Consider the following 114,197-nt stretch of genomic DNA (forward strand, 5'->3'; position numbering starts at 1 on the left):
TCTCTTTTTCCTTTATCGTCAGTTATTGCAATTAGGAACTCCGCGTTTAGGCTTGGCTAAATCTATATATTATAGCGACAAAGTGGTATTGAAATTCTACGATAAAAATGTACGACTTTGACCTTGGTTATCCCTGCGAGGTTCAAGAACTACAAATATGTCGAGACCTGACTTAGTTAGTTAGTACACCAGTTAACCTTGCCTCACTGGCTAAAGAGCGATGAATCTTCTTATAGTAGAGGTTTGTCGAAATCTTTGCCATTTTTCACGTTATCTCTTCTTTTAGGCATTCGGATTGGCTAATAATGACCCGAATGTTTTCTTTCATGTTTCAACTTTAGTAGACTATTTTACCGCATTTGTAGGCTTATAAAAAGGGAAAAACGAACGTTACGTGCCATATTAAACAGTAAATAATACACATGAAAAAATTACTCGATTCTGATTGGCTAAGAGCAGTGCAGTCCAAGTGTAACACCAGTGCAAAAAGTGTAATATCAGTGCAAAAAGTGTAACACCAGTGCAAATTACACATCGAAATTCTGGATTATGACTGACTGAAAGAAAATAGGAACTTTTCTAAGAAAATGATATCACGTAAAATGATGACGAAAATTTTGTGCTGAAACTTTGAAAAAAGTTTTCTCAATGAGAAAAAATGGCTTCAAGAAAGATCTTCCGGCACTTCCTCCGCGCGAATGTTTTCATGTTTGTATTATTAATAAGTAATCATACGGTTTTTCTCGTTCAATTTGGAGTTAATTTGCAATTGTGAGTATTTCAAAAAGCTGAAATTACACTCGCCGAAGCGGCTCGTGTAATTTCAGCTTTTTGAAAAGCTCACTCGTGCAAATTAATTCCAAATTGAACTCGAAACCGTATGATTACCTATACAAATCGTTTCACAAATTATTTATAATATGGGGGACCCCTCAGAGTCGAAACCAGTGAAAATTTAAACTCAAATCTTTGCTATAATACTGACCTGCTTTCATCTGGCGCGAATATCTCAGTTAAACATTTAATATTTGAATTGCAAATATGTTCCAAAACACGCGTGCACATGGTACTAATTATTCAGCAAAGTAAAGTTAAGTAAAGTAAAGTAAAATCCTTTATTTAAAACACGATTATCGTTTAAGCACTACATGCTTGAGGGGTCGTGTATCTAATAATTATAATTATCTAATTACCTACTAATAATTAGCTACTGATATCTAATTACCCAACCGCCGGCAGTGTGCAGAATGAGTTGTATGCAGTGGATGGCCTGCTCTTCCGAATGAATCAGATCATTATCCTCAGAAGCCTACAGCGACAAGTCATCAAGGCTGCACACAAAGCAACACAGGCAGGAACCCATTAAAGTCACAGACATACCCAAGAAACCGTGGGATGTCATAGCTGTAGACTTCAGTGGACCATACCCTGATGGCCATTATAATCTAGTAGCCATAGACAAGAGAACAAGATATCCTGACATTGGACTGTCTCTGGAAAAAGGGAGAAATGTAATATCCAGTCCACCATTCCGACAATTCCAGTATAGTTCAGTTTTGCACATGCGCATACATCGCTTTATAGTGCCACGTTGTCAGATGTAGTCGGCGAAGTGTTTTGTGTTAAACGGCATTTATCTGGAGAAAGACTCGCGGTTGTTGCACTTAATAATTAAGCTTAAACTTAACTCTATCTACATATAAATTGTTGTGCACAATGCCTCCGGTAATTTCTGAGCTTAAACAATTCCCTTAAAAGAAAGCTCAAGTAAATGTAAAGGAAATTTGCATTAAAGGAAAAACTCAGTCAGCCATGCATGACAATCCATCTCGACCTGACTTAATTATTATATTCATTATACCATTGAAAGAGTTGTTGACTCTGAAAATTTAATCTAGGGATAAGTTTCTGCTTTTGTCTCTCGTTACCATTCTATTGAAAGAAAAGCTCTGTTTGTTGCCACAGGTGAAATTATGATGATGTTTGTTCATTGATGTTGATAAATGACTTCACTGGTTTGAATTTAACAAATCGAATGTGGTTTACCGTGGTCTGTACTCTTATTGACAATGATACGCATCATCACAGTGGTCAAAATGGTGTGGACTCATGAAGCGCAGCCTAGTGAGTCCACAACAAATTTTGACCACTGTGATGACAAACAGATTGCGAGATTAGTAGCAATTGTAGTAAAAATATGTGTTGATATTTGTTGTATCAGGCTTATGGATCAGTCATTTGGAACTCCACTATCTCCTGCCCAACCCCCCCCCCCCCCGCAACCTGCCAGGCATTTGACATTTTGAATTGTCTCCTGGGCTAAGAATGGTGTCATACCCTGTGACATTTGCAAAACTGAGTAATAGAAATGTAGATTGAGTGTCAACCGAGGTGTCGATGGAGTGTCGATTGAGTATCGATCGGGTGTTGATCAAGGGTCAGTTGAGAGTATCGATCAAGGGTATCGATCGACACTCGACCACGGATGCCTTAAGTACACATAATCTAGCTTATCTTTAGTAGGTGAAATTGTTACAATGTTTGATAAAAATCAAACTTGCCATTAGTTGCAAATTAAAAAGCTGACCTCATGATAATATTATTATGTGACCTCTCTGGACAGCACCAATAATTTTAGAGTTTCATGTCCTGGTCTTTTGAACAGTAGACAATTAAATGCCAATTAAAATCTGACTAGTGGAAATTTGCTTATGAATGTTGTTTTTATCCTTCAGCTAGCCATTCTAGAAGAACTGAAGATATCAACAGAAGAAATTGGATACAATGTACAACTCTGTAGTTCATAGTCAATTCAGATGCAGTTTAATCATACAGTGCTCCAAAGTGTGCAAACATCACAACATTTTGGTAAGTAAAAGGCTGGAATATTCTTTTGTTATTTCTATATTTTGTAGCATGGACCATCTGATAATTTCTTCAGCCATAACTTTTTATATCTTTTTCCAGCAAAGAAAGTATATAAATAGATTTAAAAAACCTGGCTATAATTTATTAATATTATTTTAATTGATCATTTTTATTATAGTCTCTCTCTGAAAAAAAAGTTGTTTCGTTTTGGTTCAGTAAAGCACAAGTCAGGAAATGTTGTCTTTCTTATGGGATAAATACATCAACTGGCTCACCTGGACGAAAATTAAGAAATTAAAATGTTATTGAAAACATGCAAGCGATGGGAATCTTTTTGGTAAATGAATCAATTAAGTTGCAGAATGTTGCAAACCAGTCTCAGGAAATGCTGGTTTTTGATTGGCAAAAGCTGAGTTTTGAATCTAAATTTTGAGTGGTTGTCTGCAATATCAACTGTTTTGGTTTGGCCATCAGGTTTCCAAACGAAATTTTTTCAAGCAAAATTAATAAAATGATTAATTCGTAACTACTGATGGGATCAGTAGAGAATTTAAGGTGTAGAGGATTTGATAATAACTTAGTAACAGTAAATTGACAAAGACCTTTATTTACTTTTACTCAATTTAAATTTTGTTGGCAAATTTGTCTGGATAATGGCCATTTCCCTCTATGAGATGCGGCTGCTGGGAATCATAGTGGTTGTATTCATCATCTTGTACTGGATTTTTGTTTCAATGAATACAACAGCTATGCGATATTTCCATGCAGGCATGTCTCATGTTAAATTATTTAATTTCAGGAATTTTTTTCAGTGGAAAAAAGTGTACAAGTAGTCGCTAACTGTTTACTAATCAAATGTGCAATTATTTTGATATGTTTATATGCTCCTTTTCACATATGATCTACAAGGAAAATAAGGAAAAAGATAACACTACTGATCATGAAGAGATCTGGGGAAATTATACAGGAAAAGCAATATTCCCAAAGGTGTGTGTATTCCTCATTTCTTGTCACAGTTTATGTCAGATTTGTTGGTTTTTTAGAGTGCTGTTTAGCAACCATAAAAGATCTTTGTTGTGAGATGCCTGTAAGAGACAGGCAGACAGGTGGACTGGTAAACTGGCTTTAGGCTTTTTGTTTATTTGTGCCAAGCTGTGCACTTTTAAAATGATCCCAAGTCTTTGTTCTCTTATGAAATTCTAGCTGGGGATAAGCCCTTGTTCAGCCGGTAAAATTAGTTTGTTAAACTGGCTCTTAATGACATACCTGTGGGACCAAATCTCCGAGTAGAATGGAGAGAAATAGTAAAAAAAGGCTTCTAATTGAGTCCCCTCTTCTATCCTTGACTCATGCGTTTCTCTGAAAAGTGTTATGCACTCTGATGAAAATATTTGTCCACAGACAGTATCAGTTTCCAGAAGCAAACAGTTTTCTTAGAGCAAAGCTCAAGGAAAACCGTGAGCTTTAATTTGAGGAGCACATAATGCCAAAGACATATATCCTTACATATTTTTAAAGTCAAAATATCAAGCTATTGTGTTTATTATCCTCAGTCAAATATATTACGCAACACGCTGGATCTTTTGAAAATGAGGAATATTACTCATATTTTGCCCAGTTTTACCTGGGGCATAGTCAAGTGATGCGTTTAGACCAACCACGTGAGCGAAAATATTTTTATGGACTACAGACAAGACTATTTTCACCGTTCTTTTGTTAGTGGACTGAGTTTAAGATTAAAATTCCAAATCTGCGGTAAATTCAATACACATTTGCTATTGACAGAAGCACAAACTATTCGTAGGAGGAGTAATGATCTGATTGGCCACGTTTTATTAATGTGATATTAGCAAAAACTATAGGTTAACTTTAAGGAATAGAACGCCAAGATTCATCCTTAATATTCATTTCCAACGTTTTTGTCTGTTTGCTTCTGTTTAGACAAATGCGGACAAGCAATGGTTGACAGGATGGACTTATCAAGTGAAGATGCATTGATTAATTTCGTCAACGCCTTAGACTTTGTCAAAATGTGTCTTCCCTAGAAAGCATGGGGATTCAGTTGGCATTGACCCCCAACAAGGCAGTGTAACTACTTCGATGAGAAAGAAGTGGAAAACACTGTATACCATTCCACTTATAATGCAAGAATGAGCAAGTGCAATCAGCAGAAAAGGAGAACTGCCAAAACATTAGGAGTTCCATGCAACGGACTGTGCCATCTGGAAAGGACGCTTATACACTAGTTGACTTTTGTGCGAAGTTTGCCATATCTTTCCCGAAATTCTGCGGTTATCCTCCCTATTGTCTAGTCTGGTCTAGTAAAGTTAAGGAACTGAGAGTTTAGCCATAGTACTTCAATGTTAGATAAATGCGCTTTGTACCATGGAAGATTTGTTGACTGTTGTTGTCACGATAGACAGAACAATGTTTTCCTTATGATCAGTCGCATTACGTGTAGTTTGAAACCAAACCTGTAAAGTGGCTTTTTGAAACCTCAAGCCCAAAACATTTATGTAAGGTACTTGAAGGTATTTATTCTTGATAAAAACGGGAAAAAAAAAAAATTAAAACTGAGATGAAGTTGAGTATATTTGTTTTCCTAAAATCAGGTGCAATGATCTTTCCGGGCCGCTTTTCCGTTAACATTTGTCAAGAGTTTTGGTACAAAATAACCTAATTAAAGCTGATATATTCTTCAAAACTTGTCAGACATAAAACAAGAGTACGGATATGATTGCATCTTTCGTATGTGGAGCTACAAAGTTAGTGTAGCAAGCAGAAAAAAGCGTATAAGATGTGGATCGCGAAGCGCGAAAGAGGAGCGCAAGCGAGAAGTTCGGGCGAGACGCGAGCGCGGAACGCGCGAAGCACCTTTGACAAACCTTTGGCCTGCGTCACAGGCATCTTCGACCACGTCTTTAGCAAACCTTTGACTTGAATCGCAGACAAAATTGATTAGACTTTTGACCCACCTTTGACAGTGCGTAAAGGCGTATCAAAGGATCACCTTTAACCCTAAAAACAAAGGCGTTCACAGGTGAGTAAAAACGGCTTTTCACGCCTTTGATTTTGGTGGCAAAGATTTATTCAAAGATGATCTTTGATTCGCGTCAAAGATCGTCAAAAGCGTGCAAAGGTGGCCTTTACAAAACCTTTAACTACACATTAACCACACACGCGCAGTAAAGGCGATTTTTCGTGCCGTGGCGCCATCGAGAGTCAATAGCTCGCTTATTGACTCTCGATGGCGGCCTTCCGCTTACGTTTGAGCAAAGAAACAACGAGGGTCTGTTACACTGAAACAGGAGACCAGGAGAGTGTTGGAAAGGCTGGTGAAAAGATCCCGGGACAGTCACCGAATCATTGGACCGAAAGAAAGATAACTTCAACCAACACGAAGATGATTTGGACCAAGCACAAGGAACACATGTTTGACGCTCAGTAAAGTAGTTAAAGAGTTTACTCGCTCTCTCGTACCTTTAATATGTTCCATGGATTTATTTTAGATCTTTTTACTTGTGAATGTCATTTCATAATTCATAATTATTAGACTTATTAGATATTTGTCGTTTTATATATCTAACCGAATTCGCAAAAACATGTCCTAATTGACTCAAAGACAGTTCCAGCGGCCAGAGGTCGTCCACTGACCAACCCCTGGCTAGGAGATTGGCCCCTCACGCATGCACTTGGTATGGACCACTTCAGCAGGGTGCCATGTCAACACAGAAGTCTCCAACAAGGCCAAACAACTGAGTAAAATACCCAGAAACACAGTAAATATCAAGCTTATTTAACACTGAAAACTCAAGGTCTCGTTAGTTGGGGGTGTCGGTACAAGACACCCTCCCCTCCCCCCTGCTTTTGACAGCTAGCCGCCAGCAAGCCACCAGCAGATAGGCCAGTCATTTGGGCCATGTGCCCAGCCTGGCCTTGACGGAGCCCCCCCCCCCCCCGGGGTTTAAGGCGAAAACCTGGCGGACATGTTTTTGCGAATTCGCTGAGATATACGTTTTACATGATGTGTGTGTTTTAAAACTGTTGTGGAAGCGAGCCCTGTTGTACTTGTTAGCTACTTGTTTGAAGTTTTCTTGGCTGTGTTTCAGTTTGGCTGAGTTATGTTGCCGAGCACTACTGAATATGTTTTCATTCTTTAATTCGTTTAAATCTTATGTTGTTTTCCACTGCCTATAATCAGATTAACAGCTCGGTTAAAACTTCCGTGAAGACAAGAAGACTACTACAATGTCTCCCTTGCAGAACAGTGTAAAATACTCAAAACTATTTTCTGGCAGAAAAATATAAAATTGTCTTCATAAATAGTTTTAGGCCTTTAGGGTCACCAAGGTTAAGTGAAATAAGGGTGTTGCGACGAAGCACTTCAAACTTAAATTTGCAAATGTTCTTTAATTTAGACATTCTTCATTGGCAGATAGGGAACATTCAGTCTGCGTTGTAGACGAAAATAACACGCCGGTATTCAGCGTCGGTTACTTGCGGGGAATGAATTTGCGCCTACCGCCACACAGACTACTCATGTTATGTAACTTGTTTTGCATTTCAGGCTTGGGCCAAGAGAGGGGAAAGATGAGCCTTTTGCAGTGATTTGCTGTCAGGACCTTACAAGCTACGATAGGTGAGGCCACCGGACATAAACATAATTAAGGGGCTCAGCTTCAATACCTAGAGCCATGATTTTTCTGATAAACAAAGATGCTCTCAAATTTTAATGAATCGTTAAAAATGACTATTCATTAAGCTAGAACATAATCAAATAGGTTGTAGGTAATGAAACACGAACGAACAGGGCTAAGACCGGGATTTTCAAGATCACACTGAAAATCATGATCTTGTTCGTGATTTCAGGATTTAATCTTTTAAAAATGTTTTGTTCAAAATATTATGTTTTGTGTCTCCCTTCAAGAAAAAAAGTTTACTTTAAGTAAATTATAATTGTCCACAAAGATTTGAGATAAAAATAATCTACAGAACTCTTTTAATGCAGTACCAATCCGTCAGAAGGACGTTGAATCTTTGTAAAGGGCCGAAGATGTGTAGTTTTAGCGCGGCTTTCATCGAACCAGTGTTAGTATGATAATTTTTCTGACGGTTTTTGTTTTCATTGTTTAGCTTGAGGGCAGAAGATGATGTTCGATTCGCTTCTGTGTCGAAAAGAGCATCTATTAAGGTAAGCTAGGACTCTTATAATCAAAGCTCTTTTTTCTGTTACAATGTGCGTTCTACGTGCATTCTTGTCGATTAGAACCATCATCATTTATTGCTGCCATCATTCAGTGCTATCTAATGCTGATAATATACAGCTAGATGCGTGCAGATAGTTGTAAATGGGTGGGTTTTTTAAACTGCCTGGAGCTCTGACAGGGTCGACGTTTAGAAATAAAGAAACCTCTACTTGGCCGGTAAATCGTTCAACAAGTTTTCACAAGCTTTCGACTTGGTTACGTTATGTAGGTAGACTCTTCAGGATTTCACTTCCACCAAGAACTTCTAAATTCCAGAAGAAATTCTTGTGTAATATAGCTTTCGTGGAAAGTTCTTGTTCAAATAACAAATAAGTTACACAAGGATTGATTCAAATTTGTTCCCAACAGTAAACGAATTGGGCCACAGTGACGATCGAGTGATTCCGAATTCTTACAATAAAACACAAGAACGGATGAACGAAACCCACACTGGTCAAGGTATATATGACCATTACCTTCTTATTACAAACATAAAAAAAGATACTAAGCGGCTAAAGGTATCTTTAAATTATTAGTGAATCACAAAGCAGCAGGAGTATCCATAACAACGATAACAGTTGCCCCTTCATTTTGCGGAATGAATTTTTGTTTTGAGAGAATCTCTTTCGAGGTATAACAACAACAACAACAACAACAACAATAACCACAACATCTTTTGTTTAAGCACGGTGGGTTTTAAAGCTAATATAGCTTATGGGGCCGTGTAAAAAATGTTAATAGGATAGTAAAAAATTGAAAAAAATGCAATTTTTGAAACTAAACTGCAAGACAGTTTGAAACTAATCTGCAAGACAGTTTGCGAGAAAAACAAGTCCTGATATCTGCTTAGAACACGTTCTTGTCTAGTTTGGCTGTCACTGACCGGCTAACCGATAAAGCATTGAGCAATTGGTAGTCCGTTTCATAACTAGTTGCGGCCATCTTCAATTTAACTCGGCGATGTTAATATTTTAGAGCTCATGACTTATTTCGTCCATTTTGCCGAAAACAGCGTGTTCAACAAAATCTCTGATTGTACAGCTGATAAAACAGAAACACAAACTTACTCCGGGGCTAAATTTATGCATTGGCCAAGAAACGTAAAAGAGCAGTCTTTATGCGATGAAAATCGCGATTTCAGTCGATTCTCAACTGAAATTAATACATTTCCTTAGGCAAATTACTAAAAAGTGCCGAGGAAGCCTTGCTACTTGCTTATTTAGGCGTTGACTTCTTATTGGTGCAAATTTTACTGTAAGAGGATCGAATTGGCTCTTAGCTTCGTTGAGCTGCTTTTGAGAGTAAACCTTTCTTCACCGTATTGGTGATTTTTAATGTAGTTGTATTCGTTATTTCATGACTAGTAACCAAGGCAACGAAAGCAGTTTCCTACTGATCTGGAACAAAGATATAATTTTTTCGGGAAAAAACATTGATAACAATGGGTGACAGGCCTGCACAACTCCTATCCACGTGTAATAGCCGCTTTGAGAGTTTTGCTCGAACTAGTATGTCTTTGAGGATCTGCCCCTTTTGCATGGTACGATAAGGGGATCTTTGAATATTTCACTAAGCAATAATCTTGTTTTTAGGAGGACATTTCACCATTAGAGTATAGCCGTTAGAGGTCATAAGTCTGCGTGGTTTCCGCTGTTATATCCGCGTGTAATTTGTAGAGTTTGACATCTCTGTTTTTTGCCACGTGCTAGTTTTTTTGGCTCATTTGTGCTGCAAGATATGTTTTAAGCTCTCTAAATATTAGCTCTGGAGGGACAAAGTTTGAAATATTCCGTGAACATGTTGCTTACTTGCATTTTGTATCATTACGCCGGGCCCGGCTGTTTGATTAACTGTTGCAAGTTATGCTGCTTCTTATCACGGGTGCCACATTTATATCTTTGTCCGGCTTCACCAGAGAGAGCTGTAGCTTTCCTTGTGGAAAGCTATAGATGTGTCTTAGATAGACGTTCTTATGTTTCTTGCATCAATTTTATCGAGCTTTTTGTCCTTCCAGTTTGTACGTTCTGGAACTGCAAATGTAGATGTTCACGCGCAAGTCTGTGGACTGTTCTGCGTGTTGTTTATGATATTGTGTGGTTTTGTTCAGGCAAAAGGCTCTGAATTTAGGAGTTCTTCCTATAATTGTTCAACCAGCTCCATGTTGTGGTCGCCATTGCTTTTATTTGCGATGTTGGCAGGTTCATAGTCCCTGTTTTGTTAGGAGGCTCATAGCCTTGTCGATCAGGCGATGCCGCGGTTTCGATCCTTCTGGATCTCATCAGTTGCCGATAACAGGGAGTGGTAGAGACCAATGCTCAGTAACACTCCGCACCTGGCATATTTTTTTGGTATTATACACTCGTTCGGCGGATCGAGAATTCTTGATTGTGATTGGTAGTTTTGCCACCAGCGAATGGTGAGCATAAATTTTTCGATCCTATTGTACACAGCTTGACACTGTGTTTTCTATGATGGCTATAATGCTTATTTTCTCCAGCATGTGTGATTTGAATTTAAGGATAAAGCATAAGATAGTAATGCGTTGTAATTATACGGCATATCTCCAAGTTTTGGAGGGTTGTGTAGAGTATTTTGCACGCATTTCGTACTTTGTTTTTAGTGTAGCTAATGTACACCTTGGACTCACATGCTGTGATTGGATTAAGTTTTTACTCGCACGTGATAGGACGGGGCGTGCCTGGTAGAAATCAACAGTGATAACAATGGGGTGATAGGCCTACACAACTCCTATCCACGTGTAATGGCCGCTTTGAGAGTTTTGCTAGAGTTTGACAGGCCTACCCAACTTTGAGAGTTGTGTAGGCCTGTCACCCCATTCTTATCACTGAAACATAGTCGTTTGAATAGGGGTATGCAAAACTTTAAAAATAATCTGTAAAACAGTATTTGAGTAAAACAGCAGCAAATTTTCCCGGATTGCTTTTAGCCGTTTGCTCTATTGAAAGATCTTTGATAATAAATTCTGACCAGAAAAGGTTCGTGAAAGAACGAATTCAGTTACAATGTCACGATTCAGTTTTCACCACTGAGATGGAATCCCTTCTTGTAAACAATTTCTATTAAAAGCTGCTCTCGCCGAGGGCTCAACTCTGAAGAATTTATATCTCATTGGTAGGGGGGCTTATAGGTGGAAGAATTTTAGCGATTGACATTCGCGGAGTATATGAAAGAGGGAGCTTTTCAACCGAATTTTATTGCATGAAAATTTCATAGCACAGTCTCGAAAGGATTTGGGAAAATCAGCCTTGATCAAATGCGGTGCGATGATGTTCTCAGTGCTATGGTTACCTGTGTTGTTCAGTATGAATTTAGTAAAAAATGCAAATGTAATTTTGAAGGCTGAGTACGTTGTACATACCAAGAAGAAGTAAATTAAAGACCGAAAATGTCGAGCGAAGGGCATTTTATAAAGAATTAAATACGTGAATTTTGGATGTAGATTCCGTGAAATCTTTACAAAATATTCATAGAAAGTCTGAGGCAAATCTTGATTGTTTTTGTTTCAAGTGACGTGATTTGACTGTAATTTTCAAGCATTCTCAACTACCTAGATGGTATAACGATAAAGTTGCCATAGCACTTGATTTTTAAACGATACAACGTGTTGAGCTGTTTCAGGGGGTTCTAATGTTTGACTATGTGCAGTGATATAGACAACCAGTAACTTGCAAATCTTAGTGTGTCTACAGCGTGTAAATGGTAACTATTTCGCGAGGCCTTGGATTTCTTCCCCTTTCCTGGTCAATTCTCCTGGTTTTAGGCATGATATCTTCCTACATAATCGCGATTTGTCAACAAGATGTCGAGCCACTTCTCTCGAGTGTTAGCAAAACAGCCGCTTTTGAGCCACAAGGCTCCATCTTCAACCAGTTTCTTGATACAGTAACATTTGTTGGACTCATGACAGTGTTTGTGCGCTTTCTGCAAGTTGAAATGGCCTCCACAAGTGTCAAGGAAAGTAACACGGGATTAATCTATCGTTTAAGGGTGGCATCTCTAACTTTTGGAATCGGATCTATGATAGGCGTGTCTATCGCTGGGAATTTCCGCTTTCCAAGGGGAGAGGTAAGTTAAGAATGCCAAAGTCAAGTCAAAAGAAGTGGCTAGAGGATTGTGGCCTACCAATAAATGGCAACATAAATTGGACTGCTGTCTATCTTTTAGCTAAAAAATCACAAAGAGCACTAAGCTGATAGAGTTTCAGTTTAAATTCTTACATAGACGTGTACCAACCAATAACGTCTTATTTAGAATAGGTCTACAGGGCGATGGAAAGTGCAGTTTTTGTCACACCTCCTCTGAGCCAATAATTCATCGTTTTTGGTCATGCCGCCAAACATCTCACTTTTGGAATAAACTTACTGAATGGCTGAAAAACTTAAATCTACTTCCTAGAGATTATGCTTTGACAAATATTACTGCTTTGGGTCTGAGGCCAGATATCTCTCAATTTGCGCTTCTTATCAATTACTGCATTCTCTTAGCACGATATCACATATGGCTTGCTAAAACAAAAGATGATCATCCAAATCTTACGCATTTCATATGCACACTAAAATCACAATATGAAATAGAAACAAAACGTGGAGACATAAAGAAATGGAAATCTCTTACAGGATATATGAGGATTTAATCATTATTTTAGATTATATTTTCTATACCTATCGGTATCTATCTCCTACCCGTTAGTCTATTTCTAATCTCCTGTCAGATGGATAACTCATTTTAACTTTAATGTACCACATGCCTTTGGTCTGCTTTTTATGTTTCTATAGTACAAGGTCAAGCTGTGATGATAACTATCTATTTTTCTTTTTTTTTCTTTGCCCCTTGTCGTCACTCAGATTCCATTAGATATTGTGTGCCACACCATTTCTGAAAGCATTTAATAAGGCCGGTCTACATGAGAAAGAGGGTAGCTGAGAGTCGGAGCCGTCTTCTGCAAAGAAACAACACGAAATTCTCTATTTTCCAATTGCCCATAATTTACTCTGTTTGCCCACCCAATTTTGCATAAACTATTGCTGTGAAATGCTCTTGGGAATATGCAGACCTCCCAAGAGCATTTCACAACAATATAGTTTATGCAGAATTTGGGGGGCAAACAAAGTAAATTACGGGCAATTGGAAAATAGAGAATCACCAAGCTAGGCTCTGCGTATGTTGAAGAACGCAGGCAACGACGGCAGATTTTTCGTATTTCTTTTTTTCGACTGATCGCTGGAATTACATATTTAGTCTGAGCAGGATATTAGACCGAGTTGCGTATTGAACAGATTTAGGTATTTACGAAATTTGAAGGCAAAATACTGATCGATAAATATTTTTCTTATGCTAATTTCAAGCTCTCGATTTTTCGCGCCATTTTGATGTGGCGCTTTCCGTTATATTTACGAAGAGTTCCAGTGGAGAAAAAATAATGTCTGAGGTGTTATTAAGTGGTTACAAGATTTGGTAATGTGAAAACTACAGGGTAACGATGGTTTTAGAAAGGCGAAGCGATCAAAGGGTAGTTTCGTGACTGATCGAGTGAGACCGTTAATTTTGTCTGGTTTTTTTTTTTTTTTTTTGCGTTTTTACCTCACATCTGATTGGTGGCTACATATATCGACTAATCAACTTCCCTTTGTTTCCTGGAGTGTGAAGAAACAAAAAACCTACAGCCCAAGGGGATGCACACATTTTCTGCAGAGCTGCTTAGTTGCTTAGTATTGGTACAGCGAGCCCAGAATCCGCCCTCCTTTTGTACTGGACATGCTGCTTGGCCTTGATTTTAACAGGAAAATGCCCTAAATACTTAACGATTTTAAAGCACTCTTTGGAAGAAAAAAAATACCATGTCCGTCACCGGGACATGTAGCCCGTTTATTTCCATTTAAAGGCCAACTTTGGTTATCCGCTGTTAACTGGGGTTTGTGACTCAGCACGCCAGAAATACAATAACTCGTCGCAAAGTACATTCTAAGACGAAAGAGAGTGTCATTTTTGACGACAGAAAGCGCTGTATGAACATAAAGTGTATTTTTTTAATCCTTATCTCCTTTGCTATGTACTCTGTTAGGCCGAACATACCATCAAAAATTATCAAACAAACCGCTTTGATTTCATTTTCTCCCTCTGTTAGGAGTATGGGCAGCTGGGAATCGTTCATCTCACTGGAAGTTTGATAATTGGCCTTTGTGGAATCGCATACTGTTTTCTGGAATCCGCGGTCACATTTCAACTCGCCAAACTCTCAATGAACTCATGGGGAATGTTTGTCACTCGACTCCTGATAACTTGTGTCTTGACCGTCACCGGTATCATTCACGTGATCTTGAAAGTTTGGACAACCAATCACCTTTCACTACATGGAAACCCTCTTTACAAGGCTCCTTGGTTGCAGTTCAACGCTACAAATGAATTCTACCCAGAGCATGTCACCAGCAACTTAGGAGAGTGGCTAACATTTTTCCTGTTCGCTCTATTTTCGGTGACATTTTACAAGGAATTTCAGAAGATTTCAATCAATTTCAGTTGTTTTTCGAAGAACTCAGAACATTCTACAGACGGGAACTATTCAATTATTAACAACACAAACAATTAAGGGGCTCTCTTTTTCGGTGAATTAAAAGTTCTATTTTCATATTTAGCTCTTATTAACCGAGCAGGAGGTCTGTATGGGAGAATCTTGACCGTGGTCGTGAGTACAGACCGAACGCAGTGAGGTCTGTACTTACGACCGAGGTCAAGATTCTCCCATACAGACCGACTAAGCTCGGTTAATATTCAAATTTTAATTTGTGTATTTATTTTTTAATAATTTAATGTTATTTTGGATCGGGACCTTTCTGTAGATCACCTACGGGTGAGAAATCTTCCCGTTAAAATATCATTAAAATAAATAAGATGTTTATTATATGGCGCAAACAAGAGCAATTTAATTCGTTTAATGTAACTGCTTTATACTAGCTGACATTTTGCTTGCGAACGGCGATGAGCTGAATTTAATTCTGCCAAAGTTTGCTCGTCCTCTTTACTTTTTTTTCTCACCAGGCTTTTTGGCACTTCCATAAATAAATATTGTTAAATGAAAATAGTCAATGATTTTGCATTTTAGTTTGTAACTCTTTCACTGCAAAAAATTACCGGTCTAGATACCGGTCTAGATGAGAAAATCTAGACCGCTTTCAATATCGATTTCAGCCAATCAAATTCGTGAATTTGATAGTTCCCAGTCCTCATGGGACAGAGCCATATAATAATTAACAATTATTCCACGAGCGCGCGTTGGATATGAGTTGACTATAATTATCTCATACCCAACAAGCGCGAGTAGAATAATTGTTTTATTGAAAACGCCGCCAAAATGTAGAAAACTAAAATAAAATAAAAACTTAAAACACCCCAAAATATACGCTTACGCTTTCCATATTTGTATCATGACGGCTAAGCCAATGAAAACTCTTGAATTGCATGGTCCAATGACCCAGTTTTGAGTAATAATTAATATTATTGAAACTTAACATTAGATAAGAGTTCAGTTTAATTCGCCTGAAAACTCCAGAGGCTTAGGTAATTTGCAGTTAGTTTTGGTTTAAGGAGCTTTTCCCCAGTCAGTATAAGCAGCTTTTCCGGTTTTTCGCATCTTGCGATCACTATTATAATATTGTGTATTCCTACTTAATTTAACTGTGTGTCATTTTGGCTTGTAATGAATGCTTACAACAATTTGTATTTATAGGCTATAATGCTTACTTTGGCTTGCAAGTAGCTTACAACAACTATATTTATACATTTACATAATGGCTGTTATGGGAAATGAATTGAAGATGGCTCGAATCTCAGTGATCGGCTTTAATCCTTTTTAACGCTTTTCCACCCTTGTGGTGAAGGGTAATTGTGAGACTTTGCGAGAAAGCGAGACTAGAGCTTCTCTCTGCGAGCCCAAACATGTTACTTCTTCAATTGCAAGCCCGAGACTTCAAAGTGTTTTTAATGCCAGCTCGACACGTTCAGATTCTTAGACGTTCGGGCATAATTTATAAATCAAACAAACAAATCGGTACGCCGAGACTTTCTTAGCCTTGCAAAAAATTGAGACGGTGAGACGCACATCACCGCGTAAACAACGTGACTGCGAAACTCGAAAATTTTACGAGATCCGTGGTTTTCAGGGGCGTAGCTAGGGGAGTCCTGGGGTGTCTATGACCCTCCCCCTTTGTGAGCCATTTTTTAAGCAAACAAGCTACAACCGGTGGCGAAAACGACATGACAATCTGGTGAGTACTCTCATTTTGGCACAGTGTGACCCCCCTTTGAAAAATGCTGGCTACGCCCCTGGTTTTTGAAGGACCATTCGCCACCCCTTTAAGGACAACAAAATTGAAAAAAATTGACTAATAGTTTGTAAGATGGATCATCCCGCGGTGATATTGGTCTTTAAAACAATATGCAATTGCTTATAGCAGAGTTTCTAGGCCTACAAAAACATGTTAGGTAGCTGCCAAATTACAGATGGTATAATGCTGTTTGCATAACGACTACAAGGAGATGTTCCTTTTTGTTTTGCCTCGCGGAACCTGATGAACCACAGGTAGTCGTTACCAATATAGCGTCAAAAAATGTACGACTTTGACCTTGGTTATCCCTGCGAGGTTCAAGAACTACAAATATGTCGAGACCTGACTTAGTTGGTAAGTACACCAGTTAACCTTGCCTTACTAGCTAAAGAGCGATGAATCTTCTTATAGTAGAGGTTTGTCGCAATCTTTGCCATTTTTCACGTTATCTCTTCTTTTAGGCATTCGGATTGGCTAATAATGACTCGAATGTTTTCTTTTATGTTTCAAATTTAGTAGACTATTTTACAGCATTTGTACGCTTATAAAAAGGGAAGAACGAAATTTAAGTGCCATATTCAACAGTAAATCGTTTTACAAAGTATTTATAATATGGGGGACCCCTCAGAGTCGAAACCAGTGAAAATTTAAACTCAAATCTTTGCTATAATACTGACCTGCTTTAATCTGGCGCGAATATCTCAGTTATACATTTAATATTTGAATTACAAATATGTTCCAAACCACGCGTGCACATGCTACTAATTATTCAGCTCGCCTATTGACTCTCAATGGCGGCCTTCTGCCTATGTTTGAGCAAAGAAACAACGAAAGGTCTGTTACACTGAAACAGGACACCAGGAGAGTGTTGGAAAGGCTGGTGAAAAGATCCCTGGACAGTCACCGAATCACTGGACCGAAACAAAGATAACTTCAACCAACGCGAACATGATTTGGACCAAGCACAAGGAACACGTGTTTGATGCTAAAGTCAGTAAAAGAGTTTACTCGCTCCCTCGTACCTTTAATATGTTCCAAGGATTTATTTTAGTTCTTTTTAATTATGGATGTCATTTCATAATTCATAATTACTAGACTTGTTGATATTTGTCGTTTTATATATACGTTGTACTTGATGTGTGTGTTTTAAAACTGTTGTTGAAGCGGGCTAGACCGTTCTCGCTGAACTTGTTAGCCACTTGTTTGAAGTTTTCTTGGCTGTGTTTCAGTTTGGCTGAGTTATGTCGCCGAGTACTACTGTATATGATTATCTTCATAAATAGCTTTAGGCCTTTAGGGTCACCAAGGTTAAGTGAAATAAGGGTGTTGCGACGAAGCACTTTTGCAAATGTTCTTTAGACATTCTTCATCGGCAGATCCGGAACATTCAGTCTGCGTTGTAGACGAAAATAACACGCCGTTATTCAGCGTCGGTTGCTTGCGGGGAATAAATTTGCGTCTACCGCCACACAGACTACTTATGTTATGTAACTTGTTTTGTATTTCAGGTTTGGGCCAAGAGAAGGGAAAGATGAGCCTTTTGCAGTGATTTGCTGTCAGGACCTTATAAGCTAGGTGAGGCCACCGGACATAAACATAATTAAGGGGCTCAGCTTCAATACTTAGAGCCATGATTTTTCTGATAAACAAAGATGCTCTCAAATTTTAATGAATCGTTGAAAATGACTATTCATTAAGCTAGAACATAATCAAATAGGTTGTAGGTAATGAAATACGAACGAGCATGGCTAAGACCGGGATTTTCAAGATCACAATAATCATGATTTTGTTCGTGATTTCAAGATTTAATCTTTTAAAAATGTTTTGTTCAAAATATTATGTTTTGTGTCTCCCTGCAAGGAAAAAAGTTTTACTTTAAGTAAATAATAATCGTCCACAAAGATTTGAGATACAAATAAACTTCAGAACTCTTTAAATGTAGTACGATCCGTCAGAAGGACGTTGAATCTTTGTAAAGGGCCGAAGATGTGCATTTTTAGCGCGGCTTTCATCCAACCAGTGTTCGTATGATAATTTTTCTGACGGTTTTTGTTTTCATTGTTTAGCTTGAGGGCAGAAGATGATGTTCGATTCGCTTCTGTGTCGAAAAGAGCATCTATTATGGTAAGCTAGGACTCTTATAATTTTTACAATGTGCGTTCTACATGCATTCTTGTCAATAAGAACCATGATCATTTATTAATGCCTTCATTCAGTGCTATCGAATGCTGATAATATACAGCTAGATGCGTGCAGATAGTTGTAAATGGGTGGGTTTTTTAAACTGCCTGGAGCTCTGACAGGGTCGACGTTTAGAAATAAAGAAACCTCTATTTGGCCGGTAAATTGTTCAACAAGTTTTCAGAAGCTTTCGACTTGGTTACGTTATGTAGGTAGACTGTTCAGGATTTAGAAGCATATCTTTATTGTTTTTGTTTCAAGTGACGTTATTTGACTTTAACTTTCACACATTTTGAACTGCCCAGATGGTATAACGAGAAAGTTTCCATGGTACTTCATATGAGCCAAATCGAATGCAAATGAGAAAAATCCTTTGTTCTCCCTGCTTAGCATTCGACTCGGCTCATGTAAAGTACGGCGTCTGAACTTGGCCTTAATTAAATGATGCAACGTGTTGAGCTGTTTCAGGGGGTTCTAATGTTTGACTATGTGCAGTGATATAGACAACCAGTAACTTGCAAATCTTAGTGTGTCTACAGCGTGTAAATGGTAACTATTTCGCGTGGTCTTGGATTTCTTCCCCTTTCCTGGTCAATTCTCCTGGTTTTAGCAACGATATCTTCCTACATAATCGCGATATGTCAACAAGATGTCGAGCCAGTTCTCCCGAGTGTTAGCAAAACAGCCGCTTTTGAGCCACAAGGTTCCATCTTCAACCAGTTTCTTGATACAGTAGCATTTGTTGGACTCATGGCAGTGTTTGTGCGCTTTCTGCAAGTTGAAATGGCCTCCACAAGCGTCAAGGAAAGTAACACGGGATTAATCTATCGTTTAAGGGTGGCATCTCTAACTTTTGGAATCGGATCTATGATAGGCGTGTCTATCGCTGGGAATTTCCGCTTTCCAAGGGGAGAGGTAAGTTAAGAATGCAAGCAAAACTCAGATTCCTTTAGATTTTGTGTGCCACACCATTTCTGAGAGCATTTAATAAGGCCCGTCTACACGAGGAAGAGGGTAGCTGAGAGTCGGAGCTGTCCTCTACAAAGAAACAACATGAAATTCTCTATTTTCCAATTGCCCATAAGTCACTCTGTTTGCCCACCGAATTTTGCGTAAACTATTGTTGGGAAATGCTCTTGGGAATATGCAGACCTCCCAAGAGCATTTCGCAACAATAGTTTATGCAAAAGTTGGGGGACAAACAGAGTAAATTATGGGCAATTGGAAAATAGAGAATGACCAAGCTAAGCTCTGCATATTTTAAAGAACGCAGGCAACGACGGCAGATTTTTCGTATTTCTTTTTTTCGACTGATCGCTGGAATTACATATTCAGTCTGAGCAGGATATTAGACCGAGTTGCCTACTGAACAGATTTAGGTAGTTACGAAATTCGAAGGCAAAATACTGATCGATAAACATTTTTCTTATGCTAATTTCAGGCTCTCGATTTTTCGCGCCATTTTGATGTGGCGGTTTCCGTTATATTTACGAAGAGTTCCAGTGGAGAAAAAATAATGTCTGAGGTTTTATTAAGTGGTTACAAGATTTAGTAATGTGAAAACTACAGGGTAACGTTGGTTTTAGAAAGGCGAAGCGATCGTAGGGTAGTTTCGTGACTGATCGAGTGAGACCGTTAATTTTGTCTGTTTTTTTTTTTGCGTTTTTACTTCACATCTGATTGGTAGCTACGTATATCGATTAATCAACTTGCCCTTGTTTCCTGGAGTGTGAAGAAACACAAAACCTACAGCCCAAGGGGATGCACACAGTGGATAAAGAGGAGGGAGTGGGCGTTCTCTCAGTGCCACTGTGAGCATTCCTGGGTAGAGAGGAGGGAGTTAGCCTCCACTAACCTAGCTCCATGGGGTAGAGACGGAGAGAGTTGGGCCTCCGGAAATCGAGTCTATGGGGGCAAAAGTGTGACGAGAGGAGCACTTCGTCCCCACGGAATGCGAAGCATTCCCTCCATTGACGAGCCACAAGGAAAAAACAATGATACCAGAACAGCATGGAAGTATGAAAAGAAATAGAGTGATTGACGTTCTGCGTATTTAATGAGTAACAAGGAAAAGATACCCAGCAGAAGTTTTTTTTTAGCAAATGTGAAGAACAAAGATTTGCTGTCAGGCGAAAAATTGCACTTTTAATTTTTCATACAGATGTCTGTAAAATTTCCCGCCAATTTCGACTTGCTTTTCGACTTGCTTTTCTAGCGAGGCTGTTTCCCTCAAATGTAATCTGTTAATTCTTTTACCTAGTAATTTTAGTCTTCAATGCATTAATACTTCAAAACTGTAATTTTCCGTGATTTGTTAAACATTAGATTCTCCACTTTTTCCATACATTTACTGTAATTTTTGCCTTTCTCTCCCTTTCCCCCACCCCCCCTCCCTCCCAGGTAAGATGGCATCGGAAACCTTGGAAAAGTCGATTTCATTTTCTGCAAAGCTGCTTACTTGCTTAGTATTGGTACAGCGAGCCCAGAATCCGCCCTCATTTTGTACTGGAAATGCTGCTTGGCCTTGATTTTAACAAGAAAATGCCCTAAATACTTAACGATTTTAAAGCACTCTTTGGAAGAAAAAATACCATGTCTGTCGCAGGGACATGTAGCTCGTTTATTTTCATTTAAAGGCCAACTTTGGTTATCCGCTGTTAACTGGGGTTTGTGACTCAGCACGCCAGAAATACAATAACTCGTCGCAAAGTACATTCTTGGAATGGGAATAAACCACTGAATGATGACTGAGTGAAGTCCTGACACGTATAGACAAACTGAAGAGATCTACAGATTCCGTTATATTGTGGTCAATCATTCAACATGTTTTGCCTTTCTTCATGTAAAAGCATTAATAATTACGCTAAGACGAAAGAGAAGTGTCATTTTTGACGACACAAAACGCTGTATGAACATAAATTGTATTTTTTTAATCGTTATCTCCTTTAGGTTGTGCTTCGCGGTTAGGCCGAACATACAATCAAAAATCATCAAAAAACCGCTTTGATTTCATTTTCTCCCTCTGTTAGGAGTATGGGACACTGGGAATCGTTCATTTCACTGGAAGTTTGATAATTGGCCTTTGTGGAATTGCATACTGTTTTCTGGAATCCGCGGTCACATTTCAACTCGCCAAACTCTCAATGAACTCATGGGGAATGTTTGTCACTCGACTCCTGATAACTTGTGTCTTAACCGTCACCGGTATCATTCACGTGATCTTGAAAGTTTGGACAACCAATCACCTTTCACTACATGGAAACCCTCTTTACAAGGCTCCTTGGTTGCAGTTCAACGCTACAAATGAATTCTACCCACAACATGTCACCAGCAACTTAGGAGAGTGGCTAACATTTTTCCTGTTCGCTCTATTTTCGGTGACATTTTACAAGGAATTTCAGAAGATTTCAATCAATTTCAGTTGTTTTTCGAAGAACTCAGAACATTCTACAGACGGGAACTATTCAATTATTAACAACACAAACAATTAAGGGGTTCTCTTTTTCGGTGGATTAAAAAGTTATATTTTCATATTTAACAATTATTCCACGAGCGCGCGTTGGATATGAGTTGACTATAATCATCTCATACCCAACAAGCGCGAGTGGAATAATTGTTTTATTGAAAACGCCTCCAAAATGTAGAAAACTAAAATAAAATAGAAACTTAAAACACTCCAAAATATACGCTTGCGCTTACCATATTTGTATCATGACGGTTAAGCTAATGAAAACTCTTGAATTGCATGGTCCAATGATCCAGGTTTGAATAGTAATTAATATTATTGAAACTTAACATTAGATAGAGTTTAATTCGCAGGAAAATCCAGAGGCCTAGGTAATTTGCAGTTAGTTTTGGTTTGAGGAGCTTTCCCCCAGTCAGTATAAGTAGGTTTTCCGATTTTTCGCATCTTGCGATCACTATTATAATATTATGTATTCCTACTTAATTTAACTGTGTGTCATTTTGGCTTGTTATGAATGCTTACAACAATTTGTATTTATAGGCTATAATGCTTACTTTGGCTTGTAAGTAGCTTACAACAACTACATTTATTCATTTACAAAATGGCTGTTATGGGAAATGAATTGAAGATGGCTCGAATCTCAGTGATCGGCTTCAATTCTTTTTAACGCTTTTCCACCCTTGTGGTGAAGGGTAAATGTGAGACTTTGCGAGAAGGCGAGACTAGAGTTTTTCTCTGCGGGCCCAGACATGTTCCTTCTTCAATTGCAAGCCCGAGACTTCAAAGTGTTTTAAATGCCAGCTCGACACGTTCAGATTCTAAGACGTTCAGGCATAATTTATAAATCAAACAAACAAATCGGTACGCCGAGACTTTCTTAGCCTTGCAAAAAATTGAGACTGCGAGACGTACATCACCGCTTAAACAAGGAGACTGCGAAACCCGAAAATTTTGCGAGACCCGTGGTTTTTAGGGGCGTAGCTAGGGGAGTCCTGGGGTGCCCATGAACCCCCCTCTCCCTTGTAATCCATTTTTTTAAGCAAACAACCTAGAACCGGTGGCGAAAACGACATGGAAATCTGTTGAGTACCCTCATTTTGGCACAGTGCTACCCCCCCTCCCCTTGGGAAAATCCTGGCTACGCCCCTGGTTTTTGAAGGACCATTCGCTATCCCTTTAAGGACGACAAACTTAAAATAATTGGTCAATAGTTTGTAAGATGGATCATCCCGCGGTGATATTGCTCTCTAAGGCAATATGCAATTGCTGATAGCAAAGTTTCTAGGCCTACAAAAACATGTTGGGTAGCTGCCAAATGACAGATGGTATAACGCGGTTGGCATAACGACTACAGGAAGATGTTCCTTTTTGTTTTGCCTCGCGGAACCTGATAAACCACAGGTGATCGTTACTAATATAGCGAGAAAGTGGTATTGGAATTCTACGATAAAAATGTACGACTTTGAACTTGGTTATCCCTGCGAGGTTCAAGAACTACAAATATGTCGAGACCTGACTTAGTTAGTTAGTACACCAGTTAACCTTGCCTCACTAGCTAAAGAGCGATGAATCTTCTTATAGTACAGGTTTGTCGCAATCTTTGCCATTTTTCACGTTATCTCTTTTTTTAGGCATTCGGATTGAAAATAATAATGACTCGAATATTTCCTTTTATGTTTCAATTTTAGTAGACTATTTTACAGCATTTGTACGCTTATAAAAAGGTAAGAACGAACTTTAAGTGCCATATTAAACAGTAAATCGTTTTACAAATTATTTATAATATGGGGGATCCCTCAGAGTCGAGACCAGTGAAAATTTAAACTCAAATCTTTGCTATAATACTGACCTGCTTTAATCTGGCGCGAATATCTCAGTTATACATTTAATATTTGAATTGCAAATATGTTCCAAAACACGGGTGCACATGCTACTAATTATTCAGCAAAGTAAAGTAAAGTTAAGTAAAATCCTTTATTTAAAACACGATTATCGTTTAAGCACAACATGCTTGAGGGTCGTGAATCTAATTATCTAATTATCTAATTACCTCCTAATAATTACCTGCTGATATCTAATTACCTAACCGCCATCGAGAGTCAAAAGCTCGCCTATTGACTCTCGATAACGGCCTTCCGCTTATGTTTGAGTAAAGAAACAACGAAAGGTCTGTTACACTGAAACAGGAGACCAGGAGAGTGTTGGAAAGGCTGGTGAAAAGATCCCTGAACAGTCACCGTATCATTGGACCGAAACAAAGATAACTTCAACCAACGCGTACATGATTTGGACCAAGCACAAGGAACACGTGTTTGATGCTAAAGTAGTGAAAGAGTTTACTCGCTCCCTCGTACCTTGAATATGTTCCAGGGATTTATTTTAGTTCTTTTTACTTATGAATGTCATTTCATAATTATTAGACTTGTTGATATTTGTCGTTTTATATATCTTACCGAATTCGCAAAAACATGCCCGCATTGACTCAAAGACAGTCCCAGCGGCCAGAAGTCCTCTGACCACTCCTCTGGCTAGGAGATTGGCCCCTCACGCATGCAAGTGGCATGAACCACTCCAGCAGGGTGCCATGTCAACGCAGAAGCCTCAAACAAGGTCAAACAACTGAGTAAAATACCCCGAAAGACAGTCAATATCAAGCTTATTTAATACTGAAAACTCAAGGTCTAGCTAGTTGGGGGTGTCAGTACAAGACACCCTCCCCTCTCCCCTGCTATCCGCCAGCAAGCCACCAGCAGATAGGCCAGTCCCTGGGGTATGTGCCCAGCCTGGCCTTGACGAAGCCCTCCCGAGGTTTAAGGTCGCTGGCTCAGCCTGGAGTCGGGCTTCCGAATCCAAGCGAAAACCTGGCGGGCATGTTTTTGCGAATTCGCTCAGATATACGTTTTACTTGATGTGTGTGTTTTAAAACTATTGTTGAAGCGGGCCAGACTGTTCTCGCCCTGTTGTACTTGTTAGCTACTTGTTTGAAGTTTTCTTGGCTGTGTTTCAGTTTGGCTGAGTTATGTTGCCGAGCACTACTGAATATGTTTTCGTTCTTTAATTCATTTAAATCTTATGTTGTTCTCCACTGCCTATAATCAGGCAGGAGTACCCGTCGGATCCGCTCCGCAAAATATCCGCTCTGCAGACTAAAGTTGAGCTGGCTGGGAATTTTAGCATTAAACAGAATCTTGCTGAGAATTTAGCTTATTGCGAGCTAGCTAGGGACCGTTCATTTTTTATGAGGGAGGGGGGGCTGGTGGGATTTGGGAAGCACCATTTTAAAATCGCATGACCCCCCCTCAGCTTACCAATTTTTTCACATGGCCCCCCCTTATAGCGGTCATTTTTTGGGATGACCCCCCCCCTCAAAAAAAAAATTGAACAAACAATATTTAGATTTCAACTTTTTTAATATTTCTCTATTATCCCCCTACTTCACGTTATTGTGCTCACTATGAAGACAATATTTACAATCTCTATACGACAGAGAGCTGTTGTTTAAAAAACAAATCAAAAGAAAGAGAAGTCAATTTCGGATCTCCTAGTTATGGCTCGCCCTGAGCGTGTGGCATTTGGCCTCTCATTGGCATCTTCCTCATCTGAATTGATGAACGCAAGAATGACGTCACTTGAGTCATCTTCTCCCCCAGAGTCAATGGCATCACTGTCATACTCATCATTGTCACTTTCATCCGTTTCACTGCTGTCAGCACTTGCCCTGTTGTCATTTTGTGTCAATGTCCTGGCATTTCTCAGTGTTGGTTGGCCAGCTCTGAGAGGACTCTTCTGCTGCAAGCATGATTGTCTTACAATTGCCTTTACTTTCTCACTCTTGCTGCTTTTCAAATGCTGCTTCAGCCCGTGGTGGTTTGAGTACTTGTTCAGTTCTGGAACACGTAGCTTTTTAAGCTTGGTTAGATCTTCGCACAACTCAGTCCAAGGATAATCCTCCTCCCTACTTAAATTTGCCTTTTCTTCTGCTCTCTTTTTCCTTTTAAATTCCAGCACTTCGAGATGCTGAAGATAATCCACCACAAACTTCGATTTGACAATAAACTTATCTGCAAATAGAGCAACGCTCTCTGGGTCAGATAAAACCAGCCTGCCACTTCCATGCTCTTTCTTCTTTATATTGTTAATCCAGTCGGGGAAAGAGCGCATTACTACATGAGCATCATGAAAGAGGCTCATTTCAAAATGTGCAATAATGGCGAAAGCGACGAGTCGTTTAAGAAAAGGTTTACAGCTGAACGATCCAGGCAGTTTGACATCTTACATGCAAAAGAAGCAACTTTTCTAGGTGCGGATGGCTGTTCAGAAAGGGCGAGTGAGTTTTCCATGCAAGGGTACCAGTTGAAGCCCAGTGATGGAAGAAAACTGAACTTCTCCATCAAAGAGCACAGAGCAATGGTGGAAAAGTTGAATGTCATATTGAAAGATGTAAAGGAACACGATTCCACACTCTTTCAGTCCAATGGGCTTGCTTTAAAGCAGGGCGAAGAATTTGCCCACAATTTTAATGTAAAACAGATTAAATGTACAGAAGCTAAGTTGACGAAGGTCACGCAGGACATGGAAGCACTAGAAAATAAGGAGAGCAATTATAACAGCATATTCAAAGGCATACTCAAACAGCACATCAACAAAAGGAGAAGGGAAAAAGAAAACCGTAGAAAGTCAAATGAAAGAAAGAGGAAGCGGACTGAAAACAACGTCCAACGAGTTTATGGAATCTGTGTTGGAAACCCGCTAGGAAATGATCTTCCACAATGCCTTGTGTACCCTCCTAGAACGGCCGTCCCGGAAGTGTCTTAAAGTTGAGGATGTTGCCACGTCGATATTTAGAAGAGATGGGCCATACATAGCACAGCTCTTGGAAGGGAATTATTTCACCAATCCTGCAAGAAGCAGAATCACCACCAACCTTGAGCGGGAAGTCAGAGATTATGTTTACACCTTCATGTACCCTGAAGAGTACACTCTGGCGGAAAGCATTGCTGCTTCTTACAGCATTGGTGAAAGAGACTCCCATAGCAGCACAAGCGGCGACGAAGAACTCGACGACAGCGGAGATGAAGATGAGTGCCAGTGAAAGTTGCATTCGAAAATAACAGTGTTAAATACTTCTTTTCAGTAGCTACAAATGCTTTTTGTCACCAAACGTTTTTTTAAAGCAGAAGGAAAGTTTGTAATAAATTTATATCCTGCCTTCTGTGTTTATTCTATAGCAATTTTTTTGATATTCAAACATTATGCCATTTTAAAGTTTTACTAAAATATTTGACGTGACCCCCCCTTTTTCCCTTATTTTTTTGGGATGGCCCCCCTTCGAAAGCCATTTTTTTTCGCATGGCCCCCCCCCAAATCCCACCAGCCCCCCCTACCTTATAAAAAATGAACGGTCCCCTAGGTGGAAAATTTTTTTTGGTGTTCAAATAGCTTACATTGTGGTTTTACTAATCAGTTCTGGCTGGAAATTACATTCCGGACGCGACCACTGACTGAAGTGTGTCACTTGACACTCTGTGACTGCTTGACCTTTTGTTTGAAAACATGCTTACAATATAATGTTAGTTTTTTATTAAAGTTTTATTTACCAGCAAACAATAGAAGTCTGTTCTGCTGTCATTTATAGTGTGAAATTAGATCGGTTTCTTTTCCCTTGACGCTCCTTTTTCCCACGTTCAGTTGCATGTTTCACCACCGTTGATCCGGTCGCGGAAAATCATCGTCTGTTCTGCTTTCATGTTCTACCTTGAGACAACTGGTTATCTGGTGATGACGTTTGTTGGTTCGTGCAGTCTTTTCACATTTTTGCCTGAGGCCCGGTGAGACTCGGGTAACCTCGTAATAAACGGTCGGTTTCAAGCGTGATCAGATTTTGCCGACCAGTTGTTTGAGGGTTTGGCAGCCAGAGAACTCTGAGGACTCCACTGATAAATTCAAAGGTTCAGCTAAGAACTACTTTGGAGCTGAACTAGCTGAATCAGCCTATATATTTAATATTCAGTGATAATGTTTAAGCAATGTGTGCGGGAAAAGCCGGCGCAGGTTTTCAAACTGTATTCGCCACTGTATTGTATTTCAAACCCAACGGAAAGTGCAGCTTCAGTGAAGACAGTGAAAGCAAGAAAAGGCCTGATATGTCTCAGAACTTGGAAGGGTTTTCGAAATTGTCAGTGCATTCATCCACAGTGATCCTACTTCCAAGTGTAATTTCAATTCTGTAATTTTAACGACCAGTAAAATCCGATCCCGGTGCTGCAGTCGATGATGACCGCTTTTTAACGCGTCGAACGTTAAAACATGAGCTATTGAAACACATTTGCCGCGTCTTGGACAACTGACGAGATATTGAAATGAGTATTTTTTTCCGGTGTAAGAAAGTATTGTTTCCATCGGTTTCTTTACTGAAGTCCGATCGTGTTCTTTATATAACTGAAGGCTGATTACCTATTGCTGCCTTTTGGTATCGCCGAAAATTTGTCCTGAAAGAGCTGTTGACCAACACACCTGATTGATCTAGTTCAATGCTAATTGTACTGTACTTTGGGATTTGAAAGGGAATACAAAGGCTTGCCATGTCAAAGGTGAGAAAAGACCAGAAGGCAGTCATGTCATTCCAGATTTCGTTCTTTCGGTGTCGAAAGCGCCAGGAGAATAATGTGTAATTTAATTTCTTATGCGTTCCCATTTGTTAACGCGCGTGTTTTTCGCACATTCAGTTTCTGTTAGAGAACAAGTTATTTTGCATGCCTGCGTTGTTACCGGAAATGGAGACATTTCGCCTTTATTGTCCTTCTTTTTATGATGGCACAGACAGTGATTTTGTGGTGGAACAATCATCGCGCGGCTCAGTTCATGTAGCTTAGGCAAAGCGCGAAACATGGCACGCGAAAAAATAGGGGAGGGGCGTGGCACCAGTTCACACCATTCACTGAATTCACGCTTCTGGGTTATAGTTTGATGACGAAATGAGCGGTAAAAAATTATTCCACAATTATTTTTCTTAAACAGTTAAATCCTTGCTTCTTTGACTTGCCCCAGGGAATGTAATTTTCAGCAATGTAACATCAGTTAAAATCTAAGACATTTCATTTAATTCTCTCATGAATGAGCTATTTTTGTGAACATAGTTCTTGATCTAGATCTTACATTGAGGGGCCCGATAGTATCACCAGTTTTGTATATTATTATGTGTCCGTGGCTGTATGCGTATTTGGATGCATGTGTGTGTGTGTGGATGGGGGGAGGATGCCGATATAAGAGGGATTGTGCAGTATGTTACATTTTCTAGAACATATCATTTTTCAGGTGTAAAATTAACTGCGTGAACTATAAGAAGCACAGCTAAAGATGCTGCAAACGTTACCCGATGTCATGGACTGGTACCCGAGAAAAGATGAGCAAATTTGTTGATGAAATCACGAGATTAACTTTGTGAATCTTTTATGCTGATCGTCCAGTGTATATTTATGACATTACAGTGATCTGATTGATACATTTTGTTAACGAGTTAACGAGTAATGATGCTGTTAATAGCAATACTTTTACTGTGAACGGCCTTTAACATTCCAACAATGCCGGGGTCTTTGCTGCGAAACTTTGCACTTAACTGTGTGAAACTTTTACGGTGAACGGCCTGTAACATCCCAACAATGCCGGGGTCTTTGCTGCGAATGTTTGCACTTAACTGTGTGAAACTTTTACGGTGAACGGCCTGTAACATCCCAACAATGCCGGGGTCTTTGCTGCGAAACTTTGCACTTAACTGTGTGAAACTTTTACGGTGAACGGCCTATAACATCCCAACAATGCTGGGGTCTTTGCTGCGAAACTTTGCACTTAACTGTGTGAAACTTTTACGGTGAACGGCTTTGAACATCCCTTCAATGGGTATTTATGAAATTTTTACGGTTAACTACCTCTAGGAATGTGAGTGTCTTTGGTTGTTTAGCTTTCAAGTTAAATTAATTTGTGAAAGTTGTGTTGACAGTGCTTTGCAGTCTTGGGTAAGGCATGGATCAGTGACATGGACTGAGATGAATCACCAACATTCAAGGTATGCATTATCAAGATTTTTTTTACTCGTTTTATGATAAAGATTCTAATGTGGTTTATACACTTTTATCTCGCAATTCCAGAGTGGGAAGCTCATAGAAGACAGTTGTCCAAAGAAAAAGAAAAACACGTTTTTCAATACTTTTGAGGTAAACATGGTGTTACTAATCAGCACTAAACCAGCTCCCTTTGGTTGTTTTAAGGAGCTGGCATAACCCTTTATTTTTCAAAAAAATCATTAGAAATAATTTTAAACTACTAAATCGGGGTAAACACATAAAGTGTGTTGCTGATGTTGAAATTACAATCATTATTGGGCTAGCAATGTAGAAGTAAGGCTGATATGTAGTAGTAAAGGACTTCAATATTATTTTTTGTTCATTTCCCTTACAGCGTTATATAAAAGTAATTTTGCAACAGGCATTTCTTTGGTGAAAGCAAGTTTGATCTGAATGTCTAGAAGGATTAGAGGGATCTTATTTTAAACATAAGTGTGAACCGTTTTAGATGTCAGAACGTAAAGTGCCAAACTGTCACACGTATGCTGAACCTGGAAGGCATCTGAAGTATCGGAAAACAACGTGCTGGGAGACACCTTGTCCGATCCGCTTAAGACATAAATGGTAAGTTGTATTGTTTTTAAGTGATAACATAATCATAGTGTAGATTTTGCTCATAGCGGCAAAAATAACCACATATTGCTAATTTATCTCTAATAATAGTCAACAGACAATAGGCTGTTGAATAAAGGTCCTAAACAATGCGTTTGTTTTTAATCTAGGTCAAAACGCTGGCCAGAACATTTTTTCGCCAATAATTGCCTTGCTGGCATTTACAATGTTACCCTTTACTGCTGGCTGGCTACTTGGCTAATTGCCATTTTTCTAGCTCGGTATTCAAAATTTTCATTATCTCTGGCTGGGAGTTTTATGAAATAAAGTCGATCTTGCTAGCAGTGAAGAGCGGATATTTTTTCCCAGGAAAGTTAATTATTAATGGTAATTGACGTGGGAGCACAGAATCAGTGCTTGGGAAGTCACATATTAAATTTCCAGTTAAAGTGTCGTTGGGTACTCCTGATCAGGTTAACAACTCGGTTAAAACTTCCGTGAAGGCAAGAAGACTACTACGATGTCTCCCTTGCAGAACAATGTAAAATACTCAAATTTATTTTCTGGTAGAAAAATATAAAATTATCTTCATAAATAACTGTAAGCCTTTAGGGTCACCAAGGTTAAGTGAAATAAGGGTGTTGCGACGAAGCTCTTGAAACTTAAATTTGCAAATGTTCTTTAGACATTCTTCATCGGCAGATCGGGAACTTCAGGGTGCGTTGTAGACGAAAATAACACGCCGGTATTCAGCGTCGGTTACATGCGGGGAATAAATTTGCGTCTACCGCCACACAGACTACTTATGTTATGTAACTTGTTTTGCATTTCAGGCTTGGGCCAAGAGAGACCAGGCTTTTGGCTCATCTTGGGCCAAGATGAGCCTTTTGCAGTGATTTGCTGTCAGGACCTCACAAGCTAGGTGAGGCCACCGGAGATAAACATAATTAAGGGGCTCAAGCTTCAATACTTAGACCCATGACTTTTCTGATAAACAAAGTTGCTCTCAAATTTTAATGAATCGTTAAAAATGACTATTCATTAAGCTAGAACATAATCAAATAGGTTGTAGGTAATGAAATACGAACGAGCATGGCTAAGACCGGGATTTTCAAGATCACAAAAATCATGATCTTGTTGGTGATTTCAGGATTTAATCTTTTAAAAATATTTTGTTCAAAATATTATGTTTTGTGTCTCCCTTCAAGGAAAATGTTTACTTTAAGTAAATTATAATAGTCCGCAAAGATTTGAGATAAAAATAAACTACAGAACTCTTTTAATGCCGTACCAATCCGTCAGAACGACGTTGAATCTTTGTAAAGAGCCGAAGATGTGTAGTTTTAGCGCGGCTTTTGTCGAACCAGTGTTCGTATGATAATTTTTCAGACGGTTTTTGTTTTCATTGTTTAGCTTGAGGGCAGAAGATGATGTTCGATTCGCTTCTGTGTCGAAAAAGGCATCTATTATGGTAAGCTAGACTCTTATAATCAAAGCCCTCTTTTCTGTTACAATGTGCGTTCTCACAGTGACATGCATTCTTGTCAATGAGAACCATCATCATTTATTAATGCCTTCATTCAGTGCTATCTAATGCTGATAATATACAGCTAGATGCGTGCAGATAGTTGTAAATGGGTGGGTTTTTTAAACTGCCTGGTGCTCTGACAGGGTCGACGTTTAGAAATAAAGAAACCTCTATTTGGCCGGTAAATTGTTCAACAAGTTTTCAGAAGCTTTCGACTTGGTTACGTTATGTAGGTAGACTGTTCAGGATTTCACTTTCACCAAGAACTTCTAAATTGCAGGAGAAATTCTTTCTGACCAGGAAATGTTCGCGAAAGAACGAATTCAGTTACAATGTCACGATTCAGTTTTCACCACTGAGAAGGAATCCCCTCTTCTAAACAATTTCTATTACAAGCTGCTATCGCCGAGGGCTCAACTCTGAATAATTTATATCTCATTGGTAAGGGGGCTTATAATGGGAAGAATTTTAGCAATTGAGATTCGCGGAGTATATGAAAGAGGGAGCTTTTCAAACGAATTTTATTGTATGAAAATTTCATAGCACAGTCTCGAGAGGATTTGGGAAAATCAGCCTTGATCAAATGCGGTGCGATGTTGTTTTCAGCGCCATGGTTTCCTATGTTGTTCAGTATGAATTTAGTAAAAAATGCAAATGCAATTTTGAAGGTTGAATGCGTTGTACATACCAAGAAGATGTAAATTACAGACCGAAAATGTCGAGCGAAGAGCACTTCATAAAAGAATTGAATGCGGAAATTTTGGATGGAGATTCCGCGAAATTTTTACAAAATATTCACAGAAAGTCCGGGCCATTGTCAGAAATGGATATGCGGTGACGTCATGAGAAATGGCAATGTGGCCGCCAAAGCTAGGCACACTATACAAAGTCCCTTCCGAGCTCTTTTCGGGGCTTAAAGCAGCCTTTTCCCACAAGGCTTTGCACACAGTACAATATAACAATGAAGTTTTAGTTGAGTGTGGAAAAAATGGCGGCTAGCGAAGCGTCTTCGAGTTTCGAGGAAAAAACCTCACTGTTTTGTGCTATTTTTGCTCTGGTTTTTACACGACAAGACTCCAAATAGATGGAAAAATCAGCTACGTTGCAATTTTTTTCCTCTTTGAAAAAAATATGTCGTTAATGTCTATAAAATTTGCTTTCATTTGGTGGTATTTTTGTATTGGTCCACGACTGCGTCGCTTGGTCCAAGGTTTTTAAAGATGAAATATTGTAGTTTCGCCACATGCGTCTGTTATTAACCGATCGCGCTGACCATGCAGTGGACCCGATTTCAAGCTGTGTTTACTTTATTCCCCGACAGGCAATGGAAAAGCACCACGATTTCCTCAAGAAACACTGTAGATAAGATATAAGGCCTCTTTAGAAAGAGGCTTTTCTACCAAATCCGCGAAGTTGTCGGCAAAACCGTCGGAAGAGTTCAATATTTCTTGAACAAGACATTTGTGGAGGAAATTGAAAGCGGGACTGTTGAGAAGATTGAAGGGTAAGTGTATTTCACTATTACATTGTACATAAGCTTATAAACAATAACAGGCAGAAAGAGTCTGTAAATTGCTTAAGCTCTGTTTCACCTGGGTTTCCAAACTCGCGCTGCACAGCTGACGTAAGGTTTCGCCTACAGAGATGTGAAAAACTTGCCTGGTGCTTTTGTGGGCACAGACACTGTGGTCGTGATTTGTAATTGGGGTTTGATTGACATCTTTTTTTTTTTTGAAAAGAAAAAAACCTGTATTAGCCTTGGCTAAGAAATGAACTATTCCTTTGATTGATCCAAACTGCAGATTCAACTAGAGATCAGCAGCCTTCTCCTACCCTTACCTTGCCTATCAACCTAAGTAACAAATGCAATTCCACAAACTTAAAAGAAAACCAATACCCAATGCTATCCTCCTCCCTCCATAAAGCCAAAAAGAATACAAAAAAAATATCCTCCACCCCTAAAAATAATCCACAAGTTTGCTTGAAGGTAATTCTGCATGCTGAAAAACAAGTAATGAGTTGTGATGCATGGATAAAGGAAAAATAGGGGTATTATTTATATTGTGTATATTTTTTTCATGTCTATTTTTTTAAGTCATGCACAGGAGGAATTCAGGTATATCAATATTAATTGTTACATTTTCTTTTAAGAATAATAACCGGAGAGCCAAAGGCGTCAATGAAACCCACTGCTACACAGAAATGGGTGAAAAATAAAAGAGCAGGAGGTGGTGCAGTCATTCCTTGCAACTGGCTATTGCATGTTGCGAAAGGAGGAGAAAGCTTCAAAAAAGTGACCAAAATAAGAAATGCTATTAGGTCAATAGGATCTTCCACTGATGGTTTTCAAGACATGGAAATAAGAGTACGAGTAAAATTCACTTTTGATACATGTAGCTGTGGTAAGGTACAACAAAACTTGGCTGAAAATTTGAATATAATTCGATACTTCCTTATTTTGAACAAAAACACAGCCACAAAAAGTCCCCTTTAAATACAGATCTATCAATTCTAGATTTATCATTATGGATAAAAATAAAAGATAAGAAAGTGAACCTTGCTTCTTGTTAATAAAGGGCTCTTTGTGAAAATTTACTCCCAGAAAGTTGGATATGGTTGGGGGTCATGTGAAGGATCTGGCATGTACTGGCCTAGTACCTGCTTTGAGAAAATTATGGTATCTTCCCCTATGATATTCCAAAAATTCAGTGTAGTATGATGACATCATGTAAAATAATACTGACTGAATTTCACTTTTGATGGCTATAAGTGTGGATTAACTATATTGGTCACTAACTTCACAATCATTTATGTCTTGCAGGTTATGACAAGAAAGCAATAAAAGAGGAAAATGAAGTTTTAATATGGTGAAAATGCCATAATCAAATGACTAATAAATGCTTATAGTGAAGTAGCTTTTGAATAAAAAAAAAACTGAAAATGCTTTTAGTGAATTAGTAGCTGTTTAATAACCTTGCTTGTACACAGAACACAAATCCTGTGACAATTTTGGTGTGCAGAAGAAGGAAGTGTCTGAGGCAGCAGCAAAGAGAGATATCTAAAATGGGGTAGTGAAATTATAATAGTGTAGTGGCATACAATATTTTTAAACCTGGATAAAAGTAAACATTCACTTTTATTACCTATTTTTCCAATGCACAAGGAATTCATACAATCTGAATAAAATATTGGAACTTTTGCTTAAGGACACTGGTAGCATCTTCTTCTAAAACTCACTGAAAAACTTCCATATATGATATGACACATGGAAAGGATGAAATAAACTTCCCGTTTTAAAACAATTCTAACCTGTTCTACATTGAATCACAAAAAGTTGAGATTGTTGAGATTCACTGCCCCAGAGCACATGTTGCAAAAGGGTCAAGATTTAAGAAAAGAAATGAATAGAAAATTCACAAAAATCCACATTACTGCAACTGTCTTCATTACCTGATAGAGATGATATAAAATCAATATTTCAGCTGGATTACCTTTCATATTGCAACAGCAAACAGTTTAGCTTAAATTAAAAGTGGTGATCAGCGCTGTCGAGGCCAAAATCAGCCTTTGTTGATCTTCGGCAGTCCTGGGTTGTGGAACGATACCTCGTTCAAAGTAAGTCGCATTAGTACAGTTTATCTTAATTTTATCGAAACTAAGCTTTTATACGATAGGAGAAAATTGGTTCGAATCGGGAGTAAAATTAATTACACGAATAAAGCGAATCCAAGTAAAACGCCTACTAGTTCGAATTATTCGCAGGTTCCAGAGATCGCGAGATTAATAGATGGGGAGGATTCCACCGTATTATTGTTGTAGTTTGTTATGCGACGTCCCGGCCGACATAGATTTCTTTTCGCTCGCCATTCCTCTCGGTCTTAGTCCCTTTCGCGGTCCAGACAATGTTTTGGTTTTGCCTGAGCCAATCAGAGTACAGGAAATTATATATCCATTTCTGGTAATGGCCCGGACAGCATATCGTTATTGTTCTTTGTTGAAGCGACCTTTGGGGAAATTAGCCGATCACTTCAACACTCTTTGTTTGGTTGCTTCTCTTTTTAGTTCCACCATTGATGACTTCGGTACAATACTCACAACGTTCTCTTACTGCTACTCTTGACTGGTTACAGCAATTACTAAAACTACGAGGAGCAAACTTGTCACGTTCCTTTTAAAGGGACAACCACGTCATCCATCAAATCAATGTCAAACTGTCAATTAGGCTAACGTAATGTCATGCGCAGTTCGAATAAGGTTCTATTGCGACTGCGCACCAAGCTACTTAGCATATTTTCCTTCGAGGTTATCGAGGCTGACTAAAACATTTTTTAGGCCTTGATTTTAACCGACTATTCTTAACCCTTTGAATACCAACTACGCATATATGCGTAATTTATGGTCGTGCTCTTTGTACCACTTGTGACGTCATCAATTTAAATGTCATCAGATATTCTTGATAAGCAGATAGTAGTGCTAGGCTAGCCCTTTCCGCACAATGGTCAGGTTTAGATATCGACGACATTCCGACGTCGCAAATTGAAAAACAACGTTATCAATTTTGGTGCAAAAACGGTGGTAAAATGGTCCACAACGCCTATGATTGATCAAGGTCCATTTCTAGGCTTCGCCCGTAATTAACATCCAACTTTTCACTGCAGCCAGAAAGAACATACAATGCAAAAGGTAGCCAGTGTGAAAGGGCCGAGAAAAACAGAAAGGAAAGAGCCAACAAACGAAATTGAGAACGGTTAATGACAAAAAAAAAAAATTGGCTTATGCGCATGCCCGGACTTGAAGTTTTGCTCAATTTTGTACCTAATCCTCGAAAAATCTCTCCTTTTAGTAAAAAAAAAGCTTTCTTTTTTAGCAAAACTTAGGCTTATTTAGCGTCATGGCAGCTAAAAAACCTGACTAAACGCTTAAAAACGGTATTTTTTGGCGAAAGTTTGGTATTCTAAGGGTTAAGTGGTTGACCTAAATAAGGTAACGTGAGCAATATAAAAGTTACAATCTTCGTTCTTACCGATTAAAAGTTTAGGATAACACTAAGTTAAAAGATAAAAGTTGTTGTTAAATTTTTCATACAACATAAGTATTACAAGGAATGGGTTTCCAAACTCCCAGCTTCGTGGGCGGGATTTCCAGTTAAAACTATTCATCTCGTTAACTGGACGTGCTCTTGGTACAAACATCCTCTAACGAGGTGCCGCTGCTATTGTAAGGAATCTCTTCTTTATTTGGGTCGAAGTGCGAACTAGGAATAAATTACTTAAACATCGCTATCAAACTCCTTGAAAAGGTCAGTAAAAAGGCCAAGGTTTGACTGAAAAATTGGACAGGAGACTAAAAATAAGTTAAGGAATCTAACGCGACTAATTCCAAAAAGAGCGCTTCCAAAATCTAGATTTCAATTTTTATTTCTTTTTCTCGATCGACACCAGTGAGTAAACAAACGAATTGCTGGACAACGCAGCTGAACCGAAAACATGTAGTGCAGTAACGGTGCTCGCAGAACATGAATGTACCAAGGCATCCTACAAAGAATCGGCTAACAAATTATTCAAGTAGATACTACATTCAAAATAGTGAGATTACATGGCACTATTTCCAGTGTAACAACAGTCAAGTAATTTACACATATTTCGCGGAAGAACTAGTTCCTAGGAAACGCAGCACCTGCGTACACGTCAACAACGATAAGAAAGGCAACATGTTTTAAACATCTAAAATATTCCAATATTATATTTCAAATTACCCAACACCTATTTCTTAAAACATTATCATTAACTTTTTACCCATTATTACAACGAAAAACTATGGTTGTGAATTTATATCTTGCTTGCATTTTTTTTTTTTACATCTTGTTTCAAGTGACGTGATTCGACTGTAATTTTCACGCATTTTGAACTGGCCAGATAATATAACGATAAAGTTGCCGTGGCACTTGATTTTAAACGATACAGCGTGTTGAGCTGTTTCAGGGAGTTCTGAATGTTTGACTATGTGCAGTGATATAGACAACCAGTAACTTGCAAATCTTAGTGTGTCTACAGCGTGTAAATGGTAGCTCTTCGCGAAACCTTGGATAAAAGTTGTTGTTAAATATTTCATACAACATAAGTGTTACAAGGAATGGGTTTCCAAACTCCCAGCTTCGTGGGCGGGATTTCCAGTTAAAACTAGCCGTCTCGTTAGCCGGACGTGCTCTTGGTACAAACATCCTCTAACGAGGTACCGCTGCTATTGTAAGGAATCTTTTCTTTATTTGGGTCGAAGTGCGAACTAGGAATAAATTACTTAAACATCGCTATCAAACTCCTTGAAAAGGTCAGTAAAAAGACCAAGGTTTGACTGAAAAATTGGACAGGAGACTAAAAATAAGTTAAGGAGTGTAACGCGACTAATTCCAAAAAGAGCGCTTCCAAAATCTAGATTTCAATTTTTATTTCTTTTTCTCGATCGACACCAGTGAGTAAACAAACGAATTGCTGGACAACGCAGCTGAACCGAAAACATGTAGTGCAGTAACGGTGCTCGCAGAACATGAATGTACCAAGGCATCCTACAAAGAATCGGCTAACAAATTATTCAAGTAGATACTACATTCAAAATAGTGAGATTACATGGCACTATTTCCAGTGTAACAACAGTCAAGTAATTTACACATATTTCGCGGAAGAACTAGTTCCTAGGAAACGCAGCACCTGCGTACACGTCAACAACGATAAGAAAGGCAACATGTTTTAAACATCTAAAATATTCCAATATTATATTTCAAATTACCCAACACCTATTTCTTAAAACATTATCATTAACTTTTTACCCATTATTACAACGAAAAACTATGGTTGTGAATTTATATCTTGCTTGCATTTTTTTTTTTTACATCTTGTTTCAAGTGACGTGATTCGACTGTAATTTTCACGCATTTTGAACTGGCCAGATAATATAACGATAAAGTTGCCGTGGCACTTGATTTTAAACGATACAGCGTGTTGAGCTGTTTCAGGGAGTTCTGAATGTTTGACTATGTGCAGTGATATAGACAACCAGTAACTTGCAAATCTTAGTGTGTCTACAGCGTGTAAATGGTAGCTCTTCGCGAAACCTTGGATAAAAGTTGTTGTTAAATATTTCATACAACATAAGTGTTACAAGGAATGGGTTTCCAAACTCCCAGCTTCGTGGGCGGGATTTCCAGTTAAAACTAGCCGTCTCGTTAGCCGGACGTGCTCTTGGTACAAACATCCTCTAACGAGGTACCGCTGCTATTGTAAGGAATCTTTTCTTTATTTGGGTCGAAGTGCGAACTAGGAATAAATTACTTAAACATCGCTATCAAACTCCTTGAAAAGGTCAGTAAAAAGACCAAGGTTTGACTGAAAAATTGGACAGGAGACTAAAAATAAGTTAAGGAGTGTAACGCGACTAATTCCAAAAAGAGCGCTTCCAAAATCTAGATTTCAATTTTTATTTCTTTTTCTCGATCGACACCAGTGAGTAAACAAACGAATTGCTGGACAACGCAGCTGAACCGAAAACATGTAGTGCAGTAACGGTGCTCGCAGAACATGAATGTACCAAGGCATCCTACAAAGAATCGGCTAACAAATTATTCAAGTAGATACTACATTCAAAATAGTGAGATTACATGGCACTATTTCCAGTGTAACAACAGTCAAGTAATTTACACATATTTCGCGGAAGAACTAGTTCCTAGGAAACGCAGCACCTGCGTACACGTCAACAACGATAAGAAAGGCAACATGTTTTAAACATCTAAAATATTCCAATATTATATTTCAAATTACCCAACACCTATTTCTTAAAACATTGCCATTAACTTTTTACCCATTATTACAACGAATAAATATGGTTGGGAATTTATATCTTGCTTGCATTTTTATTGTTTTACATCTCGTTTCAAGTGACGTGATTTGACTGTAATTTTCACGCATTTTGAACTGGCCAGATGGTATAACGATAAAGTTGCCATGGCACTTGATTTTTAAACGATACAGCGTGTTGTGCTGTCTCCGGTGGTTCTAATGTTTGACTATGTGCAGTGATATAGACAACCAGTAACTTGCAAATCTTAGTGTGTCTACAGCGTGTAAATGGTAACTATTTCACGAGGCCTTGGATTTCTTCCCCTTTCTTGGTCAATTCTCCTGGTTTTAGGCACGATATCTTCCTACATAATCGCGATATGTCAACAAGATGTCGAGCCAGTTCTCCCGAGTGTTAGCAAAACAGCCGCTTTTGAGCCACAAGGTTCCATCTTCAACCAGTTTCTTGATACAGTAGCATTTGTTGGACTCATGACAGTGTTTGTGCGCTTTCTGCAAGTTGAAATGGCCTCCAAAAGTGTCAAGGAAAGTAACACGAGATTAATCTATCGTTTAAGAGTGGCGTCTCTCACTTTTGGAATCGGATCTATGATAGGCGTGTCTATCGCTGGGAATTTCCGCTTTCCGAGGGGAGAGGTAAGTTAAGAATGCCAAAGTCAAGTCAAAAGAAGTGGCTAGAGGATTGTGGCCTACCAATAAATGGCAACATAAATTGGACTGCTGCCTATCTTTTAGCTAAAAAATGCACAAAGAGCACTAAGCTGATAGAGTTTCCGTTTAAATTCTTACATAGACGTGTACCAACCAATAACTTTTTATTTACAATAGGTCTACAGGGCGATGGAAAGTGCAGTTTTTGTCATACCTCCTCTGAGTCAATAATTCATCTTTTTTGGTCATGCTGTCAAACATCTCACTTTTGGAATAAACTTACTGAATGGCTGAAAAACTTAAATTTACTTCCTAGAGATTATGCTTTGACAAATATTACTGCTTTGGGTCTGAGGCCAGATATCTCTCAATTTGCGCTTCTTATCAAGTACTGCTTTCTCTTAGCACGATATCACATATGGCTCGCTAAAACAAAAGATGATCATCCAAATCTTATGCATTTCATATGCGCACTAAAATCACAATATGAAATACAAACAAAAAGTGGAGATATAAAGAAATGGAAACCTCTTACAGGATATTTGAGGATTTAATTATTATTTTAGATTATATTTTCTATACCTATCGGTATCTATCTCCTACCCATTAGTCTATTTCTAATCTCCTGTCAGATGCATAACTCATTTTACCTGTAATGTACCACATGCCTTTGGTCTGTTTTTTGTTTCTATAGTACAACCTCAAGCTGTGATGATAACTATCTATTTTTCTTTTTTTTTTCCTTGCCCCTTGTCGTCACTCAGATTCCTTTAGATATTGTGTGCCACACCATTTCTGAGAGCATTTAATAAGGCCGGTCTACATGAGGAAGAGGGTAGCTGAGAGTCAGAGCCGTCTTCTGCAAAGAAAAAACACGAAATTCTCTATTTTCCAATTGCCCATAATTTACTCTGTTTGCCCACCCAATTTTGCGTAAACTATTGTTGTGAAATGCTCTTGGGAATATGCAGACCTCCCAAGAGCATTTCATAACAATAGTTTATGCAAAATTTGGGGGGCAAACAGAGTAAATTATGGGCAATTGGAAAATAGAGAATGACCAAGCTAAGTTCTGCATATGTTGCAGAACACAGGCAACGACGGCAGATTTTTCGTATTTCTTTTTTTCGACTGATCGCTGAAATTACACATTTAGTCTGAGCAGGATATTAGACCGAGTTGCGTACTGAACAGATTTAGGTAGTAACGAGATTCGAAGGCAAAATACTGATCGATAAATGTTTTTCTTATGCTAATTTCTGGCTCTCGATTTTTCACGCCATTTTGATGTGGCGGTTTCCGTTATATTTACGAAGAGTTCCAGTGAAGAAAAATAATGTCTGGGGTGTTATTAAGTGGTTACAAGATTTGGTAATATGAAAACTACAGGGTAACGATGGTTTTAGAAAGGCGAAGCGATCGAAGGGTAGTTTCGTGACTGATCGAGTGAGACCGTTAATTTTGTTTGGTTTTTTGTTTTGCGTATTTACTTCACATCTGATTGGTAGCTACGTATATCGATTAATCAACTTCCCCTTGTTTCCAGGAGTGTGAAGAAAGACAAAACCTACAGCCCAAGGGGATGCACACAGTGGATAAAGAGAACGGAGTGGGCGTTCTCTCAGTGCCACTGTGAGCATTCCTGGGTAGAGAGGAGGAAGTTAGCCTCCACTAACCTAGCTCCATAGGGTAGAGACGGAGAGAGTTGGGCCTCCGGAAATCGAGTCTATGGGGGCAAAAGTGTGACGAGAGGAGCACTTCATCCCCACAGATTGCGAAGCATTCCCCCCATTGACGAGCCACAGGGAAAAAGCAATGATACCAGAACAGCATGGAAGTATGAAAAGAAATAGAGTGATTGACGTTCTGCGTATTTAATGAGTAACAAGGAAAAGATACCCAGCAGAAGGTTTTTTTTTTTAGCAAATTTGAAGAACAAAGATTTGCTGTCCGGCGAAAAATTGCACTTTTAATTTTTCATACAGATGTCTGTAAAATTTCCCGCCATTTTCGACTTGCTTTTCGACTTGCTTTTCTAGCGAGGCTGTTTCCCTCAAATGTGATCGGTGAATTCTTTTACCTAGTAATTTTAGTCTTCAATGCATTAATACTTCAAAACTGTAATTTTCCGTGATTTGTTAAACATTAGATTCTCCACTTTTTCCATACATTTACTGTAATTTTTGCCTTTCGCCCCCTTCCCCCCCCCTCCCCCCCTCCCAGGTAAGATCTCATCAGAAACCTTGGAAAAGTCGATTTCATTTTCTGCAAAGCTGCTTACTTGCTTAGTATTGGTACAGCGAGCCCAGAATCCGCCCTCATTTTGTACTGGAAATGCTGCTTGGCCTTGATTTTAACAAGAAAATGCCCTAAATACTTAACGATTTTAAAGCACTCTTTGGAAGAAAAAATACCATGTCTGTCGCAGGGACATGTAGCTCGTTTATTTTCATTTAAAGGCCAACTTTGGTTATCCGCTGTTAACTGGGGTTTGTGACTCAGCACGCCAGAAATACAATAACTCGTCGCAAAGTACATTCTTGGAATGGGAATAAACCACTGAATGATGACTGAGTGAAGTCCTGACACGTATAGACAAACTGAAGAGATCTACAGATTCCGTTATATTGTGGTCAATCATTCAACATGTTTTGCCTTTCTTCATGTAAAAGCATTAATAATTACGCTAAGACGAAAGAGAAGTGTCATTTTTGACGACACAAAACGCTGTATGAACATAAATTGTATTTTTTTAATCGTTATCTCCTTTAGGTTGTGCTTCGCGGTTAGGCCGAACATACAATCAAAAATCATCAAAAAACCGCTTTGATTTCATTTTCTCCCTCTGTTAGGAGTATGGGCAGCTGGGAATCGTTCATTTTACTGGAAGTTTCATAATTGGCCTTTGTGGAATTGCATACTGTTTTCTGGAATCCGCGGTCACATTTCAACTCGCCAAACTCTCAATGAACTCATGGGGAATGTTTGTCACTCGACTCCTGATAACTTGTGTCTTGACCGTCACCGGTACCATTCACGTGATCTTGAAAGTTTGGACAACCAATCACCTTTCACTACATGGAAACCCTCTTTACAAGGCTCCTTGGTTGCAGTTCAACGCTACAAATGAATTCTACCCACAACATGTCACCAGTAATATAGGAGAGTGGTTAACATTTTTCCTGTTCGCTCTATTTTCGGTGACATTTTACAAGGAATTTCAGAAGATTTCAATCAATTTCAGTTGTTTTTCGATGAACTCAGAACATTCTACAGACGGAAACTATTCAATTATTAACAACACAAACAATTAAGGGGTTCTCTTTTTCGGTGGATTAAAAAGTTATATTTTCATATTTAACAATTATTCCACGAGCGCGCGTTGGATATGAGTTGACTATAATCATCTCATACCCAACAAGCGCGAGTACAGTGGAATAATTGTTTTATTGAAAACGCCTCCAAAATGTAGAAAAGTAAAATAAAATAAAAACTTAAAACACTCCAAAATATACGCTTGCGCTTACCATATTTGTATCATGACGGCTAAGCTAATGAAAATTCTTGAATTGCATGGTCCAATGATCCAGGTTTGAATAATAATTAATATTATTGAAACTTAACATTAGATAGAGTTTAATTCGCAGGAAAATCCAGAGGCCTAGGTAATTTGCAGTTAGATTTGGTTTAAGGAGCTTTCCTCCAGTCAGTATAAGTAGGTTTTCCGATTTTTCGCATCTTGCGATCACTATTATAATATTATGTATTCCTACTTAATTTAACTGTGTGTCATTTTGGCTTGTTATGAATGCTTACAACAATTTGTATTTATAGGCTATAATGCTTACTTTGGCTTGTAAGTAGCTTACAACAACTACATTTATTCATTTACAAAATGGCTGTTATGGGAAATGAGTTGAAGATGGCTCGAATCTCAGTGATCGGCTTCAATTCTTTTTAACGCTTTCCACCCTTGTGGTGAAAGGTAAATGTGAGACTTTGCGAGAACACGAGACTAGAGTTTTTCTCTGCGGGCCCAGACATGTTACTTCTTCAATTGCAAGTCCGAGACTTCAAAGTGTTTTAAATGCCAGCTCGACACGTTCAGATTCTAAGACGTTCAGGCATAATTTATAAATCAAACAAACAAATCGGTACGCCGAGGCTTAAACAACGAGACTGCGAAACCCGAAAATTTTGCGAGACCCGTGGTTTCTAGGGGCGTAGCTAGGGGAGTCCTGGGGTGTCCGTGACCCCCCTCTCCCTTGTAATCCATTTTTTTAAGCAAACAACCTAGAACCGGTGGCGAAAACGACATGGAAATCTGTTGAGTACCCTCATTTTGGCACAGTGCGATCCCCCCCCGCCCCTTGGGAAAATCCTGGCTACGTCCCTGGTTTTTGAAGGGCCATTCGCTATCCCTTTAAGGACGACAAACTTAAAATAATTGGTCAATAGTTTGTAAGATGGATCATCCCGCGGTGATATTGCTCTCTAAGGCAATATGCAATTGCTAATAGCAAAGTTTCTAGGCCTACAAAAACATGTTGGGTAGCTGCCAAATGACAGATGGTATAACGCGGTTGGCATAACGACTACAGGAAGATGTTCCTTTTTGTTTTGCCTCGCGGAACCTGATAAACCACAGGTGGTCGTTACCAATATAGCGAGAAAGTGGTATTGGAATTCTACGATAAAAATGTACGAATTTGAACTTGGTTATCCCTGCGAGGTTCAAGAACTACAAATATGTCGAGACCTGACTTAGTTAGTTAGTACACCAGTTAACCTTACCTCACTAGCTAAAGAGCCATGAATCTCCTTAAAGTACAGGTTTGTCGAAATCTTTGTCATTTTTCACGTGATCTCCTTTTTTAGGTATTCGGATTGGCTAATAATGACTCGAATATTTCCTTTTATGTTTCAATTTTAGTAGACTATTTTACAGCATTTGTACGCTTATAAAAAGGGAAGAACGAACGTTAAGTGCCATATTAAACAGTAAATCGTTTTACAAAGTATTTATAATATGGGATACCCCTCAGAATCGAAACCAGTGAAAATTTAAACTCAAATCTTTGCTATAATACTGACCTGCTTTAATCTGGCGCGAATATCTCAGTTATACATTTAATAGTTGAATTGCAAATATGTTCCAAAACACGCGTGCACATGCTACTAATTATTCAGCAAAGTAAAGTAAAGTAAAGTAAAATCCTTTATTTAAAACACGATTATCGTTTAAGCACTACATGCTTGAGGGGTCGTGAATCTAATTATCTAATTATCTAATTACCTACTAATAATTACCTACTGATATCTAATTACCTAACCGCCATCGAGAGTCAAAAGCTCGCCTATTGACTCTCGATGACGGCCTTCCGCTTATGTTTGAGTAAAGAAACAACGAAAGGGTGTTACACTGATACAGGAGACCAGGAGAGTGTTGGAAAAGTTGGTGAAAAGATCCCTGAACAGTCACCGTATCATTGGGCCGAAACAAAGATAACTTCAACCAACGCGAAGATGATTTGGACCAAGTACAAGGAACACGTGTTTGATGCTAAAGTAGTGAAAGAGTTTACTCGCTCCCTCGTACCTTGAATATGTTCCAGGGATTTATTTTAGTTCTTTTTACTTATGAATGTCATTTCATAATTATTAGACTTGTTGATATTTGTCGTTTTATATATATGACCGAATTCGCAAAAAAATGCCCGCATTGACTCAAAGACAGTCCCAGCGGCCAGAAGTCCTCTGACCACTCCTCTGGCTAGGAGATTGGCCCCTCGCGCATGCAAGTGGCATAAACCACTCCAGCAGGGTGCCATGTCAACACAGAAGCCTCAAACAAGGTCAAACAACTGAGTGAAATACCCCGAAACACAGTCAATATCAAGCTTATTTAACACTGAAAACTCAAGGTCTAGCTAGTTGGGGGTGTCAATACAAGACACCCTCCCCTCTCCCCTGCTATCCGCCAGCAAGCCACCAGCAGATAGGCCAGTCATTGGGTATGTGCCCAGCCTGGCCCGGGGTTTAAGGTCGCTGGCTCAGCCTGGATTCGGGCTTCCGAATCCAGGCGAAAACCTGGCGGGCATGTTTTTGCGAATTCGCTCAGATATACGTTTTACTTGATCTGTGTGTTTTAAAACTGTTGTTGAAGCGGGCCAGACCGTTCTCGCCCTGTTGTACTTGTTAGCTACTTGTTTGAAGTTTTCTTGGCTGTGTTTCAGTTTGGCTGAGTTATGTTGCCGAGCTTTACTGAACATGTTTTCGTTCTTTAATTCGTTTAAATCTTATGTTGTTCTCCACTGCGTATCACGTAGGGGCCAACCCCCCCCCCCTAATGTTTCATGAAGGCTATATTTGCTTGGTTTACATATTTCTGAACCAAGTTTGGCAGATGAGCTTTCTTTGTTCTCCAGTTTATTTTAATTTGGAAGTTGTGACAAAATGTCGGATTATGACGTCATAATTGATGACGTCACCAAAACGTGCTATAATTTTTTGTAAAATCTGATGTAAAGATTGTCATTGGAAAAGCCTTGACTTGAGGAGTAAAATGCCGGAAACCGTTTGTTGCTATAATGATTATTTTTTGAGATATGGTAAATTAAATATTTTTTGCTGTCCCCCCGGAATTTGCTTAACCATACTGTCCTTCTTAAGTCAGTCTCTCTAGTTTATTTTTTCACTTTTTTCTAGGAAGGCTAACAATCTAGAAAAATAGAAAGTTTGATGTAATCAAAAATCGTATGGTTTTAGAAATTTGATTTTTGGCTTTGTTAGGCTGGTATTAACAGTAAAAAAACGATGACGTCACAGGTTATGACGTAACAAAACTAATTTTAACGCAATAACACTAGAGGGATAATTTTTTATTTCGATTTTCTTCTTTATTTTTGCTTTAGTCATCTGGCACATCACATGTGCAACATAGGTGCATTTGCTGGAACAAAATGACGGCTCCAATTTGGGGATTTTTCTCAGGGGGGGACCCCATATTTTGCAGAGTTGTTTTTCATATTTAAAAATGCCATATTTCATTTAATTTTTGTGATATGGACAAAATTTTTTAGGGTTTCAACTCCCCTTGATGTGCTCTTTCGAAAACATTGTAAAAATATGCATATTAAAAACTTCAAAAGTGGCAAAAAACATGACGTCATCGCTGTGACGTCACAACTTTGACATTTACTGACATTTTTCACGTAAATATAATTGGCAATAGGTCTCCTGCTCATCTGCCAAGTTTGGTGTAGAAAGAGTCAATACTTAAGTAATGTGAAATAATGTGAAATACCCAAGAACTGACGAAACATTTGGGGGGTGGTTTGGCCCCTCCGTGATAATCAGATTAACAGCTCGGTTAAAACTTGCGTGAAGGCAAGAAGACTACTACTATGTCTCCCTTGCAGAACAGTGTAAAATACTCAAATTTATTTTCTGGTAGGAAAAATATAAAATTATCTTCATAAATAGTTTTAGGCTTTTGGGGTCACCAAGGTTAAGTGAAATAAGGGTGTTGCGACGAAGCACTTGAAATTTAAATTTGCAAATGTTCTTTAGACATTCTTCGTCGGCAGATCGGGAACATTCAGTCTGCGTTGTAGACGAAAATAACACGCCGGTATTCAGCGTCGGTTACTTGCGGGGAATAAATTTGCGTCTACCGCCACACAGACTACTTACTTATGTTATGTTATGCATTTCAGGCTTGGGCCAAGAGAGACCAGGCTTTTGGCTCATCTTGGGCCAAGATGAGCCTTTTGCAGTGATTTGCTGTCAGGACCTCACAAGCTAGGTGAGGCCACCGGAGATAAACATAATTAAGGGGCTCAAGCTTCAATACTTAGACCCATGACTTTTCTGATAAACAAAGTTGCTCTCAAATTTTAATGAATCGTTAAAAATGACTATTCATTAAGCTAGAACATAATCAAATAGGTTGTAGGTAATGAAATACGAACGAGCATGGCTAAGACCGGGATTTTCAAGATCCCAAAATTCATGATCTTGTTGGTGATTTCAGGATTTAATCTTTTAAAAATATTTTGTTCAAAATATTATGTTTTGTGTCTCCCTTCCAGGAAAAAAGTTTACTTTAAGTAAATTATAATAGTCCGCAAAGATTTGAGATAGAAATAAACTACAGAACTCTTTTAATGCCGTACCAATCCGTCAGAACGACGTTGAATCTTTGTAAAGGGCCGAAGATGTGTAGTTTTAGCGCGGCTTTCATCGAACCAGTGTTCGTATGATAATTTTTCAGACGGTTTTTGTTTTCATTGTTTAGCTTGAGGGCAGAAGATGATGTTCGATTCGCTTCTGTGTCGAAAAAAGCATCTATTGTGGTAAGCTAGGACTCTTATAATTAAAGCTCTTTTTTTCTGTTACAATGTGCGTTCTACATGCATTATTGTCGATGAGAATCATCATCATTTATTAATGCCTTCATTCCGTACTATCTAATGCTGATAATATACAGCTAGATGCGTGCAGATAGTTGTAAATGGGTGGGTTTTGGGATCTGGAGCTCTGACAGGGTCGACGTTATGAACCAAATCGAATGCAAATGAGAAAAATCCTTTGTTCTCCCTGCTTAGCATTCGACTCGGCTCATGTGAAGTATGGCGTCTGAACTTGGCCTTAAACGATGCAACGTGTTGAGCTGTTTCGGGGGGTTCTAATGTTTGACTATGTGCAGTGATATAGACAACCAGTAACTTGCAAATTTTAGTGTGTCTACAGCGTGTAAATGGTAACTATTTCACGAGGCCTCGGATTTCTTCCCCTTTCCTGGTCAATTCTCCTGGTTTTAGGCATGATATCTTCCTACATAATCGCGATTTGTCAAGAAGATGTCGAGCCAGTTCTCTCGAGTGTTAGCAAAACAGTCGCTTTTGAGCCACAAGGTTCCATCTTCAACCAGTTTCTTGATACAGTAGCATTTGTTGGACTCATGACAGTGTTTGTGCGCTTTCTGCAAGTTGAAATGGCCTCCACAAGCGTCAAGGAAAGTAATACGAGATTAATCTATCGTTTAAGGGTGGCATCTCTAACTTTTGGAATCGGATCTATGATTGGCGTGTCTATCGCTGGGAATTTCCGCTTTCCAAGGGGAGAGGTAAGTTAAAAATGCAAGCAAAACTCAGATTCCTTTAGATATTGTGTGCCACACCATTTCTGAGAGCATTTAATAAGGCCCGTCTACACGAGGAAGAGGGTAGCTGAGAGTCGGAGCTGTCTTCTGCAAAGAAACAACATGAAATTCTCTATTTTCCAATTGCCCATAAGTCACTCTGTTTGCCCACCGAATTTTGCGTAAACTATTGTTGTGAAATGCTCTTGGGAATAGGAAGACCTCCCAAGAGCATTTCACAACAATAGTTTATGCAAAATTTGGGGGGCAAACAGAGTAAATTATGGGCAATTGGAAAATAGAGAATGACCAAGCTAAGTTCTGCATATGTTAAAGAACGCAGGCAACGACGGCAGATTTTTCGTATTTCTTTTTTTCGACTGATCGCTGGAATTACATATTTAGTCTGAGCATGATATTAGACCGAGTTGCGTACTGAACAGATTTAGGCAGTTACGAAATTCGAAGGCAAAATACTGATCGATAAACATTTTTCTTATGCTAATTTCAGGCTCTCGATTTTTCGCGCCATTTTGATGTGGCGGTTTCCGTTATATTTACGAAGAGTTCCAGTGGAGAAAAAATAATGTCTGAGGTGTTATTAAGTGGTTACAAGATTTAGTAATGTGAAAACTACAGGGTAACGATGGCTTTAGAAAGGCGAAGCGATCGAAGGGTAGTTTCGTGACTGATCGAGTGAGACTGTTAATTTTGTCTGTTTTTTGTTTTTTTTTTTTTGCGTTTTTACTTCACATCTGATTGGTGGCTACATATATCGATTAATCAACTTCCCCTTGTTTCCTGGAATGTGAAGAAACACAAAACCTACAGCCCAAGGGGATGTACACAGTGGATAAAGAGGACGGAGTGGGCGTTCTCTCAGTGCCACTGTGAGCATTCCTGGGTAGAGAGGAGGGAGTTAGCCTCCACTAACCTAGCTCCATGGGGTAGAGACGGAGAGAGTTGGGCCTCCGGAAATCGAGTCTATGGGGGAAAAAGTGTGACGAGAAGAGCACTTCATCCCCACAAAATGCGAAGCATTCCCCCTATTGACGAGCCACAAGGAAAAAACAATGATACCAGAACAGCATAGAAGTATGAAAAGAAATAGAGTGATTGACATTCAGAGTATTTAATGAGTAACAAGGAAAAGATGCCCAGCAGAAGGTTCTTTTTGTGAGCAAATTCGAAGAACAAAGGTTTGCTGTCAGGCGAAGAATTGCACTTTTAATTTTTCATACAGATGTCTGTAAAATTTCCGCCATTTTCAACTTGCTTTTCTAGCGAGGCTGTTTCCCTCAAATGTAATCTGTGAATTCTTTTACCTAGTAATTTTAGTCTTCAATTCATTAATACTTCAAAACTCTAATTTTCCATGATTTGTTAAACATTAGATTCTCCACTCTTTCCATACATTTACTGTAATTTTCGCCTTCTCCCCCTTCCCCCGCCCCCCCCCCCCTGCTTACTTGCTTAGTATTTGTATAACGAGCCGAGAATCCGTCCTCCTTTTGTACTGGAAATCCTGCTTGGCCTTGATTTTAACAGGAAAATGCCCTAAATACTTAACGATTTTAAAGCACTCTTTAGAAGAAAAAATACCATGTCTGTCGCCGGGACATGTAGCTCGTTTATTTCCATTTAAAGGCCAACTTTGGTTATCCGCTGTTAACTGGGGTTTGTGACTCAGCACGCCAGAAATACAATAACTCGTCGCAAAGTACATTCTTCGAATGGGAATAAACCACTGAATGATGACTGAGTGAAGTCCTGACACGTATAGACAAATTGAAGAGATCTACAGATTCCGTTATATTGTGGTCAATCATTCAACGTGTTTTGCCTTTCTTCATGTAAAAGCATTAATAATTACGCTAAGACGAAAGAGAAATCTAATTTTTGACGACACAAAGCGCTGTATGAACATAAATTGTATTTTTGTAATCGTTATCTCCTTTAGGTTGTGCTCTGTTAGGCCGAACATACAATCAAAAATCATCAAAAAACCGCTTTGATTTCATTTTCTCCCTCTGTTAGGAGTATGGGCAGCTGGGAATCGTTCATTTTACTGGAAGTTTCATAATTGGCCTTTGTGGAATTGCATACTGTTTTCTGGAATCCGCGGTCACATTTCAACTCGCCAAACTCTCAATGAACTCATGGGGAATGTTTGTCACTCGACTCCTGATAACTTGTGTCTTGACCGTCACCGGTATCATTCACGTGATCTTGAAAGTTTGGACAACCAATCACCTTTCACTACATGGAAACCCTCTTTACAAGGCTCCTTGGTTGCAGTTCAACGCTACAAATGAATTCTACCCACAACATGTCACCAGTAACTTAGGAGAGTGGTTAACATTTTTCCTGTTCGCTCTATTTTCGGTGACATTTTACAAGGAATTTCAGAAGATTTCAATCAATTTCAGTTGTTTTTCGAAGAACTCAGAACATTCTACAGACGGGAACTATTCAATTATTAACAACACAAACAATTAAGGGGCTCTCTTTTTCGGTGGATTAAAAAGCTATATTTTCATATTAACAATTATTCCACGAGCGCGTGTTGGATATGAGTTGACTATAATCATCTCATACCCAACAAGCGCGAGTGAAATAATTGTTTTATTGAAAACGCCCCCAAAATGTAGAAAAGTAAAATAAAATAAAAACTTAAAACGCCCCAAAATATACGCTTACGCTTTCCATATTTGTATCATGACGGCTAAGCCAATGAAAACTCTTGAATTGCATGGTCCAATGATCCAGTTTTGAATAATAATTAATATTATTGAAACTTAACATTAGATAAGAGTTTAATTCGCCTGAAAACTCCAGAGGCCTAGGTAATTTGCAGTTAGTTTTGGTTTGAGGAGCTTTCCCCCAGTCAGTGTAAGTAGCTTTTCCGGTTTTTCGCCTTTGCGATCACTATTATAATATTATGTATTCCTATTTAATTTAACTGTGTCATTTTGGCTTGTAATGAATGCTTACAACAATTTGTATTTATAGGCTATAATGCTTATTTTGGCTTGCAAGTAGCTTACAACAACTACATTTGTACATTTACAAAATGGCTGTTATGGGAAATGAATTGAAGATGGCTCGAATCTCAGTGATCGGTTTTAATTTTTTTTAACGCTTTTCCACCCTTGTGGTGAAGGGTAAATGGGAGACTTTGCGAGAAGGCGAGACTAGAGTTTTTCTCTGCGGGCCCAGACATGTTACTTCTTCAATTGCAAGTCCGAGACTTCAAAGTGTTTTTAATGCCAGCTCGACACGTTCAGATTCTAAGATGTTCAGGAATAATTTATAAATCAAACAAACAAATCGGTACGCCGAGACTTTCTTAGCCTTGCAAAAAATTGAGACTGCGAGACGCACATCACCGCTTAAACAACGAGACTGCGAAACCCGAAAATTTTGCGAGACCCGTTGTTTTCAGGGGCGTAGCTAGGGGAGTCCTGGGGTGTCTATGGCAAGCCGTTTGCCCCGTAGGCAGCCTGGTGAATATTATCCAGTCGCTGGCAACTCTTACAGTCGACCTGGTCCCAAATGTACTGGGCATGCCTTTCCTTTGAACAAGACTAGCGAGACCGAGAGAGGGATTCTGGTGCTGGGCAAACCAGTCTCCTCTTAATTTTGCCCAGGCTTAGCAACTGGAGAGGCAACTTCAGCATGTTGTATGGCCTTGCCTGGCATGACATCAAACCGGGGAGTGGCAGTTACCGGATCTAAGTTAGGGCCCGATTGGCGTAGGGCTGGGCGCCAGGGAGGGGCTATTTAGTCCCACTAGACAGCTACCGCCCGCTTCAAGCTGAGCAGCCCTCAGCCAATAAGGTGCTGTCCCGCCATGGTTCACCTGTCCTGTGTGGGTGCATAGGTCTTAGGCTTGGAAACAGGCTGACAAGTGGACCACAATTCCTTCACCCATGGATAGAGCAAGACGGAAAAGCCCAGCTCTCAAGTTTGGGAGCTGGAATGTTTGAGCGATGACGACTGGCTTGAACATGGACATTCGAGATATTGATGGCCCACGCAAAACTGCTGTGATTAGCAGTGAACTAGCAAGACTCAATGTTGACATTGCAGCTCTTCAAGAAACACGTTTAGCAGACTACGGCAGACTATTGCTTTAAGGGAGCAATATCACCGCGGGATGATCCATCTCACAAACTATTAGCCATTTTTTTTTTAAGTTTGTCGTCCTTAAAGGGGTGGCGAATGGTCCTTCAAAAACCAGGGGCGTAGCCAGGATTTTTCAAAGGGAGGGGGGGGGGGGGGGTCACACTGTGCCAAAATGAGGGTACTCACCAGATTATCATGTCGTTTTCGCCACCGGTTGTAGCTTGTTTGCTTAAAAGATGGCTCACAAAGGGGGAGGGTCATAGACACCTATGGCAAGCCGTTTGTAGCAAAATTTAATCCTTGCAATATATGTTTAATCCTTTAAATAATGGTTTTATTTAAACATATAAAAAGGCATTCAATCCAATGGCAAATAAAATTTTTGGTTCAATTCAATCTTTTAATTTTCATGATTCAATCCAATACCTGGAATATTGATTCAATCCAATTCCTCGAATATTGATTCAATCCAATACCTCGAATATTGATGCAATCCAATACCTCGAATATTGATTCAATCCAATACCTCGAATAACGATTCAATCTAATACCTCGAATATTGATGCAATCTACCTCGAATATTGATGCAATCTTCCTGGGCCGAGCGCGGCCGACAGGAACGAGAGTAACTGAGCACTAGAGAGCACTGAAAACATGTCGGGCGAAGGAGAACTAGATTTAGAAGTCGAGTTTCCTAAGTTTCTTGCAGACGTCTTGGATAAAACGGAAATAATTTTTGAGAATTTTGACTCAGAAGTTGCAGAAGCGCACGCCGAAGTTCTTGATCAAACCATTAGTCTGCTTAGGTAAATGAGGCATTGCTACAACCGAGACACAAGGGACACGGAGAATTTAGATTCCATTACTGTCGCTTTTGTAGATGTAAGTTAACCAATTTTTATGTGACAAACATATTTGTTTATTAAAAGCTGTGTGTGCTAGCTTTTTGTGACAAATAACATAAACTGTGGCAAATTGTGGTACCACATTGGTCTTTGGTATTGTGCACATTTCTGCTGTCCAATCATTACTGGCACACTAAACTTTGAACTGTAAACAAAATTTTTCCTGTGCTATGTACACAGTCAAACATGTTTCTCACAAAAACTGTTTGTGTAAACCTGGCTTTATGTTATTTTTGAAATAAGAACCTTACATTTTACAAGACAACGATCATTGAACATTGGGATGTGTTTTAAGTTTTTCGATGTTGTTGTCTCATGTTTTGCAATATTTAACCCACCTGTGGTACTTCTTTCCTAAAAACGATGTTTTTCTTGATATTCTATGACAAACATTGCACCAATTTGTGGTGAATATTATCGGGTACCCAGCGCTCAAGGCTAACACTACTGCCAACTAGCCACACATTTCAGTTTTGAATAGTAGATTTTGCACTTTCACTAGCCATTGTGGCAATCATGATGGAATGGAGTACTGGTCTACTGGATGAAAACAAAATTGAGAGTTATCCTGACAAAGTAAAACTGAAGAGAATAGAAACTAATGAAAACAGGGAAACTATGAGTGGATTTCATGGAAATAATTGCCTCAATAAGCATATAAATATTTAACTATTAAACGGAGATAAAAGAAAATGGTACCACTGATAGAAGTACATCAGAGATTGAACATAAGCATATTCAAGAAAAGCAGGATTCGTGTTTGTAGGAGTGAAATTTCTTAGTGATTATTATTAACATTTTAGATGCAACAAGATATGTCCAAGATTGACCACTCTTATAAAAAAGTCAGTGAAACTGTGTATTAAAAAGGCTGGCTGGTGCAAAGTTAGTTTTGGCTAGTGACATGAGACCTGTTAGTAGCCATTACGCCATTGCACCAAGAATTTAGTCTTGTGTCCTGGGTACTTTTGAAAATAAGATAACAAATTAACCTTGCAACATTTTAACATCTGTTTTGATAAGCACCTGAAAAATCTACAAGGCAGAGTAGTGCACATGGCAGTTATAAAATGCCCTGATTTCTCTTCAGTTTAGTTGTGTTGCTAGACATTAGGCATTCTGTAATTCCTGAAAGCAGTTTCTGAGTTTTGTATATCAATGAAAAGAAAGATGAGAAAATAATTTACTTGATACAGGGTGAGGTTTTTTGTTGTGAATTGAGTTGCAAAAATACTTTAGTGGCGCCATAATCTCCTTTACCCAGCCCACACACATGTAGTGTTATGTAACTGTCAGTTGCCCAAGTTTAACTGTCACAAGTTCTAGAACCTCTTGGAAGATGTCTACTCCCATTTGACTTGATTCTTTTAAGGGATCTAGCCTTTCCAATACAAATGACTGCACTGAATCATGTTGTCCAGGTCAATTTCTTCAACTACAACATTGTTATCACTGTCCAATGGAGTTGGACCATCAGGATCATCACCATAGTATTCAAAATCATATGACTTTCCATTTGAAAGGGGGTTTTCAGGCTGCATCATATGATAAGCCACATTTGGTATGGCAACCAGTTTTTTTTCTGTTCTTACATTTTGGTGGTTGAAAGCTTCAGTGAACTGGCAAAGAGCTTGGTTTATCCTTGGTTGAAAAACTAAGTTTAAGGTGAAAAGATGCACTGAATTATCAGTGTCCAGGATGCCTGACAATTCAATACTATAAAAAGTGTAAAAGTACAAGTGGGAAGTACAACGGAAAACATCCCACAATCTTTCAGTTCGTTGGTTGTGTTGATGGCCCAGCAGTGAAGCTGCCCCTCTCCTCTCTTCTAACCTGCACCATTGTATCGCACACACCAACGTTTTCAACACCATGATCTACTCATACTCTCAAAGGCCAAAATTCTCCGTCTCTCTTAACGGCATCCAGAAACAATTCAAGAACTGTTTCTGCTTTATTCTTGGTACTACATTTCAAAAACGTTATTCTCCGAGAAAATCCGTCTATACAGCCGTGAATTAGTATTTTCCATTGGATCAGAGAGTGATGTCCATCCAGATGCCAAAGCGAATTTACGCACCCCATCTCAAGACAGTATTTTGGGGATCTAATTTTGTTAACCTTTCTCTTATTCTTCCCCGTTGAACCTGTAACCCAATGGACTTAAAGAAACCTGCAATGAAGTTATATCCAGTAGCACTTCCGTGGTTAGAAATGTACTCTTGACTGATTTCAGTTCCTTATTAGGTAAGCTGTCGAAACCCCTCATATCTTCTAAGCCATACCGCCCGGGGGGGGGGGGGCACTGCCATATATGGGCTATATAGGTATGTGCCGCTGTGAAGGGTATGGTTTTCAAGCAGTTTACTCTAGGATAGGGTATATAAATCAGAGCATTTGGGTCTAGAATAGGGTATAATTTTTCACAAAACTGACTAGTTGGTTGAAGATTTTATCTAGACTAAGGAAACCAGGAATTGCCACTCAAAAATATAAAAAAATCAAATCGGCAAGTTTAAATTTACGCAAATCAGCCTCAACAGTGTCGATAGATGGGGGGATTTGGGGAGTTTACTCTAGTATAGGGTAGCAAAATTCAGCTGAACTACAATCATGGACAAAAGTCTTGGGACAAATTTGCACTTTTGGTGCTTTTGCATACACGCCAGGTGCGAATACAACTTCACCTGCCTAACCTTGCCCCCCCCCCCCCCCCCACCCCCCATACAATTTTGAAAACTAGTACGTGCGATTTCACCTGATTTTCAACATTGTGTTGGGGGGGAAAGGGGAACAGCAACCCGTTTATAAAGGATATAGCAGCGTTTTCTTCATACTTCAGTTCTAAAACACAGATAATCCGTTACATTATATAAGGGTCCCAAGGACTTTTGTCCACGATTGTAGCTCTGGTATAGGTGAAGGGTTCCAGGGTCCCAGCGACACATCCCCTCCCAGAAATTCCCAAAGTACCCCCCCCCCCCGGGCCATACCGTCTGTCACTCTTCTGTGAATTGTCCATCTCGAAACTCCAATCATCTATGTTATCGTTGTCCAGATGAATCCTAGTCCTCAAAGTTTCTCAGGCACCTCTACAGGAATTTTAAGAAATGGTCTTCCATGCTTTCCTCTTTTTTCGCTTTCTATCGTAATGGATTCCGCAGTTAAAATTGACGGAGTAATAGCTCTACGACGCAACACACTGAGCACATCTACAAAAGCGACAGTAGTGGAATCTAAATTTTCGTTGACCCTTGTGTCTCGGTTGTAGCAATGCCTCATTTACCTAAGCAGACTAATGGTTTGATCAAGAACTTCGGCGTGCGCTTCTGCAACTTCTGAGTCAAAATTCTCAAAAATTATTTCCGTTTTATCCAAGACGTCTGCAAGAAACTTAGGAAACTCGACTTCTAAATCTAGTTCTCCTTCGCCCGACATGTTTTCAGTGCTCTCTAGTGCTCAGTTACTCTCGTTCCTGTCGGCCGCGCTCGGCCCAGGAAGATTGCATCAATATTCGAGGTAGATTGCATCAATATTCGAGGTATTAGATTGAATCGTTATTCGAGGTATTGGATTGAATCAATATTCGAGGTATTGGATTGCATCAATATTCGAGGTATTGGATTGAATCAATATTCGAGGAATTGGATTGAATCAATATTCCAGGTATTGGATTGAATCATGAAAATTAAAAGATTGAATTGAACCAAAAATTTTATTTGCCATTGGATTGAATGCCTTTTTATATGTTTAAATAAAACCATTATTTAAAGGATTAAACATATATTGCAAGGATCAAATTTTGCTACAAACGGCTTGCCATAGGTGTCTATGACCCTCCCCCTTTGTGAGCCATCTTTTAAGCAAACAAGCTACAACCGGTGGCGAAAACGACATGATAATCTGGTGAGTACCCTCATTTTGGCACAGTGTGACCCCCCCCCCCCTCCCTTTGAAAAATCCTGGCTACGCCCCTGGTTTTTGAAGGACCATTCGCCACCCCTTTAAGGACGACAAACTTAAAAAAAAAATGGCTAATAGTTTGTGAGATGGATCATCCCGCGGTGATATTGCTCCCTTAAAGCAATAGTCTGCCGTAGTCTGCTAAACGTGTTTCTTGAAGAGCTGCAATGTCAACATTGAGTCTTGCTAGTTCACTGCTAATCACAGCAGTTTTGCGTGGGCCATCAATATCTCGAATGTCCATGTTCAAGCCAGTCGTCATCGCTCAAACATTCCAGCTCCCAAACTTGAGAGCTGGGCTTTTCCGTCTTGCTCTATCCATGGGTGAAGGAATTGTGGTCCACTTGTCAGCCTGTTTCCAAGCCTAAGACCTATGCACCCACACAGGACAGGTGAACCATGGCGGGACAGCACCTTATTGGCTGAGGGCTGCTCAGCTTGAAGCGGGCGGTAGCTGTCTAGTGGGACTAAATAGCCCCTCCCTGGCGCCCAGCCCTACGCCAATCGGGCCCTAACTTAGATCCGGTAACTGCCACTCCCCGGTTTGATGTCATGCCAGGCAAGGCCATACAACATGCTGAAGTTGCCTCTCCAGTTGCTAAGCCTGGGCAAAATTAAGAGGAGACTGGTTTGCCCAGCACCAGAATCCCTCTCTCGGTCTCGCTAGTCTTGTTCAAAGGAAAGGCATGGCCAGTACATTTGGGACCAGGTCGACTGCAGGAGTTGCCAGCGACTGGATAATATTCACCAGGCTGCCTACGGGGCTACCACTCCGGTTTTTCTTTCAGGGTTGACTCCCTTAGCCTTAAGCTATCTCTAGCCATCCGCAAGGCAGTGGGTGCTAAGTAACCCTTAACAAGGGACCCTGAGCAGGTGCTACCATCCCGGGTCAGGATGGACCTGGGAGCTGAATAGTGGCTAAGGGGTTACTCCACATCTCCCCGAGCTCAGTTGCTCCTCACAAAAGAGCCCCACTACTGGGTCAGTTTAACGTCATGAGCCAGGACTTGTCACCGCATCTGCCGATCAAGAATCGGACTGCAAAGCCACCTCAGAAAATGTTTAAGGAAAGGTACAATTACTAACACACGCTAAAATTATGGACTAGATTGTCCGATAATGCCAATACATACAAAGCAATATGCAATTGCTCATAGCAAAGTTTCTAGGCCTACGAAAACACGTTAGGTAGCTGCCAAATGACAGATGGTATAACGCTGTTGACATAACGACTACAGGAAGATGTTCCTTTTTGTTTTGCCTCGCGGAACGTGATGAACCACAGCAAGTCGTTACTAATGGCGGAGCTCCTGCGTGCCGAAGGCGCGCGAGCGGAGCCCCATACCTTAGAAAATTTGGTAACCCATCGATCTGAAAAATTTTGTTTGTCACGTGACTGTCCGTACGTACGTACGTACGTCCGTCCGTACGCCAATACCTTTAAAACTGAGAGAGTAGCGCCATTACCATAGCTACATCTTTGATTTTGGACGTCCAAGCTATTGTTAACTGACAGCTGTCACTACAAGCTATCCGCTTATCAGTATCACGTGACTATATCGCGGGCTCAGGTTTAGAGCAAATTAACCCCTGGCGCATTGCTGACTGTTGTTTTTGACATATTCCTTGTACAATCGTCTCTTGGAAAGTCCCTGATATATTGCGTACGTAATTTCTACAATCTTGGATAGGCTTATTGGGTATAGTTTGTAAAAATGTAACTGGAAAAAATAGCAAAACCACACGCTAAACAATTACATGTTCACAATTGATCATTTTTTGAGTTTCTGATCCAAGAAAAAATAATTCTCTTTTTCCTTTATCGTCAGTTATTGCAATTAGGAACTCCGCGTTTAGGCTTGGCTAAATCTATATATTATAGCGACAAAGTGGTATTGAAATTCTACGATAAAAATGTACGACTTTGACCTTGGTTATCCCTGCGAGGTTCAAGACCTACAAATATGTCGAGACCTGACTTAGTTAGTTAGTACACCAGTTAACCTTGCCTCACTAGCTAAAGAGCGACGAATCTTCTTATAGTAGAGGTTTGTCGCAATCTTTGCCATTTTTCACGTTATCTCTTCTTTTAGGCATTCGGATTGGCTAATAATGACCCGAATGTTTTCTTTCATGTTTCAACTTTAGTAGACTATTTTACCGCATTTGTACGCTTATAAAAAGGGAAAAACGAACGTTAAGTGCCATATTAAACAGTAAATAATACACATGAAAAAATTATTCGATTCTGATTGGCTAAGAGCAGTACAGTCCAAGTGTAACACCAGTGCAAAAAGTGTAATATCAGTGCAAAAAGTGTAACACCAGTGCAAATTACACATCGAAATTCTGGATTATGACTGACTGAAAGAAAATAGGAACTTTTCTAAGAAAATGATATCACGTAAAATGATGACGAAAATTTTGTGCTGAAACTTTGAAAAAAGTTTTCTCAATGAGAAAAAATGGCTTCAAGAAAGATCTTCCGGCACTTCCTCCGCGCGAATGTTTTCATGTTTGTATTATTAATAAGTAATCATACGGTTTTTCTCGTTCAATTTGGAGTTAATTTGCAATTGTGAGTATTTCAAAAAGCTCACTCGTGCAAATTAATTCCAAATTGAACTCGAAACCGTATGATTACCTATAACTGAATCGTTTTACAAATTATTTATAATATGGGGGACCCCTCAGAGTCGAAACCAGTGAAAATTTAAACTCAAATCTTTGCTATAATACTGACCTGCTTTCATCTGGCGCGAATATCTCAGTTAAACATTTAATATTTGAATTGCAAATATGTTCCAAAACACGCGTGCACATGGTACTAATTATTCAGCAAAGTAAAGTTAAGTAAAGTAAAGTAAAATCCTTTATTTAAAACACGATTATCGTTTAAGCACTACATGCTTGAGGGGTCGTGTATCTAATAATTATAATTATCTAATTACCTACTAATAATTAGCTACTGATATCTAATTACCCAACCGCCGGCGGTGTGCAGAATGAGTTGTATGCAGTGGATGGCCTGCTCTTCCGAATGAATCAGATCATTATCCTCAGAAGCCTACAGCGACAAGTCATCAAGGCTGCACACAAAGCAACACAGGCAGGAACCCATTAAAGTCACAGACATACCCAAGAAACCGTGGGATGTCATAGCTGTAGACTTCAGTGGACCATACCCTGATGGCCATTATAATCTAGTAGCCATAGACAAGAGAACAAGATATCCTGACATTGGACTGTCTCTGGAAAAAGGGAGAAATGTAATATCCAGTCCACCATTCCGACAATTCCAGTATAGTTCAGTTTTGCACATGCGCATACATCGCTTTATAGTGCCACGTTGTCAGATGTAGTCGGCGAAGTGTTTTGTGTTAAACGGCATTTATCTGGAGAAAGACTCGCGGTTGTTGCACTTAATAATTAAGCATAAACTTAACTCTATCTACATATAAATTGTTGTGCACAATGCCTCCGGTAATTTCTGAGCTTAAACAATTCCCTTAAAAGAAAGCTCAAGTAAATGTAAAGGAAATTTGCATTAAAGGAAAAACTCAGTCAGCCATGCATGACAATCCATCTCGACCTGACTTAATTATTATATTCATTATACCATTGAAAGAGTTGTTGACTCTGAAAATTTAATCTAGGGATAAGTTTCTGCTTTTGTCTCTCGTTACCATTCTATTGAAAGAAAAGCTCTGTTTGTTGCCACAGGTGAAATTATGATGATGTTTGTTCATTGATGTTGATAAATGACTTCACTGGTTTGAATTTAACAAATCGAATGTGGTTTACCGTGGTCTGTACTCTTATTGACAATGATACGCATCATCACAGTGGTCAAAATGGTGTGGACTCATGAAGCGCAGCCTAGTGAGTCCACAACAAATTTTGACCACTGTGATGACAAACAGATTGCGAGATTAGTAGCAATTGTAGTAAAAATATGTGTTGATATTTGTTGTATCAGGCTTATGGATCAGTCATTTGGAACTCCACTATCTCCTGCCCAACCCCCCCCCCCCCCGCAACCTGCCAGGCATTTGACATTTTGAATTGTCTCCTGGGCTAAGAATGGTGTCATACCCTGTGACATTTGCAAAACTGAGTAATAGAAATGTAGATTGAGTGTCAACCGAGGTGTCGATGGAGTGTCGATTGAGTATCGATCGGGTGTTGATCAAGGGTCAGTTGAGAGTATCGATCAAGGGTATCGATCGACACTCGACCACGGATGCCTTAAGTACACATAATCTAGCTTATCTTTAGTAGGTGAAATTGTTACAATGTTTGATAAAAATCAAACTTGCCATTAGTTGCAAATTAAAAAGCTGACCTCATGATAATATTATTATGTGACCTCTCTGGACAGCACCAATAATTTTAGAGTTTCATGTCCTGGTCTTTTGAACAGAAGACAATTAAATGCCAATTAAAATCTGACTAGTGGAAATTTGCTTATGAATGTTGTTTTTATCCTTCAGCTAGCCATTCTAGAAGAACTGAAGATATCAACAGAAGAAATTGGATACAATGTACAACTCTGTAGTTCATAGTCAATTCAGATGCAGTTTAATCATACAGTGCTCCAAAGTGTGCAAACATCACAACATTTTGGTAAGTAAAAGGCTGGAATATTCTTTTGTTATTTCTATATTTTGTAGCATGGACCATCTGATAATTTCTTCAGCCACAACTTTTTATATCTTTTTCCAGCAAAGAAAGTATATAAATAGATTTAAAAAACCTGGCTATAATTTATTAATATTATTTTAATTGATCATTTTTATTATAGTCTCTCTCTGAAAAAAAAGTTGTTTCGTTTTGGTTCAGTAAAGCACAAGTCAGGAAATGTTGTCTTTCTTATGGGATAAATACATCAACTGGCTCACCTGGACGAAAATTAAGAAATTAAAATGTTATTGAAAACATGCAAGCGATGGGAATCTTTTTGGTAAATGAATCAATTAAGTTGCAGAATGTTGCAAACCAGTCTCAGGAAATGTTGGTTTTTGATTGGCAAAAGCTGAGTTTTGAATCTAAATTTTGAGTGGTTGTCTGCAATATCAACTGTTTTGGTTTGGCCATCAGGTTTCCAAACGAAATTTTTTCAAGTAAAATTAATAAAATGATTAATTCGTAACTACTGATGGGATCAGTAGAGAATTTAAGGTGTAGAGGATTTGATAATAACTTAGTAACAGTAAATTGACAAAGACCTTTATTTACTTTTACTCAATTTAAATTTTGTTGGCAAATTTGTCTGGATAATGGCCATTTCCCTCTATGAGATGCGGCTGCTGGGAATCATAGTGGTTGTATTCATCATCTTGTACTGGATTTTTGTTTCAATGAATACAACAGCTATGCGATATTTCCATGCAGGCATGTCTCATGTTAAATTATTTAATTTCAGGAATTTTTTTCAGTGGAAAAAAGTGTACAAGTAGTCGCTAACTGTTTACTAATCAAATGTGCAATTATTTTGATATGTTTATATGCTCCTTTTCACATATGATCTACAAGGAAAATAAGGAAAAAGATAACACTACTGATCATGAAGAGATCTGGGGAAATTATACAGGAAAAGCAATATTCCCAAAGGTGTGTGTATTCCTCATTTCTTGTCACAGTTTATGTCAGATTTGTTGGTTTTTTAGAGTGCTGTTTAGCAACCATAAAAGATCTTTGTTGTGAGATGCCTGTAAGAGACAGGCAGACAGGTGGACTGGTAAACTGGCTTTAGGCTTTTTGTTTATTTGTGCCAAGCTGTGCACTTTTAAAATGATCCCAAGTCTTTGTTCTCTTATGAAATTCTAGCTGGGGATAAGCCCTTGTTCAGCCGGTAAAATTAGTTTGTTAAACTGGCTCTTAATGACATACCTGTGGGACCAAATCTCCGAGTAGAATGGAGAGAAATAGTGAAAAAAGGCTTCTAATTGAGTCCCCTCTTCTATCCTTGACTCATGCGTTTCTCTGAAAAGTGTTATGCACTCTGATGAAAATATTTGTCCACAGACAGTATCAGTTTCCAGAAGCAAACAGTTTTCTTAGAGCAAAGCTCAAGGAAAACCGTGAGCTTTAATTTGAGGAGCACATAATGCCAAAGACATATATCCTTACATATTTTTAAAGTCAAAATATCAAGCTATTGTGCTTATTATCCTCAGTCAAATATATTACGCAACACGCTGGATCTTTTGAAAATGAGGAATATTACTCATATTTTGCCCAGTTTTACCTGGGGCATAGTCAAGTGATGCGTTTAGACCAACCACGTGAGCGAAAATATTTTTATGGACTACAGACAAGACTATTTTCACCGTTCTTTTGTTAGTGGACTGAGTTTAAGATTAAAATTCCAAATCTGCGGTAAATTCAATACATATTTGCTATTGACAGAAGCACAAACTATTCGTAGGAGGAGTAATGATCTGATTGGCCACGTTTTATTAATGTGATATTAGCAAAAACTATAGGTTAACTTTAAGGAATAGAACGCCAAGATTCATCCTTAATATTCATTTCCAACGTTTTTGTCTGTTTGCTTCTGTTTAGACAAATGCGGACAAGCAATGGTTGACAGGATGGACTTATCAAGTGAAGATGCATTGATTAATTTCGTCAACGCCTTAGACTTTGTCAAAATGTGTCTTCCCTAGAAAGCATGGGGATTCAGTTGGCATTGACCCCCAACAAGGCAGTGTAACTACTTCGATGAGAAAGAAGTGGAAAACACTGTATACCATTCCACTTATAATGCAAGAATGAGCAAGTGCAATCAGCAGAAAAGGAGAACTGCCAAAACATTAGGAGTTCCATGCAACGGACTGTGCCATCTGGAAAGGACGCTTATACACTAGTTGACTTTAGTGCGAAGTTTGCCATATCTTTCCCGAAATTCTGCGGTTATCCTCCCTATTGTCTAGTCTGGTCTAGTAAAGTTAAGGAACTGAGAGTTTAGCCATAGTACTTCAATGTTAGATAAATGCGCTTTGTACCATGGAAGATTTGTTGACTGTTGTTGTCACGATAGACAGGACAATGTTTTCCTTATGATCAGTCGCATTACGTGTAGTTTGAAACCAAACCTGTAAAGTGGCTTTTTGAAACCTCAAGCCCAAAACATTTATGTAAGGTACTTGAAGGTATTTATTCTTGATAAAAACGGGAAAAAAAAAATTAAAACTGAGATGAAGTTGAGTATATTTATTTTCCTAAAATCAGGTGCAATGATCTTTCCGGGCCGCTTTTCCGTTAACATTTGTCAAGAGTTTTGGTACAAAATAACCTAATTAAAGCTGATATATTCTTCAAAACTTGTCAGACATAAAACAAGAGTACGGATATGATTGCATCTTTCGTATGTGGAGCTACAAAGTTAGTGTAGCAAGCAGAAAAAAGCGTATAAGATGTGGTCGCGAAGCGCGAAAGAGGAGCGCAAGCGAGAAGTTCGGGCGAGACGCGAGCGCGGAACGCGCGAAGCACCTTTGACAAACCTTTGGCCTGCGTCACAGGCATCTCCGACCACGTCTTTAGCAAACCTTTGACTTGAATCGCAGACAAAATTGATTAGACTTTTGACCCACCTTTGACAGTGCGTAAAGGCGTATCAAAGGATCACCTTTAACCCTAAAAACAAAGGCGTTCACAGGTGAGTAAAAACGGCTTTTCACGCCTTTGATTTTGGTGGCGAAGGTTTATTCAAAGATGATCTTTGATTCGCGTCAAAGATCGTCAAAAGTGTGCAAAGGTGGCCTTTACAAAACCTTTAAACTACACATTAACCACACACGCGCAGTAAAGGCGATTTTTCGTGCCGTGGCGCCATCGAGAGTCAATAGCTCGCTTATTGACTCTCGATGGCGGCCTTCCGCTTATGTTTGAGCAAAGAAACAACGAGGGTCTGTTACACTGAAACAGGAGACCAGGAGAGTGTTGGAAAGGCTGGTGAAAAGATCCCGGGACAGTCACCGAATCATTGGACCGAAACAAAGAAAACTTCAACCAACGCGAAGATGATTTGGACCAAGCACAAGGAACACATGTTTGACGCTCAGTAAAGTAGTTAAAGAGTTTACTCGCTCTCTCCTACCTTTAATACGTTCCAGGGATTTATTTTAGATCTTTTTACTTGTGAATGTCATTTCATAATTCATAATTATTAGACCTATTAGATATTTGTCGTTTTATATATCTAACCGAATTCGCAAAAGCATGTCCTAATTGACTCAAAGACAGTTCCAGCGGCCAGAAGTCGTCCACTGACCAACCCCTGGCTAGGAGATTGGCCCCTCACGCATGCACTTGGTATGGACCACTTCAGCAGGGTGCCATGTCAACACAGAAGTCTCAAACAAGGCCAAACAACTGAGTAAAATACCCAGAAACACAGTAAATATCAAGCTTATTTAACACTGAAAACTCAAGGTCTCGTTAGTTGGGGGTGTCAGTACAAGACACCCTCCCCTCCCCCCTGCTTTTGACAGCTAGCCGCTAGCAAGCCACCAGCAGATAGGCCAGTCATTTGGGCCATGTGCCCAGCCTGGCCTTGACGGAGGCCCCCTCCCCCCCCCCCCCGGGGTTTAAGGCGAAAACCTGGCGGACATGTTTTTGCGAATTCGCTGAGATATACGTTTTACATGATGTGTGTGTTTTAAAACTGTTGTTGAAGCGAGCCCTGTTGTACTTGTTAGCTACTTGTTTGAAGTTTTCTTGGCTGTGTTTCAGTTTGGCTGAGTTATGTTGCCGAGCACTACTGAATATGTTTTCATTCTTTAATTCGTTTAAATCTTATGTTGTTTTCCACTGCCTATAATCAGATTAACAGCTCGGTTAAAACTTCCGTGAAGACAAGAAGACTACTACAATGTCTCCTTTGCAGAACAGTGTAAAATACTCAAAACTATTTTCTGGTAGAAAAATATAAAATTGTCTTCATAAATAGTTTTAGGCCTTTAGGGTCACCAAGGTTAAGTGAAATAAGGGTGTTGCGACGAAGCACTTCAAACTTAAATTTGCAAATGTTCTTTAATTTAGACATTCTTCATTGGCAGATAGGGAACATTCAGTCTGCGTTGTAGACGAAAATAACACGCCGGTATTCAGCGTCGGTTACTTGCGGGGAATAAATTTGCGTCTACCGCCACACAGACTACTTATGTTATGTAACTTGTTTTGCATTTCAGGCTTGGGCCAAGAGAGGGGAAAGATGAGCCTTTTGCAGTGATTTGCTGTCAGGACCTTACAAGCTACGATAGGTGAGGCCACCGGACATAAACATAATTAAGGGGCTCAGCTTCAATACCTAGAGCCATGATTTTTCTGATAAACAAAGATGCTCTCAAATTTTAATGAATCGTTAAAAATGACTATTCATTAAGCTAGAACATAATCAAATAGGTTGTAGGTAATGAAACACGAACGAACATGGCTAAGACCGGGATTTTCAAGATCACAAAAATCATGATCTTGTTCGTGATTTCAGGGTTTAATCTTTTAAAAATGTTTTGTTCAAAATATTATGTTTTGTGTCTCCCTTCAAGAAAAAAAGTTTACTTTAAGTAAATTATAATTGTCCACAAAGATTTGAGATAAAAATAATCTACAGAACTCTTTTAATGCAGTACCAATCCGTCAGAAGGACGTTAAATCTTTGTAAAGGGCCGAATATGTGCATTTTTAGCGCGGCTTTCATCCAACCAGTGTTTGTATGATAATTTTTCTGACGGTTTTTGTTTTCATTGTTTAGCTTGAGGGCAGAAGATGATGTTCGATTCGCTTCTGTGTCGAAAAAAGCATCTATTGTGGTAAGCTAGGACTCTTACAATCAAAGCTCTTTTTTCTGTTACAATGTGCGTTCTACATGCATTCTTGTCGATTAGAATCATCATCATTTATTAATGCCTTCATTCAGTGCTATCTAATGCTGATAATATACAGCTAGATGCGTGCAGATAGTTGTAAATGGGTGGGTTTTTTAAACTGCCTGGAGCTCTGCCAGCGTCGACGTTTAGAAATAAAGAAACCTCTACTTGGCCGGTAAATCGTTCAACAAGTTTTCACAAGCTTTCGACTTGGTTACGTTATGTAGGTAGACTCTTCAGGATTTCACTTCCACCAAGAACTTCTAACTTCCAGGAGAAATTCTTGTGTAATATAGCTTTCGTGGAAAGTTCTTGTTCAAATAACAAATAAGTTACACAAGGATTGATTCAAATTTGTTCCCAACAGTAAACGAATTGGGCCACAGTGACGATCGAGTGATTCCGAATTCTTACAATAAAACACAAGAACGGATGAACGAAACCCACACTGGTCAAGGTATATATGACCATTACCTTCTTATTACAAACATAAAAAAAGATACTAAGCGGCTAAAGGTATCTTTAAATTATTAGTGAATCACAAAGCAGCAGGAGTATCCATAACAACGATAACAGTTGCCCCTTCATTTTGCGGAATGAATTTTTGTTTTGAGAGAATCTCTTTCGAGGTATAACAACAACAACAATAACCACAACATCTTTTGTTTAAGCACGGTGGGTTTTAAAGCTAATATAGCTTATGGGGCCGTGTAAAAAATGTTAATAGGATAGTAAAAAATTGAAAAAAATGCAATTTTTGAAACTAAACTGCAAGACAGTTTGAAACTAATCTGCAAGACAGTTTGCGAGAAAAACAAGTCCTGATATCTGCTTAGAACACGTTCTTGTCTAGTTTGGCTGTCACTGACCGGCTAACCGATAAAGCATTGAGCAATTGGTAGTCCGTTTCATAACTAGTTGCGGCCATCTTCAATTTAACTCGGCGATGTTAATATTTTAGAGCTCATGACTTATTTCGTCCATTTTGCCGAAAATAGCGTGTTCAACAAAATCTCTGATTGTACAGCTGATAAAACAGAAACACAAACTTACTCCGGGGCTAAATTTATGCATTGGCCAAGAAACGTAAAAGAGCAGTCTTTATGCGATGAAAATCGCGATTTCAGTCGATTCTCAACTGAAATTAATACATTTCCTTAGGCAAATTGCTAAAAAGTGCCGAGGAAGCCTTGCTACTTGCTTATTTAGGCGTTGACTTCTTATTGGTGCAAATTTTACTGTAAGAGGATCGAATTGGCTCTTAGCTTCGTTGAGCTGCTTTTGAAAGTAAACCTTTCTTCACCGTATTGGTGATTTTTAATGTAGTTGTATTCGTTATTTCATGACTAGTAACGAAGGCAACGAAAGCAGTTTCCTACTGATCTGGAACAAAGATATAATTTTTTCGGGAAAAAACATTGATAACAATGGGTGACAGGCCTGCACAACTCCTATCCACGTGTAATAGCCGCTTTGAGAGTTTTGCTCGAACTAGTATGTCTTTGAGGATCTGCCCCTTTTGCATGGTACGATAGGGGGATCTTTGAATATTTCACTAAGCAATAATCTTGTTTTTAGGACGACATTTCACCATTAGAGTATAGCCGTTAGAGGTCATAAGTCTGCGTGGTTTCCGCTGTTATATCCGCGTGTAATTTGTAGAGTTTGACATCTCTGTTTTTTGCCACGTGCTAGTTTTTTTGGCTCATTTGTACTGCAAGATATGTTTTAAGTTCTCTAAATATTAGCTCTGGAGGGACAAAGTTTGAAATATTCCGTGAACATGTTGCTTACTTGCATTTTGTATCATTACGCCGGGCCCGGCTGTTTGATTAACTGTTGCAAGTTATGCTGCTTCTTATCACGGGTGCCACATTTATATCTTTGTCCGGCTTCACCAGAGAGAGCTGTAACTTTCCTTGTGGAAAGCTATAGATATGTCTTAGATAGACGTTCTTATGTTTCTTGCATCAATTTTATCGAGCTTTTTGTCCTTCCAGTTTGTACGTTCTGGAACTGCAAATGTAGATGTTTACGCGCAAGTCTGTGGACTGTTCTGCGTGTTGTTTATGATATTGTGTGGTTTTGTTCAGGCAAAAAGCTCTGAATTTAGGAGTTCTTCCTATAATTGTTCAACCAGCTCCATGTTGTGGTCGCCATTGCTTTTATTTGCGATGTTGGCAGGTTTTCTTGAAACAGTTCATAGTCTCTGTTTTGTTAGGAGGCTCATAGCCTTGTCGATCAGGCGATGCCGCGGTTTCGATCCTTCTGGATCTCATCAGTTGCCGATAACAGGGAGTGGTAGAGACCAATGCTCAGTAACACTCCGCACCTGGCATATTTTTTTGGTATTATACACTCGTTCGGCGGATCGAGAATTCTTGATTGTGATTGGTAGTTTTGCCACCAGCGAATGGTGAACATAAAGCCTTCGATCCTATTGTACACAGCTTGACACTGTGTTTTCTATGATGGCTATAATGCTTATTTTCTCCAGCATGTGTGATTTGAATTTAAGGATAAAGCATAAGATAGTAATGCGTTGTAATTATACGGCATATCTCCAAGTTTTGGAGGGTTGTGTAGAGTATTTTGCACGCATTTCGTACTTTGTTTTTAGTGTAGCTAATGTACACCTTGGACTCACATGCTGTGATTGGATTAAGTTTTTACTCGCACGTGATAGGACGGGGCGTGCCTGGTAGAAATCAACAGTGATAACAATGGGGTGATAGGCCTACACAACTCCTATCCACGTGTAATGGCCGCTTTGAGAGTTTTACTAGAGTTTGACAGGCCTACCCAACTTTGAGAGTTGTGTAGGCCTGTCACCCCATTCTTACCACTGAAACATAGTCGTTTGAATAGGGGTATGCAAAACTTTAAAAATAATCTGTAAAACAGTATTTGAGTAAAACAGCAGCAAATTTTCCCGGATTGCTTTTAGCCGTTTGCTCTATTGAAAGATCTTTGATAATAAATTCTGACCAGAAAAGGTTCGTGAAAGAACGAATTCAGTTACAATGTCACGATTCAGTTTTCACCACTGAGATGGAATCCCTTCTTGTAAACAATTTCTATTAAAAGCTGCTCTCGCCGAGGGCTCAACTCTGAAGAATTTATATCTCATTGGTAGGGGGGCTTATAGGTGGAAGAATTTTAGCGATTGACATTCGCGGAGTATATGAAAGAGGGAGCTTTTCAACCGAATTTTATTGCATGAAAATTTCATAGCACAGTCTCGAAAGGATTTGGGAAAATCAGCCTTGATCAAATGCGGTGCGATGATGTTCTCAGTGCTATGGTTACCTGTGTTGTTCAGTATGAATTTAGTAAAAAATGCAAATGTAATTTTGAAGGCTGAGTACGTTGTACATACCAAGAAGAAGTAAATTAAAGACCGAAAATGTCGAGCGAAGGGCATTTTATAAAGAATTAAATACGTGAATTTTGGATGTAGATTCCGTGAAATCTTTACAAAATATTCATAGAAAGTCTGAGGCAAATCTTGATTGTTTTTGTTTCAAGTGACGTGATTTGACTGTAATTTTCAAGCATTCTCAACTACCTAGATGGTATAACGATAAAGTTGCCATAGCACTTGATTTTTAAACGATACAACGTGTTGAGCTGTTTCAGGGGGCTCTAATGTTTGACTATGTGCAGTGATATAGACAACCAGTAACTTGCAAATCTTAGTGTGTCTACAGCGTGTAAATGGCAACTATTTCGCGAGGCCTTGGATTTCTTCCCCTTTCCTGGTCAATTCTCCTGGTTTTAGGCATGATATCTTCCTACATAATCGCGATTTGTCAACAAGATGTCGAGCCAGTTCTCTCGAGTGTTAGCAAAACAGCCGCTTTTGAGCCACAAGGCTCCATCTTCAACCAGTTTCTTGATACAGTAGCATTTGTTGGACTCATGACAGTGTTTGTGCGCTTTCTGCAAGTTGAAATGGCCTCCACAAGTGTCAAGGAAAGTAACACGGGATTAATCTATCGTTTAAGGGTGGCATCTATAACTTTTGGAATCGGATCTATGATAGGCGTGTCTATCGCTGGGAATTTCCGCTTTCCGAGGGGAGAGGTAAGTTAAGAATGCCAAAGTCAAGTCAAAAGAAGTGGCTAGAGGATTGTGGCCTACCAATAAATGGGAACATAAATTGGACTGCTGTCTATCTTTTAGCTAAAAAAATCACAAAGAGCACTAAGCTGATAGAGTTTCAGTTTAAATTCTTACATAGACGTGTACCAACCAATAACTTCTTATTTAGAATAGGTCTACAGGGCGATGGAAAGTGCAGTTTTTGTCACACCTCCTCTGAGCCAATAATTCATCGTTTTTGGTCATGCCGCCAAACATCTCACTTTTGGAATAAACTTACTGAATGGCTGAAAAACTTAAATCTACTTCCTAGAGATTATGCTTTGACAAATATTACTGCTTTGGGTCTGAGGCCAGATATCTCTCAATTTGCGCTTCTTATCAATTACTGCTTTCTCTTAGCACGATATCGCATATGGCTTGCTAAAACAAAAGATGATCATCCAAATCTTACGCATTTCATATGCACACTAAAATCACAATATGAAATAGAAACAAAACGTGGAGACATAAAGAAATGGAAATCTCTTACAGGATATATGAGGATTTAATCATTATTTTAGATTATATTTTCTATACCTATCGGTATCTATCTCCTACCCGTTAGCCTATTTCTAATCTCCTGTCAGATGGATAACTCATTTTAACTTTAATGTACCACATGCCTTTGGTCTGCTTTTTATGTTTCTATAGCACAAGGTCAAGCTGTGATGATAACTATCTATTTTTCTTTTTTTTTCTTTGCCCCTTGTCGTCACTCAGATTCCATTAGATATTGTGTGCCACACCATTTCTGAAAGCATTTAATAAGGCCGGTCTACATGAGAAAGAGGGTAGCTGAGAGTCGGAGCCGTCTTCTGCAAAGAAACAACACGAAATTCTCTATTTTCCAATTGCCCATAATTCACTCTGTTTGCCCACCCAATTTTGCATAAACTATTGCTGTGAAATGCTCTTGGGAATATGCAGACTTCCTAAGAGCATTTCACAACAATATAGTTTATGCAGAATTTGGGGGGCAAACAAAGTAAATTACGGGCAATTGGAAAATAGAGAATCACCAAGCTAGGCTCTGCGTATGTTGAAGAACGCAGGCAACGACGGCAGATTTTTCGTATTTCTTTTTTTCGACTGATCGCTGGAATTACATATTTAGTCTGAGCAGGATATTAGACCGAGTTGCGTATTGAACAGATTTAGGTAGTTACGAAATTTGAAGGCAAAATACTGATCGATAAATATTTTTCTTATGCTAATTTCAGGCTCTCGATTTTTCGCGCCATTTTGATGTGGCGCTTTCCGTTATATTTACGAAGAGTTCCAGTGGAGAAAAAATAATGTCTGAGGTGTTATTAAGTGGTTACAAGATTTGGTAATGTGAAAACTACAGGGTAACGATGGTTTTAGAAACGCGAAGCGATCAAAGGGTAGTTTCGTGACTGATCGATTGAGACTGTTAATTTTGTCTGTTTTTTTTTTTTTTTTTTTTGCGTTTTTACCTCACATCTGATTGGTGGCTACATATATCGACTAATCAACTTCCCTTTGTTTCCTGGAGTGTGAAGAAACAAAAAACCTACAGCCCAACGGGATGCACACATTTTCTGCAGAGCTGCTTAGTTGCTTAGTATTGGTGCAGCGAGCCCAGAATCCGCCCTCCTTTTGTACTGGAAATGCTGCTTGGCCTTGATTTTAACAGGAAAATGCCCTAAATACTTAACGATCTTAAAGCACTCTTTGGAAGAAAAAAAATACCATGTCCGTCACCGGGACATGTAGCCCGTTTATTTCCATTTAAAGGCCAACCTTGGTTATCCGCTGTTAACTGGGGTTTGTGACTCAGCACGCCAGAAATACAATAACTCGTCGCAAAGTACATTCTAAGACGAAAGAGAGTGTCATTTTTGACGACAGAAAGCGCTGTATGAACATAAAGTGTATTTTTTTAATCCTTATCTCCTTTGCTATGTACTCTGTTAGGCCGAACATACCATCAAAAATTATCAAACAAACCGCTTTGATTTCATTTTCTCCCTCTGTTAGGAGTATGGGCAGCTGGGAATCGTTCATCTCACTGGAAGTTTGATAATTGGCCTTTGTGGAATCGCATACTGTTTTCTGGAATCCGCGGTCACATTTCAACTCGCCAAACTCTCAATGAACTCATGGGGAATGTTTGTCACTCGACTCCTGATAACTTGTGTCTTGACCGTCACCGGTATCATTCACGTGATCTTGAAAGTTTGGACAACCAATCACCTTTCACTACATGGAAACCCTCTTTACAAGGCTCCTTGGTTGCAGTTCAACGCTACAAATGAATTCTACCCAGAGCATGTCACCAGCAACTTAGGAGAGTGGCTAACATTTTTCCTGTTCGCTCTATTTTCGGTGACATTTTACAAGGAATTTCAGAAGATTTCAATCAATTTCAGTTGTTTTTCGAAGAACTCAGAACATTCTACAGACGAGAACTATTCAATTATTAACAACACAAACAATTAAGGGGCTCTCTTTTTCGGTGAATTAAAAGTTCTATTTTCATATTTAGCTCTTATTAACCGAGCAGGAGGTCTGTATGGGAGAATCTTGACCGTGGTCGTGAGTACAGACCGAACGCAGTGAGGTCTGTACTTACGACCGAGGTCAAGATTCTCCCATACAGACCGACTAAGCTCGGTTAATATTCAAATTTTAATTTGTGTATTTATTTTTTAATAATTTAATGTTATTTTGGATCGGGACCTTTCTGTAGATCACCTACGGGTGAGAAATCTTCCCGTTAAAATAACATTAAAATAAATAAGATGTTTATTATATGGCGCAAACAAGAGCAATTTAATTCGTTTAATGTAACTGCTTTATACCAGCTGACATTTTGCTTGCGAACGGCGATGAGCTGAATTTAATTCTGCCAAAGTTTGCTCGTCCTCTTTACTTTTTTTTCTCACCAGGCTTTTTGGCACTTCCAGAAATAAATATTGTTAGATGAAAATAGTCAATGATTTTGCATTTTAGTTTGTAACTCTTTCACTGCAAAAAATTACCGGTCTAGATACCGGTCTAGATGAGAAAATCTAGACCGCTTTCAATATCGATTTCAGCCAATCAAATTCGTGAATTTGATAGTTCCCAGTCCTCATGAGACAGAGCCATATAATAATTAACAATTATTCCACGAGCGCGCGTTGGATATGAGTTGACTATAATTATCTCATACCCAACAAGCGCGAGTAGAATAATTGTTTTATTGAAAACGCCCCCAAAATGTAGAAAACTAAAATAAAATAAAAACTTAAAACACCCCAAAATATACGCTTACGCTTTCCATATTTGTATCATGACGGCTAAGCCAATGAAAACTCTTGAATTGCATGGTCCAATGACCCAGTTTTGAGTAATAATTAATATTATTGAAACTTAACATTAGATAAGAGTTCAGTTTAATTCGCCTGAAAACTCCAGAGGCTTAGGTAATTTGTAGTTAGTTTTGGTTTGAGGAGCTTTCCCCCAGTCAGTATAAGCAGCTTTTCCGGTTTTTCGCATCTTGCGATCACTATTATAATATTGTGTATTCCTACTTAATTTAACTGTGTGTCATTTTGGCTTGTAATGAATGCTTACAACAATTTGTATTTATAGGCTATAATGCTTACTTTGGCTTGTAAGTACCTTACAACAACTATATTTATACGTTTACATAATGGCTGTTATGGGAAATGAATTGAAGATGGCTCGAATCGCAGTGATCGGCTTTAATCCTTTTTAACGCTTTTCCACCCTTGTGGTGAAGGGTAATTGTGAGACTTTGCGAGAAAGCGAGACTAGAGTTTCTCTCTGCGAGCCCAAACATGTTACTTCTTCAATTGCAAGCCCGAGACTTCAAAGTGTTTTTAATGCCAGCTCGACACGTTCAGATTCTTAGACGTTCGGGCATAATTTATAAATCAAACAAACAAATCGGTACGCCGAGACTTTCTTAGCCTTGCAAAAAAATTGAGACGGCGAGACGCACATCACCGGGTAAACAACGTGACTGCGAAACTCGAAAATTTTGCGAGATCCGTGGTTTTCAGGGGCGTAGCTAGGGGAGTCCTGGGGTGTCTATGACCCTCCCCCTTTGTGAGCCATCTTTTAAGCAAACAAGCTACAACCGGTGGCGAAAACGACATGACAATCTGGTGAGTACTCTCATTTTGGCACAGTATGACCCCCTTTTGAAAAATGCTGGCTACGCCCCTGGTTTTTGAAGGACCATTCGCCACCCCTTTAAGGACAACAAAATTGAAAAAAAATGACTAATAGTTTGTAAGATGGATCATCCCGCGGTGATATTGCTCCCTTAAAGCAATATGCAATTGCTCATAGCAAAGTTTCTAGGCCTACAAAAACATGTTAGGTAGCTGCCAAATTACAGATGGTATAATGCTGTTGGCATAACGACTACAAGGAGATGTTCCTTTTTGTTTTGCCTCGCGGAACCTGATGAACCACAGGTAGTCGTTACCAATATAGCGTCAAAAAATGTACGACTTTGACCTTGGTTATCCCTGCGAGGTTCAAGAACTACAAATATGTCGAGACCTGACTTAGTTGGTAAGTACACCAGTTAACCTTGCCTTACTAGCTAAAGAGCGATGAATCTTCTTATAGTAGAGGTTTGTCGCAATCTTTGCCATTTTTCACGTTATCTCTTCTTTTAGGCATTCGGATTGGCTAATAATGACTCGAATGTTTTCTTTTATGTTTCAAATTTAGTAGACTATTTTACAGCATTTGTACGCTTATAAAAAGGGAAGAACGAAATTTAAGTGCCATATTCAACAGTAAATCGTTTTACAAAGTATTTATAATATGGGGGACCCCTCAGAGTCGAAACCAGTGAAAATTTAAACTCAAATCTTTGCTATAATACTGACCTGCTTTAATCTGGCGCGAATATCTCAGTTATACATTTAATATTTGAATTGCAAATATGTTCCAAACCACGCGTGCACATGCTACTAATTATTCAGCTCGCCTATTGACTCTCAATGGCGGCCTTCCGCCTATGTTTGAGCAAAGAAACAACGAAAGGTCTGTTACACTGAAACAGGACACCAGGAGAGTGTTGGAAAGGCTGGTGAAAAGATCCCTGGACAGTCACCGAATCATTGGACCGAAAGAAAGATAACTTCAACCAACGCGAACATGATTTGGACCAAGCACAAGGAACACGTGTTTGATGCTAAAGTCAGTAAAAGAGTTTACTCGCTCCCTCGTACCTTTAATATGTTCCAAGGATTTATTTTAGTTCTTTTTAATTATGGATGTCATTTCATAATTCATAATTACTAGACTTGTTGATATTTGTCGTTTTATATATACGTTGTACTTGATGTGTGTGTTTTAAAACTGTTGTTGAAGCGGGCTAGACCGTTCTCGCTGAACTTGTTAGCCACTTGTTTGAAGTTTTCTTGGCTGTGTTTCAGTTTGGCTGAGTTATGTCGCCGAGTACTACTGTATATGATTATCTTCATAAATAGCTTTAGGCCTTTAGGGTCACCAAGGTTAAGTGAAATAAGGGTGTTGCGACGAAGCACTTTTGCAAATGTTCTTTAGACATTCTTCATCGGCAGATCCGGAACATTCAGTCTGCGTTGTAGACGAAAATAACACGCCGTTATTCAGCGTCGGTTGCTTGCGGGGAATAAATTTGCGTCTACCGCCACACAGACTACTTATGTTATGTAACTTGTTTTGTATTTCAGGTTTGGGCCAAGAGAAGGGAAAGATGAGCCTTTTGCAGTGATTTGCTGTCAGGACCTTATAAGCTAGGTGAGGCCACCGGACATAAACATAATTAAGGGGCTCAGCTTCAATACTTAGAGCCATGATTTTTCTGATAAACAAAGATGCTCTCAAATTTTAATGAATCGTTGAAAATGACTATTCATTAAGCTAGAACATAATCAAATAGGTTGTAGGTAATGAAATACGAACGAGCATGGCTAAGACCGGGATTTTCAAGATCACAATAATCATGATTTTGTTCGTGATTTCAAGATTTAATCTTTTAAAAATGTTTTGTTCAAAATATTATGTTTTGTGTCTCCCTGCAAGGAAAAAAGTTTTACTTTAAGTAAATAATAATCGTCCACAAAGATTTGAGATACAAATAAACTTCAGAACTCTTTAAATGTAGTACGATCCGTCAGAAGGACGTTGAATCTTTGTAAAGGGCCGAAGATGTGCATTTTTAGCGCGGCTTTCATCCAACCAGTGTTCGTATGATAATTTTTCTGACGGTTTTTGTTTTCATTGTTTAGCTTGAGGGCAGAAGATGATGTTCGATTCGCTTCTGTGTCGAAAAGAGCATCTATTATGGTAAGCTAGGACTCTTATAATTTTTACAATGTGCGTTCTACATGCATTCTTGTCAATAAGAACCATCCTCATTTATTAATGCCTTCATTCAGTGCTATCGAATGCTGATAATATACAGCTAGATGCGTGCAGATAGTTGTAAATGGGTGGGTTTTTTAAACTGCCTGGAGCTCTGCCAGGGTCGACGTTTAGAAATAAAGAAACCTCTATTTGGCCGGTAAATTGTTCAACAAGTTTTCAGAAGCTTTCGACTTGGTTACGTTATGTAGGTAGACTGTTCAGGATTTAGAAGCATATCTTTATTGTTTTTGTTTCAAGTGACGTTATTTGACTTTAACTTTCACACATTTTGAACTGCCCAGATGGTATAACGAGAAAGTTTCCATGGTATTTCATATGAGCCAAATCGAATGCAAATGAGAAAAATCCTTTGTTCTCCCTGCTTAGCATTCGACTCGGCTCATGTAAAGTACGGCGTCTGAACTTGGCCTTAATTAAATGATGCAACGTGTTGAGCTGTTTCGGGGGGTTCTAATGTTTGACTATGTGCAGTGATATAGACAACCAGTAACTTGCAAATCTTAGTGTGTCTACAGCGTGTAAATGGCAACTATTTCACGAGGCCTTGGATTTCTTCCCCTTTCCTTGTCAATTCTCCTGGTTTTAGCAACGATATCTTCCTACATAATCGCGATATGTCAACAAGATGTCGAGCCAGTTCTCCCGAGTGTTAGCAAAACAGCCGCTTTTGAGCCACAAGGTTCCATCTTCAACCAGTTTCTTGATACAGTAGCATTTGTTGGACTCATGGCAGTGTTTGTGCGCTTTCTGCAAGTTGAAATGGCCTCCACAAGCGTCAAGGAAAGTAACACGGGATTAATCTATCGTTTAAGGGTGGCATCTCTAACTTTTGGAATCGGATCTATGATAGGCGTGTCTATCGCTGGGAATTTCCGCTTTCCAAGGGGAGAGGTAAGTTAAGAATGCAAGCAAAACTCAGATTCCTTTAGATATTGTGTGCCACACCATTTCTGAGAGCATTTAATAAGGCCCGTCTACACGAGGAAGAGGGTAGCTGAGAGTCGGAGCTGTCCTCTACAAAGAAACAACATGAAATTCTCTATTTTCCAATTGCCCATAAGTCACTCTGTTTGCCCACCGAATTTTGCGTAAACTATTGTTGGGAAATGCTCTTGGGAATATGCAGACCTCCCAAGAGCATTTCGCAACAATAGTTTATGCAAAAGTTGGGGGACAAACAGAGTAAATTATGGGCAATTGGAAAATAGAGAATGACCAAGCTAAGCTCTGCATATTTTAAAGAACGCAGGCAACGACGGCAGATTTTTCGTATTTCTTTTTTTCGACTGATCGCTGGAATTACATATTCAGTCTGAGCAGGATATTAGACCGAGTTGCCTACTGAACAGATTTAGGTAGTTACGAAATTCGAAGGCAAAATACTGATCGATAAACATTTTTCTTATGCTAATTTCAGGCTCTCGATTTTTCGCGCCATTTTGATGTGGCGGTTTCCGTTATATTTACGAAGAGTTCCAGTGGAGAAAAAATAATGTCTGAGGTTTTATTAAGTGGTTACAAGATTTAGTAATGTGAAAACTACAGGGTAACGTTGGTTTTAGAAAGGCGAAGCGATCGTAGGGTAGTTTCGTGACTGATCGAGTGAGACCGTTAATTTTGTCTGTTTTTTTTTTTGCGTTTTTACTTCACATCTGATTGGTAGCTACGTATATCGATTAATCAACTTGCCCTTGTTTCCTGGAGTGTGAAGAAACACAAAACCTACAGCCCAAGGGGATGCACACAGTGGATAAAGAGGAGGGAGTGGGCGTTCTCTCAGTGCCACTGTGAGCATTTCTGGGTAGAGAGGAGGGAGTTAGCCTCCACTAACCTAGCTCCATGGGGTAGAGACGGAGAGAGTTGGGCCTCCGGAAATCGAGTCTATGGGGGCAAAAGTGTGACGAGAGGAGCACTTCGTCCCCACGGAATGCGAAGCATTCCCTCCATTGACGAGCCACAAGGAAAAAACAATGATACCAGAACAGCATGGAAGTATGAAAAGAAATAGAGTGATTGACGTTCTGCGTATTTAATGAGTAACAAGGAAAAGATACCCAGCAGAAGTTTTTTTTTAGCAAATTTGAAGAACAAAGATTTGCTGTCAGGCGAAAAATTGCACTTTTAATTTTTCATACAGATGTCTGTAAAATTTCCCGCCATTTTCGACTTGCTTTTCGACTTGCTTTTCTAGCGAGGCTGTTTCCCTCAAATGTGATCTGTTAATTCTTTTACCTAGTAATTTTAGTCTTCAATGCATTAATACTTCAAAACTGTAATTTTCCGTGATTTGTTAAACATTAGATTCTCCACTTTTTCCATACATTTACTGTAATTTTTGCCTTTCTCTCCCTTTCCCCCACCCCCCCTCCCTCCCAGGTAAGATGGCATCGGAAACCTTGGAAAAGTCGATTTCATTTTCTGCAAAGCTGCTTACTTGCTTAGTATTGGTACAGCGAGCCCAGAATCCGCCCTCATTTTGTACTGGAAATGCTGCTTGGCCTTGATTTTAACAAGAAAATGCCCTAAATACTTAACGATTTTAAAGCACTCTTTGGAAGAAAAAATACCATGTCTGTCGCAGGGACATGTAGCTCGTTTATTTTCATTTAAAGGCCAACTTTGGTTATCCGCTGTTAACTGGGGTTTGTGACTCAGCACGCCAGAAATACAATAACTCGTCGCAAAGTACATTCTTGGAATGGGAATAAACCACTGAATGATGACTGAGTGAAGTCCTGACACGTATAGACAAATTGAAGAGATCTACAGATTCCGTTATATTGTGGTCAATCATTCAACATGTTTTGCCTTTCTTCATGTAAAAGCATTAATAATTACGCTAAGACGAAAGAGAAGTGTCATTTTTGACGACACAAAACGCTGTATGAACATAAATTGTATTTTTTTAATCGTTATCTCCTTTAGGTTGTGCTTCGCGGTTAGGCCGAACATACAATCAAAAATCATCAAAAAACCGCTTTGATTTCATTTTCTCCCTCTGTTAGGAGTATGGGACACTGGGAATCGTTCATTTCACTGGAAGTTTGATAATTGGCCTTTGTGGAATTGCATACTGTTTTCTGGAATCCGCGGTCACATTTCAACTCGCCAAACTGTCAATGAACTCATGGGGAATGTTTGTCACTCGACTCCTGATAACTTGTGTCTTGACCGTCACCGGTATCATTCACGTGATCTTGAAAGTTTGGACAACCAATCACCTTTCACTACATGGAAACCCTCTTTACAAGGCTCCTTGGTTGCAGTTCAACGCTACAAATGAATTCTACCCACAACATGTCACCAGTAACTTAGGAGAGTGGCTAACATTTTTCCTGTTCGCTCTATTTTCGGTGACATTTTACAAGGAATTTCAGAAGATTTCAATCAATTTCAGTTGTTTTTCGAAGAACTCAGAACATTCTACAGACGGGAACTATTCAATTATTAACAACACAAACAATTAAGGGGTTCTCTTTTTCGGTGGATTAAAAAGTTATATTTTCATATTTAACAATTATTCCACGAGCGCGCGTTGGATATGAGTTGACTATAATCATCTCATACCCAACAAGCGCGAGTGGAATAATTGTTTTATTGAAAACGCCTCCAAAATGTAGAAAAGTAAAATAAAATAGAAACTTAAAACACTCCAAAATATACGCTTGCGCTTACCATATTTGTATCATGACGGTTAAGCTAATGAAAACTCTTGAATTGCATGGTCCAATGATCCAGGTTTGAATAGTAATTAATATTATTGAAACTTAACATTAGATAGAGTTTAATTCGCAGGAAAATCCAGAGGCCTAGGTAATTTGCAGTTAGTTTTGGTTTGAGGAGCTTTCCCCCAGTCAGTATAAGTAGGTTTTCCGATTTTTCGCATCTTGCGATCACTATTATAATATTATGTATTCCTACTTAATTTAACTGTGTGTCATTTTGGCTTGTTATGAATGCTTACAACAATTTGTATTTATAGGCTATAATGCTTACTTTGGCTTGTAAGTAGCTTACAACAACTACATTTATTCATTTACAAAATGGCTGTTATGGGAAATGAATTGAAGATGGCTCGAATCTCAGTGATCGGCTTCAATTCTTTTTAACGCTTTCCACCCTTGTGGTGAAGGGTAAATGTGAGACTTTGCGAGAAGGCGAGACTAGAGTTTTTCTCTGCGGGCCCAGACATGTTCCTTCTTCAATTGCAAGCCCGAGACTTCAAAGTGTTTTAAATGCCAGCTCGACACGTTCAGATTCTAAGACGTTCAGGCATAATTTATAAATCAAACAAACAAATCGGTACGCCGAGACTTTCTTAGCCTTGCAAAAAATTGAGACTGCGAGACGTACATCACCGCTTAAACAAGGAGACTGCGAAACCCGAAAATTTTGCGAGACCCGTGGTTTTTAGGGGCGTAGCTAGGGGAGTCCTGGGGTGCCCATGAACCCCCCTCTCCCTTGTAATCCATTTTTTTAAGCAAACAACCTAGAACCGGTGGCGAAAACGACATGGAAATCTGTTGAGTACCCTCATTTTGGCACAGTGCTACCCCCCCTCCCCTTGGGAAAATCCTGGCTACGCCCCTGGTTTTTGAAGGACCATTCGCTATCCCTTTAAGGACGACAAACTTAAAATAATTGGTCAATAGTTTGTAAGATGGATCATCCCGCGGTGATATTGCTCTCTAAGGCAATATGCAATTGCTGATAGCAAAGTTTCTAGGCCTACAAAAACATGTTGGGTAGCTGCCAAATGACAGATGGTATAACGCGGTTGGCATAACGACTACAGGAAGATGTTCCTTTTTGTTTTGCCTCGCGGAACCTGATAAACCACAGGTGATCGTTACTAATATAGCGAGAAAGTGGTATTGGAATTCTACGATAAAAATGTACGACTTTGAACTTGGTTATCCCTGCGAGGTTCAAGAACTACAAATATGTCGAGACCTGACTTAGTTAGTTAGTACACCAGTTAACCTTGCCTGACTAGCTAAAGAGCGATGAATCTTCTTATAGTAGAGGTTTGTCGCAATCTTTGCCATTTTTCACGTTATCTCTTTTTTTAGGCATTCGGATTGAAAATAATAATGACTCGAATATTTCCTTTTATGTTTCAATTTTAGTAGACTATTTTACAGCATTTGTACGCTTATAAAAAGGTAAGAACGAACTTTAAGTGCCATATTAAACAGTAAATCGTTTTAGAAATTATTTATAATATGGGGGATCCCTCAGAGTCGAGACCAGTGAAAATTTAAACTCAAATCTTTGCTATAATACTGACCTGCTTTAATCTGGCGCGAATGTCTCAGTTATACATTTAATATTTGAATTGCAAATATGTTCCAAAACACGGGTGCACATGCTACTAATTATTCAGCAAAGTAAAGTAAAGTTAAGTAAAATCCTTTATTTAAAACACGATTATCGTTTAAGCACAACATGCTTGAGGGTCGTGAATCTAATTATCTAATTATCTAATTACCTCCTAATAATTACCTGCTGATATCTAATTACCTAACCGCCATCGAGAGTCAAAAGCTCGCCTATTGACTCTCGATAACGGCCTTCCGCTTATGTTTGAGTAAAGAAACAACGAAAGGTCTGTTACACTGAAACAGGAGACCAGGAGAGTGTTGGAAAGGCTGGTGAAAAGATCCCTGAACAGTCACCGTATCATTGGACCGAAACAAAGATAACTTCAACCAACGCGAACATGATTTGGACCAAGCACAAGGAACACGTGTTTGATGCTAAAGTAGTGAAAGAGTTTACTCGCTCCCTCGTACCTTGAATATGTTCCAGGGATTTATTTTAGTTCTTTTTACTTATGAATGTCATTTCATAATTATTAGACTTGTTGATATTTGTCGTTTTATATATCTTACCGAATTCGCAAAAACATGCCCGCATTGACTCAAAGACAGTCCCAGCGGCCAGAAGTCCTCTGACCACTCCTCTGGCTAGGAGACTGGCCCCTCACGCATGCAAGTGGCATGAACCACTCCAGCAGGGTGCCATGTCAACGCAGAAGTCTCAAACAAGGTCAAACAACTGAGTAAAATACCCCGAAAGACAGTCAATATCAAGCTTATTTAATACTGAAAACTCAAGGTCTAGCTAGTTGGGGGTGTCAGTACAAGACACCCTCCCCTCTCCCCTGCTATCCGCCAGCAAGCCACCAGCAGATAGGCCAGTCCCTGGGGTATGTGCCCAGCCTGGCCTTGACGAAGCCCTCCCGAGGTTTAAGGTCGCTGGCTCAGCCTGGAGTCGGGCTTCCGAATCCAAGCGAAAACCTGGCGGGCATGTTTTTGCGAATTCGCTCAGATATACGTTTTACTTGATGTGTGTGTTTTAAAACTATTGTTGAAGCGGGCCAGACTGTTCTCGCCCTGTTGTACTTGTTAGCTACTTGTTTGAAGTTTTCTTGGCTGTGTTTCAGTTTGGCTGAGTTATGTTGCCGAGCACTACTGAATATGTTTTCGTTCTTTAATTCATTTAAATCTTATGTTGTTCTCCACTGCCTATAATCAGGCAGGAGTACCCGTCGGATCCGCTCCGCAAAATATCCGCTCTGCAGACTAAAGTTGAGCTGGCTGGGAATTTTAGCATTAAACAGAATCTTGCTGAGAATTTAGCTTATTGCGAGCTAGCTAGGGACCGTTCATTTTTTATGAGGGAGGGGGGGCTGGTGGGATTTGGGAAGCACCATTTTAAAATCGCATGACCCCCCCTCAGCTTACCAATTTTTTCACATGGCCCCCCCTTATAGCGGTCATTTTTTGGGATGACCCCCCCCCCTCAAAAAAAAAATTGAACAAACAATATTTAGATTTCAACTTTTTTAATATTTCTCTATTATCCCCCTACTTCACGTTATTGTGCTCACTATGAAGACAATATTTACAATCTCTATACGACAGAGAGCTGTTGTTTAAAAAACAAATCAAAAGAAAGAGAAGTCAATTTCGGATCTCCTAGTTATGGCTCGCCCTGAGCGTGTGGCATTTGGCCTCTCATTGGCATCTTCCTCATCTGAATTGATGAACGCAAGAATGACGTCACTTGAGTCATCTTCTCCCCCAGAGTCAATGGCATCACTGTCATACTCATCATTGTCACTTTCATCCGTTTCACTGCTGTCAGCACTTGCCCTGTTGTCATTTTGTGTCAATGTCCTGGCATTTCTCAGTGTTGGTTGGCCAGCTCTGAGAGGACTCTTCTGCTGCAAGCATGATTGTCTTACAATTGCCTTTACTTTCTCACTCTTGCTGCTTTTCAAATGCTGCTTCAGCCCGTGGTGGTTTGAGTACTTGTTCAGTTCTGGAACACGTAGCTTTTTAAGCTTGGTTAGATCTTCGCACAACTCAGTCCAAGGATAATCCTCCTCCCTACTTAAATTTGCCTTTTCTTCTGCTCTCTTTTTCCTTTTAAATTCCAGCACTTCGAGATGCTGAAGATAATCCACCACAAACTTCGATTTGACAATAAACTTATCTGCAAATAGAGCAACGCTCTCTGGGTCAGATAAAACCAGCCTGCCACTTCCATGCTCTTTCTTCTTTATATTGTTAATCCAGTCGGGGAAAGAGCGCATTACTACATGAGCATCATGAAAGAGGCTCATTTCAAAATGTGCAATAATGGCGAAAGCGACGAGTCGTTTAAGAAAAGGTTTACAGCTGAACGATCCAGGCAGTTTGACATCTTACATGCAAAAGAAGCAACTTTTCTAGGTGCGGATGGCTGTTCAGAAAGGGCGAGTGAGTTTTCCATGCAAGGGTACCAGTTGAAGCCCAGTGATGGAAGAAAACTGAACTTCTCCATCAAAGAGCACAGAGCAATGGTGGAAAAGTTGAATGTCATATTGAAAGATGTAAAGGAACACGATTCCACACTCTTTCAGTCCAATGGGCTTGCTTTAAAGCAGGGCGAAGAATTTGCCCACAGTTTTAATGTAAAACAGATTAAATGTACAGAAGCTAAGTTGACGAAGGTCACGCAGGACATGGAAGCACTAGAAAATAAGGAGAGCAATTATAACAGCATATTCAAAGGCATACTCAAACAGCACATCAACAAAAGGAGAAGGGAAAAAGAAAACCGTAGAAAGTCAAATGAAAGAAAGAGGAAGCGGACTGAAAACAACGTCCAACGAGTTTATGGAATCTGTGTTGGAAACCCGCTAGGAAATGATCTTCCACAATGCCTTGTGTACCCTCCTAGAACGGCCGTCCCGGAAGTGTCTTAAAGTTGAGGATGTTGCCACGTCGATATTTAGAAGAGATGGGCCATACATAGCACAGCTCTTGGAAGGGAATTATTTCACCAATCCTGCAAGAAGCAGAATCACCACCAACCTTGAGCGGGAAGTCAGAGATTATGTTTACACCTTCATGTACCCTGAAGAGTACACTCTGGCGGAAAGCATTGCTGCTTCTTACAGCATTGGTGAAAGAGACTCCCATAGCAGCACAAGCGGCGACGAAGAACTCGACGACAGCGGAGATGAAGATGAGTGCCAGTGAAAGTTGCATTCGAAAATAACAGTGTTAAATACTTCTTTTCAGTAGCTACAAATGCTTTTTGTCACCAAACGTTTTTTTAAAGCAGAAGGAAAGTTTGTAATAAATTTATATCCTGCCTTCTGTGTTTATTCTATAGCAATTTTTTTGATATTCAAACATTATGCCATTTTAAAGTTTTACTAAAATATTTGACGTGACCCCCCCTTTTTCCCTTATTTTTTTGGGATGGCCCCCCTTCGAAAGCCATTTTTTTTCGCATGGCCCCCCCCAAATCCCACCAGCCCCCCCTACCTTATAAAAAATGAACGGTCCCCTAGGTGGAAAATTTTTTTTGGTGTTCAAATAGCTTACATTGTGGTTTTACTAATCAGTTCTGGCTGGAAATTACATTCCGGACGCGACCACTGACTGAAGTGTGTCACTTGACACTCTGTGACTGCTTGACCTTTTGTTTGAAAACATGCTTACAATATAATGTTAGTTGTTTATTAAAGTTTTATTTACCAGCAAACAATAGAAGTCTGTTCTGCTGTCATTTATAGTGTGAAATTAGATCGGTTTCTTTTCCCTTGACGCTCCTTTTTCCCACGTTCAGTTGCATGTTTCACCACCGTTGATCCGGTCGCGGAAAATCATCGTCTGTTCTGCTTTCATGTTCTACCTTGAGACAACTGGTTATCTGGTGATGACGTTTGTTGGTTCGTGCAGTCTTTTCACATTTTTGCCTGAGGCCCGGTGAGACTCGGGTAACCTCGTAATAAACGGTCGGTTTCAAGCGTGATCAGATTTTGCCGACCAGTTGTTTGAGGGTTTGGCAGCCAGAGAACTCTGAGGACTCCACTGATAAATTCAAAGGTTCAGGTAAGAACTACTTTGGAGCTGAACTAGCTGAATCAGCCTATATATTTAATATTCAGTGATAATGTTTAAGCAATGTGTGCGGGAAAAGCCGGCGCAGGTTTTCAAACTGTATTCGCCACTGTATTGTATTTCAAACCCAACGGAAAGTGCAGCTTCAGTGAAGACAGTGAAAGCAAGAAAAGGCCTGATATGTCTCAGAACTTGGAAGGGTTTTCGAAATTGTCAGTGCATTCATCCACAGTGATCCTACTTCCAAGTGTAATTTCAATTCTGTAATTTTAACGACCAGTAAAATCCGATCCCGGTGCTGCAGTCGATGATGACCGCTTTTTAACGCGTCGAACGTTAAAACACGAGCTATTGAAACACATTTGCCGCGTCTTGGACAACTGACGAGATATTGAAATGATTATTTTTTTCCGGTGTAAGAAAGTATTGTTTCCATCGGTTTCTTTACTGAAGTCCGATCGTGTTCTTTATATAACTGAAGGCTGATTACCTATTGCTGCCTTTTGGTATCGCCGAAAATTTGCCCTGAAAGAGCTGTTGACCAACACACCTGATTGATCTAGTTCAATGCTAATTGTACTGTACTTTGGGATTTGAAAGGGAATACAAAGGCTTGCCATGTCAAAGGTGAGAAAAGACCAGAAGGCAGTCATGTCATTCCAGATTTCGTTCTTTCGGTGTCGAAAGCGCCAGGAGAATAATGTGTAATTTAATTTCTTATGCGTTCCCATTTGTTAACGCGCGTGTTTTTCGCACATTCAGTTTCTGTTAGAGAACAAGTTATTTTGCATGCCTGCGTTGTTACCGGAAATGGAGACATTTCGCCTTTATTGTCCTTCTTTTTATGATGGCACAGACAGTGATTTTGTGGTGGAACAATCATCGCGCGGCTCAGTTCATGTAGCTTAGGCAAAGCGCGAAACATGGCACGCGAAAAAATAGGGGAGGGGCGTGGCACCAGTTCACACCATTCACTGAATTCACGCTTCTGGGATATAGTTTGATGACGAAATGAGCGGTAAAAAATTATTCCACAATTATTTTTCTTAAACAGTTAAATCCTTGCTTCTTTGACTTGCCCCAGGGAATGTAATTTTCAGCAATGTAACATCAGTTAAAATCTAAGACATTTCATTTAATTCTCTCATGAATGAGCTATTTTTGTGAACATAGTTCTTGATCTAGATCTTACATTGAGGGGCCCGATAGTATCACCAGTTTTGTATATTATTATGTGTCCGTGGCTGTATGCGTATTTGGATGCATGTGTGTGTGTGTGGATGGGGGGAGGATGCCGATATAAGAGGGATTGTGCAGTATGTTACATTTTCTAGAACATATCATTTTTCAGGTGTAAAATTAACTGCGTGAACTATAAGAAGCACAGCTAAAGATGCTGCAAACGTTACCCGATGTCATGGACTGGTACCCGAGAAAAGATGAGCAAATTTGTTGATGAAATCACGAGATTAACTTTGTGAATCTTTTATGCTGATCGTCCAGTGTATATTTATGACATTACAGTGATCTGATTGATACATTTTGTTAACGAGTTAACGAGTAATGATGCTGTTAATAGCAATACTTTTACTGTGAACGGCCTTTAACATTCCAACAATGCCGGGGTCTTTGCTGCGAAACTTTGCACTTAACTGTGTGAAACTTTTACGGTGAACGGCCTGTAACATCCCAACAATGCCGGGGTCTTTGCTGCGAATGTTTGCACTTAACTGTGTGAAACTTTTACGGTGAACGGCCTGTAACATCCCAACAATGCCGGGGTCTTTGCTGCGAAACTTTGCACTTAACTGTGTGAAACTTTTACGGTGAACGGCCTATAACATCCCAACAATGCTGGGGTCTTTGCTGCGAAACTTTGCACTTAACTGTGTGAAACTTTTACGGTGAACGGCTTTGAACATCCCTTCAATGGGTATTTATGAAATTTTTACGGTTAACTACCTCTAGGAATGTGAGTGTCTTTGGTTGTTTAGCTTTCAAGTTAAATTAATTTGTGAAAGTTGTGTTGACAGTGCTTTGCAGTCTTGGGTAAGGCATGGATCAGTGACATGGACTGAGATGAATCACCAACATTCAAGGTATGCATTATCAAGATTTTTTTTACTCGTTTTATGATAAAGATTCTAATGTGGTTTATACACTTTTATCTCGCAATTCCAGAGTGGGAAGCTCATAGAAGACAGTTGTCCAAAGAAAAAGAAAAACACGTTTTTCAATACTTTTGAGGTAAACATGGTGTTACTAATCAGCACTAAACCAGCTCCCTTTGGTTGTTTTAAGGAGCTGGCATAACCCTTTATTTTTCAAAAAAATCATTAGAAATAATTTTAAACTACTAAATCGGGGTAAACACATAAAGTGTGTTGCTGATGTTGAAATTACAATCATTATTGGGCTAGCAATGTAGAAGTAAGGCTGATATGTAGTAGTAAAGGACTTCAATATTATTTTTTGTTCATTTCCCTTACAGCGTTATATAAAAGTAATTTTGCAACAGGCATTTCTTTGGTGAAAGCAAGTTTGATCTGAATGTCTAGAAGGATTAGAGGGATCTTATTTTAAACATAAGTGTGAACCGTTTTAGATGTCAGAACGTAAAGTGCCAAACTGTCACACGTATGCTGAACCTGGAAGGCATCTGAAGTATCGGAAAACAACGTGCTGGGAGACACCTTGTCCGATCCGCTTAAGACATAAATGGTAAGTTGTATTGTTTTTAAGTGATAACATAATCATAGTGTAGATTTTGCTCATAGCGGCAAAAATAACCACATATTGCTAATTTATCTCTAATAATAGTCAACAGACAATAGGCTGTTGAATAAAGGTCCTAAACAATGCGTTTGTTTTTAATCTAGGTCAAAACGCTGGCCAGAACATTTTTTCGCCAATAATTGCCTTGCTGGCATTTACAATGTTACCCTTTACTGCTGGCTGGCTACTTGGCTAATTGCCATTTTTCTAGCTCGGTATTCAAAATTTTCATTATGTCTGGCTGGGAGTTTTATGAAATAAAGTCGATCTTGCTAGCAGTGAAGAGCGGATATTTTTTTCCCAGGAAAGTTAATTATTAATGGTAATTGACGTGGGAGCACAGAATCAGTGCTTGGGAAGTCACATATTAAATTTCCAGTTAAAGTGTCGTTGGGTACTCCTGATCAGGTTAACAACTCGGTTAAAACTTCCGTGAAGGCAAGAAGACTACTACGATGTCTCCCTTGCAGAACAATGTAAAATACTCAAATTTATTTTCTGGTAGAAAAATATAAAATTATCTTCATAAATAACTGTAAGCCTTTAGGGTCACCAAGGTTAAGTGAAATAAGGGTGTTGCGACGAAGCTCTTGAAACTTAAATTTGCAAATGTTCTTTAGACATTCTTCATCGGCAGATCGGGAACTTCAGGGTGCGTTGTAGACGAAAATAACACGCCGGTATTCAGCGTCGGTTACATGCGGGGAATAAATTTGCGTCTACCGCCACACAGACTACTTATGTTATGTAACTTGTTTTGCATTTCAGGCTTGGGCCAAGAGAGACCAGGCTTTTGGCTCATCTTGGGCCAAGATGAGCCTTTTGCAGTGATTTGCTGTCAGGACCTCACAAGCTAGGTGAGGCCACCGGAGATAAACATAATTAAGGGGCTCAAGCTTCAATACTTAGAGCCATGACTTTTCTGATAAACAAAGTTGCTCTCAAATTTTAATGAATCGTTAAAAATGACTATTCATTAAGCTAGAACATAATCAAATAGGTTGTAGGTAATGAAATACGAACGAGCATGGCTAAGACCGGGATTTTCAAGATCACAAAAATCATGATCTTGTTGGTGATTTCAGGATTTAATCTTTTAAAAATGTTTTGTTCAAAATATTATGTTTTGTGTCTCCCTTCAAGGAAAAAAGTTTACTTTAAGTAAATTATAATAGTCCGCAAAGATTTGAGATAAAAATAAACTACAGAACTCTTTTAATGCCGTACCAATCCGTCAGAACGACGTTGAATCTTTGTAAAGAGCCGAAGATGTGTAGTTTTAGCGCGGCTTTTGTCGAACCAGTGTTCGTATGATAATTTTTCAGACGGTTTTTGTTTTCATTGTTTAGCTTGAGGGCAGAAGATGATGTTCGATTCGCTTCTGTGTCGAAAAAGGCATCTATTATGGTAAGCTAGACTCTTATAATCAAAGCCCTCTTTTCTGTTACAATGTGCGTTCTCACAGTGACATGCATTCTTGTCAATGAGAACCATCATCATTTATTAATGCCTTCATTCAGTGCTATCTAATGCTGATAATATACAGCTAGATGCGTGCAGATAGTTGTAAATGGGTGGGTTTTTTAAACTGCCTGGTGCTCTGACAGGGTCGACGTTTAGAAATAAAGAAACCTCTATTTGGCCGGTAAATTGTTCAACAAGTTTTCACAAGCTTTCGACTTGGTTACGTTATGTAGGTAGACTGTTCAGGATTTCACTTTCACCAAGAACTTCTAAATTGCAGGAGAAATTCTTTCTGACCAGGAAATGTTCGCGAAAGAACGAATTCAGTTACAATGTCACGATTCAGTTTTCACCACTGAGAAGGAATCCCCTCTTCTAAACAATTTCTATTACAAGCTGCTATCGCCGAGGGCTCAACTCTGAATAATTTATATCTCATTGGTAAGGGGGCTTATAATGGGAAGAATTTTAGCAATTGAGATTCGCGGAGTATATGAAAGAGGGAGCTTTTCAAACGAATTTTATTGTACGAAAATTTCATAGCACAGTCTCGAGAGGATTTGGGAAAATCAGCCTTGATCAAATGCGGTGCGATGTTGTTTTCAGCGCCATGGTTTCCTATGTTGTTCAGTATGAATTTAGTAAAAAATGCAAATGCAATTTTGAAGGTTGAATGCGTTGTACATACCAAGAAGATGTAAATTACAGACCGAAAATGTCGAGCGAAGAGCACTTCATAAAAGAATTGAATGCGGAAATTTTGGATGGAGATTCCGCGAAATTTTTACAAAATATTCACAGAAAGTCCGGGCCATTGTCAGAAATGGATATGCGGTGACGTCATGAGAAATGGCAATGTGGCCGCCAAAGCTAGGCACACTATACAAAGTCCCTTCCGAGCTCTTTTCGGGGCTTAAAGCAGCCTTTTCCCACAAGGCTTTGCACACAGTACAATATAACAATGAAGTTTTAGTTGAGTGTGGAAAAAATGGCGGCTAGCGAAGCGTCTTCGAGTTTCGAGGAAAAAACCTCACTGTTTTGTGCTATTTTTGCTCTGGTTTTTACACGACAAGACTCCAAATAGATGGAAAAATCAGCTACGTTGCAATTTTTTTCCTCTTTGAAAAAAATATGTCGTTAATGTCTATAAAATTTGCTTTCATTTGGTGGTATTTTTGTATTGGTCCACGACTGCGTCGCTTGGTCCAAGGTTTTTAAAGATGAAATATTGTAGTTTCGCCACATGCGTCTGTTATTAACCGATCGCGCTGACCATGCAGTGGACCCGATTTCAAGCTGTGTTTACTTTATTCCCCGACAGGCAATGGAAAAGCACCACGATTTCCTCAAGAAACACTGTAGATAAGATATAAGGCCTCTTTAGAAAGAGGCTTTTCTACCAAATCCGCGAAGTTGTCGGCAAAACCGTCGGAAGAGTTCAATATTTCTTGAACAAGACATTTGTGGAGGAAATTGAAAGCGGGACTGTTGAGAAGATTGAAGGGTAAGTGTATTTCACTATTACATTGTACATAAGCTTATAAACAATAACAGGCAGAAAGAGTCTGTAAATTGCTTAAGCTCTGTTTCACCTGGGTTTCCAAACTCGCGCTGCACAGCTGACGTAAGGTTTCGCCTACAGAGATGTGAAAAACTTGCCTGGTGCTTTTGTGGGCACAGACACTGTGGTCGTGATTTGTAATTGGGGTTTGATTGACATCTTTTTTTTTTTTGAAAAGAAAAAAACCTGTATTAGCCTTGGCTAAGAAATGAACTATTCCTTTGATTGATCCAAACTGCAGATTCAACTAGAGATCAGCAGCCTTCTCCTACCCTTACCTTGCCTATCAACCTAAGTAACAAATGCAATTCCACAAACTTAAAAGAAAACCAATACCCAATGCTATCCTCCTCCCTCCATAAAGCCAAAAAGAATACAAAAAAAATATCCTCCACCCCTAAAAATAATCCACAAGTTTGCTTGAAGGTAATTCTGCATGCTGAAAAACAAGTAATGAGTTGTGATGCATGGATAAAGGAAAAATAGGGGTATTATTTATATTGTGTATATTTTTTTCATGTCTATTTTTTTAAGTCATGCACAGGAGGAATTCAGGTATATCAATATTAATTGTTACATTTTCTTTTAAGAATAATAACCGGAGAGCCAAAGGCGTCAATGAAACCCACTGCTACACAGAAATGGGTGAAAAATAAAAGAGCAGGAGGTGGTGCAGTCATTCCTTGCAACTGGCTATTGCATGTTGCGAAAGGAGGAGAAAGCTTCAAAAAAGTGACCAAAATAAGAAATGCTATTAGGTCAATAGGATCTTCCACTGATGGTTTTCAAGACATGGAAATAAGAGTACGAGTAAAATTCACTTTTGATACATGTAGCTGTGGTAAGGTACAACAAAACTTGGCTGAAAATTTGAATATAATTCGATACTTCCTTATTTTGAACAAAAACACAGCCACAAAAAGTCCCCTTTAAATACAGATCTATCAATTCTAGATTTATCATTATGGATAAAAATAAAAGATAAGAAAGTGAACCTTGCTTCTTGTTAATAAAGGGCTCTTTGTTAAAATTTACTCCCAGAAAGTTGGATATGGTTGGGGGTCATGTGAAGGATCTGGCATGTACTGGCCTAGTACCTGCTTTGAGAAAATTATGGTATCTTCCCCTATGATATTCCAAAAATTCAGTATAGTATGATGACATCATGTAAAATAATACTGACTGAATTTCACTTTTGATGGCTATAAGTGTGGATTAACTATATTGGTCACTAACTTCACAATCGTTTATGTCTTGCAGGTTATGACAAGAAAGCAATAAAAGAGGAAAATGAAGTTTTAATATGGTGAAAATGACATAATCAAATGACTAATAAATGCTTATAGTGAAGTAGCTTTTGAATAAAAAAAACTGAAAATGCTTTTAGTGAATCAGTAGCTGTTTAATAACCTTGCTTGTACACAGAACACAAATCCTGTGACAATTTTGGTGTGCAGAAGAAGGAAGTGTCTGAGGCAGCAGCAAAGAGAGATATCTAAAATGGGGTAGTGAAATTATAATAGTGTAGTGGCATACAATATTTTTAAACCTGGATAAAAGTAAACATTCACTTTTATTACCTATTTTTCCAATGCACAATAAATTCATACAATCTGAATAAAATATTGCAACTTTTGCTTAAGGACACTGGTAGCATCTTCTTCTAAAACTCACTGAAAAACTTCCATATATGATATGACACATGGAAAGGATGAAATAAACTTCCCGTTTTAAAACAATTCTAACCTGTTCTACATTGAATCACAAAAAGTTGAGATTGTTGAGATTCACTGCCCCAGAGCACATGTTGCAAAAGGGTCAAGATTTAAGAAAAGAAATGAATAGAAAATTCACAAAAATCCACATTACTGCAACTGTCTTCATTACCTGATAGAGATGATATAAAATCAATATTTCAGCTGGATTACCTTTCATATTGCAACAGCAAACAGTTTAGCTTAAATTAAAAGTGGTGATCAGCGCTGTCGAGGCCAAAATCAGCCTTTGTTGATCTTCGGCAGTCCTGGGTTGTGGAACGATACCTCGTTCAAAGTAAGTCGCATTAGTACAGTTTATCTGGAGAAAATTAGGAGAAAATTGGTTCGAATCGGGAGTAAAATTAATTACACGAATAAAGCGAATCCAAGTAAAACGCCTACTAGTTCGAATTATTCGCAGGTTCCAGAGATCGCGAGATTAATAGATGGGGAGGATTCCACCGTATTATTGTTGTAGTTTGTTATGCGACGTCCCCGCCGACAGATTTCTTTTCGCTCGCCATTCCTCTCGGTCTTAGTCCCTTTCGCGGTCCAGACAATGTTTTGGTTTTGCCTGAGCCAATCAGAGTACAGGAAATTATATATCCATTTCTGGTAATGGCCCGGACAGCATATCGTTATTGTTCTTTGTTGAAGCGACCTTTGGGGAAATTAGCCGATCACTTCAACACTCTTTGTTTGGTTGCTTCTCTTTTTAGTTCCACCATTGATGACTTCGGTACAATACTCACAACGTTCTCTTACTGCTACTCTTGACTGGTTACAGCAATTACTAAAACTACGAGGAGCAAACTTGTCACGTTCCTTTTAAAGGGACAACCACGTCATCCATCAAATCAATGTCAAACTGTCAATTAGGCTAACGTAATGTCATGCGCAGTTCGAATAAGGTTCTATTGCGACTGCGCACCAAGCTACTTAGCATATTTTCCTTCGAGGTTATCGAGGCTGACTAAAACATTTTTTAGGCCTTGATTTTAACCGACTATTCTTAACCCTTTGAATACCAACTACGCATATATGCGTAATTTATGGTCGTGCTCTTTGTACCACTTGTGACGTCATCAATTTAAATGTCATCAGATATTCTTGATAAGCAGATAGTAGTGCTAGGCTAACCCTTTCCGCACAATGGTCAGGTTTAGATATCGACGACATTCCGACGTCGCAAATTGAAAAACAACGTTATCAATTTTGGTGCAAAAACGGTGGTAAAATGGTCCACAATGCCTATGATTGATCAAGGTCCATTTCTAGGCTTCGCCCGTAATTAACATCCAACTTTTCACTGCAGCCAGAAAGAACATACAATGCAAAAGGTAGCCAGTGTAAAAGGGCCGAGAAAAACAGAAAGGAAAGAGCCAACAAACGAAATTGAGAACGGTTAATGACAAAAAAAAAAAAACAAAACAAAACAAAAAAAAAACTGGCTTATGCGCATGCCCGGACTTGAAGTTTTGCTCAATTTTGTACCTAAATCCTCGAAAAATCTCTCCTTTTAGTAAAAAAAAAAAAGCTTTCTTTTTTAGCAAAACTTAGGCTTATTTAGCGTCATGGCAGCTAAAAAAACCTGACTAAACGCTTAAAAACGGTATTTTTTGGCGAAAGTTTGGTATTCTAAGGGTTAAGTGGTTGACCTAAATAAGGTAACGTGAGCAATATAAAAGTTACAATCTTCGTTCTTACCGATTAAAAGTTTAGGATAACACTAAGTTAAAAGATAAAAGTTGTTGTTAAATTTTTCATACAACATAAGTATTACAAGAAATGGGTTTCCAAACTCCCAGCTTCGTGGGCGGGATTTCCAGTTAAAACTATCCATCTCGTTAACTGGACGTGCTCTTGGTACAAACATCCTCTAACGAGGTGCCGCTGCTATTGTAAGGAATCTTTTCTTTGTTTGGGTCGAAGTGCGAACTAGGAATAAATTACTTAAACATCGTTATCAAACTCCTTGAAAAGGTCAGTAAAAAGGGCGAGGTTTGACTGAAAAAGTGGACAGGAGACTAGAAATAAGTCAAGGAGTCTAACGCGACTAATTCCAAAAAGAGCGCTTCCAAAATCTAGATTTCAATTTTTATTTCATTTTCTCGATCGACACCCGTGAGTAAACAAACGAGTTGCTGGACAACGCAGCTGAACCGAAAACATGTAGTGCAGCAACGGTGCTCGCAGAACATGAATATACCAAGGCGTCCTACAAAGAATCGGCTAACAAATTATTCAAGTAGATACTACATTCAAAATAGTGAGATTACATGGTACTATTTCCAGTGTAACAACAGTCAAGTAATTTACACATATTTCGCTGAAGAACTAGTTCCTAGGAAACGCAGCACCTGCGTACACGTCAACAACGATAAGAAAGGCAACATGTTTTAAACACCTAAAATATTCCAATATTATATTTCAAATTACCCAACACCTATTTCTTAAAACATTATCATTAACTTTTTACCCATTATTACAACGAAAAACTATGGTTGTGAATTTATATCTTGCTTGCATTTTTATTGTTTTGCATCTTGTTTCAAGTGACGTGATTCGACTGTAACTTTCACGCATTTTGAACTGCCCAGATAATATAACGATAAAGTTGCCGTGGCACTTGATTTTAAACGACACAGCGTGTTCAGCTGTTTCAGGGAGTTCTGAATGTTTGACTATGTGCAGTGATATAGACAACCAGTAACTTGCAAATCTTAGTGTGTCTACAGCGTGTAAATGGTAGCTCTTCGCGAAACCTTGGATAAAAGTTGTTGTTAAATATTTCATACAACATAAGTGTTACAAGGAATGGGTTTCCAAACTCCCAGCTTCGTGGGCGGGATTTCCAGTTAAAACTATCCATCTCGTTAACTGGACGTGCTCTTGGTACAAACATCCTCTAACGAGGTGCCGCTGCTATTGTAAGGAATCTTTTCTTTATTTGGGTCGAAGTGCGAACTAGGAATAAATTACTTAAACATCGCTATCAAACTCCTTGAAAAGGTCAGTAAAAAGGCCAAGGTTTGACTGAAAAATTGGACAGGAGACTAAAAATAAGTTAAGGAGTCTAACGCGACTAATTCCAAAAAGAGCGCTTCCAAAATCTAGATTTCAATTTTTATTTCATTTTCTCGATCGACACCCGTGAGTAAACAAACGAGTTGCTGGACAACGCAGCTGAACCGAAAACATGTAGTGCAGCAACGGTGCTCGCAGAACATGAATGTACCAAGGCATCCTACAAAGAATCGGCTAACAAATTATTCAAGTAGATACTACATTCAAAATAGTTAGATTACACGGTACTATTTCCAGTGTAACAACAGTCAAGTAATTTACACATATTTCGCTGAAGAACTAGTTCCTAGGAAACGCAGTACCTGCGTACACGTCAACAACGATAAGAAAGGCAACATGTTTTAAACACCTAAAATATTCCAATATTATATTTCGAATTACCCAACACCTATTTCTTAAAACATTGCCATTAACTTTTTACCCATTATTACAACGAATAAATATGGTTGTGAATTTATATCTTACTTGCATTTTTATTGTTTTACATCTTGTTTCAAGTGACGTGATTCGACCGTAATTTTCACGCATTTTGAACTGGCCAGATGGTATAACGATAAAGTTGCCATGGCACTTGATTTTTAAACGATACAGCGTGTTGTGCTGTCTCCGGGGGTTCTAATGTTTGACTATCTGCAGTGATGTAGACAACCAGTAACTTGCAAATCTTAGTGTGTCTACAGCGTGTAAATGGTAACTATTTCACGAGGCCTTGGATTTCTTCCCCTTTCTTGGTCAATTCTCCTGGTTTTAGGCACGATATCTTCCTACATAATCGCGATATGTCAACAAGATGTCGAGCCAGTTCTCCCGAGTGTTAGCAAAACAGCCGCTTTTGAGCCGCAAGGTTCCATCTTCAACCAGTTTCTTGATACAGTAGCACTTGTTGGACTCATGGCAGTGTTTGTGCGCTTTCTGCAAGTTGAAATGGCCTCCAAAAGTGTCAAGGAAAGTAACACGGGATTAATCTGTCGTTTAAGAGTGGCGTCTCTCACTTTTGGAATCGGATCTATGATAGGCGTGTCTATCGCTGGGAATTTCCGCTTTCCGAGGGGAGAGGTAAGTTAAGAATGCCAAAGTCAAGTCAAAAGAAGTGGCTAGAGGATTGTGGCCTACCAATAAATGGCAACATAAATTGGACTGCTGCCTATCTTTTAGCTAAAAAATGCACAAAGAGCACTAAGCTGATAGAGTTTCCGTTTAAATTCTTACATAGACGTGTACCAACCAATAACGTTTTATTTACAATAGGTCTACAGGGCGATGGAAAGTGCAGTTTTTGTCATACCTCCTCTGAGTCAATAATTCATCTTTTTTGGTCATGCTGTCAAACATCTCACTTTTGGAATAAACTTACTGAATGGCTGAAAAACTTAAATTTACTTCCTAGAGATTATGCTTTGACAAATATTACTGCTTTGGGTCTGAGGCCAGATATCTCTCAATTTGCGCTTCTTATCAATTACTGCTTTCTCTTAGCACGATATCACATATGGCTCGCTAAAACAAAAGATGATCATCCAAATCTTACGCATTTCACATGCACACTAAAATCACAATATGAAATACAAACAAAAAGTGGAGATATAAAGAAATGGAAACCTCTTACAGGATATTTGAGGATTTAATTTTTATTTTAGATTATATTTTCTATACCTATCGGTATCTATCTCCTACCCATTAGTCTATTTCTAATCTCCTGTCAGATGCATAACTCATTTTACCTGTAATGTACCACATGCCTTTGGTCTGTTTTTTGTTTCTATAGTACAACCTCAAGCTGTGATGATAACTATCAATTTTTCTTTTTTTTTTCCTTGCCCCTTGTCGTCACTCAGATTCCTTTAGATATTGTGTGCCACACCATTTCTGAGAGCATTTAATAAGGCCGGTCTACATGAGGAAGAGGGTAGCTGAGAGTCAGAGCCGTCTTCTGCAAAGAAAAAACACGAAATTCTCTATTTTCCAATTGCCCATAAGTCACTCTGTTTGCCCACCCAATTTTGCGTAAACTATTGTTGTGAAATGCTTTTGGGAATATGCAGACCTCCCAAGAGCATTTCACAACAATAGTTTATGCAAAATTTGGGGGGCAAACAGAGTAAATTAATGGCAATTGGAAAATAGAGAATGACCAAGCTAAGTTCTGCATATGTTAAAGAACACAGGCAACGACGGCAGATTTTTCGTATTTCTTTTTTTCGACTGATCGCTGAAATTACATATTTAGTCTGAGCAGGATATTAGACCGACTTGCGTACTGAACAGATTTAGGTAGTAACGAGATTCGAAGGAAAAATACTGATCGATAAATGTTTTTCTTATGCTAATTTCTGGCTCTCGATTTTTCACGCCATTTTGATGTGGCGGTTTCCGTTATATTTACGAAGAGTTCCAGTGAAGAAAAATAATGTCTGGGGTGTTATTAAGTGGTTACAAGATTTGGTAATATGAAAACTACAGGGTAACGACGGTTTTAGAAAGGCGAAGCGATCGAAGGGTAGTTTCGTGACTGATCGAGTGAGACCGTTAATTTTGTCTGGTTTTTTGTTTTGCGTATTTACTTCACATCTGATTGGTAGCTACGTATATCGATTAATCAACTTCCCCTTGTTTCCTGGAGTGTGAAGAAACAAAAAACCTACAGCCCAAGGGGATGCACACAGTGGAAAGAGGACGGAGTGGGCGTTCTCTCAGTGCCACTGTGAGCATTCCTGGGTAGAGAGGAGGGAGTGGGCCTCCACTAACCTAGCTCCATGGGGTAGAGACGGAGAGAGTTGAGCCTCCGGAAATCGAGTCTATGGGGGCAAAAGTGTGACGAGAGGAGCACTTCATCCCCACGGAATGCGAAGCATTCCCCCCATTGACGAGGCACAAGGAAAAAGCAATGATACCAGACCAGCATAGAAGTAAGAAAAGAAATAGGGTGATTGACGTTCTGAGTGTTTAATGAGTTACAAGGAAAAGATACCCAGCAGAAGGTACTTTTTGAGCAAATTTGAAGAACAAAGATTTGCTGCCAGGCGAAGAATTGCACTTTCAATTTTTCATACAGATGTCTGTAAAATTTCCCGCCAATTTCGACTTGCTTTTCGACTTGCTTTTCTAGCGAGGCTATTTCCCTCAAATGTAATCTGTGAATTCTTTTACCTAGTAATTTTAGTATTTAATTCATTAATACTTCAAAACTCGAATTTTCCGTGATTTGTTAAACATTAGATTCTCCACTTTTTCCATACATTTACTGTAATGTTTCCCTTGCAGCACCCCCACCCCTCCCCCCAGGCAAGATGGCATCAGAAACCTTGAAAAAGTCGATTTCATTTTGTGCAAAGCTGCTTAGTTGCTTAGTATCGGTACAGCGAGTCCAGAATCTGCTCTCCTTTTGTAATTGAAATGCTGCTTGGCCTTGATTTTAACAGGAAAATGCCCTAAATACTTAACGATTTTAAAGCACTCTTTGGAAGAAAAAAAATACCATGTCCGTCGCCGGGACATGTAGCCCTTTTATTCCATTTAAAGGCCAAGCTTGGTTATCCGCTCAGTGTTAACTGGGGTTTGTGAGTCAGCACGCCAGAAATACAATAACTCGTCGCAAAGTACATTCTTCGAATGGAAATAAACCACTGAATGATGACTGAGTGAAGTCCTGACACGTATAGACAAATAGAAGAAATCTACAGATTCCGTTAGATTGTGGTCAGTCATTCAGCGTGTTTTGCCTTTCTTCATGTACAAGCATTAATAATTACGCTAAGACGAAAGAGAAGTGTCATTTTTGACGACACAAAACGCTGTATGAACATAAATTGTATTTTTTTAATCGTTATCTCCTTTAGGTTGTGCTTCGCGGTTAGGCCGAACATACAATCAAAAATCATCAAAAAACCGCTTTGATTTCATTTTCTCCCTCTGTTAGGAGTATGGGACACTGGGAATCGTTCATTTCACTGGAAGTTTGATAATTGGCCTTTGTGGAATTGCATACTGTTTTCTGGAATCCGCGGTCACATTTCAACTCGCCAAACTCTCAATGAACTCATGGGGAATGTTTGTCACTCGACTCCTGATAACTTGTGTCTTGACCGTCACCGGTATCATTCACGTGATCTTGAAAGTTTGGACAACCAATCACCTTTCACTACATGGAAACCCTCTTTACAAGGCTCCTTGGTTGCAGTTCAACGCTACAAATGAATTCTACCCACAACATGTCACCAGCAACTTCGGAGAGTGGTTAACATTTTTCCTGTTCGCTCTATTTTCGGTGACATTTTACAAGGAATTTCAGAAGATTTCAATCAATTTCAGTTGTTTTTCGAAGAACTCAGAACATTCTACAGACGGGAACTATTCAATAATTAACAACACAAACAATTAAGGGGCTCTCTTTTTCGGTGGATTAAAAAGCTATATTTTCATATTTAGCTCTTATTAACCGAACAGGAGGTCTGTATGGGAGAATCTTGACCGAATCACACCCGAGGTCAAGATTCTCCCATACAGACCGACTAAGCTCGGTTAATAAGATGTTTATTATATGGCGCAAACAAGAGCAATTTAATTCGTTTAATGTAACTGGTTTATACTAGCTGACATTTTGCTTGAGAACGGCGATTAGCTGAATTTAATTCTGCCAAAGTTTGCTCGTCCTCTTCACTTTTTTTTCTCATCAGGCTTTTTGGCACTTCCATAAATAAATATTGTTAGATGAAAATAGTCAATGATTTTGCATTTTAGTTTGTAACTTTTTCACTGCAAAAAATTACCGGTCTAGATGCCGGTCTAGATGGGAAAATCTAAACCGCTTTCAATATCGATTTCAGCCAATCAAATTCGTGAATTTGATAGTTCCCAGTCCTCATGAGACAGAGCCATATAATAATTAACAATTATTCCACGAGCGCGCGTTGGATATGAGTTGACTATAATTATCTCATACCCAACAAGCGCGAGTAGAATAATTGTTTTATTGAAAACACCGCCAAAATGTAGAAAACTAAAATAAAATAAAAACTTAAAACACCCCAAAATATACGCTTACGCTTTCCATATTTGTATCATGACGGCTAAGCCAATGAAAACTCTTGAATTGCATGGTCCAATGACCCAGTTTTGAATAATAATTAATATTATTGAAACTTAACATTAGATAAGAGTTCAATGTGCCTGAAAACTGCAGAAGCCTAGGTAATTTGCAATTAGTTTTGGTTTGAGGAGCTTTCCCTCAGTCAGTATAAGTAGCTTTTCCGGTTTTTCGCATCTTGCGATCACTATTATAATATTATGTATTCCTATTTAATTTAACTGTGTGTCATTTTGGCTTGTAATGAATGCTTACAACAATTTGTATTTATGGGCTATAGTGCTTATTTTGGCTTGTAAGTAGCTTACAACAACTACATTTATTCATTTACAAAATGGCTGTTATGGGAAGTGAATTGAAAATGGCTCGAATCAGTGATCGGCTTTAATTCTTTTTAACGCTTTTCCACCCTTGTGGTGAAGGGTAAATGTGAGACTTTGCGAGAAGGCGAGACTAGAGTTTTTCTCTGCCGGCCCAGACATGTTACTTCTTCAATTGCAAGCTTGACACTTCAAAGTGTTTTTAATGCCAGCTCGACACGTTCAGATTCTAAGACGTTCAGGCATAATTTATAAATCAAACAAACAAATCGGTACGCCGAGACTTTCTTAGCCTTGCAAAAAATTGAGACTGCGAGACGTACATCACCGCTTAAACAACGAGACTGCGAAACCTGAAAATTTTGCGAGACCCGTGGTTTTTAGGGGCGTAGATAGGGGAGTCCTGGGGTGCCCATGACCCCCCCTTTGTGAGCCATTTTTTTAAGCAAATAACCTAGAACCGGTGACGAAAACGACATGGAAATCTGTTGAGTACCCTCATTTTGGCTCATTGTGACCCCTCCCCCCCTTGGAAAAATCCTGGCGACGCCCTGGTTTTTGAAGGACCACTCGCCACCCCTTTAAGGACGACAAACTTAAAATAATTGGTTAATAGTTTGTAAGATGGATCATCCCGCGGTGATATTGGTCTTTAAAACAATATGCAATTGTTTATAGCAGAGTTTCTAGGCCTACAAAAACATGTTAGGTAGCTGCCAAATTACATATGGTATAACGCTGTTGGCATACTGAATACAGGAAGATGTTCCTTTTTGTTTTGCCTTGCGGAACATGATGAACCACAGGTAGTCGTTACTAATATAGCAACAAAGTGGTATTGGAATTCTACGATAAAAATGTACGACTTTGAACTTGGTTATCCCTGCGAGGTTCAAGAACTACAAATATGTCGAGACCTGACTTAGTTAGTTAGTACACCAGTTAACCTTGCCTCACTGGCTAAAAGAGCGATGAATCTTCTTATAGTAGAGGTTTGTCGCAATCTTTGCCATTTTTCACGTTATCTCTTCTTTTAGGCATTCGGATTGGCTAATAATGACTCGAATGTTTCCTGTTATGTTTCAACTTTATTAGACTATTTTACAGCATTTGTACGCTTATAAAAAGGGAAAAACGAACGTTAAGTGCCATATTAAACAGTAAATCGTTTTACAAAGTATTTGTAATATGGGGGATCCCTCAGAGTCGAGACCAGTGAAAATTTAAACTCAAATCTTTGCTATAATACTGACCTGCTTTAATCTGGCGCGAATATCTCAGTTATACATTTAATATTTGAATTGCAAATATGTTCCAAAACACGCGTGCACATGCTACTAATTATTCAGCAAAGTAAAGTAAAGTAAAGTAAAATCCTTTATTTAAAACACGATTATCGTTTAAGCACTACATGCTTGAGGGGTCGTGAATCTAATTATCTAATTATCTAATTACCTACTAATAATTACCTACTGATATCTAATTACCTAACCGCCATCGAGAGTCAAAAGCTCGCCTATTGACTCTCGATGACGGCCTTCCGCTTATGTTTGAGTAAAGAAACAACGAAAGGGTGTTACACTGATACAGGAGACCAGGAGAGTGTTGGAAAAGCTGGTGAAAAGATCCCTGAACAGTCACCGTATCATTGGACCGAAACAAAGATAACTTCAACCAACGCGAAGATGATTTGGACCAAGTACAAGGAACACGTGTTTGATGCTAAAGTAGTGAAAGAGTTTACTCGCTCCCTTGTACCTTTACCATGTTCCAGGGATTTATTTTAGTTCTTTTTACTTATGAATGTCATTTCATAATTATTAGACTTGTTGATATTTGTCGTTTTATATATCTGACCGAATTCGCAAAAAAATGCCCGCATTGACTCAAAGACAGTCCCAGCGGCCAGAAGTCCTCTGACCACTCCTCTGGCTAGGAGATTGGCCCCTCACGCATGCAAGTGGCATAAACCACTCCAGCAGGGTGCCATGTCAACACAGAAGCCTCAAACAAGGTCAAACAACTGAGTAAAATACCCCGAAACACAGTCAATATCAAGCTTATTTAACACTGAAAACTCAAGGTCTAGCTAGTTGGGGGTGTCAGTACAAGACACCCTCCCCTCTCCCCTGCTATCCGCCAGCAAGCCACCAGCAGATAGGCCAGTCATTGGGTATGTGCCCAGCCTGGCCCGGGGTTTAAGGTCGCTGGCTCAGCCTGGATTCGGGCTTCCGAATCCAGGCGAAAACCTGGCGGGCATGTTTTTGCGAATTCGCTCAGATATACGTTTTACTTGATGTGTGTGTTTTAAAACTGTTGTTGAAGCGGGCCAGACCGTTCTCGCCCTGTTGTGCTTGTTAGCTACTTGTTTGAAGTTTTCTTGGCTGTGTTTCAGTTTGGCTGAGTTATGTTGCCGAGCACTACTGAACATGTTTTCGTTCTTTAATTCGTTTAAATCTTATGTTGTTCTCCACTGCGTATCACGTAGGGGCCAACCCCCCCCCCCCGAATGTTTCATGAAGGCTATATTTGCTTGGTTTACATATTTCTGAACCAAGTTTTGCAGATGAGCTTTCTTTGTTCTCCAGTTTATTTTAATTTGGAAGTTGTGACAAAATGTCGGATTATGACGTCATAATTGATGACGTCACCAAAACGTACTATAATTTTTTGTAAAATCTGATGTAAAGATTGTCATTGGAAAAGCCTTGGCTTGAGGAGTAAAATGCCGGAAACCGTTTTTTGCTATAATGATTATTTTTTGAGATATGGTAAATTAAATATTTTTTGCTGTCCCCCCGGAATTGCTTAACCATGCTGTCCTTCTTAAGTCAGTCTCTCTAGTTTATTTTTTCACTTTTTCCTAGGAAGGCTAACAATCTAGAAAAATAGAAAGTTTGATGTTGTCAAAAATCGTATGGTTTTAGAAATTTGATTTTTGGCTTTGTTAGGCTGGTATTAACAGTAAAGAAACGATGACGTCACAGGTTATGACGTAACAAAACTAATTTTAACGCAATAACACTAGAGGGATAATTTTTTATTTCGATTTTCTTCTTTATTTTTGCTTTAGTCATCTGGCACATCACATGTGCAACATAGGTGCATTTGCTGGAACAAAATGACGGCTCCAATTTGGGGATTTTTCTCAGGGGGGGACCCCATATTTTGCAGAGTTGTTTTTCATATTTAAAAATGCCATATTTCATTTAATTTTTGTGATATGGACAAAATTTTTTCAGGTTTCAACTCCCCTTGATGTGCTCTTTCGAACACATTGTAAAAAATATGCATATTAAAAACTTCAAAAGTGGCAAAAAACATGACGTCATCGCTGTGACGTCACAACTTTGACATTTACTGACATTTTTCACGTAAATATAATTGGCAATAGGTCTCCTGCTCATCTGCCAAGTTTGGTGTAGAAAGAGTCAATACTTAAGTAATGTGAAATAATGTGAAATACCCAAGAACTGACGAAACATTTGGGGGGTGGTTTGGCCCCTCCGTGATAATCAGATTAACAGCTCGGTTAAAACTTGCGTGAAGGCAAGAAGACTACTACTATGTCTCCCTTGCAGAACAGTGTAAAATACTCAAATTTATTTTCTGGTAGGAAAAATATAAAATTATCTTCATAAATAGTTTTAGGCTTTTGGGGTCTCCAAGGTTAAGTGAAATAAGGGTGTTGCGACGAAGCACCTGAAATTTAAATTTGCAAATGTTCTTTAGACATTCTTCGTCGGCAGATCGGGAACATTCAGTCTGCGTTGTAGACGAAAATAACACGCCGGTATTCAGCGTCGGTTACTTGCGGGGAATAAATTTGCGTCTACCGCCACACAGACTTACTTATGTTATGTTATGCATTTCAGGCTTGGGCCAAGAGAGACCATGCTTTTGGCTCATCTTGGGCCAAGATGAGCCTTTTGCAGTGATTTGCTGTCAGGACCTCACAAGCTAGGTGAGGCCACCGGAGATAAACATAATTAAGGGGCTGAAGCTTCAATACTTAGAGCCATGACTTTTCTGATAAACAAAGTTGCTCTCAAATTTTAATGAATCGTTAAAAATGACTATTCATTAAGCTAGAACATAATCAAATAGGTTGTAGGTAATGAAATACGAACGAGCATGACTAAGACCGGGATTTTCAAGATCACAAAAATCATGATCTTGTTGGTGATTTCAGGATTTAATCTTTTAAAAATATTTTGTTCAAAATATTATGTTTTGTGTCTCCCTTCAAGGAAAAAAGTTTACTTTAAGTAAATTATAATAGTCCGCAAAGATTTGAGATAGAAATAAACTACAGAACTCTTTTAATGCCGTACCAATCCGTCAGAACGACGCTGAATCTTTGTAAAGGGCCGAAGATGTGTAGTTTTAGCGCGGCTTTCATCGAACCAGTGTTAGTATGATAATTTTTCAGACGGTTTTTGTTTCCATTGTTTAGCTTGAGGGCAAAAGATGATGTTCGATTCGCTTCTGTGTCGAAAAAAGCATCTATTGTGGTAAGCTAGGACTCTTATAATTAAAGCTCTTTTTTCTGTTACAATGTGGGTTCTACATGCATTCTTGTCGATGAGAATCATCATCATTTATTAATGCCTTCATTCCGTACTATCTAATGCTGATAATATACAGCTAGATGCGTGCAGATAGTTGTAAATGGGTGGGTTTTTTAAACTGCCTTGAGCTCTGACAGGGTCGACGTTATGAACCAAATCGAATGCAAATGAGAAAAATCCTTTGTTCTCCCTGCTTAGCATTCGACTCGGCTCATGTGGAGTATGGTGTCTGAACTTGGCCTTAAACGATGCAACGTGTTGAGCTGTTTCGGGGGGTTCTAATGTTTGACTATGTGCAGTGATATAGACAACCAGTAACTTGCAAATCTTAGTGTGTCTACAGCGTGTAAATGGTAACTATTTCACGAGGCCTCGGATTTCTTCCCCTTTCCTGGTCAATTCTCCTGGTTTTAGGCATGATATCTTCCTACATAATCGCGATTTGTCAACAAGATGTCGAGCCAGTTCTCTCGAGTGTTAGCAAAACAGCCGCTTTTGAGCCACAGGGCTCCATCTTCAACCAGTTTCTTGATACAGTAGCATTTGTTGGACTCATGACAGTGTTTGTGCGCTTTCTGCAAGTTGAAATGGCCTCCACAAGTGTCAAGGAAAGTAATACGAGATTAACCTATCGTTTAAGAGTGGCATCTCTAACTTTTGGAATCGGATCTATGATTGGCGTGTCTATCGCTGGGAATTTCCGCTTTCCAAGGGGAGAGGTAAGTTAAAAATGCAAGCAAAACTCAGATTCCTTTAGATATTGTGTGCCACACCATTTCTGAGAGCATTTAATAAGGCCCGTCTACACGAGGAAGAGGGTAGCTGAGAGTCGGAGCTGTCTTCTGCAAAGAAACAACATGAAATTCGCTATTTTCCAATTGCCCATAAGTCACTCTGTTTGCCCACCGAATTTTGCGTAAACTATTGTTGTGAAATGCTCTTGGGAATAGGAAGACCTCCCAAGAGCATTTCACGACAATAGTTTATGCAAAATTTGGGGGGCAAACAGAGTAAATTAATGGCAATTGGAAAATAGAGAATGACCAAGCTAAGTTCTGCATATGTTAAAGAACGCAGGCAACGACGGCAGATTTTTCGTATTTCTTTTTTTCGACTGATCGCTGGAATTACATATTTAGTCTGAGCATGATATTAGACCGAGTTGCGTACTGAACAGATTTAGGCAGTTACGAAATTCGAAGGCAAAATACTGATCGATAAACATTTTTCTTATGCTAATTTCAGGCTCTCGATTTTTCGCGCCATTTTGATGTGGCGCTTTCCGTTATATTTACGAAGAGTTCGAGTGGAGAAAAAATAATGTCTGAGGTGTTATTAAGTGGTTACAAGATTTAGTAATGTGAAAACTACAGGGTAACGATGGCTTTAGAAAGGCGAAGCGATCGAAGGATAGTTTCGTGACTGATCGAGTGAGACTGTTAATTTTGTCTGTTTTTTTTTTTTTTTTTTTGCGTTTTTACTTCACATCTGATTGGTGGCTACATATATCGATTAATCAACTTCCCCTTGTTTCCTGGAGTGTGAAGAAACACAAAACCTACAGCCCAAGGGGATGCACACAGTGGATAAAGAGGACGGAGTGGGCGTTCTCTCAGTGCCACTGTGAGCATTCCTGGGTAGAGAGGAGGGAGTGGGCCTCCACTAACCTAGCTCCATAGGGTAGAGACGGAGAGAGTTGGGCCTCCGGAAATCGAGTCTATGGGGGCAAAAGTGTGACGAGAAGAGCACTTCATCCCCACAAAATGCGAAGCATTCCCCCCATTGACGAGCCACAAGGAAAAAACAATGATACCAGAACAGCATAGAAGTATGAAAAGAAATAGAGTGATTGACATTCTGAGTATTAAATGAGTAACAAGGAAAAGATACCCAGCAGAAGGTTCTTTATGTGAGCAAATTTGAAGAACAAAGATTTGCTGTCAGGCGAAGAATTGCACTTTTAATTTTTCATACAGATGTCTGTAAAATTTCCCGCCATTTTCAACTTGCTTTTCGACTTGCTTTTCTAGCGAGGCTGTTTCCCTCAAATGTAATCTGTGAATTCTTTCTAGTAATTTTAGTCTTCAATTCATTAATACTTCAAAACTCTAATTTTCCATGATTTGTTAAACATGAATGATGACTGAGTGAAGTCCTGACACGTATAGACAAATTGAAGAGATCTACAGATTCCGTTATATTGTGGTCAATCATTCAACGTGTTTTGCCTTTCTTCATGTAAAAGCATTAATAATTACGCTAAGACGAAAGAGAAATCTAATTTTTGACGACACAAAGCACTGTATGAACATAAATTGTATTTTTGTAATCGTTATCTCCTTTAGGTTGTGCTCTGTTAGGCCGAACATACAATCAAAAATCATCAAAAAACCGTTTTGATTTCATTTTCTCCCTCTGTTAGGAGTATGGGCAGCTGGGAATCGTTCATTTTACTGGAAGTTTGATAATTGGCCTTTGTGGAATTGCATACTGTTTTCTGGAATCCGTGGTCACATTTCAACTCGCCAAACTCTCAATGAACTCATGGGGAATGTTTGTCACTCGACTCCTGATAACTTGTGTCTTGACCGTCACCGGTATCATTCACGTGATCTTGAAAGTTTGGACAACCAATCACCTTTCACTACATGGAAACCCTCTTTACAAGGCTCCTTGGTTGCAGTTCAACGCTACAAATGAATTCTACCCACAACATGTCACCAGCAACTTCGGAGAGTGGTTAACATTTTTCCTGTTCGCTCTATTTTCGGTGACATTTTACAAGGAATTTCAGAAGATTTCAATCAATTTCAGTTGTTTTTCGAAGAACTCAGAACATTCTACAGACGGAAACTATTCAATTATTAACAACACAAACAATTAAGGGGCTCTTTTTCGGTGGATTAAAAAGCTATATTTTCATATTAACAATTACTCCACGAGCGCGTGTTGGATATGAGTTGACTATAATCATCTCATACCCAACAAGCGCGAGTGAAATAATTGTTTTATTGAAAACGCCCCCAAAATGTAGAAAAGTAAAATAAAATAAAAACTTAAAACGCCCCAAAATATACGCTTACGCTTTCCATATTTTTTCGCATCTTGCGATCACTATTATAATATTATGTATTCCTATTTAATTTAACTGTGTGTCATTTTGGCTTGTAATGAATGCTTACAACAATTTGTATTTATAGGCTATAATGCTTATTTTGGCTTGCAAGTAGCTTACAACAACTACATTTGTACATTTACAAAATGGCTGTTATGGGAAATGAATTGAAGATGGCTCGAATCTCAGTGATCGGTTTTAATTTTTTTTAACGCTTTTCCACCCTTGGGGTGAAGGGTAAATGTGAGACTTTGCGAGAAGGCGAGACTAGAGTTTTTCTCTGCGGGCCCAGACATGTTCCTTCTTCAATTGCAAGCCCGAAACTTCAAAGTGTTTTTAATGCCAGCTCGACACGTTCAGATTCTAAGACGTTCAGGAATAATTTATAAATCAAACAAACAAATCGGTATGCCGAGATTTTCTTAGCCTTGCAAAAAATTGAGACTGCGAGACGCACATCACCGCTTAAACAACGAGACTGCGAAACCCGAAAATTTTGCGAGACCCGTTGTTTTCAGGGACGTAGCTAGGGGAGTCCTGGGGTGTCTATGACCCTCCCCCTTTGTGAGCCATCTTTTAAGCAAACAAGCTACAACCAGTGGCGAAAACGACATGATAATCTGGTGAGTACCCTCATTTTGGCACAGTGTGACCCCCCCCCCCTTTGAAAAATCCTGGCTACGCCCCTGGTTTTTGAAGGACCATTCGCTACCCCGTTAAGGACGACAAACTTTAAAAAAAAATGGCTAATAGTTTGTGAGATGGATCATCCCGCGGTGATATTGCTCCCTTAAAGCAATAGTCTGCCGTAGTCTGCTAAACGTGTTTCTTGAAGAGCTGCAATGTCAACATTGAGTCTTGCTAGTTCACTGCTAATCACAGCAGTTTTGCGTGGGCCATCAATATCTCGTATGTCCATGTTCAAGCCAGTCGTCATCGTTCAAACATTCCAGCTCCCAAACTTGAGAGCTGGGCTTTTCCGTCTTGCTCTATCCATGGGTGAAGGAATTGTGGTCCACTTGTCAGCCTGTTTCCAAGCCTAAGACCTATGCACCCACACAGGACAGGTGAACCATGGCGGGACAGCACCTTATTGGCTGAGGGCTGCTCAGCTTGAAGCGGGCGGTAGCTGTCTAGTGGGACTAAATAGCCCCTCCCTGGCGCCCAGCCCTACGCCAATCGGGCCCTGACTTAGATCCGGTAACTGCCACTCCCCGGTTTGATGTCATGCCAGGCAAGGCCATACAACATGCTGAAGTTGCCTCTCCAGTTGCTAAGCCTGGGCAAAATTAAGAGGAGACTGGTTTGCCCAGCACCAGAATCCCTCTCTCGGTCTCGCTAGTCTTGTTCAAAGGAAAGGCATGGCCAGTACATTTGGGACCAGGTCGACTGCAGGAGCTGCCAGCGACTGGATAATATTCACCAGGCTGCCTACGGGGCTACCACTCCGGTTTTTCTGTCAGGGTTGACTCCCTTAGCCTTAAGCTATCCCTAGCCATCCGCAAGGCAGTGGGTGGTAAGTAACCCTTAGCAAGGGACCCTGAGCAGGTGCTACCATCCCGGGTCAGGATGGACCTGGGAGCTGAATAGTGGCTAAGGGGTTACTCCACATCTCTCCGAGCTCAGTTGCTCCTCACAAAAGAGCCCCACTACTGGGTCAGTTTAACGTCATGAGCCAGGACTTGTCAC

General features: G+C 39.2%; 1 protein-coding gene and 1 long non-coding RNA gene across 2 annotated transcripts; both read left to right on the forward strand.

Moving 5' to 3' along the window:
- Positions 1–19,114: 19,114 nt before the first annotated feature.
- On the forward strand, positions 19,115–22,128 carry LOC145498505 (DNA damage-regulated autophagy modulator protein 1-like). Its single transcript, XM_081478428.1, has 2 exons — positions 19,115–19,552; positions 21,667–22,128. The coding sequence occupies exons 1-2, from the start codon at positions 19,184–19,186 to the stop codon at positions 22,126–22,128; spliced, it is 831 nt and encodes a 276-aa protein (XP_081334554.1). The 5' UTR covers positions 19,115–19,183.
- A 6,554-nt stretch (positions 22,129–28,682) lies between these two features.
- Positions 28,683–91,957, forward strand: LOC145498763 (uncharacterized). Its single transcript, XR_014050885.1, has 3 exons — positions 28,683–30,787; positions 90,809–90,874; positions 90,957–91,957. It is a non-coding gene; the product is annotated as an uncharacterized LOC145498763 (long non-coding RNA).
- The last annotated feature ends 22,240 nt before the right edge of the window (positions 91,958–114,197 follow it).

This window comes from Orbicella franksi, chromosome 9, assembly GCF_964199315.1.
Source record: "Orbicella franksi chromosome 9, jaOrbFran1.1, whole genome shotgun sequence".
NCBI classification, from domain to species: domain Eukaryota; kingdom Metazoa; phylum Cnidaria; class Anthozoa; order Scleractinia; family Merulinidae; genus Orbicella; species Orbicella franksi.

Bases quoted from the DNA above. Each gene is read 5' to 3' on its own strand.
- LOC145498505 (XM_081478428.1), top strand. From the start codon at position 19,184: ATGGTAACTATTTCGCGTGGTCTTGGATTTCTTCCCCTTTCCTGGTCA. The intron at 19,553-21,666 runs GTAAGTTAAGAA...TCCCTCTGTTAG, and splicing joins TCCGCTTTCCAAGGGGAGAG to GAGTATGGGACACTGGGAAT.